Source organism: Bos taurus, chromosome 3 (genome assembly GCF_002263795.3).
Source record: "Bos taurus isolate L1 Dominette 01449 registration number 42190680 breed Hereford chromosome 3, ARS-UCD2.0, whole genome shotgun sequence".
Taxonomy (NCBI): domain Eukaryota; kingdom Metazoa; phylum Chordata; class Mammalia; order Artiodactyla; family Bovidae; genus Bos; species Bos taurus.
In genome coordinates this window covers 52,262,029-52,406,207 of record NC_037330.1, presented here as the reverse complement: position 1 = coordinate 52,406,207, position 144,179 = coordinate 52,262,029, and the positions used below count along the sequence as shown (strand labels likewise).

Here is a 144,179-nt window from a genome sequence, read left to right as displayed (position 1 = left end):
TCCTTTCCCGGGCCGGTTCCCTCCCCTCCTCTCTGCCCGCCGGGAGCAATCGGCTCTCTGACTAACGCGAGGCGACGTGGAAATCCTTCCACCAAAATGAGCTGTGATATCCTTTTGATGGCTATAATTTATTCCAAATCGTCCCTGGACTGAAACGATCAATTAGCAGCCCGAAACGCACTGTGAACTAAATTGTCACACTATTACAGGATGGTTATCGTATATTTATAAGGTGTGTTTCCTGCAATCAGAACCAACAAGGTGTTGAGCGATCAGTCATAAATGCGTTTCTTCAAAAAGAGCGGGAAAGAAGCCCCAACATTGAGGGATGGCGGGGCGGGGGGTGGGGGGAGGCACGTTCTTTTGACAATTACCTCTCCCACCATCCTACAAAGGATGATGTTTCCTCCTGGTATCTGGAAAGTGCAGTGAGGGCGAGAGCTCAGCGCCAGTTCTGGCTGCTCCTGTGACCGGGGAACAGCGTCCCTGTGAGCAACAGGGAGACTCGAAGCCCTAAGAGGGGATGATTTCTTATTGTGAGATGCAGTTCAAGGATGAGGATCGCACACTCCGTTTTCCCCTGTTTTCAGTACCATCCTGGAAAATGATGTCTTACTCTTTCCTTCTAAATTTCTAGCAAAATGTCCTCATTCTATACTTGTCTCTTTTTTTTCTCAAATCTCAGGGTGTTGCCCTCCTCTCTCTGTTATTTAGGTGTTATAAACTATAGAGATTATGCCAGGGTGACACAAACATTACCCACGGAGAGAACCCTGCTTTCTGAACCGGAATCTCGGCCAGAACGCTTCCATCATTCATAAAATGAGATGGCACTAAGTTCTGAGAAAGTCTTAAGAAATTCTCACTCGGTCTGGTAGGCTGTCTTGACTGGATCAAGCCATGGAGACATTGTTATTTTCCTCCTGGTCATCCTCAGTGATGTATATGAATATATGAATACATTCAGAACTTCCAAGTTTCCCCTAACTTTCATCACAGTGTCATCCACTAACCACCTATCAGTCGTTTTTAAGGAGTCTGGTTTGTATCCAGTTAATTGTTCTCTTGCCTGAAAAACAGCTCTAGAGCCCAGCCTACTGATGGTTGTGAGAAAAATTTAGAAGCTAGAAGTGTTTCTAGTATGCCTCTGTGGGCAATAAGGTGACATGGAGAGTGAGTCACAGGTGGGTAGGATGCAGAGTTTACTCTGCATTTTTTTTTAAGTTAACTGCCCCCATGATTTCTGCATGGCGGTACTTGTCTGCAATTCCAACCTCTGAAGAATGGAGAGAAAAGAAGTCTGGTTAGATATTTGAGTTGTAGGTGCAGCTGTTACCATTGGGTCTCCCCGAGCATAAATGGGGCACTGCATCCTTCTCTCAGAAAGCAAGGGGGCTGGGGACCCTTGCCTCATTTGAGTACCAGCACAGCAAAGAGCTAGACCCAGAACTTTCTTCTACAAACCACCTTATACCTTCCAAAGTAATTAATTTAAGAGCTAATATTTATTAAGCACTTACTTCATGTCAAGGCACTGTGCTTTAATATAATACCTCAAACATTTAAGATTTTGATTTAAGATTTCCCACCAAAAAGGTTGTGATGGAGCTGATGATTAAATGAGTGGTGACTTCTGGGAGAAGAATGAAATGACAGCTCTGTGCAAAGGAAAGACACTATAGATACACCAGACCTGGGTAGACTACCCTTTCTCTGTTCTACACTCCCCACATTCCACGATTTCTTTTTCAGACTTATTACCTGCCATCTGGTGTCTAGCCAAAGAGACCTTACCCAAGGTCAGTGATGACTGCCAAGTTTGGATGGAGGTGGAGGGGTAGGGTAGATGCAACAGACCCCAGGGAAAACAGAGCTCCCTGGAGAGAAGCCTTAAGTAGGAGCCATAGCTGGCCAGAGGCCCTTGTCCCAGACCTCAGGCTCTGAAAATGAAATGTTGCTTCTTAATAGACTTTAAATTACCAACATTGCTAAACTCTCCCTTAATAGACTTGTAAAGATCTGCTTGCTACCTTTTTCCCCCTTCATGTAGAATTTATAATCAAGAGCCCAATTTTGTCATTTGGAAATACTAATTATCTAATCACGCCATGCTGCATAACGTACTTGTCTGCCCAATTAGCTAGGACAATTATTAAAATTCAGAGGCCTAATTATGTCTCAATTTAATGCTGGCAAACTTGCATACAGAGCAGTAATTAAAATCCTCTCTTTCCCTCTGCCTTTAGGGCAGGGGATGATTAGGCCCTGTCAGGGGGTGTAGTGAACTAAACCAGTGAAGCGTATTGTGCAACCTGACCCTGCATTGTTAAGTGTGTCAACATATTAACCTGAATTCCCTTCAGCCCCCACATAATCACATTTCGTGGAGGAATAAAGGAGCTAAAACATGAAGCATTTTATTAAAAAAACATAAATTCTTTTTAATTAATGCTATGAGAGTTCTGATGAATTTCATGCTTCCAAGTGCTGGAAGACATAAGACTGGTTCATCTAATTACGAGCAAATTTGCTCTTGTTAAAACTACTTTTTTTTTACTCATTTAAAGAAAATGATTTTTTTTTTTTTGGTGGTGTAATAAAAAAAGGAAAGGAAAAAAACTCTAGCTGGTTGGCTTCCAGTAACACAGTTGATTATCAGTTTTGTTTGATGATGGAACACAAGTGAATGTTGATTTCCAAAAGAATCAAACCCAAGACCGGAGGCATTTTTTTAAAAAGGCTAGAATTGAATACTTGAAAGATATTAATAAAAGTGAAACATTAAAAATCATAATATTGAAACAAATTAAAAATATTTATCATTTGAGCTCATAAGTTTGATGTCTGAAACAAAACTAGGGTGGGGTGCACAGCTTCATGTTGCTTTGGAAGCCTCTCGGCCTGCAGGAACCCAGACAGTGTGTGTCTATTCTGCTAACATCTCAACCCTCTTCTCTACCAACTAGAGAGCCACAAAACCCATTAAGACCTTCAGAGCTGTCCTCTGACTTTTGACTTTCTCTCATGATGGAATACATGATGGATAAGTCATAGGCTCTTGTAAAGAACTTAGGCTTCCCTGTTGGCTTGGACAGTAAAAAATCCACCTTCAATGAGGGAGACCCAGGTTCGCTTCCTGGGTTGGGAAGATCCCCTGGAGAAGGGAATGGCTACCCACTCTAGTATTCTTGTCTGGAGAATTCCATGGACAGAGGAACCTGGCAGGCTGCAGTCCGTGGGGTCTGGACAGTCCATGCAGTCGCAAAGAGTCAGACACGACTGAGAGACTTTCATTTCTAAAAAAGGAAAGCATTCAATCTAGTCCAAAAGTGAATTATTCTGGAAAAAGAAGGACTTCTTTCAGTTGCTTCTGAACACGTGTGTGGATAGCTTACACACACACACACAGTGTCACTTACTTGGGCAGAGCTTACTCTCAATTGATCTTGTTTTGGATTCTCCTGACAACCTTGGGACATAGTAGGCAAGGCAAGCATGTCTCCATTTCATTAATGTGGGGCACTTCATATACTTATCAGAGCTGACCATTCTGTCGCAACACTTCCTATTATGGGCAGGGCGACACTAGAACTCGGCTCTCCTTGCTGCCCACTGCATCAAACAGAGTGGCTATAGATGAGACACCAATGAGAGAGACGCTTGGTTTAGTAAAATATCTCAAGATGAGATCAAAGTATAGATGATGTTACAAATAAAAAGACAACAAGGGAATAGCCTATATACCAACACCAGGGGATCTTCCGTCCTTCAGTCAATATTCATTTGCAATACATTTAGTCATTAGTCATATTTGTTCATATTTGGTGCCTTTGGCCATTTACTTCCTCTTTAGGTTTTTATATTCCCCAGTGTATGTATATATATATACATACACACACACGCACATATGCACACACACACACACAGTTACATCTGAGTCAGTGGTGGTAAAAGTAGAGTTCCTTCCTTCCACTCTTGCTCTGGGTACAATATGGGGTAGAAGATGGTGTCTAGGGACAATTCTGGCTGGTCTGTGCCCTCTGACTAACAAAGGCAGTGACCACAGATAGTCTCTACCCGAGATATTGACTGGAGCAAGGATGGGCCCTTAGGCACTTGTACTATAAAACCAAGGCGGGGAGCCCCTCCCCTAGGCCTCCCATGGAGTGTGCCCTACGTCTTGAAAATGGCCTTGCTCTGAGTCTCTTTGGATGGCAAACTGAAGTGCAAATCTGTGTTCTGACTTGTTCCCGTGGCTGTCAGCATGTTTTCCTCTTGTCAGCAGCAATTGACTGGTCAGACTCACCCCTGTACAGCAATTGTAACAGCTCATTGACAGACTAGTGACCCAGCTGGACCTGATAATGGAAAACTATTGATTTTTGTGGGCTCCACGAATCTAAAATGAACGACCGATGTAATGTCATCAATTGTCTCGGGCTCTGATAACCCAGGGGAAAAAAGTTTCAGGGATTGGTTGTATTTCCTGACAATGGTGTTTCAAAATCACACTGAGTATATGTAAGAAGAAGTCCATTTCTAGGGTGTTTTCTTTAAATAACCCCAAATAGGCGATCAGTGCTTCAATAATACCTAGGCTTGCATGTTATATAAACTGGGAGTTAGCACTGCCAATTAACCAATTGGGACCTGATATACCATTTAGAAAAGATACTTGAGGAGGACCACTTTGGAAAGAAAGTGTTTTAAATGTTTATGTATTACAAAACAAGCTCACAGAAAAGAAAAAAAAAGTTGGGATTAAATCAAAATAGACTGGCTTTCAAAAAGTCCTGTCAAATTTTGACAGAACTAATAATATTTTATTGCTTCTACTTACCTGTGTTGATCTGTTTTGTGAAAGTGTTAGCCGCTCAGTCGTGTCTGACTCTTTGCGACCCCATGGACTATAGCCCGCCAGACTCCCTGTCTTTGTCCATGGAATTCTCTAGGCAAGAATACTGGAGTGGGTAGCCATTTCCTTCTCCAGGGGGTCTTCCCAACCCAGTAGTCGAACCTGGGGCTGCTGCATTATAGACAGATTCTTTATCATCTGAGCCACCAGGGAAGCCCTGTTTTGTAGTAGAAATAAAAACTTGAACATAATGTAGAGGTGCCGTTGGGTGTGTGTTAGAGGAAATCACTAGTTTTGTTTAAGCGCTCTTCCCCTTAGCCGATCCTTTCGAAACTCTCAAACATGGCTCAGTGTTTGCTTTAGAAACAAGAGCTGTTTATTCTGGAGCCAAATTAGCAAGGGGTTGAAGCTAATTTTGCCCACTAGACAAGTTCAGCAAATGCTGCGTAAGGACTCTGTGCGGAGTTATGGATAAAATGTCTGCTAATGGCCTCTGCTGAAGGAAACTTGGCTTAAAAAAAAAAAAAGAAAAAGAAAAAAAAGAGGGAAGGCTATTGATCTCGGCAGCCAACTTGATACATTTAGTTCACAGTCCACTTGTAGTGAGAACATAATCATGTTATGGTCTTGATCAAATTCAGACGTCCTTAGAAGAGAGTTCTGAGGGTTAGATGAATCAGAAAGCACAGAAATAACAGGGGTGCTTCCCCAGCCATTTAGCTCAAAGAGAGCTAAAGAGAGGTCTCTGTGAGGAGCTGGAAGAATGGACAGAAGATGAGAGTCCATGAGTGGCTGGGCTCCCATTCACAGGATGGTGCAGTCTTCACACTCTCCTGTAATGGTCCCTTTATGGCCTTTGATTAGCTTCACTCCTTACGACACTACATTTCTGGCTTCCTAGAGCTATCAAAACCCACACTGCTAACTGTTCGACTGCCTATTAGTAAAGACATATAAGTTGGAGACCTGAAAGAAATTAAGCTAGAACTGAAAAGAAAAGAAAATCTACTGGCATTTAGACTTTAATAAATATAAAACACTTGGTGCAGAGAACACATGATCCACCTGGTTCTGTGACACATCTTGTGGCCAAGGCATCAGCAGCTAAAGGTCAGGGGCTAGGTCTTACACATTTTGAGGCTCTCCACAGTGACTGCCATGAGATCTTGCATGTCATAGACACAGTAAATAGTCACTGAATGAAGAAGAACAAGAGCTAATTTTAAGTGTAGAAGGATGAAGTAAACATTTTCCAGTCTATAATAAATCTGGAAGAAAATGATTGAAATCAATGGTTTCTACATGGCTGCAGGCTCATGCCAATCCACAAAGAAGTTTCAGCTGTCTGTGATAAATACATGAACAAAATTAAATTCATGTGATTTTACAAAGCAAAATGTAATCTTTTAGAAATCCAAGATTATATCCTTTTGGTGAGTTAAATGTCATTTTTTAAAATAAATAATGATGACAGCAGGTGAAAGATGCTTTTAATTAATATCCTTACTTGACAAGACAACATGAAAAGTGAGCAAAATCATGCTTTGGCCCCAATATCTTAAGCATTTCTCTTCCATAAAAGTCAAAAAAACTGAGTGAATCTAAACAGGTTTTTTATGAAACTTATTCAAATTAAAACAGTTACGGTCATATGACTGTCAATAAACAGATATATCTATGATTAAGACACAGCACTAGTTGTGATAAACATGACTGTGCTCTACTAAGATCTATCATCTGGAGCTTCTTTTAGGTTTTTCTTCTGAATCCTATCTTTACAAACCAGTTATGGATTTTAAAAAATTGTTTGTTAATAAACGACTTCCTCATTTATTTATTTTCGGAGAAGGCAAAGGCATCATTTATTTTAAACTATTTACTACCTCGTTGCACGTGTCTATGAAGACACTGAAAGTGAAGTCGCTCAGTCCTGTCGGACTCTGCGACCCCATGGACTGTAGCCTACCAGGCTCCTCCGTCCATGGGATTTTCCAGGCAAGAGTACTGGAGTGGGTTGCCATCTCCTACTCCAGGCAGTTGTCGATTTTTAAACCCAAATCTTTGATTTGATTGAAATGCTGAAAGATGTGATCTTAGTCATCGTGATTTTAACTTCAAGATAATCTTTTATGACAACATGAATTTTACCCCCAGCTCTATGCAATGGTGGCTCTGTTGCTGGCACCAGTTGCAAAGTAATGATCCCATTTGGAGGAAAAAAAGTAATTTTATTTCTTTGGCTTTTAATTTGATTATAAGGTACAGGTTTAAATTCATACTGTGTGTTTTGCTATTTTGTAACTTGTAGTGTGGATTTAAATGTATTAAACATCTCTCCAATAACCTACCCTAAAATTATACTATTTAATAGAAGATTAATAACTCTGGGTTCCATTTCATTTCTATTTTAACCTATTCCTCATATCCTTCAGAATGCTTAGGCTGCATATAAAATTTATTTTACAAAATAGAAGGGCAAAATCTAAAAGAAAAAAAAAATCTCATGGTTCTCCCATTTGTGACAACAGGGATAGTCCTTGAAGGCATCATGCTAAATGAAATAAGCCAGAGAGAAAGATAAATACAGTATGATCATTTCACTTCTATGTGGAACCTAAAATAACTGAACTCATAGAGACAGAGAACAGTCTGGTGGTTGCCTAAGATGGTGGGAGGGGCTGGGAGAAGTAGGGGAAGGTGGTGGTCAAAAGGTATACACTTCCAGTTATAAGAAAAAATAAGTTCTGGGGATACTGTGTATAGCATGGTGTCTGTAGTTAACAATATTGTATTGAATATGTGAAAATTGCTAAGTTAGTAACAATTTAAAGTTCTCATCACAAGGAAAAGATGTTTGTAACTATATGAGGTGACTGATGTTAACCTATCTTATTGCAGTAATAATTTCACAAGATGTACATATAACAAGGGCTTCCCGGGTGGCTCAGTGTTAAAGAATCCACCTGCAATGCAGAAGACATGGGTTTGATCCTTGAGTTGGGAAGATTCCCTGAAAAAGGAAATGGCAACTGCAACCCACTCCAGTATTCTTGCCTGGGAAATCCCATGGACAGAGGAATCTGGCAGGCTACAGTCTATGGGGTCATGAAAGAGAGGACATGACTAAGTGACTAAACAATAACACATATAACAAATCATTATGTTCTATGCCTTAAATGGATACAATCTTATATGTCAATTGTATCTCAATAAAACTGGGGGAGGGGGAAATATTGTGGTTCCAAGGTTGATTGATTTAGTATCTCAGTAAGGACCCAGATTTTTTTCCATATTTCTCTCAGGAGATAACAGGATTTTAGCTTGTCCTTTTATGTCCTTCCTTCATGGAGGAAAGATGGCTAGGCAATTCCAGGTGTCATATGCAAATAATAATATCCAGCATTAGAAAAAAGGGACATTCCTTTGTTGTGTCTCTTTTTGAGACCCGAGGAACACTTTCCGAGAGGCCCATCTTCTGACTCTACCTTAAACCTCATTCAGAATTGTGTCACAGGTCTATTTCTAAACTAGTCCCAGGCAAGAAGAACAGAGTTATCATGATTAGGTTATTAAACATCTGTTTCCATCCTCTGGGAATAGAGATGGGCACAGCCTCCCCTAAAGGATACCAGGGCTGAAAATAAATTACCTGAACAAATATTGTTTCTGTTAACAAGGAAGAAAAAGGTACACATGAACTTAGAATAACCATTTTGATGACATTACCTCTTAGAAGCCAGCTATCATGTAAAAAGCTGAAAGACCCTGAGGACACCAAACCATGATAAGCCTAAACTAGCCTCTTGGACAAAGACAAGTTTCAAGTGAGTGAAACTTCTTGGATCTTCCAGCTCGGTTCAAATGGATGCAGCCTAGTGAAGAACCCAACACAAAAGAGCAGAACTGCACAGCCAAGTCCTGCCCAAACAATCCTGAGAAATAAAATGGTTATTATGTAAGCATCTAAGATTTGTAGTAGTTTGCTACAAAGCAGTAGATAAGTAGAACATACTACAATATCATATCTAGAACAGAGGTGTCATTCAAATAAAAGATACTGATTGGTTGAAATTATAAAATGGAAAAAATATACTATGAAAATAGTAAGCATATGAAACTGGAATTACTGCATTAATATTGCACAAAGACTTCAAGATAAGAAATACTGCCAGAGATGGTAAGTAATATTCCACCATGATAAAAGGATTAGTTCATCAGAAAGACATTACAATTAAGTGTGTGTATCTGAATAAGAGTTTCAAAATACATTAAACAAACACTGATAGAACTAAAGAGAAAAGTATATAATCCAGAATTATAAAGATTTTAATGCCCCTCAACAACTAGAACCCCCAAATCATTAAGAATATAGAAAATCTGAACAACACAATCAACCACTTTGATATACTTGGCATTTATGAGAGACATTATACCCGACAACTGCAGGCCATACATTACTTTCAAGGGCACATAAAATGTTCATTTAGATAGACTATATGCTAGCCCATAAAATATGTTTCAGTAAAGTCTGAATGAACTAAATCATACAAAGTGTGTTTTCTGACCACAAAAGAATGAAATTAGAAATCAACAATAATAAGATATTTTAAAAATCCCTCAAATATTTGGAAACTATTAACAAATAACACACTTCTAATAACACATGGGTCAAAGAAGAAATCACAAGGAAAATTAGAAAATATTTTGAACTGATGAAAACAAGATCTAAAATCAATTACCTAAATTTCTCCATTAAGAAACTGGGAAAAGATATTAAATCTAGAACTGTTGTTGTGTAGTTGCTAAATTGTGTCTGACTCTTTTCCAACCCCGTGGACTATACCCTACCAGGCTCCTCAGTCCATGATATTTCTCAGGCAAAAGAACACTGGAATGGTTTGCCATTTTCTCCTCCAGGGGATCTTCTCCACCCAGGAATTGAACCCACATCTCCCACACTGGCAGGTGGATTCTTTATCACTGAGCCACCAGAGAAGCCCCTAAATCTAAAGTAAGTATTTTTATTTAGAAAATAATAAAGAAATAAAGGTAAAAGCAGAGATCAACCACATAGAAAAATTAAATAAATTAACAGCCAACATGTGGCTCTTTGAAAAGATTGATAAAATTGATAAACCTCTAGCTAGGCTGATCAAGAAAAAAGAAAACACAAATTTAAAATGTGAAGAATGAAAGAGATGATATCACCTCAAATCCTACAGACATCAAAGTGATAATAAGGAAATATTATGGACAACCTTTAAGTCTATTTTTGACAACATAGGCAAATTTCTTTTTTCAACTTTTTAAAAATGGAAGTATACTCGATTTATAACATTGTGGTAGTTTCAGGTATATGGCAAAGTGATTCAGTCATATTTATATATGTATATATATATATAATTATTATGTATATGTAATTTTCAGATTCTTTTCCCTTGTAGGTTATTACAAAACACTGAGTACAATCCCGTGTTATACAGTAGGTCCTTCTTGGTTATTTTATAGAGAGACAAATTCCTTTAAAAAAAATAAAACTTATCAAAACTGATGTATAATATGAGAATACCTGAATAAGCCCATATATATCCAAGGAATTGAATTCATCATTAAAATAATAAAACTAAACTGTAGTCTCTGTTGGTATCATTGTGAAGTTCCATCACATCTTAAAAGTAGCAATGATATCAATCATAAAATAGAAAGACCATTTCAAACTCCTTTTATGAGACCAGCATAACTCTGATACCAAAACCTTAAAAGTCATTAGAAAAAAATAAAAGTGCAAGCTAGATATTCCCTAGAATGCTAACCTGTAATGCTAACCTGGTGTACTGCATGCAGTTCACGGGGTCGCAAAGAGTCAGATGTGACTAAGTGACTGAACAACAATAGATGCAAAACTCAGTAACAAAGTATTAACATTAAATTCAGTAATATGTACTAGGGATTCATGAGGTCATAATCAAGTGAAGTTTACCCCAGGAATTCAAAGTTAGTCTGTCATTTGAAAATCACTGTAATTTAGCACATTAACAAAAATAAATGAGAAAAACCATTTGAACATCTCAATAAACAGAAAAATCATTTGATAAAATTCAATACCCATTCATAATCAAAATTTTCAGCAAACTAAACTATGTTAGCTGATACTGTGCTATATTGAGAAATATATATTTTGGGTTTTGTCTGTGGTTCCTGGCACAGAACACTTGTAATTTCCTAAGTGATAAGAGCTCTAAGACCATGTTTTGTTACAATACTTAGCTTTTGTTCTGTTTCTGAAATAGCTCTAGAGCATAAAGGTGAAATGAGTGTATTTTGTTATTCATACAAGCTCCTTTCAACCACATCTGAGTTTATGTTAATAAGGTGATTTTGGAAAGTTCACCCTAAGATGGGGACTGATTGCCAGGGGAACCAACTATGTAATTAGAGAATTGGAACTTTCCTCTGTCTCCCACACCTCTCTCTAACCCCCTCAAGGAAGGAAAAGGGATTAAATTAATCACCAATGGCCAATGACTTAATCAATCATGCCTATTTAATGAAAATTCAAAAAAAAGTGAAAATTCCATAAAAATTCTGAAGTACAGTGGTGAGTGTATATGTGTTGGGGGAGGGGGTTGTTCAGAGAACTTTATGGCGTTCACTGGGTTGGTGAACACATGGAGATGCTGGGAGGAAGTGTGTCCTGATAAAAACATGGATGTTTTGTACCCCTCCCCAATATCTTTCCCTGTGTGTCTCTTCCATCTGGCTATTCCTGAGCTATATCCTTTTACAATAAACTGGTAGTCTGGTAAGTCAAGTATTTTCCTGAAGCTCTGATTTACAGCTGGTCGGTCAGATGCACACATGATAACCTGGACTTGCATCTGAAGTGGGGGCACTCTTGAGGAACTGTGAGCCCTTTGCCAATGGGACCTGATTCTATCTCCAGGTAGACCGTGTGAGAATTCAGTTAAATTGCAGGACACCCAGGCTGAGTCTGGAGAATCAGAGAATTGCTTTGTGTGAAGAAAAACCCATGTACATTTGGTGAAGTACACAGAAGTGTCAGAACTGAAGTATCAAAAAAGACTGTTCTGTGAGAAGACAGAATATGGAAGTTTTTTTCTGTATAGCATCTATGGAAAAGAAACAGCTAATATCATACATGGGCTTCCCTTGTGGCTCAGCTGGTAAAGAATCTGCCTGAAATGCGGGAAACCTGGGTTTGATCCCTGGGTTGGGAAGATCCCCTAGAGAAGGGAAAGGCTACCCACTCCAGTATTCTGGCCTGGAGAATTCCATGGACAGTACAGTCTCTGGGGTTGCAGAGTCGGACACAACTGAGCGACTTTCACTTTCAATATCACACATAGTGATAGTATATCCTGAGATTAGGAACAAGGCAACAATGTCCGCTCTTCTTACTATGTGGCACTGGAGTTTCTAGCCAGGACAATAATGCAAGAAAAAAATGCATAAGGCTTCAAAAGGAAGGGATATAAATATCTTTGTCATAGCTATTTGTAGATATACTTAATTAGTAAGTTAATTTAACAAGTTGTTGTTGTTCAGTCAATAAGTCATGTCCGACTTTTTGCAACCCCATGGACTGCAGCATGCCAGGCTCCTCTGTTACAGGAGATGCAGGAGATGTGGGTTCAATCCCTGGGTAGGAAGATTACCTGGAAATTGCAATTCACTCCAGTGTTCTTGCCTGGGAAATTCCATGGACAGAGGAGCCTGGTGGGCTATAGTCCATGGGGTCACAAAGAGTTGGACATGACTGAGTGATGGAGCACTCACAATACTCACTACATTTTGTTTATTCGTTCATCTGTGGACATTTAAGTTGCTTTCACTTCTTGGCTATTGTGAATAATGCTCCTGTGAACATGGGTGTACAAAGCTCCTTAAGACCTTGCTTTCAATTCTTTTGGCTTGATACTGAGAAGTGAAATTATTGGATCATATGATAATTCTATTTTTAACTTTTTTAAAAACCATCATGCTGTTTTCCCTAGCAGCTGTATCATTTTACATTCCCACCAATACTTCATAAGGGTTCTAATTTTTCCACATCATCACCAACACTTGTTACTTTTTTATTTCTTTCCTTTTTCTTCCCCTTACCTCTGTCTCTCTTTCTCTTTTTTGACAATAGCCATCCTAATGGGTGTGATTGTGGTTTTGGCTTGCATTTCCTTAAGGCTAGTAGTGTTGAGCATTTTTAATGTGCTCCTTGGCTATCTGTATTTCTTTTATAGAGATATGTCTAGTCAAGTCTTTTGTCCATTTTTTAAATGATCATATGAACAATCTCCCATTTGTTACTCTCAACAGATATTATAAGTTTAGCTGATAATATTGCCAGTTTCAGGTATGTTTTTAAAAGCATATTATGTATATTTTAAGAAATAAAACTATTAAAATGTGAAAATGAAACAAAACTATTCTCTAATCCACGCTTTATTCAAATTTTGCCAATTGTCCCAGTAATGATTTTATAGCAAAGGAATATCCAAGACTGAATGCATTGCATTTGGTTGTCACATCACATTAGTCTCCTTAATCTCAAGTTATTGAATCTTGTTTTCCAAGACCTTGATATTTTTAAAAAGTATAGTGCAGTTATTTGTAGAATATCCCTCAATTTGGATTTGTGTGATGTTTTCTCATTTTCAGATTCATATTATGGACTTTTGGCAGGAGCACCTCAGCGGTGATATGGTGATCTAAAGTTCTCCTTAAAGGATCACATCAGGAGGTACATGCTGTTGATTAGTCTTGTGACTGGGATTAATTGGTTAAAGTGGTGCCTGCCCGGATTCTCCACTGCAAAGTTAGTGTTTTACCGTTTGTAATTATCAAGTCTCTTATGAAGAGCTAAATTGAGACTATGTAATTATTTTTGTTTTGATAACTGGAGGGCATGCAGATTCAATGGACATGAACTTAGGCAAACTCCGGGAGATGGTGAGGGTCAGGGAGGCCTGGCGTGCTGCAGTCCATGGAGTCGCAAAGAGTCAGACACGACTTGGCAACTGAAGAATAACAATTATTTTGTTACTCCTTACACTTTCACCCACTGATTTTTATATTTATTAATAATTATTGCATGGATCAGAGATTATGACAACAGCCAATAAAGCATTTTTAAAATTTTATTATTCTTTCCACATTTATTATTTGCTTAGATAAAACTGTGAGATTTCTCTTTCATTTCATTATGTGAATACATGTACATATATATATATATATATATACATATATATACAATCACATCTTCTTTATCCACTTATCTGTTGGACACTTAGGTTGCTTCTGTATCTTGGCTATTGTACAGAATGCTGCTATGCATACTGGGTGCATGCACCTTTTCAAATTAATGTTTTATTTTTTGAGATATATATACCCAGGAATAGAATTGCTGGATCATATGGTAGTTCTATTTTTAAGTTTTTTGTGGAATTTCCATACTGTTTTCTATAGTGGTTGTACCAATTCACATTCCTACCAATAGTATACAAGAGTTACATTTTCTCCATATTCCTGCCAACATTTGTTATTTGTGTTTTTTGATGACAGCCATTTTGATAGGTGTGAGGTGATATTGTGGTTTTGATTTGCATTTCCCTGATTATCAGCAATGTGGAGTGATCTAAGCATTTCCAATTCCCACCACTTCTTACCTCCAGGCCCAGCAGTGACAAGGTCCTGTGGTAACAAGGAAAGAGAACAGTTTTTATTTAATGTATGTATTTTTTATTCCTGGCATATATGTAATGCTAACCAAGTCCTTTTCCCCCTGATCCAGAATCCTTTTCCGTCTTCTTCTTTTTAAAAATGTTACTCATTTATTTGACTGTGCTGGGTCTTCTTTGCTGCATAGGCTTTTCTCTAGTTGCCGGTAACAGGGGCCACTCTCCAGTTGGTGTGCGAGGGCCTCTCATTGTGGTGGCTTCTCTTGTTGCAGAGCACAGGCTCTAGGGTGTTTGGGCTTCAGTAGTTGCAGCACATGGGCTCAGCAGTTATGGCTCCTGGGCTGTAGAACTCAGGCTCAGGTAGTTGTGGTGCATGGGCTTAGCTGCCCTGTGGCACGTGGGATCCACCTGACCCAGGGCTCAAACCCATGTCTTCTGCACTGGCAGGTGGATTCTTTACCACTGAAGCCCCACCCCTTCTTCTACTCCTGCACCTTGGCTCTCCTTTTCAGGTCACTGTCCTGTAGAGCCCCCACCACTCCCATTTACTAATCATTTCATTCCAAATCAAGTTTGAGAACTCCTGCCATGGTAATTCTGGACCTTTCTTTCTCCTAAGAAGGAGCTCTCATTTGAGAATAATTTATATCTTTGAGAACACTAGTCATTACATTATACAGTTTGGGGGGGTTATGAATACTTTAGAAATCATTTATATTAAATATGCACTTAACAACACGAATTTCTTTCTCAGTTGACCTTAGGCATAAATTTATTCTCAGTCTCCATGTAAAGTCTGGTCTTCACAGTTTCTCTATTTGATGCCATAAAAAACAAAGGATTTCTCTAATTTTTCCAATATACAGGTTTTTTTTTTTTCAGGTTTCCACAGTCCCTGAAGGGTGGTTTTGTTTTTTTAAAGTATTGGTAACTACTGATCAACTCTTCAGGTTGGCGGTGGTGGGGAGGAGAGATAGGAAGGGGAGGAACTCTGTTGCCAACAACTCTTTCTGGTTAAGAATATGTTGGGCATATTTCTGTCTTCAAAAAGCAATCCTGGCCAACTTATGCTCTTTCTGTTTGGAATGAATAGCCCAAGTCTCAGCAATCTATGTGGCATGGGAGCTTTGGTCTCCTACTATTGGGCCATGCTGCTGAGAGCACTGGCAACTTCCAGTGCGATTCCCACTTCACAACTAAACAACTATTCTTACCTTGAAGCTCTCCAAGGCTATGAAAAATGTTGAGGTTCATATGAGTTTTATCAGAGGCATCTCTGAATTTATAGGTCATTCCCAGGTGGCTTCAGTAGTAAAGAATCTGCCTGCAAATGCAGGAGATGCAGGTTTGATTCCAGGTTCGGAACGATGCCCTGGAGAAGGCAATGACAACCCACTCCAGTATTCTTGCCTAGGAAATCCCATGGACAGAGGAGCCTGGTGGGCTACAGTCCATGGGGTCACAAAAGAGTCAGACACAACTTAGAAACTAAACAACAACAACAAATTGAATTAGTACGAATTTGAGCTCCTACACAGTTAGATGTTAAGCAGAGCCCTAACCTAACATTTTCTTCACAAAGGAAAAAAAATAAACAATTATTTTCATATTATTTACTATTTACTTTGTAAGAAAAAAGTAAAGTAAGTTGCTTCAGTTGTGTCCAATGCTTTGTGATCTTATGGACCTGTAGTCCTCCAAGCTCCTCTGTCCATGGGATTCTCCAGGAAAGAAGACTGGAGTGGGTTGCTATGCCCTTCTCCAAGCCATCTTCCTGACTCAGGGATTGAGTTGTGGGCATTCTGCATTGCGGACAGACTCTTTACCATCTGAGCCACCAAAACATCTCCCCAAATTGACATATTTTCTTTATACCCAGGGAGAAGGGCTTGGGATTTTAAATACTGCAGTCAAGGAAGGCCTTGCAGGAAAGGTGACATTTGAATTAAAGACTTGAAGGAAGTGAGAAAATGAGCCATGTAGAGATGCCAAGGAAAAGCATCCAAAGCCGAAGGAACAGCAGTACACAGGTTTGAGGAAGCAATGAAGTGGCCAGAATGGCTGAAGTAAAAGAGGAGGCAGGCAGATGGTGGTGGCGAAGAATGGAGGCAGATTACACAAAGGGTTACTGTAAATTGGTTTACTTTGGTATATGCTTAAAGTAAATTTGGAAGCCATTGGAGTATTGCAATGGTTATGTGATGTTCAGTTCAGTTCAGTCACTCAGTCGTGTCCGACTCTTTGCGACCCCATGAATCGCAGCATGCCAGGCCTCCCTGTCCATCACGAACTCCTGGAGTTCACTCAAACTCACGTCCATCGAGTTGGTGATGCCATCCAGCCATCTCATCCTCTGTCGTCCCCTTTTCCTCCTGCCTCTAATCCCTCCCAGCATCAGAGTCTTTTCCAAGGAGTCAACTCTTCGCATGAAGTGGCCAAAGTACTGGAGTTTCAGCTTTAGCATCATTCCTTCCAAAGAACACCCAGGGCTGATCTCCTTTAGAATGGACTGGTTGGATCTCCTTGCAGTCCAAGGGACTCTCAAGGGTCTTCTCCAACACCACAGTTCAAAAGCATCAATTCTTTGGTGCTCAGCTTTCTTCACAGTCCAACTCTCACATCCATACATGATCACTGGAAAAGCCATAGCCTTGACTAGATGGACCTTTGTTGGCAAAGTAATGTCTCTGCTTTTCAATATGCTATCTAGGTTGGTCATAACTTTTCTTCCAAGGAGTAAGCGTCTTTTAATTTCATGGCTGCAGTCACTATCTGCAGTGATTTTGGAGCCCAAATAAATAAAGTCTGACACTGTTTCCACTGTTTCCCCATCTATTTGCCATGAAGTGATGGGACCAGATGCCATGATCTTCGTTTTCTGAATGTTGAGCTTTAAGCTAACTTTTGTGATGTTACTTGGGTTTTAATAGAATCATCTGAATTCTGTGCAGAGAATAGATTGAAAAAGGGCAAGAATAGGGAAAAGTTAGAAGTCTATTGCAATAAGCCAGGTGCAAAATGATGGTGACTTTAATCAGGATTGAAACAGTATAGATGATAAAAAGTATCTGGAGTCTAGATTTATCATTTTTCCTTAGCTTTACTGAGATGTAATCTACATATAATAAAACATACTCACAAGTGTGCATTTCTATGTATTTTGACAAATTTGTGTAACCACTGCAATGGATCAAGATATAAATATTTCACCAGCCCCCAAACTCTTTTGTGTCCCTTTGCAGTCAAAACATCTAACCTCTACTCCAGGCAACCACTGATGTGTCACTATACATTAATTTTTCTGTAGTTTTGTATAAATAGGAACTATTCCTTATGTTCTTTGTGTCTGGCTTCTTTTAATCAGCTTGTTTTTGAACTTTACTTCTGCTTTTCATGTATCAGTTTGTTGTTGGTGTTTTGTTTTTTTTTAAATTGCTGAGTCGTATTCTACCGTTTGGAGAAACCACAGTTTATTTATTCAATACCGTGAACAGACAGCTGGGTCATTTTCCACTTTGAATTGCAATGCATGAAGCTGTTATCCATACTTGTATAAATTCAAGTCTAGTATAATTCTTTGTGTGGATATATGTTTTTATTTTTCTTGAGGAAATGCCTAGGAATGTGATTGTCGTGGTAAATATATCATGGGTCACAGTATGTGTGTACTAAGTCACTTCAGTTGTGTCTGACTCGGCGACCTATGGACTGTGGCCCACCAGGCTCCTCTGTCCATGGGATTCTTCAGGCAAGAATACTGAAGTGGGTTCCCATGCCCTGAGGGTAAGCACATGTTTAATTTTATAAGAAACTGATGTTTTCCAAAGTGATTGTGTCATGTCATTTTACAAATCTCATCAACAATGTGTGAGAGTTTTGGTTGCTCTGTATCTTCACCAAAATTTATTGTCAGTCTTTTAAAAAAAATACTTACTTTTGGTTGTGCTGAGCATGGGCTTTCTCTAGTTGAGGGCTACTAGGGAGAGCTGGGGCTACTCTCTAATTGAGGTAGTGGGGTTCTCACTGCAGTGGCTTCTCTCGTTGCAGAGCACAGGCTCTAGGGTGCCCGGGTTTCAGTGGCTGCAGCAGGTGGGCTCAGTAGTCGTGGCTCCCAGGCTCCAGAGCACAGGCTTGGTAATTGTGGCGCACAGGCTCAGTTGCCCTGCAGCATGCGGGATCTTCCCAGAGCAGTGACTAAACCAGTGTCCCTTGCATTGCAAGGCTGATTCTTAACCACTAGACCACCAGAAAAGCCTGCTGTCAATTTTTTTTAATTGTAGCCATTCTGATGCATGTGTAGTATGTGTGAGTTGGAAACATTCGCCCAGCAAATTATTTGACACTCCTTCCAACAAGAGGTGGAATCTTACTCTCCTTCCCTGATTTCATTTTCATAATTTGAAAAATTGAGACATAATTCACATACATAGAATTCAACATCTAAAAGTGTACAATTCAGGGGTTTTTAGTATATTCACAATTATGTACAATCATCAATCATAACTCTTGATTTCAGAACATTTTTTTTCACACCAAAAAGAAACCCCATTACCTGTTAGTAGTCACTCCCCCTCTCCCCTATTCCATGCCCCTCTCCCAGCTCCCCGGCAACCATCAATCTACTTTCTATTTCTGCAGATTTGCCTACTCTGGAAATTTCATACATGGACTCATACAGTAATTTGGCTGTTTGTGTCTGGCTCCTTTCACTTTGTATGTTTTCAAGATGCACCCATGTTTTAGCATATATCAGTACTTTGTTCATTCCGGTGATGTTGTTTCATTGTACAAACATACCCATTTAGTTTATCCATTCATCAACTGATGGATATTTGGGTTGTTTCCACTTTTTGGCTATTAGAAATAACGTTATTAAGAAAATTTATGTGCAAATTTTTTTGTAAATGTGTTTTCTTCTTTTTTGAGGAACTGCCAAACTGTTTTACAAAGTGGCTGCACCATTTTACAATCCTACCAGCAATATACAAAGGTTCCAATTTCTCCACATCCTTGCCAACACATTTTATTGCCTTTTTTTTTTTTTTATTAGAGTATCCTCAACCAGTTCATTCTAAAGGAGATCAGTCCTGGGTGTTCACTGGAAGGACTGATGCTGAAGCTGAAACTCCAATACTTTGGCCACCTCATGCGAACAGTTGACTCATTGGCAAAGACCCTGATGCTGGGAGGGATTGGGGGCAGGAGGAGAAGGGGACAACAGAGGATGAGATGGCTAGATGGCATCACCGACTCGATGGACATGAGTTTAGATGAACTCCAGGAGTTGGTGATGGACAGGGAGGCCTGGCGTGCTGCAATTCATGGGGTCACAAAGAGTTGGACATGACTGAGCGACTGAACTGACTGAGTGGGTATAAAGTGGTATCTCACGGGTTTGGTTTGCATTTCCCTAACTTAATGCAAAAAAAAAAAAAAAGGTGTTGAGCACCTTTCCGTGTGCTTATTAGCCATTTGTCACTCTTCTTTGGTGAAATGTCTATTTGATTTCCTTGCTTATTTTCAAATTGGGTTATTTGTTTGTTATTGAAGTGCAAGCATTCTTCATATATTCTGTATATTAGATCCTTATTAGGTATATGATTTGCAAACACTTTTCTACTGTTCTGTGGGTTGTCTTTTCACTTTCTTGATAATGTCCTTTTGATAACAAAAGCTTTTAATTTCAGTGAAGCCCAATTTATGTTTTTTGTTGTTGTTTTTATGTTTTGCCATCATATCAAAGAAACTGTTTCCTAATCCAAAGTCACAAAGATTTACACATTTCCTCTCAAGAGTTTTTAAAGTTTTTTACATTTAGATTGTTGATCCATTTGAGTTAAATGGTATGTGGCAGTGGCCCAGTATGAAGATAGCTGTTTGTATCATCACCATTTGTTGAGAAGACTATTTTTTCCCCATTGAATGGCCTTGGCATCCTGTCAAGTTTTAAGATTTTCTATATATGTAAATTCATGTCACATGAGATTATTTTACTTCATTTTTCCCAATCTGAGTGCCTTTTTCTTTACTAACTGACCTGTCTAGAATCTCCAGTACAAGGTTAAACAGAAGTGGAGAGAGCAGACATACCTGTCTTGTTCCTGATATTAGGGGTAAAGCTTTCACTCTTTTTCCAATAAGTATGATGTTATCTGTGTATTTTTCATGGGTGCCCTTTATCAGATTGAGGAAGTTCCCTTATATTTCTTGTTTGTTGAGTGTTCAATCATGAAAGAATGTTATGTATTTTTTCAGCTTTATTGAGGTACAGTCAGCACAAAGGAAATGTATGTATTTGTAAAATGATACCACAATCAAGCTAATTAATGTATCTATTACCTCATATGGTTGCCATTTGTGTGTGGATATGGAGAACTAAAACACAAGATTTACCCTCTTGGCAAATTTCAAGTATACAAAAAACACACTATTGCTAACTGCAATAACTGTAGTCACCATGCTGTACATTAGAACTCTAGAATTCATTCATCTGACATAAGTGAAATTTTTCACCCTTTGACCAATATTTCCCATTTCCCCCACTTCCACTAGCATTCTACCCTCTGGTAACCATGATTCTAATCTCTGCTATGAGTTTGACAGTTTTAGATTTCACACGAGTGAGATCATGCTGTATTTCTTTCCCTGTCTGGTTTATTTTGCATAGCATAATGCCCTCCACCTTCATCCATGCTGCTGCAAATGAAGGATTTCCTCCTTTTTAAAGGCTGAATAATATTACTGTGGTGTTTCCATATCTTAGATACAGTGAATAATGCTGCAATGAACATGGAAGTGCAGGTATGTCTTTTGTGATAGTGATTTAATTCTCATTGGCCATATACCAGAAGAGGGATTGCTGGGTCATATGGTAGTTCCATTTTTAAAAATTAAAATTTAATTTTTAAAAATTAAAACTATTTTCCATAATGGTTGTACCAAGTTACATTTGTACCAACAGTACACAAGGGTTCCTTTCCTTCTCCTCACAGCCTTCTTAACATTTGTTATCTCTTGTCTTTTGGTAACAGCCATTCTAACAGGTATGCTTTTCCTGATGACTAGTGATGATGAATACATTTTCATGTACTTTCGACCATTTGTATATTTGTATGTCTTCTTTTGAGAAATGTTTATTTGGGTCCTTTGCCTACTTAAAAAAAATTGCTGTTCATTTGCCATTGAGATGTATAATTTCCTTATATATTTTGGATATTAACTCCTTGTCAGATACATGGGTTGCAAATATTTTCTATTCCATAGGTTGCTTTTTCACTCTCTTATCTCCTTTGCTCCACAGAAGCTTTTTAGTTTGATGCAATCTCACTTGTCTATTTTAGTTTCTGTTGCCAGTACTTTTGGTATTTTATAGCCAAGATCAATGTTAAGAAGCATTTTTGCCAATGTTTTCTTCTAATAGCTTCATAATTTCAGGTCTTAAAAGTATTTAACCCATTTGAATTGATTTTTGTATTTGATGTGAGATGTCCAATTTCATTCTTCTCCATGTGGATATTTATTCTCCACACCACTTACTAAAGAGATTATCATTTCTGCATTGTGTATACTCGGCACATTTGTTGAAGATTAACTGACCATAAATGTGCGCACTTATTTCTGGGCTCTTTATCCTTTTCTGTTGGTTTACATGTCTGTTTTTATGCCAACACTGTTTTGATTACTGTAGATTCATAATATATTTTTAAAGCAAAGCAGTGTGATACCTCTGGCTTTTTTCTTCTTGCTTCTTCTGCATCTATTGAGATGATAGTGTGGTTTTCACCTTTTATTCTATTAATGTGTTTTATCACATTTATTGATTTTCATTAAGTGGAAACATCCTTATATTCCAGGGATAAATCCTATTTGATCATGGCGTATAATCCTTCTAATGTGATATTGAATTCTGTTTGCTAGTATTTTGTCAAGGATTTTGCATCTATATTCATCAGGGATATTGGTTTATAATTTTCTTTTCTTGTGACATTTTTGTCTGACTTTGCTATCATGATGCTGGCTTCATAAAATGAGTTTGGTAGTGTTTCCTCTTTAATTTTTGGAAGAGTTTAGGAAGGATTGGTTATTAATTCTTTGAATGTTGGCAAAATTCACCTATGAAACCATCTGTCCTGTGGTTTTGTTTGATGACTGATTCAATCTTCATATTTGTTATTGGTTCAGTCTTGATAGGTTTATGTTTCTAGGAATTTATCCATTTTCCCTAGGTTACCCAATTTATTGACATATGATGGCTCATAACAATCTCTTGATTTTTGAGACATGCACTATGATGTCTCTCTTTCACTTCTGATTTTGAGTAGTCTTTTCTCTTGGTCTACCTAAGGGTTTGTCAGTTTTACCTTTTCAAAAAGTAATTCTTAGTTTTGTTGATTTTTTTCCTATTCTTAAATTTCTGCTGTAATACTTATTTTCTTTCTTCTGCTAACACTGGGCTTAATTTGTTCTTTTTCAAGCTCTTGGAGGCATAAACCTGGGTTGAGATGTTTTTCCTTATTTAATGTGAGTGTTCATTGCTATAAACATCTTAGTGCTGCTTTTCTGCACTTTCTAAGTTTTGGTATGTTTTCATTTTTGTTTATCTTGGATATTTTAAAGAATTCCCTTTTGACTGCATCTCACCATAGGTTCTTCAAGAATGTATTGTTTAGTTTTCTTGTACTTTTGAATTTTCTTGTAGTTTTATTCCATTGTGCTTAGAAATGATACTTGGTATGATTTTAATCTTTTTAAGTTTGTTAAAACTTTTTTGTGATCTTTTTGGGCCATCTATCTAGGAGAATGTTCCATGTGTACTTGAGAAAAACATACATTCTTCTACCATTGTCAGAAAAGTTATGTATATACATCCTGTTAAGTTCATTTTTTCTACAGTATTGTTCAGTTTCTGTTTTTTAACTGATTTTCTGTCTGGATGTTCTATCCGTTATAGAAAGTGGGGTACTGAAGTCTCTTACAGCTATGGCATTGCTCTCGATTTCTCCATTTAGATGTCAATATTATATTTATTTGAGTGTCCCGATATGCTTAAAATTGTTGTATCTTCCTTTGAATTGACCCTTTTATCATTATATAATGACATTCTTTGTCTCTAGAGACAGATTTGGACTTAAAAGTCTTATTCTGTCTGATATAAGTACAGTCAACTTATGCTTTCTTTTGGTTACCACTTGTATGGAATATCTTTTTCCATCTCTTCACTTTCACTTATTTGTGCCCTTGAATTCAAAGTAAATTTCTTGTAAACAACATATGGTTGGATCTAATTTTTTAAGAAATCCATTCAGCCACTCTATTTCTTCTGATTGGGGAGTTTAATCCATTTGCATTTATAGATAGGAAAGGACTTACTTTTTGACATTTGTTGTCTTATAATTATTTTATCATTTTTTTCTCTTGCTGTCTTCTTTTGTATTTCATTTTGTGTGTTTTACATTTCATAGGCTTTGATTCCTTTTTCTTTTGAGTAGCTTCTACAGGTATTTTCTTTGTGGTTACCATGGGGTTTACATAAAATATAGTCTATTTTAAGCTGATAACTTCAATTGCATGCCACAACCCTACATTTTTGCCTTTCTTTTCTCTGCACTGTATGCTCTCGATATCACATGTTACACCTATTTACCTTATGTAGAAGGATTTTGCCAAATGCTCTTTCTGCATCCATTAAGATGAACATGTGTTTTTCCTCCTTTATTCTATTAATATTGTGCAATACATAATTTTCATATTTTGAATCAACTTTCCATTCCTAGCAGAAATGCCACTTAGTCATGATGTATAATCCTTTTATATGCTGCTGGATGAGGTTAGGAAGTATTTTGTTGAGGATTTTCACATCTATAAGAAAACTGTTCTTTAATTTTTTCTTATCATGTCTTTGGCCTTGCTATTAGGATACTTCTGGCCTCATAGAATGTGTTATGAAGTATTTCCTCTTTTCCTTTTTTTGGAAGAGTTTGAAAATAGATGCAAATTCTTCTGTAGACATGTGGAAGAATCCAACAGAGAGGCCATCTAGTCTTGGGCTTTTCTTTGTTGCAATTTTTTGATTACAGACTCTCTTTACTTTTTACAGGTCTATTCAGGATTTCTATTTCTTCCAGAATCAGTTTTGGTTGCTGGGAACTTAACCATTTCATCTAGTTGCCTAATTTGTTGGCATGCCTATAGTATTCCCCTATATCCTCTTTATTTCTGTAAGGTATGTAGGAATGCTTTCTTTTTCGTTTTGACTTCAGTAATATGTCTTGTTTTTCTCGACTTATCTGGAGTTTTATCAATTTTGTTGGTTTTCTTCAAAGATACAACTTTTAGTTATGCAGATTTTACCTACTGTATTTCTATTATTTATTTCATTAATTCTCCATTTCCATTATTTCCTTCTGTATGCCTACTTTGGGTTTTCTTTTTCTAGTTCCTTAAGACAGAGGTTAGGTTATTGATTTGAGATCTTTCTTCGTTTTTTAACGTAGACATGTATAGTTACACTTTACTTTTTACTACTTATGCTTTTGTTGCATTCCATGACATTTGTATTTTGTGGTTTCATTTCTGCGTATCTCAAAGTATTTTATAATTTCCCTGTGATTTTTGTCTTTGACCCGTTGGTTCTTTGTGTGTGCTCAGTTACTCAGTTGTGTCTGAGTCTTTGCAAACCCATGGACTGTAGCACACCAGGCTCTTCTGTCCATGGAATTTTTCAGACAAGAATACTAGAGTGGGTTGCCATTTCCTACTCCAGGGAATCTTCCCCCATAGGGACTGAACCCACGTCTCTTGTGTCTCCTGTATTGGCATGTGAATTATTTGCCACTGTGCCACCAGAGCAGCTTAGAAATATGTTAATTTTCATATATTTGTAAACTTCACAGGTTTTTTCCTATTACTGATTTCTACTGAATATGATTCATTCTTCTAGCTGAATGTTGTTGAGCCATTCCACTAAAATTTTATTATTGCACCTTTCAACTGCAGAATTACTTTTTTATAATTTCTATTAATACCCTTCATTTGTGAGACATCATTTTCACACTTTTCTTTAGTTCTTTAAATGTAGTTTCCTTTGAACACATTTTTAAAAGCTGATTTGATGTTTCTGTTGAGAAAGTTCAATATGTGGGCTTCTTCTGGACACTTTCTATTGATTACTGTTCTTCTGAGCAGTTAGTTATACTTTTTTATTTCCTGACATGCCTCATCATTTGTTTTTTTGAAAACTGGCAGTGTTGAATATTATAATGTGGCAAATCTGGTAATCAGATTCTCTCTCTTTCCTTAGGGTCTGTTATTATTTGCTTAGTGACTTGTCTGAACTAATCTAGTAAAGCTATACTCTCTGTTGTGTGATGCCACTGATATTCTGCTTGGTTAGTTTAGTGGTCAGATGGTAACTGCACTCAGATTTCCTTAAATGCCTGCAACCACAAAGTATTGGTCTTTGCTGAGAGGCTGTGTGTGTTGAGGATAACTTCAGGACTCAATCAAGCAGTTTACAACTCTGCATTAGCCTTCACGTTCTGCTTGTGCAGTCTCCAGATCAGCCAGAAGTGATAGCCTAGGGTCTTCTTGGGTGTTCCTGAGCATGCACACAGCCCTATGCATGTGTGGCCTTCTAGATTTCCAGAAACATGTCAACAGCTTTCAAAAACCCTTCTGGACATGGCATTCCCCAGCCTTTTCTTCCAAGCTTTTTCATTAATACACTGTTTGTCTGAACTGTTATCACCACTGTCTGAATCAACTAAAAGCTTTGCCTATACATATTTCAACAAACATCACCAGTGTAGCAAATCTAGCACTGCTCAAGCTCTGAGTCAAGTTAGAAGCTTGTATCTAACTAAGTCACCAGACAGTTCAAATAATGACAGTTCTCTGGGAATGGAGTCTGTTTTTCTTCCTGAGTTACCTGGAATGTGGGCTATTGCTTTCAAGGCTGCTGCTGAGCTGAAGAATGGGTAGATACGGTGATACAGTTTCCACCAGGCTCCTTCTTGAGACACAAATTCTTGGACTGAGTGATAAATGGTGATAGCCAACACTTTGGAAGAACGTCCAGAATATATGGAAAGGCTACATGATGGTGTTTAAGGCAACCCCAGCCAAAGTTCAAGCTGCCAGCCAGTATTAACCACCAGACATGTGAGTGAATTGAGACTTCAGTAGCTTTGCCACTGAGGAGCCCCAGCTAACACTAACTGGAGAAGGGGTGAGTGTTCCCTGACTGAGCCCTGCTCAAAGTGACATTTCAAGGCTAAAAACAATGCTTTATTATGTATTTATTTAATAAAAATGATATATGTTTAAGGTGTACAACTTGGTGTTTTGAAATACATATACATAATAAAGTGATTACTACAGTCAAGCTAATTAACATGTCCATTTCTTCATATAGTTACTTTTCCCTGTGGTCAGAGCACCTGAAATCAACTTTTGTGGCAAATTTACAGTATTCAATACAGTAATAACTATAGTCATCATATGGTACATTAGCTCTCCAGACTCATTCACCCTACATCACTGCAACTTTTTAGTCTTTGGCCAACATCTCCCCATTTCCCCCACCTCTACCATTGTTCTCCACTCTGCTTCCATGAATTAAACTTTTTTAGGTTCTACACATAACTGAGATCATGTGGCATTTTTCTTTCTGTGTCTGACTTATTTCAGTTAGTATAATGTTCTCCTTTCATCCATGCTGTTGCAAATGGCAACATTTTTGTATCACAATAACATTTATATATCACAACTTCGTTATCCATTCACCCATCAAGAACGCTCATGTTTTGTTTCCATATCTTGGCTGTTGTGAATAATGCTGTGGTCAAGATGGAAGTGCAGATATCTCTTTATGACACTGATTTTATTTCCTTCTGATATACTGCCCAGAAGATGCATAGCTAAATCATATGGTCGTTCTACTGTTAATTTTTAAAGGAACCTTTATATTGTTTTCCAATGGCATCAACAACTTGATGGACATGAGTTTGAGCAAGCTCAGGAGTTGGTGATAGACAGTGAAGCCTGGCGTGCTGCAGTCCATGGGGTCACATAGAGTCGGACACAACTGAGCAACTGAACTGAAATTAACTGATACTGCTTTCTTTAATGGCTGTACCTATTTACATTCTAACCAACAGTGTACAAGCATCCTTTTCTTTACATCCTTACCAACACTCATGTTGATAATAGCCATCCTATCAGGTGTGAGGTGACAGATACCTCATTGTGATTTTTACTTGCATTTTCCTGACAATAAGGATGGTAAACACCTTTTCATGTACCTTTTGGCCATTTGTATGTCTTTTTTAGGGAAATATCTATTCATACTCTTTGCCCATTTTAATCAGGTTGTTTGTTGCCATTGAGATATATAATCAGTGTTCTTGTTTTAAACCATTAAATCTTTTAGTGGCTAATACAACTATAGATATTTGGGATTCACCCAGGGACCTAAAAGAGATGTGCTGCTATAACCAAAAACCTAAATTTTGGTAGTGGCTTTGGGTGGGAGTGTTAATAAAAGACAAAATAACTTCAAAGACAGTCCTAGTGGAAAGCTGATGACCCTCAAGGATGCTGCAGTGAGGAACTAAAACAAAGCGAGAAATGTTATTGGAAACTAAAGAAAAGGGGATATTTGCTGTATAGTGCTAAAAGTTTACTCTCAGTAACACAGACCAGGAAACACACATAGTAAACTGGATGTCCTAGCTAAGAAGATTTCAAGGTAAAGTGTTCAAGTTGCTGCTTGGGTTCTTCTGGCTGCTTCCAGTAAAATGCAAGAGGAGAGCAAAAAGCTAAAGAATGATCTTAACTATACAATAACAAAGATGGGCTCAATAAAGGACAGAAATGGTATGGACCTGACAGAAGCAGAAGATATTAAGAAAAGGTGGCAAGAATACACAGAACTGTACAAAAAAGAGCTTCATAACTCAGTTAATCACGATGGTGTGATCACTCACCTAGAGCCAGACATCCTGGAATGTGAAGTCAAGTGGGGCTTAGAAAGCATCACTATGAACAAAGCTAGTGGAGGTGATGGAATCTCAGTTGAGCTATTTCAAATCCTAAAAGATGATGCTGTGAAAGTGCTGCACTCAATATGTCAGCAAATTTGGAAAACTCAGCAGTGGCCACAGGACTGGAAAAGGTCAGTTTCATTCCAATCCCAAAGAAAGGAAATGCCAAAGAATGCTCAAACTACTGCACAATTGCACTCATCTCACACACTAGTAAAGTAATGCTCAAAATTCTCCAAGCCAGGCTTCAGCAATACATGAACTTCCAGAATACGTGCAATACGAGCAATACGTGAACTTTCAGAAGTTCAAGCTTGTTTTAGAAAAGGCAGAGGAACCAGAGATCAAATTGCCAACATCCAGTGGATCATCAAAAAAGCAAGAGAGTTCAGGAAAAACATCTATTTCTGCTTTATTGACTGTGCCAAAGCCTTTGACTGTGTGGATCACAATAAACTGCAGAAAATTCTGAAAGAGATGGGAATACCAGACTACCTGCCCTGCCTCTTGAGAAACCTGTATGAAGGTCAGGAAGCAACAGTTAGAACTGCACATGGAACAACAGACTGGTTCCAAATTGGGAAAGGCCATATATTGTCACCCTGCTTATTTAACTTATATGCAGAGTACATCATGAGAAATGCTGGGCTAGATGAAGTACAAGCTGGAATCAAGATTGCCAGGAGAAGTATCAATAACCTCAGATATGCAGATAACACCACCCTTATGGAAGAAAGAGAAGAACTAAAGAGCCTCTTGATGAAAGTGAAAGACAAGAGTGAAAAAGTTGGCTTAAAGCTAAACATTCAGAAAACAACAATCACGGCAGCTGGTCCCATCACTTCATGGCAAATAGATGGGGAAACAGTGGAAACAGTGTCAGACTTTATTTTGGGGGGCTCCAAAATCACTGCAGATGGTGACTGCAGCCATGAAATAAGAAGATGCTTACTCCTTGGAAGGAAAGTTATGACCAACCTAGACAGCATATTAAAAAGCAGAGACATTATTTTGCCAACAAAGGTCCATCTAGTCAAGGCTATGGTTTTTCCAGTGGTCATGTATGGATGTGATAGTTGGACTATAAAGCAAGCTGAGTGCTGAAGAACTGATGCTTTTGAACTGTGGTGTTGGAGAAGACTCTTGAGAGTCCCTTGGACTACAAGGAGATTCAACCATTCCATCCTAAAGGAAATCAGTCCTGGGTGTTCATTGGAAGGACTGATGTTGAAGCTGAAACTCCAATACTTTGGCCACCTGATGCGAAGAGTTGACTCATTTGAAAAGACCCTAATGCTGGGAAAGATTGAGGGCAGGAGGAGAAGGGGATGACAGAGGATGAGATGGTTGGATGGTATCACCAACTCAATGGACATGGGTTTGGGTAGGCTCCGGGATTTGGTGATGGACAGGGAGGCCTGGAGTGCTGCAGTTCATGGGGTTGCAAAGAGTTGGACATGACTGAGAGACTGAACTGAACTGAATACAGTAACAAGGGCATGTTGTAAAAAATAAATCTACTAATCATTTTCAGATTTTCCAGATGTAAATACTGCTAAAATTAAGAAGTGACTTCTGGGCAGAATTTAAACCTGGGGTGCTATCAGGAAAATATGATATAAATTGCAGCTCAGCATATAAGACTTTTGATAAAACCACAGAAAGGCTTAAATGATGTTTCAAACAGACAACAAAAATCCTTCAAATAAGAGTGTACCACAAGCACAGACCCTCTCTGTTAAAAAATAGGTCTTTAAAGCATCTCATAGTCATTGTTCCATGGGAGACTTTTAAGAAGTCCAAGGCAGAAAATAGCTTCTTGTGACATGATTTGTGAGTGCTGCTTTTGTATAATGGATTGACTCATTACAATTTGAAAGAAAATGTGTGGACCCCTGAACTAGTAAGAGCAGGAAGCAGGGTAGGAAATCTACCCAGCTGCATTATGAATCATTTCTTATGTGTAAGAAAGGATTACTCTTAAGTTCAAGAAGATACCCCCCCAAAAAAGTCCAGTGGGAAAAGTCCAAGAACTGTGTAGAATCATTCCCATGTAGTATGACTAAGCTCTAATCAAGAAAGAACACGTGCCCTGCTGGATTTCAGAATGGCTACCAAGCAATGGTTAGAGGCTGCAATCACAGAAAGCTAACCAAAATGATCACATGGATCAAAGCCTTGTGTAACTCAATGAAGCTATGAGCCATGCCGTGCAGGGCCATCCAAGATGGACAGGTAATGGTGGATTCTGACAAAATGTGATACACTGGAGAAGAGAATGGCAAACCACTTCAGTATTCTTGCCTCGAGAACTGTGAACAGTATGAAAAGGCAAAAAATATGACACCAGATGATGAGTCCCCTAGGTCAGTACATGTCCAATATACTACTGAGGAAGAGTGGAGAAATAGCTCCAGAAAGAATGAAGAGTCTGGGCCAGAGCAGAAACAATGCTCAGCTGTGGATGTGTCTAGTGGCAAAAGTAAAGTCTGATGCTGTAAGACTAATGTTGCATAGGAACCTGGGATGTTAGGTCCATGAATCAAGGTAAATTGGACTGGTCAAGCAGGAGATGGCAAGAGTGAACATCGACATTTTAGGAATCAGTGAACTAAAGTGGACAGGAATGGGCAAATTAAATTCAGATGTCTCTTATATCTATTACTGTGGGCAAGAATCCCTTAAAGAACTGGAGAAGCCCTCACAGTCAACAAAAGAATCCGAAACGCAGTACATGGGGGAAATCTCAATAATGGCAGAATGATCTCGGTTTGTTTCCAAGGCAAACCATTCAACATTACAGTAACCCAAGCCTATGCCCCAACCACTTATGCCAAAGAAGCGGAATGGTTCTATGAAGACCTGCAAGTTTCTAGAACTAACACCAAAAAAGGATGTCTTTTTCATCATAGAGGATTGGAATTCAAAAGTAGAAGTCAAGAGATACCTGGAGTCACAGGCAAGTTAGGCCTTGGAGTACAGAATGAAGCAGGGCAAAAGCTAAGAGTGTTTTGTCAAGAGAACAAACTTTGTCATAGCAAACATCCTTTTCCAACAACACTGGATGACTCTACACATGGATATCACCAGATGGTCAATACTGAAATCAGACTGATTATATTCTTAGCAGCCAAAAACAGAAAAGTTCTATACAGTCAGCAAAAGCAAGGCCTGATGTGGACTGTGGCTCAGATCATAAACTCCTTATTGCAAAATTCAGGCTTAAATTGAAGAAGTAGGAAAAATCACCAGACCATTCAGGTGTGACCCAAATCTAATCCCTTATGATTATATACTGGGGGTGATGAACAGATTCAAGGGACTAGATCTGGTAAATGCAGTACCTGAAGAACTACGGAAGGAGGTTTCTAACACTGTACGGGATGCAATGACCAAATTCCAAAGAAAAAGAAATGCAAGAAAATAAAATGGTTGTCTGAGGAGGCCTGACAAATAGCTGAGAAAAAGAGGTAAAAGGTAAAGGAGGAAGGGAAACATACACCCAACTGAATGCATAGTTCTAGAGAATAGCAAGGAGAGATAAGAAAGCCTTAAGTGAACAAAGTAAAGAAATAGAAGAAAACAATAGAATGGGAAGGATCTCTTCAAGAAAATTGGAGATATCAAGAGAACATTTCATGCAAAGATGAGCACAATAAAGGATAAAGACAGTAAGGACCTAACAGAAGCAGAAGAGATTAAGAAGAGGTGGCAAGAATATACAGAAGAACTATACAAAAAAAGATCTTATTGACTCAGATAACCACGATGGTGTTATCACTCACCTAGAGCCAGATATCCTGGAGTATGAAGTTAAGTGGACCTTGGGAAGTATTACTATGAACAAAGCTAGTGAAGGTGAAGGAATTCCAGCTGAGTGATTTCAAATCCCAGAAGACAATGCTGTTAAAGTGCTGCACGCAATATGCCAGCAAATTTGGAAAACTCAGCAGTGGCCATAGGACTGGAAAAGGTCAGTTTTCATTCTTATCCCAAAGAAAGGTAATGCCAAAGAATGTTCAAACTACATTACAATTGCGCTCATTTCATATGCTAGACAGTAATTCTCAAAATCCTTCAAGCTAGGCTTCCACAGTACATAAACAAAAAAATTCCAGATGTACAAGCTGGATTTAGAACCAAAGATTAAATTGCCAACATCTGTTGGATTATAGAAAAAGCAAGGGAATTCCAGAAAAACATCTACTTCATTAACTATGCTAATGCCTTTGACTATGTGGATCACAACTGTGGAAAATTCTTAAAGAGATGGGAATACCAGACCATCTTAGTTGTCTCCTCAGAAACCTGTATGCAGGTCAAGAAACAACAGTTAGAACCAGACATGGAATAATGGACCAGTTCCAAATTGGGAAAGGAGTTCATCAACACTGTACATTGTCACCCTGCTTATTTTACTTATATGCAGAGTATACCATGTGAAATGCTGGGTTGGATGTATCACAGGCTGGAATCAAGACTGCTGGAGAAATATCAACCTCGCTAATGGCAGAAAGTGAAGGGGAACTAAAGAGCCTCTTGATGAAGGTAAAAGAGGAGAGGTTAAAAAGCTGGCCTAAAGCTCAACATTCAAAAACTAAGATCATGGCATCTGGTCCCATCACTTCATGGCAAGTAGATGGGGAAAAAGATGGCAGATGGGATCTCTGATCTTCTTGGATGGCAGATTTTATCTTCTTGGGCTCAAAAATCACTAAGGACCATGACTGTAGCCATGAAATAAAAATGTTTGCTCCTTGGAAGAAAAGCTATGACAAACCCAGACAACATATCAAAAAGCAGAGACATCACTTTGCTGACAAAAGTGCATATAGTCAAAGCTATGATTTTTCCAGCAGTCATGTATGGATCTGAGAGTTGGACCATAAAGAAGAGTGAGTGCTTTAGAATTAATGCTTTCAAACTGTGGTGCTGGAGAAGACTACTGAGAGTCCATTGGACAAGCAGGGAGATCAAACCAGTCAATCCTAAAGGAAATCAACCTTGAATATTCATTGGAAGGACTGATGCTGAAGCTACAACACTTTGTCAACCTGATGTGAAGAGCCAACTCGCTAGAAAAGACCCTCATGCTGGGAAAGATTGAGAGCAAGAGAAGGGGGCGACAGAGGATAAGATGATTGGATGGCATTACTGACTCAATGGATGTGAGTTTGAGCGAACTCTGGAAGACAGTGAAGGACAGGGAAGCCTGGAGTGCTGCAGTCGATGGGGTCGCAAAGAGTCGGACACAACTTAGCAGCTGAACAACAACAGAACAATAATGTCTGTGTTCCTCCTGTTTTCTCTTTTTGAATGGGAGGGTCTATAGTTATCCTGCCCCATCACTGTAACGTTGATGGGAATGGGAAAGATCACTTTTCAGCTCACAAGTTTTCAGAGCTGTACTTAGGGAACCACATTCAAAGAGCCTTGTCTGCCTCTGGTTCTGACTTAGGTGACAAAATCCTGAACCTGAACCTCATCCTGACATTGTAATAAGATGAAAGGCTTTGGGGGAGTTCTAAGGAATGATGAAGATATTTTACAAGCAGTAGGAATGAAGTAACTTGTGACACACTGTGTAAATCCTCTCCCCTTGAATATGGACCATCTTTAGTGACTAACTTCTAATGAACAGAGTAAGACAGAATGCTGATGTGTAGCTTCGACTTCTGAGGCTAGGTTAGAGAAAATGATACAGTATCTACCCGTTTCTCTTTTGGAATTCTTGCTCTTGTAATGTAGCCGTATTTTAAAAAATCACAGGTTATAGGGTGAGGCCTTATGCAGTATTTGGTCAACAGGGTTGGCAATGGTTCCAGCTGATACCTACTATCAACTGCCAGACAAGTGATTGATAACTCACAGGTATTTAATGGTTTCTACCGTTAATGAAGACACTGTAGCAAAGGTATTAATAGAAAGTAAACTGGTGGTGACTGAGAGTAAGAGAAGACAAGAATATTGAACTGAACATATTAAGTAGAAATTTTCCATTTCTTTACCTGGAAATGAAAGGTTAACATTATATTTTCTTTTGTTAGTGTAACTGAAGAACTGACTTAAATTTAATTTTAACTAATTTAAGCTTCAACCGTCATATGTGGCTGGTAGCCATTATATTGGACACTGAAGCATTATACAATTGTTTTTTTCTGGGCCCCAAAATACTATGGTTTTAAAATAGTTTGATACTGTTGTTATTAACAGGTTTGTGATGTTAGATTTCCTTCATTCACTTTATTAGTTTGGAAGCTCTACAAAGGAATAGTTGGCAGAATTTTGTACTCCTATGAGTGAAATGCCAAGAAAAGTAGTTACCATTTTTTGAGTACCTATAATGATCTAGGCACTCTCTTACATATTCTTTTTAATCTTCACAATGACTTTCTAAAGGAGGAGTTATCATTAATTACTTTTCAGATGATGAAACTGAAGTAGTTAATCTGAAGATAAGAAATGAAGTTAACAAAAAGAAAACAATACTGAGGTGGGTTTGATTACCAAAGCACAGATTTTTTGCCTTCCATCACATATTAAACTTCAGCAAAACCTGGATTTGAAACTTGTTTGTTTGGCATACTGTTTATGACACTGGAGAAGTTATTAAAGCTCTAGGAATATACCTCTATTTGTTACTCTATAAAATTAGAATGACTCCATGTCATAGGAGCACTATAAGGAGGGTTATGTAAACTGTCAAGTACTTTATAAATACATATCTTTAACAGAACTATTCTAAGGAATTAGTGTGTTTTCATAGTATTTTCTCATATTTTTGAAAAATATAGTTTTTCCCTTTTTACCCAATAAAAATGCCATTAAGATACCATTTTGCCTCTCCCTTTATCATCAGATTATCCTTAAATTTTATAGAAAAAATTATGTACTTCTACTCAATATTCCTTTCAAATGGTAAGCCTACTTTCCTATGTTTACAACCAAAAAGTACCCTTCATTATTTTCTGTGGTCTTTTATGATCTGTTAGCAAACACAAAAGTTAGTCTAAATGATCCAGAAATCATGGATGAAAAATGACAGGAGTCCACATGCCACTTGTGCCCAGGGATGGACCAGGGCAGGCTGGCACAGCCAAGCCCAGCCCTTGGTTGCCTGCAGACACCCATGAAACTGTCAGGTGGCAGAGGACCTGTGGATGGCATCACAGGTCAAGGCTACATTGTGGGTGGGAAAGTCCACAGCCCAGAAGGTTTTGCACCATCAGTGCAAAAAGACTAATACTCACCAGCACGTGACCGTTCTTATCTATTCTATAGCTAGAATTTTAAAAATGAAAAACACTGCTTGGTGTTATATTTCTTTGGGGTTAATAGAAAATACTTGCTTAACTAGACTTGCTTTCTCTCTCTCTCCAAAAAAAAAAAACAAAACCTTGCAAACTTGCAGTTTTCTTATATCATCCCTGGGTATAGCATTTTGAATTAGAATTTTTTCAAATTGAAGAACTGACTATAGTGTTTTTAAAAAATTTATTTTGGATTATTGTCTTTCTAGCACCCTACTACTAGTAAGTCATGAAATATTTTAGAGTGTTTTTTACATATTTTACAAATTTACCCTGTGTCCAATAGTTTTTCGTTTTAAGTTGAACCACACGCAATGATCATTTTTGCAGGTCACAGATCCTGAGTAGCATAATTTTTGTATGGCTCCACCTGATTACACCATGAATAAGAAGTGATCTTCTCTTCTTAGATAAATGGGTTACATTAGTATTTGGTAGAAACAATTTTCTTCCATATTTCTACCTTCTGATGCGTCCCCCTGGTTCACCCCAATTTAGTATTTAATTTTTCTTAGGATCTCTCTGTCTCTTCCCGTTCCTTACCCTATGTAATTTAATTATAAATGGGTTTCTGGTAGTTTCAAAGCTTACAAAGGTAATTTCCACCACTGAAAGTAAGCAATTATTTTTCCTTTTCCTTCTTGATCACTGGGCTGAGATGTTTAAGAAAGTCCTTAAGAAACCAGGACAACTTAAACTAGCATCCATCCTGCAGAGGATATAAATGCTCTTTCATTCTCCACACACTGCCATCTGGTGGTTCTATACACAAACCATACCGTTTGCTCTGGCTTCTGTTTGTAACACAGAAGAGAGAAAGTCACAACAGGGGCTCCAGATTTGGTTCTCCCTGGAGACTGGGGCTACCCTGGTGGCTAGTGCCTGCATTTAGCCAGAGCAAGCCTGGTGCGCTACAGTCCATGGAATCGTGATGGAGACAGATACGACTTAGCAACTAAACACATGTTTGAAAATCATGTATCTACACCTACACATCCCAGCAGAGGCCCAAGCCTGACCATGCATCCCAGAAATCAGGGGAAAAGATTTTTCTTGGAAAAACTCTAGTGAGGATATTTTGGACTGTGAGACCATGACACTGAGCAGATTTCTGGGAATATCTGATTCCTTTAAAGAGCTTTTCACTTCCTAACAACATCCTCTGAAGATTTGGAGAGTACAGATATCCCAGAGGAACACCTAGGTTGTCAGTACATCCCTTGTCCTCAAGGAGAGTCACTGCTTCATCATGTTCCAAAGTTCACTGGTAACAGTGTCACTTGAATCAGGGAGCCCATCACCAGTCCCAGTAAGATGATTAAGGAGCATTATGGTTTCCCCAATAACTTTTCATTCATATGTGGATCTTACAACTCTAGATGTCAAAGGTACCTTAGCTATTTTCTAGTACCACAGAGTGGACTGAGCAGGAGGTCTGACTGTAAGATTTATAGAAAGCTTTACTGTGAAGCTTCAAAATAATGTAATTCATAACTCACTTCTACCGTTGATTTTTTTTAATATCAGAGGAGAAAAAGTACCTAATGTTACAGCAAATGATTAGGAGGTGCTCTGTAATTTTTTCATTTGGCTCATTTTCCTTGGGCACAGACTGAAATATTGAATTAGAATGTCTTAATGTGTTGACTGAAGTTTGCTTTTCTTTTGCATCTTCCCTCTCCTTTTCCTAATCCTTTTCTACAATGTCACACTGTCAGTGACATGTGATGTCAGCTATATGAGAATCAGCCAATGAATCCAATTCATTATTAACCCACAGCAATGGAGGAGAACTGTGCTAACTCATAGCAATTAAGATGACTGCGTCACACTGTCATTAACTGTTACTGTTGGAGAAAAATTAGTGAAGAAATAAACCCTGAGTATGACCTTAGACATGTGGTATATCAAGTTTGTTGACTTAGGGATGTGTTCATCAACTGGGATTGAGTTATTATATACACTAAAAAACAACCAGCCAAAAACAAAAGCCAACCAACCAGCCAAACCTAAGAAGAAAAGTCTTATTAGGACCATGGTAATGACTTATTTAAACTTAAAAGTCTCTCCCAGTGATAAATGAAAGGAACTAAGAACTTCATAGTCTAAATATGTGTGAGCATTTCCAAATCTTGGCCACCGTGAGTCAAATAATAATAATCTTAATTCATTTTGACAGACTCCATAATGCCTCACCACAGAAAGTACCTATCACCTACTTACTGAATACATACATGCTAATCACTGGTAGAGGCCCTGAGACTGGACAATGACATTTTATGTTACTAATGTTGTTCAGCATTATGTAGCGGGAGGTACATACATGCAAAAAGTTCATTCACTGTAAGTGGCAATGTGTTATTATCAACATTACCACTAATTTATTAACCGTATCATGATTGGAACTACTGTGTCCTAAGAATCCATCTGCTTTCTCCCCTAATAGTCAGGGGAAGTTTTTGGCAATTTGCCAAATGGTTTCCGCTTTTTAAATACACAGTGCAGAATTTATAAGTAAGTGTGAATATATTTTATGGGTAGGAACCCAAGCCATTTGGGCATTTTGGCACTGGGGAAGCTAATGCCCTTTTGTTTTACAAGAAATCTTTTACAGAGAGATTCAAGATAAGAGATACATGTATCCTGGGGTTACAAAGATATGCACAGGTCTGGGAATAAAGATAGGAGGTGGGCCATGAACTGATATTTTAATGTAATATATAGTTCTACTGTTTCAAAAATAAGCAAATGGAGACTGCTGTCAAATGTTTGTTTCCAGTCAGTTTTTCTATCAAATGGTAAGCAGTGTTTCTCAGTGTGTTATCAGCCTTTTTAACACCCAAAATATTAAAATCCAAAATAAAACATGCCTCAAAATTATTTTTCTGATCTGAAGGAACACTTACTGCCCCTAAGCATTTGTTCTGTTGACTTGTAAATATTTCATTTTCTGATTATAAAAGCCAGAACATATAAGGAACTGGGTAATATTAGTACAAAGGGCATTATGGGGAAATCTGTTAAATATTAAAGTGTTTAGGACTCAAGTCACAGCTCTCAGATGGAGGAGAAGCCATATGCTAGGTCTGCTTTTAGAGCATTTGTCACAAGGTGGAACAGAGAAGTTCTACTTGATAATGACAATGATGGCTGTCATTAAATGACACAAACTGATGCTTCTGAACTTCTGTGCTCTACATGCATTTGACAAGGATCACAGGTCTGATGGAGCAATGATCAATGATTCTGCACATCTCTTCCCAACTTTGCTGACACTGATGTCAATCTGGTAGCTGGCAATTGGCTATGGTGGAACATACATTATAGAAATTGACAAATGCTACAAATCAGACACCTGTGTACTCCTGCCTTCCCTAGCAACACACACACTCCTTGTGAGGAAAACCAGATATTTTAACTAGCACACCACTGCACAGGGCTAAAACTTTTTGAACATGTTATTCTTATGTTGAATCTGTGATTCTATAGGCACAGGAGGTATATGATTTTTAATGAGTTGTGTGAAGTTCCAAAATTCTAATCTAAAATACCACAGATATCTTCCTGTATCTATTCCAGCAGAAACAGTTCAATCTCAGTCAGGGCAACCTAGTTCTCAGGATTCTAGTTGCCCAGGACCCAAGCCCTCAGTGTAATTCACGTGGCATTGGTCTACTGCCCTAGGATTCTCAGAGTCTTTAAGATAGACAATATTCTGGAAGTCGAAGGCTGTACTATGAATAACACTGACAGTTTGATTAGAAACATTCTGTTGATGCCAAATGTTTGTTTGAAAACTTTCTCTAGAAGGCTGTTCTACAAACTGTATACAGATCATAGTTGCTAATGAGACTCTGACTCAGTTCAAAATTATGTTAAATGACAAAGCTAAAAATGCAAACTCCTATGCTATCCAAAAGCAGAATGTTTTCAGAGAGCTTAATTAGCTAAATGCTGTTATTATGTAGATCTATGAAAGAGTTAGTCGCTCAGTCGTGTCCGACTCTGCGACTTCAGGGACTGTAGCCCACCAGGTTTATTTCCATGAAATTCTCCAGGCAAGAAATACTGGAGTGGGTTGCCATTCTCTTTTCCAGGGGATCTTCCCGATCTGGAGATCAAAAACACATCTCTTGTTTCCCCTGCATTCCCAAGTGGGTTCTTTCCCACTAGGGCTACCTGGGAAGTCTATGTCTCATTTGTGTGGCTTTGTATTTTTATGCTTTTATCTTATGTTATTTGGTATTTGCGTTGAGAAAGTCTCCAGTTCAGAGACTTCCTACTTCTTGCATTAATTCATCACATCTCTTTCCACCAGGCTACTTACATCACAAACAATAACTATTTGGGGATAGACAGTAGATAGTAATAACTTTTTTTTTTTTAAGCCAAGTAGTAACTTTTGAAGAGAATAAGATTCCTTCAGTACCCCACCTTCAATGATCAATATTCTTTCTTATTCTCTGCCCAGATCCTTCACGCTGAAGCTTATGCTCATTTCTTATTATTTGAAACTCGGGAGAAAAAGAGCAGCTAGTTCGTCACCATCTTCCCTAGAGTGACCTTTAATATTCAGATGTGGTTTACATTCAAGACAGAAGCTTACAGTCCAGTATCAGACTGTCCGAATAGGTTTCATTCTTTAAAAATGTTAACACTGCTATTACCCAGCCTGGTGCTCTTTTAAATGAGTTTATGAATTAAGGATTTTTTTACCTAGCCTAAGTTCAGTGTTTACCAGACTATGAAGTCTAAGAGACTATAGACATTTGAAATGTAACATTATGAGGCTTTTCTGCCACCTTCAACACCTCACTGCCCTTCAGGTCAATTCTTGAAACATGAAATATTATCAGTGCTGTAGCCCTGAAGAGGTCTAGCTTAAGTAGGCTTTCCCAGGATTTTACATTATTTCTTACCTTATTAGTCATGTGCTCTATTTCCACTGTAAGTTTCTAATTAACAGTTTACATGAACTTTGCATTAATATTAATATTTCTTCTTTCTCACATCATTTAAAATTTCTGCTCCTCATTTATAAAGATATGCTTTTCCTTCTTTGAATTTCCTGTGTCTAAATAATGCTATTTTATTTCCTGTTATATCTATTAATTGCACCTCAGTTCCTAAGTAAAGTTTTCTCATATTATTCCAACAAAAGGTTGTACTGGGGTAGCCAAAAAGTTCATTTGGGTTTTTCTGTAAGATGTTACAGAAAAATCTGAGTGAACTTTTTGGCCAACTCTATAGTTTTATATAACTTTGTGAGGAAAAAATGGTTACTTTTAGTTATTTTTAGTTCCAATTTGCCCATAATGCTCTTGCTTTAGCATTTATCTTTGTCAGAGAGGATGCCACAGACCATCAAAAAGTCTTGAGTATTAACTAGGGATCTGTAGAGTTGGGGTGCTTTTTAAATAATAGGAGAGGCTACAATATAGTCTCCTTCCCTCCCAAGAATCAGTAAAAAAAAAAAAAAAAAAAATTAGCAGTCTGAGGAATGCCAAAGATGCACTTAAAAGAAAAATACTTTCTGTAGGCAAATCATACTGTTTCTCCTGAAATGTGAACTATTTCCAAAGTAATACAGAATAAAAGAAGCCCAGTAAACTCTCTCAGAGACTGAAAAAACTGGATCTGATTACCTTTATTCTGGAACATGCCTGAAACTGAAGTTGAAAATATAAACTAAAAAGTCAAAATTTTTGAGCAATTTTTCTTCAGTGGTGCTCATTTGGCACACTTCCCAGAAGCTTGTGACAGGGAACAGAAACTCTTAATTTTTGGAACGTTCTGCTCAAACTCTTGTATTAGAGGATCAGATTACCTAGTCACAAACTGATTCTTTTTCATTTGACATTTTACCATATAGAGATGAATTTTAAAGACACATTTAATTGGCTTCTCTATTTAAACTGAAATCTGTATTGCGTGAAATTGTGGCTTTGACAAAGTAATCAAAATCAGTATATGTTTATAGGCCTACCCAGAAGACTTATTTTAATAATTTCTACAACATTGTTTACAGAATACAAAATTAGGGTCATGTCCAGCCTTTGTTATGAGAAGAGGATGTGCTCATGTTTAAGTAAATTTGGTGCATCCCACCGGGTTACGTGTCATTCAGTGAAATGTGCTCACTGAGTCAGGGGCCAGATGGTGGATGCAGAAGTCTTTTGCTAGACTACATCTCTATAGAAGATGATGTCACACTGGACTTGGTGACCAGGCTGACACTGAATGCAACTCAGTCACGGTATTTAAATCACATTAAGATTCTCTTTTATTTATGGCTCTCGTTGTGATTTTTGTCTGGCTTTATGTCTAATTGCTAGCCTCCATGTGGTGATAGGATACGTTATCAGTTCTGCCTTTATCTTTGCCAAAATGAACTCTGCAAACCTTTCTGAGGTAAAAATCATTTACCTCGGGGGAAAAATCATTACATAAAACTACAGTTCAGCATAAAGTTAAATAAAAGGACACTATACTCTATAAGCTATATTTCATATTCTTGATACTGTTGAGGCTATTTTATTAGTGTTAGCATGGATACTTTCTGTTATAACTACAAAATTTTAGAGGTAGAAGGACAAGAGATCATATAGTCCAATCTAGTGACTAAAAACAATATGAATTCAGGGTTTTGTGTTTGCTAAAGTAGGGAACAACTCAGGTCTAAAGATCAAGTTACAATACTTGATTTGTACTTTTTTCGCTACTCCCAACTTCCTTCCTCCAACCACTAACTTCAAATATGCCTTCGACATTGTCATTGTCATTTCACCATCATCAACTGACCACAGTGGGAAATACCATCCATTTTTTTATTTAGGCTATGGAGAAAGGTATTCTGTCTTCACAGTACTGTTATTTCTTCTGGTCAAGGGAAAACTGTATTTACTCAGTAAAAGTAAACATTAACTGAAGTTGTATTTGTCATCTGAATGTTTCTAATAGTGTTACAGAATCAGAGAATTACGTGAAAATTAGTGGAAATGTGGAGAAACAGAGCTACTCTTGAAACTTAAGTTCTCTTTCTTCTTGCATCAGTTTTAACAATCTCCCTCCCACCCCCAGAATACCTCCCTTGCCCTCAGTCTGTAAGGAAGCAAAGTTTGTGTTTTTTTTTTCTTGTTGGCTCTTCAAGCATATCCACTGGATTGAGTTTGAAACTGCTCTAAACAAAGTTTCCTTCCTTACACTCCCTAATGCTAGTTTTACTCTCTGATCTTCACTTTCAGAAATTAGACTCTGACCTGTTCAGCCTCGTCAAACCTCTTATTATTTTTTCTATGGATTCTACTCAATCCATAATTCATCTGGAGTATTTCTTAGTATAAATATGATTTTGTCCTCATCCACAGTACTGGCATCAACATGAAGGACCTGTTATAAGGATTAATATTTACATTTAACACACGTAAAAAGACCTTTCTTATATTAAGAAGTGGCAGCAGCCAACATAGATACAACTGGAGTCATCACAGTTGTATCTATGATCAAGCTGTATCAAGTCAAAGCTTTGGCCAAAATACTTTATTTACTAAAAGTAATTAGGACAAAGCTCTAAGACAGATATCTAGTTTAAAGATCAACTCACCCCAAAGAATACAGTATTTAACACTTCTAAGTCAAATCTCTATCAAGTTATACATTTTCTTTAGAACCAAAGAGGTAAATGTTTCAGATATTATCCCTAAAGGATCAATGGGGTTTGTTCATCAAGTTTAGGCCAGTGTGGCAAAATTATTCAGCTTTGTGTTTTCTAAGAAATAAAACTTCCACAGTGAATAGACATCACTTGGGAAATGATTGCATTTTCTCCCTAGGGACTGTGGCTGACTCTGCAACCTGTATCACCCAGGAAAAAAAGGGAAAAGTCAATCATAAGGATGGTTTCCCCTTGCCAGTTACAGTTTAGCAAAGGGCATGTGACCTTGGCCATTTCTGTCAAGGAGAATGAGGTTAGTCAGCCAGAGTGTTTCTGATGTTCCTTTGTTCTTAACTTAAAAACTTAACTGCTCTTGAGGCTTTAGTATTTAAAAATTTCTAAATCAGTAGTTATTTACAAAATATCCATACTAGATGTTTATCTAAATTCTTCCCTCTCAAAGATGACATAAGACGTAACAAATAAATAATGGATTACAAGCGATTATCTGAGCATGAAGTTCTGCAGAGAGGACAACTCAAACAAAGAAATCAGGATCAGAAAGTCTTTTCTACAACTCCCTTTCCATGAACCCAACTCTGGTTCCTGTTTGGCATACAATGAACTTCTACCAGAGAGAGGCAGCCTTGAGCCCTTTATCAACAAACTTGGGTGCAGTGTAAAAGAGAAATGCAAAGCAAAAAGAAATTTTTAAAAAGGGTTAAAGCCTCAAGATCACAAGAGAGTGAGAGCCCTCAGCCTAAAAACAATTAATTTTAAACTTAAGGTTACATGAAAAACTCTACCTTAAAACACCACAGCCCAGCAGCCTCAACTATTACCACGACCACTCAAGACGAATGAGGACTGAGGTGGGTTGTGGTCATTCTTGGAAACTCGAGTATGATGCTAACGTGTCTGACAACTGGGATTTAGAATATACTTTGGTTTGGTCTTAATAGTTAAAGAGCACAGGCTCTGATGCCAGACTGCCTGGAACTCAATTCTAGCTTCACTACTTGCCAGCTGTTGGGAAAGGAAGCTCTTCATGCTTTCTTTTCATTGTAAAAGATGATATTCTCTACTTCATTTTCTACTTTGCTATGACAATAAAATAAGATTAATATATGTGAAATATTTGGAACACTGCCTGGCACATAGCAAGTGCATGATAAATGTTATCATGATTATTATATCTGGCTCTGACAAGGAGTTTTGCTTTAAAAGGAAAAGTAGAAATGGCTAGTAGACAAAAGAGGGTTTTTTTTAAAGATAGGGAGAAAAAAAACATGAAGTGTGGAAAGCTGGTTTAATTAGGGTTGGGATTTTGCCAAGAGAATATACAAAGTGAGAGAGGGACAAGGGATGAGTGATTACAAGAGTGATCTTGATAAATGACTGAGGAATAAAATTTGGGTAAGCACTAAGGGGTAACAAGAGGGGTAGTAGATGGAGAGACTGAGAATCAAATAAAAAGGTGGTAAAATCAGATTTTAGGCCCTGGTGGGGCTGAGGTATTACAGAGTCAGAGTTCATGAGAGAATAAAATTGGAAGGCAAGAAATGGTAATTCACAGAGTAGGAATACTGATACCAACTGCAGGCAGTTGGTAAAGAATCTACCTGCAATGCAAGAGACCCCAGTTTGATTCCTGGGTTGGGAAGATACACTGGAGAAGGGATAGGCTATCCATTCTAGTATTCTTGGGCTTCCCCTGTGGCTCAGGTGGTAAAGAATCAGCCTGCAATGTGGGAGACCTGGGTTTGATCCCTGGGTTGGGAAGATCCCCTGGAGAAGGAAAAGGCTACCCACTCTAGTATTCTGGCCTAGAGAAATCCATGGACTGTATAGTCCATGGGGTTGCAAAGAGTCAGACACAACTGAAAGACTTTCACTTCACTTTCAGGAATACTGAAACAGAAAAAAAAAAAAACAGAGCTGCGGTATGGACATAGAAAAGTTTAGGGTATGATCATGCAAGTGTGAGACTGAAATAGCAAAGGATAACTCGTTACAGAGATCTTATGATCTTACATGCCTAATCGTGGCACAGAAGGGTCGTACATGAACCCAAATCTCCATTATTTCTCTAATGTTATCTCCTACTTCCCACTTGCTTTTGTCCAAACATAACTGGCCTTCCTGTGTTCCTGCAGCACACTGAACATGCTCTCATTCAGTCTTTGCACCTGTTTCTCCCTCAGCCCATACACTTTCCCTACCTCCCTCATTTTCTTCAGCAATTTGCTCTAACGTCACTTTCTCACGGACTGTAAGAGTGTTGCAGAGACTGACCTGCAGCTAAAAACCTTCAAGACTATGGCATACTGGGGGACTGGTAACTGCGACAGGGAGGAGTGAGTAGTACAGTCTGATAGCGTGAGCTTCACAGCTAGGGAGTTTTGAGAGAGAGAGTGAGAGAGAAAGCAAAGTCTAGAAGTAGCAATGAAGAACAAAGAAGATCAGACCTTTCTTTCCTCTGAAGAGTTAGATAAAATATGAAATTTATTGGAAGATCTTTTATAAGGTAAGCCCTGACTAAATCTATTCACTTCTTTAGTATATACTGCATTTTGTTTATATTTTTTAATTCAGTAGACCATCCAGAAAATGGGTCATGAGGACAAAATAAAACTTACTGTTGTGCCAATATTACCATTTAGAACCCTTTGATTTTACCAGTAATGACGTGAGGCACTGATTTGTGTATTCTATGTCACATAGCAGACTGTGCACTCTACTAGAGCTCCTAATTACCAATTCACAGAGCCATACTGGCTTTAGTCCCATGGAAAAAGCATCGCCTGTTGTGTTGTGAGAAGAGGAAATACAATAGTACCTGATGTCTAATAGAGAAAATGTATGTTCAGAATTACATATGCAAGAACATAAGTTTTTCCCATCTTCTCAGTGAATAGCCTTAATTCCTTTTTGTATTGGCCTTCTGGGTGAGAAGTGGTCTCATGATCTATGGATCTTCCAAAGGTCTTGCAAATATAAAATAATAGCACAGGTCTTGAAAAACCATGTTCACATAATATTTTTCACCTTTGGTAAATAATGCTCCAGTTCTGAAATGGCCCCAACAGGTATTTCAAATTAGCAGCTTGGTCACTTTGAGCAAACAGAAATGAATAACAATAAATGTCACTCCCTTATAACAATCAAATAAAAAATTAAAAAGCAGAATATAAAATGTTAATCACACATAAAAAATTTACTCATTTTAATCATCTATGTCTTAAATTAACTCCTAAAAAATGTTTTCATTCCTTATCTATTTCCATTTATCTTCATGAAGTGTTTATATATATATATAGTGACTGCAGTGAATATAAAGCACTGTTCCCCTTTTCTGGAAGAACTGACTTATTCATTATACACAGAAGAGAAAAATTTGAGGGAGCTAAAAAGAACAGTTTTCTGAAGCAGAAGTACCATGTCTTGTAATATGATTTCATAACGGTTTAGGGAAGTAACATTCCAGTTCAATTTGCATGAACTGTTCTATCAATCAAAAAAGGACTTTCATGTAGAACTCTCTCTTCCAAACTGTATTATACTGAAAAGTTTACCAGTGACAAAAATTACTGGGGAAGAGATCTAGGGGAATCAAGAAAGTTATATATGCAATAATTTATGGATTAACTTTTGAAGTTTGGATCAAATATGTATTACAGGATCCTCTATTTCCTAAAAACTGACATAATGAAAAAATTTTAAGTACTGGAAAAGAAGAAAGTATATTTTGATTAATCATAAATTATGTGTAATTCCTGGAAAAAATACCAGAAGGTAAATGGAATCTGACTGAAGGAGGAAATCTTAAGCCAGACTATGCATGGGAAGACAGTTACAAAAGGTGGCAAGGACTCCAGATGTTGGGATCCTTTTAAGGGAGAGGCATGATATTGCTCTACAATACCAAAAAAGAAACAAAGTTTACACTTCTAGAAGACTTGATACTGGTCATAGTATTTCTCTATAATCACTAGAAACAGGCTGAATTTATAGAACATTTGCTGAAAGACTAACAAGAAACGTGAAACGTAAATGAGCCAACAAGCAAAGAATTACCAAATATTCGAGGGAAACCAACACCACAAAAGGGCATCAAACTCAACAGACAGAACTAAATCCCTAAGAAAACAATCAATAGGGTGAAAAGAGTCTTAAAAACGTGTACAATTAATATCCTTAGAAGGCAAAGAGGAAATCACAACCATGAGACAAAGAGGCCTTAGAACAAATAAAGATCTTAGAAAAAATAAGTATAAAAACAAACACACCAAGACACCAAACCTTAAAACAACTCAACAGATAGGCCAAGTAACAGAATGAACATAGCTTTATAGTCAGTGTGTTGCAAGAAGGAGCTAAGGAATTCTCCCAGGGCACAGTGTAAAAAAAAACAAGGGGATAAAAAATGTAAAAGAAAAAGTAAGAGACACACAAGATAGATTTTGACGTTGTAATATCTGCCCTAAAGAAGTTAAATCATGATAAAAATATATAATATATGTAAAAAATTCTGTACCCCAAAGGCCAGGTATTATACATTATTTTCAGACACAAGAGAAATTGGTTAAAAAGAAAATCAAAGTTTAAATGTACAATAATAAACAACAGGGATAACTTTATATACTGAGAAATACAGAGATAGGTAGATAGATAAAAAGCCTTCAGCAAGTTTAATTAAAGAAAAACAATCAAGTAGAAGTAAACACTGGAAATTCCCTGGAGGTCCAGAATTAGGACTTGGTGCTTTCACTGCTGTGGCCTTGTTTCATTTACTAGTCAGGGAACTAAGATCTCACAAGCTGTACTACACAGCAAAAAAGAAGAGTAAATGTTAGGAATATGAGTAAACAACGACAGATATGGGGACTAAATAACTTGTAAGAAATATTGTTGTTGTTTAGTTGCTAAGTTGTGTCTGACTCTTCACGACCCCATGAACTATAGCCCACCAGGCTCCTCTGTCTATGAGATTTTCTAGGCAACAATACTGGAGTGGATTGCTATTTCCTTCTGTACTGTATTTTCCTGATGCAAGGATCGAACTTGCTTTTCCTGAATTAGCAGACAGATTCTTTACTGCTGAGCCACCAGGGAAGCTCTGCAAGAAATATACTATGTACAAACTATTCCAAATTTTTAGAAAATCTATAAGAAATGTATACTCCTCTAAGAAAAACAAAACTAAAATTGGCTCAAAGGGAGAGAAAAAAACCTAACAACCTTTGATTATAAACAAAACAGTAAAAGGAGTCAAAATATCTCTCTCTCAAAAGTTAACAGCTCATATGAGTTTATGAATAAGTACTATCAAATTCTTAAGAAATCAATATTGTCTGTCATGAAAACTCTTTCAGAGTATAGGCAAATTTAAACTTCCCAACTCATTTTATGAGGTTAACATAACTTGGATACCAAATCCAGAAAAATACAGCAGAAGAAAAGTAAAGGCTAATATCACTAATACACATGAAAAAATTTTTCAATGACACAAAAGCAAATCAAATTCCTAGTATTAAGCAACATGTCATGACTAAGGAGAAATTTAAGGATGGTCCAATGTTTAAAAGCCTATTAATAAATTTTATTGACATCAATAAATTAAAGAAAAAAAATCACATGATTTTCTACATATCAACAAAGGCAGAAGAAACAATTTGTTAAGAACAAAAGTCCATTTTTTATAAAATAAAATAAAATAAAAAAAATACACATAGGAATTCCCTGGTGGTCCAGTGAATATGACTCAGTTGCTTTCATTGCTTTGGCCTGGGTTGAATCCCTGATCAGGGAACTAAGATCCCACAAGTCATGTGGCACAGCCAAAAACACAAACAAACAAAACCACATAAAAACTCTTATCCAATAAGAAACAAATTGTTTTTAACTCAATAAACTGTGTCTAAAAGAAACTTCCAGGAAAATTATATTTAACGATAAAAGAAAAGTACTCCAGTTACAATCAGGAATATGAGAAATGCCAGCTATCACCATTAATGTTCACTGTTGTACTGGAAATCCTTGACAAAGGATAAATATTTGAAAGCAAGAGATAAATGTCACAATTTACAGATATTACAACTGGCAACTTAGAAATTTCAAGAGAACTAATTAAAAAAATATGAGAGATATGTAACAGAGTTGAGCAATGTGGAAAGATATGAATAAGACTGCTGTACACAGAATCAATAATTTCCCTTTACACCAGCAATTTCAATAAGAAAAATGTGAGAAAAATCCATTCACAGTAGCAACAAAAACAAATATATAGAAATAAAATCTTTAACATACAATTCTTTACAAAGAAATGGTAAGACTACTGTAAGACATAAAAAAATGAAGATAACTGGAAAAATATACCATATTCTTAAAAAGGAAGTCTCATGTTTTCCCATTTCCACAAATTCTTTCTACAAGGGGGAAAAGAGGGGAGAAAGGATAAATTGAGAGATTGAGATTAACATATATACCCTGCTGCTAAGTCGCTTCAGTCGTGTCCAACTCTGTGCAACCCCATAGACAGTAGCCCACCAGGCTCCCCCATCCGTGGGATTCTCCAGGCAAGAACACTGGAGTGGGTTGCCATTTCCTTCTCCAATATATACCCTACTATATATAAAATAGATAACTAATAAACATCTATTGTACAGCACAGGGAACTCTACTCAGTACTCTGTAATGACCTATATGTGAATAGAATCTAAAAATGAGTAGATATATGTATATGTATAACTGATTCATTTTGTTGTACAGCAGAAACTAACACAACATTGTAAATCAACTATACTCTAATAAAAATTAACTAAAAATAAACTCAGTGCAGTTCTAGGTAAAATCTCAGGGTTCAAACAGAATTTGATGAACTAATTCTAAAATACATCTGGAAAAGAAAATCTCTTTAGAATAGCCAAATTTTATTTTTAAGAGGAAAAAAAGGGAAATGTACCCCTTAAGAAATTTAAATTTTCTTTAAAATAATAGCTTACTCACTTAATCATTCAATGAATAGTGACTGGATGCATAATATTTATCAGGACTCTTCTAGGAAAGCAGAAGTGAGCAAAACCTATAAAATACCTGCACTTAAAACTTATTTTATATTCTGATTCTGATAACGGTAGCCTAAATAATCTGGATAAATTCTCTCTCACTGGGGTCAACTAAGAAAGTTGAATAGAAAAAAAAAAGTCATATAAGCATTAAAGAAGTGTCGAGATAAAAAAGAATTACCATGCCAAACTCGAAGAGGAGACAAGAAAGTCAAGAGTATTACCCAATAATGAAAATTTTTATTCCTGCCCTGAAGACACGTCCTATATGGACGAGAGAGTTATGAAACTAAGTCACACATTCAATGGCCTTGGGCTAGGAAAATAAAACTACATTCACAGGGTAAAAGGTGAAACCAGCAGTATGCAAACCTTTCTATAACCTTCCCATGTCACAGCTCTTACAACCTGACTTTGGGTCATCTGGATAGGCCAGAGAAATGCAAACCTTGAACCTGGACTAAGGTGTTCTAAACTGGCAGTATCTCGAGGCACCTGACAGGAGTAAATGAAAACCCTATGAGGGACAATACCAGACTTCAACATAGCTCTATAATAGTTTCCAAATATAATGTTCACTGTGTTGTTAAACATGAAGGCACACAAGAAAACAAGACACCATGAACAAGAAATAGAAAAGGCAACTATCAATAATCTTGGATCCATAATTATTTTATATTCTGGAATTATCAGAGGCAGAAGATAAAAGCAATCATGTAGACCATATTCAAAGACAAAATATCCAAGTAGGATACTAGAAACAATAGAAAAGCATATCTGAAAAAAAAACAACAGAAATTCTACATCTGAAAAAAAATCATAACCAAAATTAAGATCTCAGTGGATGAGATTTAACAGTAACTGAGAAAATCAGTAAGCTGGAAGATAAATTAAAAGAAGTGATCTAGAATATAACACCAAAATATGAAGATAGAAGTAGGGAAGAGAAGATAAAAAATCCAGAGGATGCAGTGAGAAGGATTTAACACACATTAATTGGAGTTCCAGAAGAATAAGGGAGCTAGAAAGTGAGGCAGAAAAAATAACTTTATAGACAAGGTCTAGGAAATTTCCAGAAGCCCAGCAGAGTTCCCAAACTTGGCAATAACAAAAGGCATTCCCAACAGGACATCTCATAGTAAAAACTTCAGAAAACTAAAGATAAAGATCTTGAAAGCAGCTAAAAAAATATAGGACAGGTTATTTTAAAATGAGTAACAGATGAACTTGCAAGAATGAGGCAGAAAATAGTGGATGATAACTTCAATATGCAGGGGGAAAATAACTGCCACTTTAGATAGAATTCTATAGCCAATAAAAATATCCCTCAAGAATTAAGAGAACATATGCATCTTTAAACAGGAACATTCAAAAGGATGTATCTAATTATAAGAACTGTTTATCAACAGTCACTATAATTGCAACTGGAAAAATAGACTGACGAAGTAGAAGATACCTACAACACATAATAACCTAAGAATTAATGGAATTCCTAACTATCAATATGAAATAATACAGATACTCCAACAGAAAAAAACGGGCAATTTGTCAACTTATTTCTCAAAAGAGGAAAAATAAACAAACATAAAAAAGGTTATTATTCCATCTGATAGAAATTTGGGGAACGTAAATTAAATTCACAATGAAATATCATTAACACTCACCAACTGGCAAAAATTTAAGTTTGACAATTGTATCACTTAAGACAGGGAGGAACAAGAACTCTTATGAACTCCTCATGAGAGTATAAATGTGTACAATCATCTTGGAAAACAGGCTGGCTTTGTCTAAGAGGCATATACTCTATGATCAAAAAACTCTACTCTTTGGCATATACCACCCTAGAGAAACTTGCAGATGTTAAAAAGACAGACAAGAATGTTCGTTCACAGCTTCACAGCTTTTAAAAGTCAAGAAACACGCAAAGACAACCTTAATGTTTACCAATAATAAAATGAATAATTAAATGGTGTCATATAAAGATATGTAATAATATACAACAAAATGAATAAACTACAGCTATGGGAAAAATAAAGATGAATTCCAAAGATAACATTAACCAAAGGGAACAAGTCACAAAAGAATACATATGGTATTAATTCCACTTCTGTAAAAGAAAAAAAAAACATGCAAAACTAAACTATATGCATTCCTAGATATCAACTTGTATATTAGAAAAGTCAGAATAACAGGAATGGGAGGGGGTGAATTTAATTGGGATGGAGAACTGGGAGTGCTGTCAATGTTCTACATTCTGTTCTTGTGGTGATTAAAATGGCTTTCCAGGTGGCTCTGTGGCAAAGAATCTGTATCTTTAAATGTTCATATGCTTAGAACTTTACATCAAAAAGTAATCTGGCAAGACATGTCAATGTATGGCAATACCACTACAATATTGTAAAGTAATTAGCCTCCAATTAAAATAAATAAATTTATATTAAAAAAAAGAAAACCTGGCCTATTAGATTTATAGTTCAACTTTCCAAATTTTACTTAAAATGTGTAGTTGAGTAGTCAACTTTGACTTGCAAGTTATATGAGGCATTGAAATATTCAAGAGAATTTAAGGTTCTGCATATTTATTATTTTATTTATAAAATATATTTATGTACTTAAGAAGGTTTTAAATCAGGGTACCAAGATTATCAAAACATAACCAATATATTGACTTTATAAATGAAATTTAAAAATTTTTTTAAGTTTTAAGTTATAAATAGGACTAAACATTATCTAAAAGCTCCTTACTTAAAGTATTTGTTGAAATCTGCCAATCAATAGAAAAATAAAAATCAGAGGATGACTTTAATAGTTTAAGAAAGAACTAATTCTCTAGGTTTATATCTTTAAGAAATCAAATACTAGTTTTAAAAAACAAATAATTATCTGTTTTACCAATTTGTTCAGAAGAGGCAAAACTTCACACTATCTCTTCTTTCTACCATATTAAAAAAATCTATGTCAGAAAATTTTTGGGAATTTGCCTAAATTGTAATAAAAATATAAACCACTTGACAGTTGATATGGCAACACATAATACTTTCAAAATAGCTATTCTTTACTTCTGGAGGCGGGGTGAAGGGGTGGTGGTGGTGGTTGTGGTGGTCATGGCCCAATTTGAGTATCTGAGAAGTGCTGTGGAACTCACAGAAGAACTATATTGATACACAAACAAGCTTTTGGAATAAATAATAATCAAAGATCTCTTGAAAGACTATGGAGTATAAGGGCACTTACACTCCCTATTATACCGCTGGTCTACTATAAAATCAGAGTTGAAGTAATTTTAAACACATCATCTAGTAGATCATATTCGCATGTATTCTTATTATTTTAAATCAGAAAGTTAATGCCTTTGTGATAAAAAATTCACTTCCTTTGTTTTCATTTGTCACTTAAAGATGAACAAGATACTACTTTTTACCAAAATAAGCAAAGTTTTAAAGACTACAATGGCAAGGACAAGAGGAATTGTAAGCCATACTCATAAGCTGCAGGTAGGAGCATAAAGTTATATGGCCCTTCTGTACAACAATTTGGAACATTCATATATAAAACCTCAAATATGTGAGCCATATCCAACTCTTTAATCTACCAATTCTACTACTAGAAATTCATCGTAAAAATAATTTTGGATGTGTATAGTGTACAATGCACTATAGGAATGTTGATCAGAAGCACTCTTCATAATACCAAAGTCCTAGAGACAACATAAAATGATCAACAATGGAGGTGCAATAATATGTGGTACAATGGTACATTACGCAAAAATTTAAAGCATACTTAGGAATAATACTTAGTGGTATGAAAATGCTTATGGATCTACAGCTTGGAGAATAAATAAATGGTTAATTTCTACACAGCATGATCATGATTTCATGTTTTTTTAAAAAGGAATAGTCTATAAAACAGAAAAACAAGACTAGAATAGAAATATGACAAATTTTTAATGTGGAGAATGTAAAAAACTTTGTCTAAAACTTTAATAACAAGGAAAAACTCTGTAACATTAGAGTATAACCACTCTGTTCATCTTGACTTCTGACTTAATTTAAGAATGAGGTATCAATTAAATTTTACTTATTACTGTTGTCTACCTAAGCAATTAAAAATATTCAATTATTTGTCATCAAAGTAATCAAGAAAGAACAACGTTGTACCTATGTCTATAATATAGGCTAAAGAATCAAGAAATCAGTTATGAGCTATTGACTAAACATCAGTAACTGGCCCTCAAAAAACACCCACCAAATTCCCATTGTTGAAACAAATTGGATAGCTACCTTCCATACCAGGGGTGAATGCTAATTATAGTTCATGGTTTGAAATATTATTGATGTTGACTAGTTTTTGTCTCATAGAAGTGTTGCATCTGGTGTGATATAAATAAATATTTGGTCTTTGTCCCTGGTTCCTGGCACATATCTCCTAAAACTCTCAAGATCTCCAGGGTGATCAAAGTGTCTTTTAAATGCTAATGACATGAGAGGTGGCTGGGGGCCCCCAGATAGCTTCAGAATGGGAGTGGGTCACCAGAAAGACCAAGGCATGAGGATTAGAGGGTTGGAGTTTTCTGTCCCACCACCTCCCAAAACCACCAGGGAGAGGAAAGGAGCTAGAGACTAAGTTAATCACCAATGGCCAATTATTTAATCAATAAAGCCTAACAATGAAACCTCCATGATAACCCCACTAAGGGATGAGCTACTGGGTTGGTGAACACATCAAGGTGCTGGTAGGGTGGTACACCCAGAAAGTGCATAGAAGCTCCATGCCACCTTCCTTCCTAGCATACCTTGCCCTATGCATCTCTTCCATTTCACTGTTCCTGAGTTATGTTCTTTATAATAAACTGGTAATGTCAAGTCTTTTTCTGAGTTCTGTGAGCCATTCTAGCAAATTATCAAACCTGAAGAGTCAGTCATGGCAACCTTTGATTTATAGCCAGTCGTCTCAAGTATGGGTGACCCGATATTTGTGACTGGCATCTGAAGTGTGGGCAGTCTTTTGGGACTGACCCCTTTAACCTGCGGAGTCTGACATTAACTCCAGGTAATTAATGTCAGAATTGACTTAAACTGTTGGACACCCAACTATTGTTTGGAGAATCAAAGAACTGGTTGTTGGTGGTGGAAAATGCTCAAGATCAAGTATCAGAGATTAGTCTATACAATGCAGCACTTATATTTCAAATAAACTTGGAAAATGGGATACTGGGGTGGATACATTATAATAATTACATTTATAACTACACTGAAACAATAAGACAAGAGAAAGAAACATTAACAAGCTGTTAAAAGTATCAGACTGACCAAAAAGTTTTCTGGCTTTCTGTAAGATCTTATGGAAAAATCCAAATGAACTTTTTGGTCAATCCAATAAATGTGTTTGAGTAGTAGTACCACAATTTTTTTTACCCATTTTTCATTTTTTCATTTTCTAAATATTTCTAAAATGAGCAGATATTACACTTTCTTAGTAAGAAAAAAAAAATCAAAGCTATATTTTGGATCAGTATGTTTCAACTGTACAGTCCCTGAGAGGTTATATGTATGTCCTTTAAAAAAATCTATCTAATTAAATTGAAATCTAAAATAGAGATATTAGCTATGCCATGGTTCTAATCTATTCTAAAGAAGCATAGTGGAAAATACTAATTTGAAAGGTTAACTTTTTTCATTTTAATGCTATTAAATAAATCAATACTATTTAAAAAAAGAAAAAGAAGCTCAAATATCTTAGGCAATGATAAAATAACTGTAAAAGACAATTTGGCAATACTGAATACTGAAGTAGCACATGCTTTAACATGAAAGTCTATCATATAACTTAAAACAACATTTCATAATTTTTTAGTGGAAGCCAAACGAAAATATATCATTAACTTTCTAGTTGCCAAATGAAAGGTGAACTGTGCTCCCCAAGAAATTAAAAAATTTCTGTAACCCAAGTATCTTTATTATGAGAAATGTTCTTTGTTTAATTTACTTTTCAGGAATCTCTCTGGCTTACTGTTTCCAATTTGAATTACTATATTTGATAATTTAATTCTTTCTTACATCCTGAAGAAACATTGTTTTAAAAATAGTTTAATGTAAAAAATTTAATCTGTTTGCTTATGAAAGCTGTGGTCAAACTACCTATTCTACTTGTATTTCTATAGCTTGACAGCTGGTTTAATAAAATCAAACAAAGAACTATAAAAATTAGAGTTGAAAGGGGCTCTGGTGATTGCTAGTCTTCCTGCCAGGATTCTTTTTTTCTTAATTTCTGAATTAATTACTTAATTAATTAAGTGTTCAGATACTTAACTTCTGAACACTACTTACTATGCAGTAGTATGACTTCCAATTTAAAAAATATATTCTATTTGAATATAGAATATATTTATATCAATGAAACCTAATACAAGAATACTGGTAAAAACAGACTTGGTATATTTTCAGTCAAAAGTTAAGAAATTTGATGTTTTAGTTAGACTCATCATTATAGAGACACACACAGTTTCTATTACATCTTTGGCAAAATGAAAATAATTTTATACAAATACTTTTTCCTATCTACTATATACTCCAGGGATCAGGAGACCATTGGTTGGGAATGATTCATTTAGTTCAATTTCCTAATTTTACATATCAAGTGTGTGAATAAAGTAACCAGCTATGTATAAACAACATAAATCAAATGAAACACAACCTCAAGTGGACAATTTCTACCAATGATAAAAGTAAGAATGTTTCACACTATAGACATTATAATTTTCTTAAGTCTTTTTTTATTTAGAGATTTTTCTGGTAAGGAGATATATCATAGGAAAGCAATTTCACTGGCAGTGAGGTATGTATATATACTCTACCAAAATACTCCTTATTTTAACTGCTTTTAACTTTATTTACATACGAAGAAAAGTATCAATGCATATCCTTGTTTCAACTATAGTATTAGCCATACTACATGAAATAAAATGAAATGGTGCTTGCATACAAAAACTGTTATTTGTAAAGGAATCTGATTTCAGATTAAAAGAACTAATCTGTTTTTGGAAGGAATTTAAAAGGAGAATCACAATTTATCATGACCAAGACATCTGCACCATATTTTCCATTCCTCACAGCACATTTATTTCAGTAATTCCATTAAGTCGGTTCTTAGCATGAGCAATAGTGTTACACGATTTTCGTACATATAATCACATCCAAAACAAGTTCTAAAATTTAAATTGTAAACATTCTCATCATATGTAGAAATATTTCGATTGGTGTATTAAGTTTTGTTAACTGATCAAATTTGGAAGAGACTATAAATGAGAAAGCCTATTCTAAACCGTGTAGTGAGCATTGTTTATTAATTACATTTCTACAACGTTAAATAAAGAGGCAAACCTGTCCTGTAAGCATGTCAAATTTTAGGTAAAACATTAAAAAGAAACAAATCTGTTAACAAAAGGATGTCTTGCAATAAAGAATATTAGACTTTTTTAAAATCTATTATGATACAAAAATGTAAAGGGTAAATAGCATCTTTGTTGACAAAGTAGGAGGTAGCATGGATGCACCACTTTATTGTCTGAGAAATGCAACTGGAGTAAAGAATATTTCCTTACCACAAATAATTTCCAGGACTATGTACATATTTCTTTTAGAAATACTTGTTTAAACAAATCTCCCTCCACTTTTTAGTATAAAAAAAAAAACCGTTCCATGTGATTTAAAAAAAACACTTACACGTCTAGATAGAATAGTACTCTGCCCTATTTGAGTGAACAGTCTCAAACTATGAAGTACATGATATTTAATGCCCTAAGTTGAGTAAATTTAGTTAGCAGTTCCTGGTATTATACAAAACACTAAATATATACAAACAAAATATAATATCTTATTTTTCAATACAAGTCTTGTGGGGAATAAACAGAACCTTGATTCTGGTAACACTGCAGAAAACATAATTTTCCAATTAGTCTGTCTTTATCCATGTGCAACAGTTTATTAATAACTGCTTACATGTATTGATCTTTCATTGAGTGAACACAGTTAACTGACTAAATGTAGTAAACCTTAGAAACCTCTTCCATCCTATATAAAATATAGAGACTACTTACTGTTTGAAGTACTCAATTTGCTCTGATGTCACTGTCATTCACTTTTCCCCATTTTCCTGCTTTAGTATTTATAAATGGATAATTTAATGTGGCTTTGAAAAAAAAAGACAAAGAATTTCAAATTTACATCCAATTCAAATTTTCTATTTAAAAGGTTTTCTTGTTCTATGAAGCTGCTTCTGCCATTAGTAGAGAAAATGAAGTTTCTGTAATGGAGGCAGGCTTTTTGAGTAGTGATGTGACTTCCACCATGCCAGCTCCAGTCCGTGGAAGATTAGCGTTTACAATGTGTCGTTGTAAGTGCTTAATCCAGTCTTCCTGAACAGACAATGGTCCACGAAAGACTAGGCCACAAAACCTATAGAAGAAGTTGATAACAGTTCTCTTAACATGACCAATTCCCTTTATTTAAAACCAATTCCCCCCTCCCAAAAAACCCAATTCCCATAAAATTCATAAACACAAAGGGCAAACTTTATACTGAAGATAGTACTAGACAACAGTTTCTAAATACTTGTGAGGTCAAAATGATTAAATGTAATATTAAAACTGCCAATTCATACTAACTCTAGTAATACCTGCAGAGATGGGAACATTACTATGAAAATTAATTAAAAGGTCTTAACACCTACACATCTTAATTCCAAAATGCACTACTTTTTTTTTTTTTTCAAAAGAAAAAAATGCACTCTTTAATTTAGAATTCCTTAAACTGCATGAGGATGAGTATGGAAGGAGGTGTGAATGAGTCTGTATATCTACACTCAGAAGTACAAGTGGAGAGAAAATATACTTCCAATAAGCAGGAACTCAAGACAATTTGAAAAACATCAAATTAAAGGAAACAAAGAACACGAATAAAACACAACAAAAAAAGCCACTTTTACAAATCACAATATCATAGAGGCCCTTAGCTAATATAAAAAACTTGATTAGTTGTTGAAGTACAGCATATTATGAGCCATATAAGATTTTAAGTCTGTCTCTGAAAGTTCATTTGTAACTTGATTTTTGAGAATGCACCTTCAGTCAAAAATTAAAAATTTCAAACAAAATAACTAGTACGTCTCAAAGCAAAATCTGAAGAAACTGAGCAGATTAGGTAATATAGGCATATACCTGCATCGGAGAATGTAAACCTCGTCAGCACCATGAGGTAATGTTAAAAGTTTCTTCTTGCTTCCGGATCTTGACCTTGATTTCTTTTGCTTACAATCTAAGGCTAAAAAGGGGAAGAAAAAGACTTAACATTTCTTACATATTCTAAGTACACATACATACAGATACTTCTTGGGAGGTCAGACCATCTAAATCAAGTTAGAAAATGTCTGCATTCATTTGTAGTCCCTGAATCATGCACTACCTTGCAGCTGGTTCTCTAATAGCAGTAATATTATCAGCATATACACTTCTTGTACTCATTTTTCAAATAATGCGTAACCATACCAAATCAGAACTGAAAGGATAAAACTAAAATAACTTGAAATTACTAAAGTGATCAATTACCACAGCAATGGCAATCTTTTCTCTTACAATCATATATACATTAACATCTGGTTAAATCTTACTTCCAGGAAAACTATAACATCTTATATAAGATCATCAAGTTTGCATTTGATTAGTTCTCCATTAATCAGATTTCACATACTTTGAAAACTTAGTAAAAAGTTCAATGCAATTCATTTTGAATTTTACAATAGCTCTTAAAATTATAAGCTAGCCCTACATTTGAAAGGACAAAGAATGCTCAACTTTCATTTTTAAACTCAATCTGTATTGTATATACAAGCATATGTTCTATTTTACTAGAAAAATAGATCCAGATTATCTCACATAAGTTAACAAATGGACCACAAATTAAATGATGAGTATTTGTTACATTATTTTCTATTTTAAAAATGTGATTAAAAAGGGGAAAAAGAGATTTTTATGTTAAAGTGCATCAAAATTCTAGTGCTAACTGTTCTTGAAATTTCTGTTACTTGACTTCTCCTTTAATCATTTATTTTAAAAAATCTAATTTAATAAAGAAAAAAGATTTTTTTTTAATAGGTAGGAACAGATGGGACATAACATTTTATTCTTTAAATACAACTACACCATTCCTTTGAACAAAGTGATGATAGTATTCCAGGGTGCTGCTGGTCAATTAGCAGGAAGAGATGGTAAGAATTTATCTCTAGGGGCCCAAGGGGGAAGGGAAACAAATGTAACAGAAGAGTTGTCCAAATGAATTTTCTTCTGTTAACCTGTCATGTGAAATGCCCCGGAAAAATTCTAGGGAAGAGAGAATAGGAACTGGATATTCAATGATTGTGTGAAATGAGTTTTCCAAGTCCAGGTTCCAAAAGAACAGATGCTACTATTACAAAACCAGTAAATAGACTACTGTTTCTTACAGTAGTCAAGTGGCAATGCTAAAAGAAATGTCACATAGAAAATTAAAAACCATGAGAAGCCTAAATCTCTTTCAAGCCACTGTCTTTTGCTTCCTGTCACTTGCCTCTTTAAAAGAAAAATCTAGGTGTCACAGTCTTTCTCTGTTTATCCTCAGAAGAAGAATCTAGTAAGTAAAGAACTACAGGAATTCAAGTTAAGTATTTAAGAATGGCTGCTTCAAAGCTAAACAACCAACATCTGGAACAGAAAAACCTTACAAGGTTCTCATTAGTTAGCTCATTCAAGAGCCTGGCACATGGTAGGAACTGAATGAATACTTCTGCAACGAAAAATAAAGAAAAACCCAGTAATTTAACCTTTGACATTTAAACAGCATATGAACATAAATTTGTTCTACCACTGTGTAATATATACTATAGTTCCTGTAGAACACTTCTGCATCATTTGTTTAAATGAGCATGTTGCTAGCAGTCACACTTTTCTTCACTTGCCAGTCTAGCTTGCATGTAGAAACTAGGTTCTTCACAACCAGTAGAAAGAATGAGGTAACACATAGTCTCTAATCAGCACATTTTTCTTCGTAGTTGCTTTGGTGAGCAACTTGAATTTAGGTGAATTTCAAAGAAATTCATACACCACAAGAGTTTAAGGAACTCAAAAAGGGCTAAGTGCTACTAGATGTCAGCTCCTCTTTTCCTATGTATAAGGTAAACCACACACAATCCCTGTCTCTGTTACATGGAACAGGGGAATCATTTGGTGTATCATGAGATTACAGACAGAAATCTTTGATGAGCTTCCTGTGTTGTCAAAATTGCCACATTGTATTCAAATTTTTTCTAAAATGTAAATAAATTACTGTCAGATACAAATAAAATATATTGTAACCATCCTTTATTTGTTTACAGAGTGCCATAATGTTGGGTGTGTAAAGCAAATTGAGGGAGAGGGAGAGAGGGTGATGGGGAAGTATGTAAAAGAATGATTTACCAGTCAGTTATAAAACATTTAAATTACATTTAGATGCTGTGATACGTTAAAAAAATGGAACTGGAAATATTTACTCAGAGGTGTAGAAATGTTTTTGACTTTAACAGAGGGAAACAAGAATTTTTCTGATTTTTTATATTATATGAATTCTAGAAACTCTGAAGTTTAAGCTGTCTTATGAATGATCAGATCTAAATTTTAAATGAGAATACCATAGTTTTTGTTGTAATTAATATTTGAAGGTATTATGACTTCAGAAAGTAGGACAACTCTGTCAGCATATGATTGAGAATCTCTAGTACTTAAGAGTTCTAAATAAGTTTAGGGAATAACAAGTATTGAGAATCCTTGGAAACTTGTCCATAAAGTTAAAATGTTAAAAACCAGAGGCCTCTGGTAATTACACTTAAATATCTCTATTATCTTAACATCTCCATCATCACTTTAAAATTTCTTATCCCCTGAAATGTCATTTATGTTAGAACATAAAATATGAATACATTTAACAGGAACATTTTTTTTTTCTAATAACAACATCCAACTGTCACCCTTACAATACTGCCCAAAATTTTAGAAAAATATGTAAGAATATTTAACATATTATAAATATGCACACAAAAGGGACATCTATATGGTAATCTCTACATTAAAAAGATGATTAACACAAAATGTTCCACTAAATGAAAAAGATGATGTACAAACAAGACAATTACACAAATGTTCTCAAAACAGATTTTATTACCTCAAGGGAAAAGCCATTTCATTCTGGACTGTACCAGAAATCATTAGAACATTAAAACAACATCACTAACAGAAGTCAGTTTTAGTATTAAGGGCTCATCAATATTTCTGACAAACAAACTAAAAGTTTATTGAAGTTATTTATATGAATAATCTGCCAAATAGATAGTGTTATACTAATACAAAGGCTTTCTTTACAATTTTATTTGCCCTTATTTGTTACTGTCAAAAACCAAACCAGACATATACCGTTTTTCTCTTTCAAAGTATTTTAAATCTAGCATTGTTTGTATACTTGAAATTTACAAAAAATACTAAATTAGTTTTGGAAATTCTTAATTTTTTTCTCCTTGAGTATAACTGCTTCTTCAGAAATGAATAAACCCAATCACTCAAATCTTCCTATTTAGGGTGGCAGATAATGTTTGAAGTGATCAATTTTAACCATTAGACTGTAAAAAAAAAACAAAAACACTTTGCAGTTATCTGATTTATAAAGGATCCACATTGCTATTGGTAGTAATATTTTACTTTTAAGAAGAATAAATTGAGTTGAGCTGTAAGGCCATATAAATATTTTTTAGAACACACCTTTCAGTAAAACAGCTAGCTGTTACAAATAGGAATGAGACAGAAATACAACAGACTATGAGCCCTCAAAAAGAACATCCAACTGCTATACTGCAAACTACAACAGTTGTGTCTAAAGAACTAAACCGGATCAGTGAAAAGCAAATCAATAAACAATATGATAAATTCAAGCCTGCTTTCTGAGACAGCTTTATACACAGCTTTGTACACAGATTAGCTTTATATACAGAAGAAAAGTAATTTACTTTGGGTTCTAACATAAGTCCTTTTGCCACTTCTACCTTTCTGCCCATTATATACATAATTGCTTCAGTAAATTTCATTTTCTTTTTAATTCACTACACAAATGACCTCAAAGAATGAAGTTTTTTTCTTAAAAACATCTGAAGCCTCTATGGTAAAGAACTAACACTGTAACTAAATTAACATTCATCACCAAAATATTGTTATCTGCTATCATCCTTCCCTACCCATTTAGTCAAAAGCCCTATTTCATCTGTTTTGTTCCTACCTGATTGTTGCCATATTTAGGGTAAAGTCAAACCTAATACAAGGGCCACATTACACACATCCAGAATAAGAGGCATTCTAGAGTGTGTGTACACACACACACACACACACACACACACACACACACACACACTCACATATATCCCTTCTAGAGAAAATTTCTTCTCCATCTAGTTGATCTGTATAAGGTGGGCAGGCCAATGGTAGCTATGAGCTCATTCAGGAAAACAGCAGGGATTAAAATGACATGAACAGATAAGTCAACATTCCTGGCACCATTAACAAGCTGATGATGGAGGTAATGCCAGTGGTGATGTGGGAAGAAAATACATATGCTCCAAGAGGCGCAAAGGTGTGAGATGAATAAACAAACTCAATTCTAGTTGCTGCCATTATCCTTCAAGGCCCATAAGCCCCAAGCACACAAAAGACTGTGCAATCAGCATTTTCTTCCCCTCAGCCCCAACTAAGGGGGTGAAGAGAAACATTTTAGCTTGTATAAAATAAGGATGTGGGTTTGGGGAAATCATTTGTTGAGAACCTAAATTGTTTTTTTTCAGTGTATACTTTTCTCTTTGCAAAAAGTACTTATAAGACAGACTTCGTGGGTGTACAACTTGTGCAGTCACATAGCATCCCAAACATGGTTTAATGCTCTGTTGTTACAGTCTTGATATTCCTAATAATTTCTGAACATGAAGTACTATAATTTCATTTTGTACTGTATCTTGCAAATTATGTAGCCAGTTCTAGATCCTGAGTAGCAACTACCCCAAATGAGAAAGGCTAACCTCAGTTCCACCTCTTGATCTCTTGGCCCATAAAAAAAAAAAAAAAAATACCTATTAAGAGAAAAAACTGTTAAATCCCACTCTCTGTAGCCCATTAAAAATGGAAAGGACGTCCCTACTCCCAACACCAACTCTTTGGTCCTACCTACCAAAAACAAACCATAAATAAACCAGTGCCATAAACAAACCAGTCATTATTCCCAAAATGTACATATAAAGCAGCTTAAGTAGTTCATTGTTATGAAAGCAATGTTCCCCTTCCAACTGGAATTAAACATATATAATTCACAACTAGCAACCTCAGAAGTATATTTTCACCATCATTCTCCCTTGATATTTTCACTCTAAAACTGGATTTATTTTTAGTGCCCTAAGTTACTTCCATTAATTTTTAAAGTTTCCATTCTCAATAATGAAAAACAGTAACTAACCTAGGATCACAGAGCAATTATGGCAAAGTTAATTAGGTACTACACAATTTAACATTTTACTTGGAAGAGGATGAAGTGAAAAATATTTGAAAAACTGATTTCCTTTCCTTCAAGTTTATGGCTTAGTATCAGTCTAGAGGATTCAGGTGGCTTGAGTTTGCCCTACAAAGTACGAGGCTGTATTAATATTAATGGTAGCAACAGCCTTATGTGCTTGGTTCAGAGAAGTTATCTACTTGGGACGAGAAAAAGTACATATATTCAGTATCTAGAAACCTCTGCTATTTCAAAGTAGAGGGAATGACTAGTAAAATAATATTTGAGTATTATCAGTGCAAAGGGGAAAGTAAACATAAATATGAAACTTTATCACACATTTTTATAGACAGAAATTGCAGGCAGACTAGTCTTGCTGCTAAGTCACCTCAGTTGTGTCCGACTCTGTGCGACCCCATAGACGGCAGCCCACCAGGCTCCCCTGTCCCTGGGATTCTCCAGGCCAGAACACTGGAGGGGGTTGTCATTTCCTTCTCCAATGCATGAAAGTGAACAGTGAAAGTGAAGTCGCTCAGTCGTGTCCGACTGTTTGCGACCCCATGGACTGCAGCCTACCAGGCTCCCCTGTCCATGTGATTTTCCAGGCAAGAGTCCTGGAGTGGGTTCTTTCTAGGTTGCAAAAAGCTAAAAGCTAATAATACCCCAGGTACAAATTGTTTATTGTTTAGTTAAGAGTAAACAGGAAAGCAAATATATTTTACCTCTCTGTGGTAAAAGATAAGAAAAAAACCTTAAAATTTCTCCTTAAGGTAGGTTGGATTTGCATGCTGTTTTACTAAACACAATAGGCACTTAATATCAATCTCTTATCTAAGACTAAGACATACCTAAAATTGGAATAAACATTAAAATAGATAATGACAAATCTGTTCTAAATCACGTTTAGAATCACCTGAATACAATCCCATTCCCTGGTCTCTAAAAGTATCAGTATTTCCAAATTATCATTTCATATTTATTGGAATTAATTAAGTGATTGTTCCTGTAAAAATGAGTTAAGTAAGGAAATGACCTTATTTAAAACTTTGTTAAATTATCTTTACTATAATCATGTTCAAATAGAGCTCAGAATAATTATAATAGTAAATCTAAATGTCACAAATCCATAATCTCAATAGATCTTTTAGCTTTTTATCATTTTGAAGTATTTTTTACACTCCAGCCAAAATCTAAACTATTATCAAACACAGTGTTGACTAAGTAATTTCTAGTTTAACTAACTTCTAGCTAAGGCCACAATTAAACACACTGCTGGACACAAGAATTAACCTTATTCCTCAAACTCCAGACACAACAAAGAAACAGTAAACCTCACTTTTCCACTTCTTACTTTAGTGAGGGACCACCAGTCTCAACAAGCCATCCTCTTGCTCTAACCTCCAAAAGAGAAAATCTGTGTATTATTTTACTATTTCCATAAAACCACTTAAACTAGATTTATCTACAGTTTACGTCTGGCCAGGAACATACAGTGTTATTATAAAATCTACTACATTTTAATTCATATTCATATTATAAACAGCATTCAAGAGATTTATGTTAGAATAGAAATCATAGCAAACATAACATGAGAACTGAGGTTATAAAGATATCAGACAAGTTTAAAAATTCAAACATAAAAACTGTCAGATCCAGATTAAATCAACTGTTAAGAAAAATCAAAACTCAGAAAATGAGTAAGCCACAGAACTGACAGGAATGCTAGGAGACTAGTTAGGACTTTTATGAAAAACAAGATATTGGTCAAAAAAGATTATCAGTCAAACAGAGTTCCTAAACTGTATAACCTATGACCAGTAAAAAAGCAGGCATCATAAAACAGAAATATTTTATGCTGCTGCTGCTAAGTCGCTTCAGTCGTGTCCGACTCTGTGCAACCCCACAGACAGCAGCCCTCCAGGCTCCCATTTTATGCTATAATAATACAAAACTCTTAGGCTCCATTCTCCTAAAAACAAATGTACTGGTTCAGTTAAGTGTGATTGTTTGCTTTGTTAACAGTAGACAGCTAGATAATGATGTGTTACTAGATAAATGATGGCCAGAGAATGAAGGTTATCCTTCTCTTACCGAACTCCCCAGTAGCAGATTCATTAACTGTACTGGTATAACCATCTTCTCAATAACAAAGCTTACAACTCTGAGCCATCTCCATCTTTCCTCTTACTCTTCTAACTCTAAATAATCTGCCAAGTTCTACTTAATTAAATTCCACAATCTTATCCATGCATTTTTATTTCTCCTTTACTTTCCAACTGCCATTATCCTGAATCAGGACTCTTAAAATGAACTCATCTACAATTTCTCCACTTCCCCACCAAATCCTTTAATTTTTATTTAAAAAGGAGTTTTAAAAGTTTCACACAAATTCGTTTAAAAAAGTCTTTACTGGCTGCTCAACAAAACTAATTCCAACACTATGGGTTAGCATTCTATATTATCCTTTACCTGTCCAACTCTATTCCCTTTTTCTGTTTATTTCTGTTTATTTTCTGTATGTTTATTTAAAATACCTGTTTCTGGGTATTTTAAATAAACATCTCACACAGTTCCAAGTTGTTTCTTTGCAGGTATGCTCCTTCCCTTCCCCAACTCCCATTTCCGTTTCAGTTAACAATCTTTCAAGGTCCAAATCAGATGCAATTTCCAAAAGCCCTGCTTGGCCCTAGTCTAGTTGAAAGGAACTTCTTCATCTGAACTTCCTCAAGTATTTCATGTACACTTATAACTTGGCACTTAACATGTGTTTTACTTATACCATACTGTAACATCCAATTTATCTCTTTAGTACTTAGCATAATACACAAACCACCTTTAAGAAAATGTTAATTGAGTTAGTGAATAAATCAGCCAATCACCTTTTCGCATTGTGGGCAAATAGCCCAATTTTTGCTGGCCTATGGAACAATTAGCATCCATTAAGGTGATTCTAAATACTCAAATAATTAAATTATACTCAGGCCGAAATAAGAATAACCGTTTAGAAACACCACCATCGCAAAGTGGTTAGGATGAAATCAACTTTGACACTAGTCTTCCATTACCTAGAAAATTTTCTCAACTTGAACAATTCACTATGTGGCTAATCCTAAATAAATCATACATTACTGTGCAGACAAATATACAGATATATACCCTTAATGAAGAGTAGTACCGCAGAGATAAATTATAGCCAGGAAATTACAGAAATCCATCTTTCAGTGTCATGAGGAACACTTTTTTTAAAACAGAAATTGGAACATGTCATTTCCTTATTTAAAATATTCTTCAGTGACTTCTTAACATTTTTAGCAAGCACTCAAAGTATCAAACCCCACCTTTCTGGCATTATCATCTTCCCAAACACCTATAACTAATTCTCCCAAAAGAAAAACTCCTGAATTCCAAATTCCATCCCTTTATCCCATACTATGTTGTTCTCTTTACCTGGAATGTCCTACACTTCATCTCTTCTTCCTCAATCTACTCAGCCTTCACACTCAGGGTCTAGCTGAAACCTCACAAAGCCTTCTGTAACAGTGTAATTTGTCCTTGTCCTACCAGATCACCATCATTATGTTTCTGCAGTTGGAGTCCAAGTTCTTTATAGCTTCAGAGCTAGCACAGTCCTGGTACAAAAGTTAATGACTAAAATTTTTATTGAATGAATATGACTGCTGATTCTTCTTACCCATATTAAACATTATATACCAGCATGAACTATCTTTTCTTTTTTTCTTTTTCTTTCTTTTTGAGGCTCTATCTAACAATGAAACAAACAGTAAAGGCATCAAGGAAAAACAAACCCAATTTAATTCTCAGCTCCCCTTGAAAGGAGGCCTGGACTAAAGAACTTGAACTCCTACAGAACATGAAGTAACATACGACCCACTGGTTTGCTTAAAAGTGGATGGCATGAATAATAAAAATGACTTTACTAAAAAAGAATGTAGATACATTACACTAGTGGTATTGACTGAAAGGACTGAGTATAAATTCAAGTTATTTTTTTCCTCATTGGAAAAGTGATTCTTTAATTATAATGATGAGTCTGTTGTTGTAGAACAGCAACGATCATGCTTTATTTTAACAATGTTATCATGGGAAGTATTCTGAAGATAATGAAATGAAGCTTTCCTCCCAAATATCTGCATATGTAAAACTATTTTTCTTGCATTAATTTTAAGTATCTAGAAATTCCCAATTTATTAATACTTTAAATGCTAAAGGTGAGAAGTTGATTAAAAAACATGATCTACAGATAAACATTTGAATATGAGTAAAGAAAATTCACTTGCTGCCACAGACGAGTGTTATGATTTCCAAACTACTATTATTGTTGATTCTAATCAGTATTAGTTTCTAAACGAGACACTTAAGAGAAGTGTTTTCAGTCTGTGGGTAGTGGCTTCTCACTGGGTAGAAATCAATTCACTGGGTCATGACCAGTATTAATTTTTAATGAGAAAGAATACAACAGAAAATATCAGAGTACATCAAACTCAATTCAGGTGAGTGAATGAGTGAACAAGTATATATATGTATGAATGTATATATGTATGAATATATAGGGTCAAGATGTAAAATGGAATTCCAATAAAAATACTGAGTATCACTGTTGTGTTTTCTTCTTTTTAGGAGATGACAGATTGCTGTTACCACAGAAAAGCATCATACAAACATGCATTCATCTTAGATATATTTCCTTTCACAACATTCTCTCTACCTGAACTCCAATTATTTTCCTTTCTTTATCTGTCAAAAATTCACTTTTACTTTGACCTCAAAAATTTTTTACTTCCAAATACAGATTAAGTTGACACAATTCACTTTATCTTGAATAATTTCAAATATTAAAAATTTTAATAACCAGAGTGACCCTATAATTTATTGTGCAATCCAGTACACTTATGAGTGAAAGAGGCACTATTACTCAGTCACTGTTAGTAGCTTAGTAAATATACCATTTCAAATACTGCCAATATAAAAAAGATACCATTTAACTAATTAAAAGATTATTAAACACAAAAGCCAATAAAGTAAAAAAGTCCAAAACCATTTAAAATAAATTGCATGCAATTTCTAATTTTTAATGAAAATTAATAATGTTCTTATCAGACTATACAAAAAATCAACCAGGAAAAAAATCTGTATGGACATGTAGAACAATCTATAGAGAACAAAACCTGAAAAAGAAGTCTACCAATAATAGTATAGTCTATATTAACTGGAAAAAATTACTGAATAAGAAGTATATCTTGAATTTACCCACTCCAGTACTCTTGCCTGGAAAATCCCATGGGCGGAGGAGCCTGGTTGGCTGCAGTTCATGGGGTCGCTAGAGTCGGACACGACTGAGCGACTTCACTTTCACTTTTCACTTTCATGTATTGGAGAAGGAAATGGCAACCCACTCCAGTGTTCTTGCCTGGAGAATCCCAGGGATGGGGGAGCCTGGTGGGCTGCCATCTATGGGGTTGCACAGAGTCAGACACGACTGAAGCGACTTAGCAGCAGCAGCAGGATATAAAGTAACCCTTTAGAAATAGCCTCTTTAGACAAAAATCCACTAAAAAACAGTAAAACAGCTTCATGAATGATTATTCACAACTGAAGGCACATGGAAATCATTAACAATTTATTTGAACCTGCCCAATGGATGATAAACTAGGTCAGTTCTGGGCAAAATTTAAATCTGTGAAGTTTACTCCTTTTTTTTTTTTTTTTCCTTTTTGACAACTGAACTCTGTTCCTAGTATGCCTACTTCTTTCATGTCCTTAATTTCCAAACTTTCCTACCTTCTTCATTATTTCCTTTTACTTAAATTAGGATTTATATCTGTGATCATTGAAATGAGTTTTGTGTTACATAATTCTGGCATCTTGTAACTGTTTTACACACACACACACACACACACACACACACACACACACACACACAAAGACTTCTTAGGGCTCCAGATTCCCCCAGTTCTGTATTCTTTGCACTTCATTTTTAGTTGGCATCTCCTCTTTCTTAGTTTTTACCAGAGGAAGGGCCCATGGATGAAAACCTTCAATGGTTATCATCTATATATAAAGCCTACATATAGAAAATATTTTATCTATGGATGATAAAATACATGTTTCTGGGATGGGGGTCAGAGTGAAGTCTCAAAAATGTCAATAACCACCTCCCCAAAAGAATAAAGAACTATCACATTAGAAGTATTTGAGTCATCAGTAAATAAATTTTTGAGAAACAGAGGAGCATCCTTTTCATTCTCTTCAGGATAGTTGGAATATTTCTCTTTCTCAAAAAGCCACCAGTTCCCAGAGACAAGGCCAGGAGCTGGTGGCTTCTAAGAAGGCTTGGGAGTTTATTCTACTAAAGGAATCAAAGCATGCCTTGATCATTTCATCAAGGATCTATGGTTTTTCTTCCAAAGTAGGCCACATAATTAAAAATACACATCAATCAAATCTGCTTGGACTAGGAGAACAGAGGTTTCAGTTCTACTTATTTTCCCTTTATGTTGTTTCAATTTTGTGATATACCTGGATTAAGGTAAATTAAAAAAAATTGATTCTGTAGTTTATTCCTCAAAACAGCATCTATGTATTCTTAAAAAATAATGCCTTTTACTTATATAAATTGATGAATGCCTTACTTACTCAGCGGAACCCTCAGGATAATAGGCTGGGACCATTATTTTATACCAGTGAAACTGATATAGAAGAAGAGAATAAGTATGTGGAGTTTATAAATGTAATACAGAATTCTCCACTTAGAACACAAAAAACAGTAATAAAGCTGATAAAAACTTCTTATTGGCATGAATAAGCAGCAAAAATATCTTCTATGTAGCTCTACTGGTCAAGATTTTTAAAAGCAGGGGAAATGTTTCAGAATTTCCAAGGGACCATGGGATTTTTATATTTTTTAAGAGTTGATGGGGGCTGTGGAAAATACCACCTTCCTTCATCTTTTCATTTCCCTTCTCTTTGCCCTTGGACTGCCTAATACACACTTTTATATTTTTAACACTTCTGATGGATATTTTGGTTAGTATTTAATAACATTTAAACATAGCATCCCCTTTCCTGATGCCCACAAAAATGTATCCCCATTCATCTTGTATTTTTTCCCAACTAATGAAATTTTTTAGATGATAAAGTGTTCATGAGAATGCACCCTTGGTCAATGGAAGGTTATGATCAGTTATTTATTAGCAATTAATACTATGTTCTGAAGGATTTTCAGATGAGATAAAGGCATTTTTTAATGGACTACAAAATCTAGACTGGAGAGACTCCCCCCGACCTCCACGCCCCGTGAATATTTATGTAATGTGCCCAAACAGTCAGAATGGAACATTTTCTAAAGTCATCTGAAATCTAATGCAGGCCTAACTCATTTCTTGGGATAGGCCTGTATTAGATTGCATGTTCTCTCTTTCTTTTTTTCCTTTCTTTCTTGATCACACCATGCAGCTTGCAGGATCTCAGTTCTTCAACCAAGAACTAAACCTGAGACATGGCAGTAAAGCCCAGATTCCTAACCACTAGGCCATCAGGGAACTACTCTCCCTGCTCCTTCTAATTAGACTCTTCACCAGAATACTCCTCACCTTGAACCCAACTTCACTTTTAGGATTTTCCATTGCTGTCACTCTGTATATGGTAAGTAACAGTGATTAAAAACAAAGACCTCGGGATAACACAGCCTTGATTGAAATTTCAAGTCTGCTATCAGCCGCATAAGTTTTGGACAACTTGCTTAAGTTCTCTAAATCTCTAGTTTCCTATAAAATACAGATCATTATAACACGTACAACTAAAATGGTGGTTGTGAAGATTAAATGTTATGCGTGTAAGTTGCATGCAGCATACTGTCTAATGCATAGAAGTGTTCAATATAAATTAGTGGCTATGATAACAATAATGATTTCCTGCTTCTACAGCCTCTTATTTTTACTGTCCCCTGCCTCTAATGTCTGCAATCACCTTTCAAGACTGATGAAGCTAGAAGTAACTAAAATGTCACAGTATGAGGACTAATCCAGTAAAGTAAAGCTCACTCTACTTCCCTCCTTTTAATATAAATGGTCAGTAGTCACCCCAAGTCAGTGATATATTAAGTCAGGATAAAGCAAAGAAGCAGAAGAAAGACACTAGTGTGACTACAAGTGCTTCTTTGGTGGCAAGAACATACTGAATGTAAGCCATAGGAAGACATGAGGAAGAATAAAAAAAGCTGGATAAACAACTAGAAGAAAGCAGAAGGCAGTGATCTAAAAGAGCAAGAGAAAAAGCCTGGAAAGAGATTTTTAGGCAAAAGGATTTATGTAGATCTATTTAGAAAAGAGAGTATTTTAAGATGTCAGAGAGATGGAGTTTGCTAAAGCAAGGTTGCTTGAAAGGCTACAAACAAAATGAGCAAGGCATTCCATAGGATTTAAGAAGCAGTATTACATGTGAGTAAGCTAATAAAATTTTCACAAGCTAGCCATATGAAAAGGTATCTGCAAGGTTGGGCTAACCAACCAAAAATAACACAGAAATGTGCATGGTAACATTTATGTGCATAGCTATATTTATTAATGCTAAATATAGCTTAGGGGCATTAAATGAAAAATTTATTCAGTCATAAACACAGGCCATTATTAAGGCTAGCCCCTTCAAAAAGTTGATCTATAGATTAATGAAGACTTGTTCGTTTGCTTATTTTTCTAATCTAGCTACGTATCTGAAATTTCACTATAATATCCTTGCCAAATAAAGCATTTCCCTAAGCTAGAATTCTTTTTTACCAAAGAGAGGTGTCTTACTAGAATCTACTAACAAAAATAAATGTAAAAATATTATAATTTAAAAATCAATAAAAAGAATGTAGACTCAAAAGTTTCCACACCTCTATTGGGTTACTTTTTCCTCAAATCAAGCCAATAAGAGCTAAATGGAAAAAAATTAATTAATTAAAATTATATCCAATAGTTTACAAGTTGCTGAAATTTAATGTGTGTTCAGACTCAACTGCTGCTTACAAAAGAAAGCTATAAATATCATCTGAACTAGCACCAGTCTGGTGAGGGAAAAAAAAGTGTATTGTATCAAACAGACTTGCTGTGTTATCTGTTCAAACATACCTGTACCAGTCAAAAGTCCAGCACTCTTCTTTCGTGCATAAGCGCGTAAGTGGTTGGACAGGCTAACAGCACTTGTAAACGTCGTATTGCAATGCACACATGTTCTAAGCTTCACAGGCATACCTATCATTCAAAAGAAAACTATAATCCAGTTCTCACTTCAAAAAGTGAAATTTTCTTAGGTAAAAGCGTGAAGAAAAGTACCACAATAAAGATGGTTTTAAAAAACGTTCAATGAATTAGCTTAAGATATGGAGGGGAAATTAAGTTAACTATTATTAGTTTGTAGTTAGTATTTAGAGGCAACCCATGCTCTTTTGGAAAGGGAGAAGAGGAGTTGTCTTGAACCCCTGAGTATCTTTGGATTTAATACCTATTATCACTTTCTTGCAGATTTCTGTGTTACGCAGATCATTTCCTAAACCTAAAATACAATCCTGTGATTTGAATTGCACAGTTCTGTTGAGAAGTTTCAAAGTTTACAACATTATCAATAAAAAAAAAAATTAAAAAGTCTAGTTGACAAAGTGGTAATTAAAGTGTTTTACCCACAAAACCGTAAAAGGCTCAATACTAAATTAGGCTTTCTGATGAAGGCTGGGAGAAAAGGTGGTAAAACACACCACTGAACAGCTGTTAGACACAACATTTTATTCAGGGCATTTTATGTTCATTACTCTGAATGCGCAATCAATAATGAAAGTTAATGATCTGAAGTTTTTTCCTAAAATCTTTGTGCTAAATAAATGATCAACAAGCTAACATCTCAGTCATCACAGTAAAGAAAACATGTTGAAGCAATAAGAAACTCCTATCTTCTCAGACAGCCCTCACGCTCCCAACACATTTCAACTGGTTTTTTTCAACAAATATTGTGATAGCCACAGATACACTTTCCCCTCTCTGAAGTGTACTACACCTTGGCCAACATAACTGCCGCATCTTGCTTACATTTTATCCCTCTGAAAAATGTTGAAATATTAGCTTTGAAAGACTCTCTTTGTACAAAAGAAAGACCCCTATTAACCAGAAGCCCATACAAGATAAATCGTTTTTCAGACCACTTACGATTCAAGACAATCTTTCCTCAAATCAAATCTGCATTACAAATATTTAGAATATCCCAATGTCTGCCCAAAGTAAACAAATCAACATTATAGTAATTTTATTCATTATTAATTCACTGACAAGTTACTTTTACCTTCAACCTAGGGCTAAAATTATGGTATCATCTAAACTCATCTTCAGCATCCTTAACATCCAAAAGAAACCTATACAGACACAACATTTCTCTAGTCTAAAACCAGACTTAGCAATACCAAATAAAGCTTGGCAACTTTATCTGCCACATCATTTGCCAACTCATACAAAATATTCCTTTGAAAAGGAAAAACTATGGGTGCACAACCATTAGGTTAAACCATCTGTTCTGTTCAAATAGAACGTGTTGTTAAAATCTAAAATCCCAAATAAATGTTTTATACTCACAACAGTCCTCCAAAACCAAACTATCTCACAATACAAGGAGGAATTAGAGAGGGAGGAAGTTTCTTTGGGTTAATGGCAACACACGACAAACACCAATCCATTCTGTTTGTTTGACCTACGCAGGAGGAAAACCTGGACAACTACAATCTTGAAAACAAAAATCACTCTGGAGCACTGGCAAAAATATGACAGCCTTTTCAGTAACACTATGCTTCTGAACAATGTCAACCTCCCATCCAAAGAACCATCACCCGTCCATGACAAATTTTATTTTTATTGATCAGTTTTTTGTTTTTGCTTTTGTTCTCACCTTGCACTGTGACCAAGAAATGAGGCACAGAGACTCCAATGCTGATGAACATCAACTGATGATTTATCTAGAAATAACAGTGTAACCAATCTCTGTTCTGCAAAAAAGCAGCTTAAATAAAGGATTCTGAGAAAGTATTTTATATACATGTTCCACTAAGGTAAACATAATTGTGTTTAAGTTATGTAAGATAGTCATAAATGTCCTCTTACCTGAGTGCATAGTGAAGTCCATTTTTTGTGGCTGATACATCAATGGACTATCTTCATTTAGTGGAAGAACACATTTCTGAACAAACCTCTTTCTTGCAGTTTGATTATGGATCTTTTGAGGAGAAACAGAAGAATTCTTTTCTTCTCCCATCCTTTTATTTTTAAGCAGTTCTATGAGTGTAAGAGACTGATTCTTTTTTCCACTGGGCAGTTCTGGTTTAGTTTCATCATATTCATTTAAGAAACTCAGCCCTTCTTCCTCTGATGCAGACACTGATAAAGCTTCAGTCTTTAGGCCATTACGGTATGCTTCAAGAGGTATAACATTTTGAGATAGAAAGTCATCACTCGATGCAAGTTTTTGAGCTACAAATGGTCGAGGAATAATACGACGACTGTTCAATGCCTTTAAGATTTTTTCATATTTTTCTTCATTTTGCATCATCTCATTCAGAACACAGATTGGAGATTTGTGAGCATCCCACTTGGTCTTTCCAAGTCTTTTCAGGTGGCCTCTAACATGATTTGATAATCCAATTTTAGTATCAAACCAACCACCACAGAGCTGACAAGTGTGTTCAGAAGTGGTTTCAGACTTCTCTATAGCTAAAAAAAAATTTTTAAGAGTAATATCAGAATTTTTTTATAAATTGAACTCCTCAAAACAAATTAACTCTGAAATACGAAATTATGTGATTCTAATGAAGGTCAAATTTGAGCAAAACCTTCAAATCCTTTGAATTCGAATATGGACATACTAGCCCAAATTATCCACGTGAAAACTTACCTTTTCTAACTCGCTTAATAGGTGTTCCTGTGCCAGTTCTTTTGAAATGCTGCATTTTGTCACTTGTGGCTATTTGTTCTGGTGATACAACATGGCGGGCTTCATAGCTTAATCCTGCTCTGTGAAGATGTCCCCTGACATGATTTGACAACCCAACACCTGTTTCAAATGTTGCTGGGCAGTAAGGACACGATTTCTTCTCAAGAGACAAATCAGTCCAGTGAAAAACAGAACTATGCTTTGACAATGCAGTTTCTGCATTTTCTAAATGCTGAGGATCATGAATCTCATGCAAAAAGTTATTGGTTCCACCATCTTCATAATATTCAAAATAAAAGCCATCATTCTGATCATAACTAAGTGTAGCATTTTCCCCAGACTGTTGACCTTCCACCTTGCTTTTAAATAGAGGGAATATGTTTACATGTTCTTGATTAATATCATGATAGGTTTCATCTTCTATAGTCTGTGTAGTGTAGTCACCTAGCTCAACATTGTCCCAGGAACTTTCATCTTCTGTTTCATAGCTATCTTTCTTTTCGGTAGAATTAAGTTTTTGCAAAACAACAACGGTCATCTTATGCAAGAAATCTGGATAGCTATCCAAGTCTTCTCCTCCAACAGAACTTTCCTTCTTAGATTCCTTAACTACTCTCTTTACAGCTACACGCCTGTGGTCTTTGAAGCCTTCTGGCCTTTTGGTGTCAGAGTTATGAGGGTCTGAAATAAAACTATTGTTGTGAGAATTACTTGATGAAAACAGATGTAAAGAATTTAATGAACTAGCTTCCTCTTTTTTGAAATGCAGAGGATATGATTCACCTGATTTTTTGATCATTCTGTAGTTTTCATATTTATGTCTATATAAATAGTTGCTATTTGCCTTGGCATTAGATTTTTCTTTCGCTGTCTGATGGAAATACTTAGGTTTTTGGTCAATGCTGCTTTTAATCATAACAGTCTTGTGAGGAGAACTGTTTTGACTGCACACATTTACACCTGACTGGGCAATGCTTTTCCGAGCCTTTTGTATTCTGTGTGGCCGTTTATGGAATTTTGAAAAATTACTTGATTGTGAGGATGATCCAAATGTTCGCTTTACATCTTGTTTTAAAGCAGAGTTCTTTGGAAATGTTGTTGACTGTTGTTTAGTTAATGGTTTAGGACTATCAGTATCTATAGGTTCTTCAATTATGTCACTTTTTCTTTTATCAAGCCCAAGAGGACTGCCGAATGAATCAATGCATGATGATGAATGCAAGTACTCCATGTGTTTTTTAAAAATACTCTTGACTGAAGTAGTAAAAGGACACATCTTACATATATAGGTAGCCGATTTTTTGGATGATCCTATAACGGGGTCTTTCATGAATGCTTTTTTGTGTGTTTTTCTCTGGACTACATCAGAACTGACAATAGGGCATTTTACCACTGCTCCATGGGCAATTCCTCGATGGCATTCCAGCTCATTTTCTGTCACTGCCATAAAGTTACACTCTTCACAGCAGTAGTACCTTTTATCTTTTTCATGGGTTTTAGCATGTTGCACAAATGTTTTAGGGCAATTGGTACCAAACACACACTGAGGGCATTGTAATCGTGCACTTCTTCCTTCATCCTGAAGTTCTTTCAATTCACGTATTTCCTCCATCAATTTCTGTCTTCTTTCTTGGTGAATAATCATATGCTTTAGCAGTGAGTTACGATCTCGAAATGTCCGTCCACATTCTCTACAAGCATATGGCCTTGGGACATTAAGATGACGAAAGTGACTATTCCCATCTAAATGATACATCATATGCCTGTGGAGATGCTTTTTCTCCCTAAAATTCACATTGCACTTTGTACAGGGGTAGAATGATGGCTCTTCGGTGCTGAAAGTAACGGGTGACTCGGAATCACTTTCTTCACATTTCTTTTTTAAGGTATTTGAAAGAAAAGTGCTAGTATGAACAGGTGAACTGTCTTCTCCACACTTATCTGAGTTAAAAATTAGATGTTGAAAAGTATCCACGGATTCCAAGTCTTCATCAGCTGATTCAGGTTTCACTTGTGATAATGCATATGTCCGTGAGTCTATTGCTTGCACATCTTCATTCTGTTCCATAAAGTCTACTTCTAGCATTTTTGATTTATTGGGTACACAGTTAGAATCACTAAAGCAATCTTCGGTATAACGAGTTATCTTGCTTACATCCATTTTTCGCTTTCTCTTTTTTTCCAGACCTACTTTAGAGTGAACTGGAGCTTTATCTACTGTGTCGTCATTAGTTATAAGAAATTGAATGAACTCTTTTTGGGGATCCCAGTTTGTATCATTGTCTGACCTAAATTCATCTGTACCTGAGGAAATTCCTGTTAATGTACTGACACAATCATTTTTTACCAATAAATCTTCACTATCCTCACCCACCTCTACTTGATTTATTAAAGTGCTATCTGACTTTATACCACTCCCTACTGAATTCTGAATGTCACAACCAATTGAAGCAGAGGTAGGTAGTTTTTTAATGGAATGGGTTGGATTCTTAGCATGTGCTACATCTGATAATAAAAATAAAACTTGATGTTGACTTGCTTTCTGTGGTGTAGACAGCTGAAGATCGGCTGCCACCTTCAAACCTGAACAAGATTCTGTTGTTGGCTGATCCACAGGCTGTCCAGTGGTTAACGAAACACTGCCTTTATTCATATTGGAAGTCTTAGTTAAGGAGGAGTGTGAAACTGGTCCATTAACAGCAGCTCCCTTAGGCAAAATAAAGTTTTCACTAGAAACAGTAGGAGCACCAGCATGTATAAACAGAGTAGACTGGCCTCCACTTAAGGCTTTTTCAGATTTGTCCTTTGACAGTTCTTCAGGCAAAGTGAATGTATTGTTTTTCTGAAATGATGCTTGACAATCTTTTGGTTTATGAACTCCACTCTCTTTGTCTGATATAAAACTGTTGTCATCTAGGAGTTCTTCTTTAGCACCAGTAACATCGGTGTTTATCTTCAAATCATCCATATTGTTGGTAAGCCCATTTAACACATTTAGTCTAGAAAATGGAAAAAAAAAATTTAGATTTGCATGAAAGAAAGATTATCCTTAGAACGCATGGAGAGTTGAAAGTACACATTTTCAGTCGCTTAATTCTACTCATTATATTAAGACCCTAATAATTTTTCAAGAATGAAGAAACACTTGAAGAAACTGAAAGATTTTTAGTGTTGCAGAGGTTAATTTTTCCTTTGAATTAGGCAACAACACCCCCCAAACTGTATATATACAAAATGTGTAGAGCAAAGCAACATAAACACACACACACAGACACACACACACAGACACACACAATATAAATGAATATGCTACAGACTGAAAAAAAATCTAAAATCTTATATATGAGATTGTTAATAAAAAGAAAATTATCTTACCTAAGTAAATTTACTGTGGACATTCTACACTAGAGAATACTGTAAAGTGTTACATATTACACAAAAGTAAAACTTTTGTCACTTAAAACTCCATAAAGGTAACAAAACAACAATCAGTAAAGAAGCTTACTTGAATGTACTTATGTGCTATCAACAACAATGACTAATGTATGAAACTGTATTTTTTAATTTAAAATAAGACTGTTCTGCTCTCAGTATTTCACATTCTCCTAAAATTCTACTAATTTAAAAAACATTTCATTCACTGGGTTTCATTCTATCCTTATGTAAATTATCCTTCATTCTAAATTTGTAAAGTTAAAATCAAGAAGCTTTATGCTTCTTTAAACTTTCATAACTTGAGTCCCCAAATTAAAAGCATTCCCTAATAGGAAGCTATCCCATTTTATGATCTGACAGTCTACTGCAATGATCTAAAAGTTGTTACTCTAATCTGAAAACATCATAAATGTATGGTAAATTCTTCCATTTATTTCATATAAAATGTAGATAATATTTTCTAGGCATTTAAAAAAAAATTTCTAATTGAAGGATAATTGCTTTACAGAATTTTGTTGTTTTCTGTCATACATCAACAAGAATCAGCCATAGGTACTAAATGCTTTTGATAATATATTTAACTGTTATGAGAGGACAGCAGAATATTTTAAAAGAAGACTTCTGAAAGTCTGGAAGACAAACATTCAATGGCTATAAATACTGCCCCCACTATTAAGAATTTCCTTGTAGTATGTTCTTATTTTGCTTTTAGAAATGGTCACACTATATAGCCATTACCTTGGAAGAATGTAAGCTCTTTGAGGGTAGGGATAGTGAACTCTTAGAACCTAACAAGATACTTGGCATAGGTGCTCAGGAATATTTGTTGAATAAAGCACTAATGTGGTAAATGAATAAAAGCACAACTGCAAAATCAATTCAAAAGTTTCTGAAAACTAGTTTTCTTCTTATGAAATTTGGGTATCTCATTTAAATATTGGAAATTCCATCAAGTTTCTGATTTCTTAACTCAGCAGTTATAGCAAGGCTTTCAAAATATCTAATAATCATCAAGTGCAATTTACAAACCTGCTATTTGGCAACCCCACATATTTAATTATTTGAAGTACTGGCATGATATTCCATATTTCTTTTCCTTTTGCACCTAGTATTAAGTATAATTTATTAATGTTACAAATATTTATTGAGCCCCTACTATGTGCCACACACTGCTCTAGTAATAGGGGTTCAGTAGCAAACGTGCCAAACAAAGTTCCTGCTCTCATATAAAGAATAAAGTCTATCTTTTCTTTTATAGTATTCTTATTTGTATAATGAGTAATTTTATTTAGAACAGCAGGAGCTTTAATTGCTATTTAGAAATGAAAACATTTTCAATGAAGTTTATTATTTCTAATTTATTTTATATACCAAATATATATTCTGTAAAACATTAAATCTAGTTAAAGAATCAAAGAACTGCTTCTAAGTATTTTCTTCTTATTTCACAACTTAAAGCAGCTCTTATAAATATGACCTTATACCTTCCACAAGATATGTTCTTTAATACAACAAATACTACAAATATCTTTCTTTGGCATTATCACTTATACCAACAATTATTTTTCTGACCTTCATAGGTCTTAGAATTCTGTTTTGAGATTGGCAAATTTCCACAGTAATAAAAACAGACTTCAAATAAGATCATATTCAATGATATCACTCCAAAATGGTGCTAATGCAGCACCCAGCAGGAGTTTTTACATCACATACACAGAAGTTAAAAATGGGCAGCACATAAACATGTGTTAGGAAGGAGTGTGTAAATGTCAATGAAAAGGAAAGCAAATCATAATGCTATACTACTACTCATTAATGATGTTTCTTATTAAGTAGAAAAAGTAAAACGCCCAAATAGGAACAACCACATAAATCAGAAATGGACAACAAATCTTTCTTTTTAAAAAATTAGCCTGTAAGACACTTACTTTCTATTCCAACTTATTATAATCATAGAGGTAGACAAATATATGCTCAGTCAATCTGAAAGCCTATATTAGCTTTTCTCAACAGGAAGCAACGTTGCTAACAAAGTGGTAAATTCAGTGTTAATGAGTGGCTTCACTGTTACCACCTCAGAGGTAAAACCTTCCATGTTCCACGTTCCACCCATCTGTTCTGGTGTTAGAGGTTCAGAGATGGAACAGACGTTTCCCATTTAAAGCAACTTCATTGGTACCCCCTGAACAGCAGGGTGACAAACTATGAGAATATCCATGTCGGCTTGGAGATTGCATTCTCATTACTAGAATGGCTTTATAAGAGCTTCCATAAATTGGAAGATATCAAAGTGTTTTGCTCAAAAACAGAGTATATATGTATAACAAATTTTTTAACATACAAAATACATGTGGTAAAAGAAAAGATAAAATTGAATATTGTGAAAATATAAAATGAGGTCTTTAACAATCAAAGTTTTCTTTTACATCTACTTAGTGAAATGTACCTTACTTGTCTCCAATAGACTATCTCTGCTCAGAAATAGAGGAGTCATTCTTTTTAAGAAAAAAATTTTATTAGTACATTAATATTAAAAATCACATCAGTCTAAAAATATGCTATAAGAAACTGAATAAGTAAGCTAGTATTTTAGCAACCATAAAAAATCTTCTTGGCTTAATTTTCAGAATATATTTCTAAAAATGAAAAGATACATTCAAGATACATTTTTTCTTAACAGCATTCAAGACTCAAAGCTATTGCACTGAGATACAATAAAGAATAATGGATCATCAATATGTGTTGCACTGATCCAGAATTTTGACATCATAAATTATTTCCCTACATTCAGGACATTTATGGAGGAGAATCCAGGCAAGAAAACATATTTTGACCTATAAACTAATTTCACACACTCTCAAACAGATTTTTCAACAATCTGTATACAGTTAAATACATACAACAGAGTTATAAATACCAGCTTATGTCAACATAACAAAGGGACATATCTGAAGGTAGGCATTATTCATTAAGTTTAAAAAAAGAGAAACTACTAAATTAAAATAAACAAATTAATGTTATATTGTTTGGCCTCTCTAAATTTCAATGAAATTGCTGTATCAATTAGAATCTTTTTATTAAATGTTTAAATACTATCACTGTGTCCTCCTCCATGTAATCACATAACTATAGAATTTTTCTTTTAACTGAATTGTAAACTGTTATTTAAAAAATTCACACACTTAATGAAAAGCTGCAAATGGAATTTTAAATCTACATAAAACACATTTCAGGTTCTAGGAAATCATGAGTTCTACAGCTATAACTGCCTGTAGTTATATACTACTAAGAGCATTAAAAAAAAAAGTACAAAGGTCAGATCTGTCTTCAAGATGACAGATCATCACTTATATGCCTCAAGCTAGACTTATTGTCTCAGAAATCTCAAACATCAGTATTTTTGCAAACTATCAGCACTTGCTATAACACCCTCACTACACTACATCTTGAGGTTACTACAGAAGAAATGAGGTGATAATTGCATATTAACATAATTATTCTGTAATCCCTCTGAGCAAGCTTCCTAGGTCACTCAGTAATTCAGATTAGATACAACCTTCCTGTCATCAAATCTATGCTGTCCACTTTCTGTTCATGAATAATTCTTTTTTTGATAGAAAATTAGCTTAATTTCATTCTTTTATGTACATTATTAATTGTATTTATTGTAAGTAGGTTAATATTTTGTGGGTACTTATTACATAATGCCAACCTTTGTCATGAAGTATGATTTCTCACAAAATACAGTACAATTTGCCTTCATTTCTACATTAGCTCATTAATAACTATATTGCATAGCTATAAATAAATTATAATGTTGCCCATTAGCTGAGTTACAGTTAGGATCTGTCAGATTTTTACAAATCCCATGTTCATTGAAATTATCCTTGAGAACACATGACAACTTCAGTTAGACATACATGAGGTTGGGTCAACTGTCATTCTAACTCCATAACAAATCTCAGTTAACTGAAACATTAGACCTAAAATTACTTCAGTATTTAAGCCAGATATACTATACACAATATACAAATATTATATATATATATATATATATACACACACACACACACACATATATATATACCTGTCTCACCTAGTGTACAATCAAGTGAAGACAGAGTGTACTGTATATAACCATATCATCCAGGTAGTATCCTAAGTGGGATGTCACATTGAGAGGAAACTCTTAAAAAAAATAGTGAACATTCATAAGGGTATCCAGCATATAACATAATGAATGCAGAGAAAACTTGGTATGTTTAACCAATTTGCCAATATAATTAACAATCTTCAAATGTTTTAAGGTTTGGCATATAGAAGGAATAATATATAATCAATATGCTTGAATCATAAAGATGTGGTTTTATCTCAAGATTAAGAAGTAGAAACAGGATTTCAAACATTCAGCATTTTAAATGGCTGTTAAGAGTGAATTGAATGACTCAGCAGGCTAGATTATTTGTCAGAACACTGTGGAAGGAAATATGGCATTGGAGATGGGACAAGATGTTTTCTAAGGCCCTTTCTTATATATACTATGCATGTTTAATGTTTGGTTATTACACTATTAACACTTTACATTATTTGAAATAATGAGCTAAAAACAAAAGTTAAATATATACTGCTGTTGCTAATTCACTTCAGTCGTTTCCAACTCTATGCGACCCCATAGTCGGCAGCCCACCAGGCTCCCCCGTCCCTGGGATTCTCCAGGCAAGAACCCTGGAGTGGGTTGCCATTCCCTCCTCCAATGCATGAAAGTGAAAAGTGAAGGTGAAGTCACTCAGTCGTGTCTGACTCCTAGCGACTCCATGGACTGCAGCCTACTAGGCTCTCTGTCCATGGGATTTTCCAGGCAAGAATACTGGAGTGGGGTGCCATTACCTTCTCCTACTGAACTTTAAAAATATTCTCTAAATTCAAAATTACCTGAAATAATCAAGTTACCTTGCAATATGTTGATAAGCTGATTCTTCAACAATGAATTATGGCATTAAATGACTAGTACATTGAGGTCACAGAGCTATATGCATCATGAAAACTCCACTTACAGAGGTATTTTCTATTGACATCACCAAAAATAAAAAACACTGGTTACATAATGCTTTCTTGACAGCAGCATGTGGCACTGCCATGACAAACTAATGATCTAATTCTACCACCTAACACAAAATTACACTGAACTTGTTGAAGAGTTATGTTCCTGATACCATGTATTATCCTCATTATTTAATAGGAAGATGTTACAAATAGTAAGGTACTAAGCCATAAACACGTAATAATACAAAACAATTCTTATAGCAAAGTACACTAAATATTACACATAGCTTGACACATCTCAAGAAGCTGCTATATGGCAAACTGAAGCAGGTTTATGCAAGGAGGATAAAAGAAGAGGGCCCACAAAGGTGTAACTTTAACAACCTGGTAAAATCATATAATAATGAGAAGCAACAGTAGTAGAAAAAAATGCACATTCACTAATAAAAGATTAATTCTGTAATGAGGAATTCTGCAACCGGAAGAGGCAAGGTAATAAACTGCAGCTGCAACCAAAGGAGAGCATTAAGTCATATTCAGCACAGAATGACTGTCATGTTTTTGAGCTTTCATATATAGTTAGAACAAGGTTAAGTCATCATCTCAGTTTTGACAGGGTAAAGGACACACATATTCACATAGCTCCAACAAGAACAAGTCATGTCTTTTTAAAAATTAACATGAGCAAGTTCCTTCATATGACTTTCAAACCAATCAAACTTTTGACCACAGTTTTATATTAATAGTTAACAGCAGTCAAAAATGCATCAATGCCACACTACTAGATAATGTGTCAACTCTGTCCTCCACCAAAAGAGTGTTAAACTGCCATAAATCATTTTATTTCAGGTCTTTCAGTATTCTTCAGTCTATGATGAGCTTCCTATTTCTGCTTAATTTTGAGATATTTTATAAACCCACCATATCCAATAAGTGCAAAAGAAGTACAAGTGTTAGAAATCCTAGGAAGACAGACATACAATTATAAGAAGTGAAAATATAGATAATAAAAAAATACCCAAAGTGGTAAGATTAGTATTATAGATGCATATGGAATGCTTCAGAAAAGAATTCTTCAAGGGCAAAGAGAAATTTACCATTAAAAAGTTACTGTGCCTACACATTTGACAACAATCAGCAAGAGACAAGGAACATGAGAAAGGAAATTTTTGAGGACAGAATCATAATCAATGTCAGATGTCTTTTTGTTTAGTGGTTATTAGAAAAGGCTAGGAATTTGTTCAAAAACTCAAAAATTAAGAATATTCTGGACTTCCGTGGTGATACAGTGGATAAGAATCCACCTACTAGTGCAGAGGACATGGTCCAAGAAGATCCCACATGACGCATAACAAGTAGGCCCATGCGCCACAACTACTTAGGCTGTGCTCTAGAGCCCAAAACCCACAACCTACTGAGCCTGAATGCCAAAACTACTGAAGTCTGTGCACTCTAGTGCTCCAGAACTACTGAGCCTGCACGCTGCAACTACTAAACTCCTGAGCCTAGAGCCTGTGCTCTGCATCAAGAAGCCACTGCAATGAGAACCCTGCACACTGCAACCAAGAGTAGCCCCACTCACTACTGCTAGAGGAAAGTCTGCATGCAGCAAGGAAGACCCAGGGCAACCAAAACAAAAAAATAATAATAATAAAGACAAATAAAATAGAATGTTCTAAGGGCTGCTGTTGAAACTTCTACTCTAGTCACATACGACTCTACAGGATTAATGTCCACTGAAGTAAGCACATCAAAGTTAGTGACATGACTGCAAATGCAAACAACTGTGGTTTTGAAAGAATTCCTTACAACAGTTGAAGAAATAATTGTATCTTAATATACTGCCTGGAACACAAGAAATGTTACGTTAGTTTATTTCTAATGCTCAAACTAGAGAAGGGCATGGCAACCCACTCCAGTATTCCTGCCTGGAGAATCCTCTGGACAGAGGAGCCTGGTGGGCTACAGTCCATAGGATCGCAAAGAGTTGGACATGACTGAAGCAACTTAGTAATGGTCAAACAATTTTGGTAACTCTTTCAAATTCAAAGCTTCACATACTCAACTGATTGTACGTTAAAAAAATTTGTGGATTTTAATGGTTAAAGTAAAACTCTCATTATAAAAGTTCCATTAATTCATTTGGCAATAATATATTAATTAATCATATTTAAGAAGCACAAAATTATTTAAGGCCTAGTGGGAAGTAAACAGGAACATTTGTACCTCTGGAGAATAAATTATTTCCCTGAGTTACAATTTAATTTTATTGAAAGGGGAGTTCAGATCATAAAATAATTCTGTAATAAGCACTTAACCTTTCACCTATAATACATTTAAATGCTATTAAATAAATTCAAATTTACATATATTTAGATGGGAAACTGTCACACTTTCATTGAGAACTAGAAAAATGAAACAAAACTAGAAGTTTTATTTTCTATAAAATAATATTTTTATTAGACATAAATTACTGAATTTACCATTTACTCAACTTATCGTTTTTCTTTTCTCTGAAATCAGCCTCAAGGGACTTCTCTGGTGGTCCAGTAGTTAAGAATGTGTCTTTCAATGCAGGGGACACAGGTTTGATCCCTGATCCAGGACAATTCCACATGCCATAGAGCAACTAGGTCAGTGCGCCACAACTACTGAAGCCCATGCGCCCTAGAGCCTACGCTCCGCAGGAAGAGAAGCCACTGCAATGAGAAGCTCATACAAAGCATCTAGAGAGCAGCCCTCACTCACCACAACTAGAGAAAGCCTACACACAGCAATGAAGACCCAGTGCAGCCAAAGGCAAATAAATAAAATAAAATCAGCCTTCAAGATTCCAATTATCTTCTGAGAAAAAGATTCCAAGGTAACCACTACTCTATAATTATCTTCATTCAGGATGGTAAAAAATCCAAATATAAGAAATTTGCTTTCCTTTAAACAAGGTATGCACCTCTATTTTTTTCAAATATTTTTAAAATTATTTTAATTGGAGGATAATTACTTCACAATATTGTGATGGTTTTTCCCATACATCAACATGAATCGGCTATAGGTAAACATGTGTCTTTCCAATCCTGAACCCCCTCCCACCCACCCCCATCCTATCCCTCTGGGCTGTCTTGTCCCAAAGCACCAGCTTTGAGTGCCCAGTTTCATGCCTTAAACTTACCCTGGTCTCTCTTATATCACTATCTTTAAAAAAGAAAAGAATGTATTTTTGTGAAGGCTGCTGCTGCTAAGTTGCTGCAGTCGTGTCCAACTCTGTGCAACTCCATAGACGGCAGCCCACCAGGCTCCCCCGTCCCTGGGATTCTCCAGGCAAGAACACTGGAGTGGGTTGCCATTTCCTTCTCCAACGCATGAAAGTGAAAAGTGAAAGTGAAGTCGCTCAGTCATGTTCGACTCAGCGACCCCATGGACTGCAGCCTACCAGGCTCCTCCGTCCATGGGATTTCCCAGGCAAGAGTACTGGAGCATTTATTTACTGTGAATTTAAGTAACTATAAAATTTCACCAAAATGTTACAGAAAACACTACATTATATTTAGAAAACATAAAACTTATTAATGATCAAACACAGAACTATTTTCAAACAATTATGATTTAAAAGAAATTCCTGGGAATTTCCTGGTGGTCTAGTGGTTAGGATTTGGCACCTTCACTGCCGTGGCCAGATTTAGTTCCTGGTGAAGACTGAATCAGGTTCACTCATAAGGAAAAAGACTTAAGTCTTGGTCAAGGTAGTAATTTTGAACCATCAGAGACAGACTGCATAATTTCCAATTTATCCAAACCATTAAGCCAAAATGTTATCAATAGTACACTACTGTTTTATGAAAGGTGACTGAAACAGATTTTGAGGTATTTCAGGGAAAATTCTAATTATTCCTTACACTAACTAATCAAAACTATCAGTACTGCTGATAGTTTTTTTTTTAACTGCACTGTTATCTGAGGAAGATTATATGGAACACATACATATAAAAAACTGTTTGTATCAATAAACAGCAACACATTATTTCCCCAGTGCATAATTTGAATTACACAGTCTACAGTTCAAGGGATGTAGAAGGTTCTATAAAATAACATGGCTAAGAAAAGTCTCACAGAAAAGAGAGGGTTTTAGCTAAATTTTATACTGCGGTGCTGAGACAATCACTCTTTTGAGGCAGATCTGCCTCAGTTTGAAAAACAGCTCCACAGTGTTTAGCCTTCAGACAAAATTACTCCACTTACCTTCAACTTCATGTTGCTTTATCAATAAAATAAGTGTGAAACCTTCTGTAGGATTGTGAGGATTAAGTAAGACCATGTACATAAATCATGGCAGAAAATGAGGAACTAAAGAGCCTCTTGATGAAAGTGAAAAAGGAGAGTGAAAAAGTTGGCTTAAAGCTCAACATTCAGAAAACTGAGATCATGGCATCAGGTCCTATCACTTCATGGCAAACAGATGGGGAAACAGTGGAAACAGAGGCAGACTTTATTTTGGGGGGCTCCAAAATCACTGCAGATGGTGACTGCAGCCATGAAATTAAAAGATGCTTACTCCTTGGAAGGAAAGTTATGACCAACCTAGATAGCATATTAAAAAGCAGAGACATTACTTTGCCAACAAAGGTCCGTCTAGTCAAGGCTATGGTTTTTCCAGTGGTCATGTATGGATGTGAGAGTTGGACTGTGAAGAAAGCTGAGTGCTGAAGAACTGATGCTTTTGAACTGTGGTGTTGGAGAAGACTCTTGAGAGTCCCTTGGACTGCAAGGAGGTCCAACCAGTCCATCCTAAAGGAGATCAGTCCTGGGTGTTCATTGGAAGGACTGATGCTGAAGCTGAAACTCCAATACTTTGGCCACCGCATGCGAAGAGGTGACTCATTGGAAAAGACCGTGATGCTGGGAGGGATTGGGGTCAGGAGGAGAAGGGGACGACAGAGGATGAGATGGCTGGATGGCATCACCGACTCGATGGACATGAGTTTGAGTAGACTCCGGGAGTTGGTGATGGACAGGGAGGCCTGGCGTGCTGCGATTCATGGATTCACAAAGAGTCAGACACGACTGAGCGACTGAACTGAATTGAACTAATGAGATTTAATCAGTAATCAACTTCTCCAAAAGAAAAAGTCTAAGATTAAATGCTTTCACTGGTAACTTCTATCATTTAGAGAATTAACATCGATATTTCACAAACTTTTACAAAAATAGAAGAGAGAATACATCTACTTACTCACATATTCTATGAGACCGGCTCTATCCAAAAACCAAAACCAGACAAAAATATCAAGTGAAAATGACAGACCCTTATGAAGACAGATGTAAGAAATCTACAACAAAATACTACCAAGCTGAATCCAACAGCACATTAAAAGGATTATAAAGGACATTTGCTCATTTCCTCTGCAAGAGTACAAAATAGCAACTAGCTGTTGAACAATTATCAAAAGGAGGATGATTGAGATCCACCAAAAAAAGACACCCTACATCCAAAGACAAGGAGAAGCTGCAACGAGATGGTAGAAGGGGCACAATCATGATAAAATGAAATCTATACCTGCAGGGTAGGCGACCCACAAACAGGAGAACAATAGTACCAAAGAAGTTCTCCCACTGTTGTGAAGGTTCTGAGCCCACGTCTGGCTTCCCTGTCTGGGGATCCAGCAAAGTGACTAGGAATCCCCAGGGAATCTGACTTTGACGAGCAGCAGGATTTGATTGCAGGACTTACACAGGATGGGGGGAAACAGACACTTCACTCTAGGAGGGCACAAACAAAATCTTCTGTTCACCAGGATCCAAGGTTAAAGAGCAGTGTCTCCACAGAAGACTGAACCAGATCCAGCTGCTAGTGTTGGAGGATCTAATACAGAGGCATGAGTTGGCAGTGGTTTGCCACGGGGATGGGAGCACTGACAGTAACAATCCTGGGAGGTGCCCCTTGGCGTGAGCCCACCTGGAAGCCACCATTAGCCCTACCATGGATCCTGTAGACTCCAGGGCTAGGTCACATTAGGCCAAACAATTAATAAGGAGGTGGTGCAGTCTGGTTTTTCCAGTAGTTATGTATGGATGTGAGAGCTGGACTATAAAGAAAGCTGAGCACCAAAGAATTGATGCTTTGGAACTGTGGTGTTGGAGAGACTCTTTAGAGTCACTCTGACAGCAAGGAGATCAAACCAGTCCATCCCAAAGGAAATCAGTCCTGAATATTCACCAGAAGGACTGATGCTGAAGCTGAAACTCCAATACTTTGGCCAACTGATGTGAAGAACCGACTCACTGGAAAAAAACTCTGATGCTGGCAAAGACTGAAGGCAGGAGAAGGGGACAATGGAGGATGAGATGGTTGGATGGCATCAACAACACGATGGACATGAGTTTGTGTAGGCTCCAGGAACTGGTGATGGACAAGGAAGCCTGGCGTGCTGCAGTCCATGGGGTCACAAAGAGTTGGACATGACTGAGAGACTGAACTGAACTGCAGTCCCTCTCCTCAGCAGACAACTGGATTAAAGTCTTACTAAGCATGGCCCTACCCACCAGAGCAAGCAAGACCCAGTTTTTCCCATGCCAGTCCCTCCCATCAGGAAGCTTGCACAAGCCTTATCCACCAGAGTGCAGACAGAAGAAACAAGAATTACAATCCTGCAGTTTCCAGAACAAATACCACAATCATAGAAAATTAATCAGAATGCAAAGGCAGAGGATTATATCTCAGAAGGAAGAAGATAGAATCCCAGAAAAACCACGAAGATGACTGTATATCATAATTGAGTGGAATTACTCCACAAATGCAAAGGTGGTTCAGTGTAAGTGAAGTGATCAATGTTATATATTAATAGAAGGAATAAAACTAAACGATCAGCTCAACAGATGCAGAAAGATCACTTGACAAAATCCAACACTGTTTCATGATTAAAAACACTCAGCAAACTAGACTAGAAGTGAATTTCCTTAAAATGGTAAAAGGTATCCATGAAAAACTCACAGCTAACATACTCATCAATGGTGAAAGACAAAGTTTTCCTCCTAAGACAAGGCTGCCTGCTTTTACCATAGCTATTCAACATTGTACTAGAAGTTCTAGGCATACCAATTATGCAAGTAAAACAAGTAAAAGGCATCCTAATTGGAAAGAAGTAAAACCACCTATCTGCAGATGACATGATTCTATACACAGGAATGCCCTGGAGATGTTTGGTGTTCAGTTCCAGACCACTGCTTAAAAGGGAATATTGTAACAGAGAGAGACAAATTTTTGGTTTCCCAGTAAATATAAAAGTTATCATTACACTATATAGCTGGCCCTTGAACAACATGGGTTTGAACTGCACAGATTCACCTGCATGCAAATTTTTTTCAATAGTAAATACTACTATTTACTAGTAAATACTACAGTACTACATAATTCAAGGTTGGTTGAATCTGTAGAAGAGGAACCTTGGCTATGGAGGTCCAACTATAAGTTATACTTGGATTTTCAACTGTGCAGATAATCAGCACACCAATCCCCTGGCTTTTCAAGAGTCAATTACAGTCGATTAAATGTAACACAGCATTATGTCTCAAAGAAAGCAATGAATATACCTTAATTAAAAAACACTATTGCTAAAAAAAAAAAAAAGGTAATCATCATCTCAGCCTTTATCAAACTGTAACCTTTTTGCTGGTAGACGGTCTTGTCTCAGTGTTGATGGGGGCTGACTGATCAGAGAGGTGGCTGCTAAAGGCTGACGAAGCTTCAGCCTTTCATGAACCATTTCTTCCTTTCATGAACAATTTCTCTGTAGCATGCAATGTTATTGGATAGTTTGAAAATTCCAAAAATTACCAAAATGTAACAGAAACCTCAAATGAGCAAATGCTCTTGGTAAACTGGTGCCAAGAGACTTGCTCAACACAATGTTGCCACAAACCTTCAATTCATAAAAAAAAAACACAGTATCTGTAAACACAATAAAGCAAAATGTAATAAAACAAATTATGCCTGTATAGAAAGTCTAGATTACACATGCACACACACAAATTTACTAGAGTTAACATGTTACAGAAATTCAGCAAACCTGCACATATAAGATAAACAAATATAAATCAATTGTGTTTCCCTATGCCAGCAATGTATGATCCAAAAAGGAAATTAAGAAAACAATACTATTTATAAAAGCATTCAAAGTAAAATATCTAGGAATAAATGTAACCAAGAAGGCGAAAGTCTTAATACATTGAAAAATTACAAAGTATTGCTGAAAGAAATTAAAGAAGCCCTAACCAAATGGAAAGCCATCCTATGTTCATGGACTAGGAAACAAAACATTGTTAATATGGCAATACTTTCCAAAGTCATCTACAGATTTAATGCAATCTCTATAAAAATTCTAATGGCTTTTCAAAATAGAAATAGATAAGCTGATCTTATAATTCATATTAAACTGTGAAGGGCCCTAAAGAGCAAAAACAATATTGAAAAAGAAATAAAGTAAGGGGACTCACAATAATTTTAAAATTTATTAACATAGCTAAAGTAATCAGCGTGGTACCGGAATAAGGGTAGACATAACAGACCAATGGAATACATTTGAGAATCCAGAAATAAGCCCAAACATCTGTGGCCAATCAATTCTTAACAAAGGTGGCAAGACCATTCAGGGAGAAAGAACAGTCTTTCAACATTTGGTCCTGAGAAAACTGGATGATCACATGTAAAAAAAAAAAAAAAAAATGAAGCTGAACCACTGCCTCATTTTGTGAACAAAAACTAAATCAAAACAGAACAACTATATAAACATAAGAACTAAAACTATTATGTTCTTAGAATAAGGCATAAGGTATGGATCTTTATGATGTTGTATTTGGCAATGGATTCTTAGATGTGACACCAAAAGCACAATGAACATATGAAAAAAAACAATAGGTAGTTTGGACTTCACCAAAACTTTTGTTGTGCAATGGATATTATCAAGATATATTTGATAAGGGTTTAATGTCCAGAGTATATAAACAGCTCAACAAGAGAAAGAAAAAAAACAATTTTTAAAATGGGCACAGGACTTTATACAGACATTCATCAAATGAAGATAAACAAATGGCCAATAAGACTAAGATGTTCACCATCTTGGTCATGAAGAAAACACAAATGAAAACCACAGTAAGATACCACTTCACACCCATAGGGCTTTCCTTGTAGCTAAGATGGCAAAGAATCTGCCTGCAATGCAAGAGACCCGGGTCCAATCACTGGGTTGGGAAGATCCCCTGGAAAAGGGAATGGCAACTCACACCAGTATTCTTGCCTGGAGAATCCCCTGGACAGACCATGGGGTTGCAAAGAGTCGGACATGACTGAGAGACACACACATTAGAATAGACAGCTTAATTAAAAAAAAAAAACAAACTAGAAAACAACAAGTGTTGATGTGAATGTGAAGAAAGAGAGACCTCATACACTGCTGGTGAGAAATGACACAGTGCACCTGTGGTGGAAAACCATCTGGGTTCTTAAAAAAAGGTAACACAGAATTACCACATAACCCAGCTATTCAACTCCAAGATATATCCAGGAGAAGTGAAATTTACATACACAGAAAATTGTACATGCACGTTTATAGCATCACTATTCATAACAGTCAAAAAAAGAAACAAAGTGCATGCTACAACTTGGATGAACCCTGAAAATATGTTAAGTGAAATAAGCCAGACATCAAGAATCATTCTATGATTCCTTTCACTTGAAATAGTGAGAATAGGCAAATCCATAGAGACAGAAAGTAAAGAGTACATGGTGATACTGGAAGGAGAGAATTGGAAATGATTACTTAATGACTACAGGGTGTTGAAACACCTTTAAAATGAGAGAGCTGGTGATTGCATAACACTGTGAATATACTAAATACCACTGAATTGTGCACTTAAAATGATTAATTGTATGTTATGTAAATTTCACCTGAATTTAAAAAAAGATAGCAGTCATAATCAGAGAAGGCAATGGCGACCCACTCCAGTACTCTTGCCTGGAAAATCCCATGGATGGAGGAGCCTGGTAGGCTGCAGACATTGGGGTCGCGAAGAGTTGGACATGACTGAAGCGACTTAGCAGCAGCAGCAGTCATAATATGTGCCCATGTTCTGACAAGATCTAATTTAGAGCAAACTTCTATTTCCTTGAGTGAGTGAGTGAGTGAAGTTGCTCAGTCGTGTCCGACTCTTTGCAACCCCATGGACTGTAGCCCGCCAGGCTCCTCTGTCCATGGGATTCTCCAGGCAAGAACACTGGGGTGGGTTGCCATTTCCTTCTCCAGGGGATCTTCCCAACCCAGGGATCGAACCCAGGTCTCCTGCATTGCAGGCAGACGCTTTATCCTCTGAGCCACCAAATTACCCACCCAAAGTCCAAACCTATAATAGTTTCTAATACCCTCTTAAAAAGACAGCCCAAAATTCCCTTTAGTATGAGGAATCTCTCACTTCAACAAACAAAAACCATGTTCAACTACAGGTTTTCTTTGCTAGTCCTTTTGGTTGGAAGGTATTGATGAGATGAGCAACTAATTTCTCAATAGAAATAACAGAAGCCAGAACATAAAGGAATAATAGCCTAGTTAAAAGAAAATAATGACCAACCTAGCATTCTGCTGCTGCTGCTAAGTTGCTTCAGTCGTGTCCGACTCTGTGTGACCCCATAGACGGCAGCCCACCAGGCTCCCCCATCCCTGGGATTCCCCAGGCAAGAACACTGGAGTGGGTTACCATTTCCTTCTCCAATGCATGAAAGTGAAAAGTACAAGTGAAGTTGCTCAGTCCTGTCCGACTCTTCGCCACCCCATGGACTGCAGCCTACCAGGCTCCTCCATCCATGGGATTTCCCAGGCAAGAGTACTGGAGTGGGTGCCACTGCCTTCTCCGAACCTAGCATTCTAACCAGCAAGAAAAATGTATCATTCAAAAGTGAAAGTGAAATACAGAACATGACCAGAAAGCAAAAACAAGAATTTCCCAGCACAAATCTACATCAAAGTATATACTAAAGAGAGTTGTTCAAAAAGGGGAAATGACTGCAGACAGGTAAATCTAAACTAGATTTAAAAGCTAAAATCTAAAATGATTCGGTCTCATGTGCTTAAAATATATATGGAGTTGAACACAGATGAATATCATAGCAAACAAATAGGTCAAGGATGCATGTTGCAATCTCTAAGGCAGCAGCTCCCAAAAGCATGCTCTGTGGACCCCTGGGTATCCCTTTCAGGAGATTCTCAAAATCATAACTATTTTCATAATATTAAAGACCTTATTTTACTTTTTCACTCTCATTCTCCCACGGGTGTACAACAGTTTCCCAGAGTCTATATATGATAGACTTCTGATAACCCAACAGATTAAAGCAGAAGCAGGTATGAAAATCCAGCTGTCATTCATTAAGCTAGACAGGAAAGCAATTTGAAATAAAAAAATGTACCTTTCTCACTAAATTTTATTTTAGAATGTGTATTTTTCACAAAATTGTATTATTTATGTTAGCATTTAAAGGGACATTCTTACTCTCCAAAACAAACCATTACCTGGCCCTAAATGTTAACTGTGCTGAAGTTGAGAAACACTGATACAACCACATTAAAAAAATTTTTTTTAGAGTTTAAATGGATCTTAAGAACACAGTGTTTGAGATTCAATGACCTAAATAAATGAAAGAATAATATGACATTCATGGACTGGAAGATTTAGTAACATAAAGATGCCAACTCTTTCTCAATTCAATTTCTATAAAACTGATTATGTGACAGCAAAAATTATATGGAACTGCAATGAGCCAAGAAGAACAAGGTAGGAAAACTTGCCTTACTGAACATAAAGACTTGTTATAATACTATGTAAATTAAAACAGCATAGCTTTGGTGCAAGGGTAGATAAAGTAGACCAATGGAAAATGAAAAAAGAGCCCAGAAACAGACTTATACATATATGGTCATTTGATACACGAGAAAGGTAGTATTGCAGAGCAGCTGGGAAACAATCTTTTCAACAAATGGTGCTGCATAAAATACATATCCCATAAGAAAAAAAGAAAAAGTGACCTCTATACCTCATATAATACCCAGAATAAATTCCAAGTATCAGATAAATCTAAGTGCATCATAAACAATATACAAAATAATATACAATAATCAGTTCTAGGTAGAAAGTAGAAAGCAAAATAATCAAGCCTCTAGGACAATGTCCCTCAACCTCAGGACTAGTGACATTGGGGTTAAGTTAACTGTGGTGTGCATTGTAGAATATATAGCATTCTGAGGATTGCAGAATGTTTAGTAGCCGACCCACTAGACGCCTGGAGTACTCCACCCACCCAGCTGTGAAAACTAAGGTCTCTGAACACAGCCAAATGTCCTACCCAGGGCATGGAAGGTGTGGGATGAGGGTGAGGGGAATTGTCTCTATTGAGAACCAGTTCTAGAAGATAACATAAGATAATATCTTCATATTCTTGGAGCAGAGAAAGGCATCTTAATTAGACACAAGGAGCAGTGACTATACATGAAGACAATGATAAAGTGGACTATATTAAAATTAAGACCTTCCTTTCATTAAAAGGTAACATTAAGAGGGTGAAAATCAGGAAAATAGATATATCTTTCTAACAAAGGATTTATACCTAGCATATTAAAAAAAAAAAAAAAAACCTCCTAAAAACAGAAGGAAAAGAACAGAAAGTCCAACAGGAAAAAAAGGCACTCATAGAATATGTAACTCATATAAATCAGTAATGTAGAGAACTCAATAGTAACAATAATAAAAAGGAAGATATTCAAGCAGCCAATAAATTTAAGAAAAAGTACTCAATCTCATTTAGAATCACAGAAATCTATCCTACAAAAGAACTAAAATTAAAGAGGCTATTAATGCTAAGTGTTGGTGAGACTACAGAGAAATAGGAACCTTCATATTCTGTTGATGGGATAGGTAGGAACAATGACTCTGAAAACAACTCTTTTTTTATCTCCTAAATTTGAACATATATACACAAATGACCCAGCTATTCTACTGGGTATATACTACTGGTACATACCCCACATAAATGTTGCATATGTACCCCAAGAAACATTTGTAAGAATGTTCATGACGGCATTATCTAACCCAAATGTCCAACAGTAAAAAAGATGGTGATTGAACAGTATGAGGGAGCTATAGCCATATATATCTGATAACATACATGAATCTCCCAAACATAACAGAATCAAAATAATACTATATAATTCTGTTTTTATAAAACTCCAAAAACAGATTTTAAAAAAGTTATATTTTTTGAAGCCAGGTAGTGGTTACTCCAAGAAATAGGAAAGGGAGAGTGCTTGGGAAAGGAAGCATAGGAGGCTGCTGGCAGTATTCAATTTCTTGAATCTATGGTGGTCATAGTGTTTACTTTGTGATGATTCATTCAGCTGTAAACTTTGTACAGTTTCCTTTATGTATTACATTTCAATTTTAAAAAAGACATGGAGTGTGGGGAGGAATTCCCTGGCAGTCCAGTGGTTGAGACCTGGCACATTCACTGAGAGGGGCAGGGGTTGATCCCTAGTCAGGGAACTAAGATCTAGCAAGCCGCACAGTGTGGCCAAAAAATAAAAGATGTGGGGCATTATCTTTTATATGCTGTACATGCAACCCACAAAACAAATTACACAAATATTTCAGCTATTACAGTACTACATATCAATTATTTAAGAGTAAAAATCATTTCTGGAGACATCATAAACTTCTACATCTTACACTTCAAGATCCTTTGCCTAATTTAATAAAACAAATAAAATATATTAAAAAGGACTGCATGAGTTTTTAGTATGTTGCAGGAAGACAAAGTATATTTAAGTTTGTTTTCCTGTATGTGTCATTTATTTTGATCACCTAAAAAAATCTAATTTCTTAGCTTACATATGACAAAATAAAATACATGTCTTGGAAAATATTAATATTAAAGGAAAGTTGAAGATGTTTGTTTTTCTAATATTAAAAATATATTTTTATAACATTTAAACACATGGAGGTTTAAGGCAGAATATAAATAATGCTTGAGCAAAAGGAGGTTTCTATCAAAAATTTGCATGCTTCCCTCACCATCAAACTAAGACTTGGGTTGTTTTTATATTCCATGCAACATTTTAATAAAATGAAGTTTTACAACATCAATTATTATTTTATTTACAAAATAAGAATTAAACATTTATAATATTAAGTTGCTTAGTATCAAATAGAGCCCCTCTGAATTTAATCATTTAAGTGGAACTGCATACAGCACACAATCTGATTCAATTTTAAGCCAAGTAGTGCCACCAAGTGGTAGCAAATTCTTTTTTCAAAACACCACTCCGAAGCAATAGAAAATGTTATACTGGAATATAATACTGGTATGGAAAAATCAATCTTAATAAAGTAAATAAGACTGTGAAATACCTTAGTATAAAAGTTTAAAAACACAACAGGTCAATCTTTTAAGAAAAAAGTTATATGTATTACTGCAATGGTCTTACACTTTCAAACTTGTATTCTTCACAGAAAGCAAGGAACTGTGAATATAGGGCTGCAGACTTCCCTTGTTGTTGCTTCTTAAAAATTCTTATTGAAGTAGAGTTGATTTATAATGTTGTGTTAGTTTCAGGTGTATGTTGCTTGTTTTTTAATTCCATAATTTTTGAGAGACTTATATTGCCCTAGAAACTAATGAAAACACACACAGTAAAAGACCTGAAGGTTTCATCATCTGCTACCCTGTGATTCTGGACTTTCAGTCCAAACTCCCTCGCCTCCAGGTAAGGGAGTCGGGGCTGAAAGATGGATCCAAAATAATGGTGAATGATTTAATCAATCATGCCTATGTGATGCAGATTCCGTAAATACCCAAAAGGATGAGGCAGAGAGAGCTCCTGGGCTGTTGAACACATAGAGGTGCTGAGAGCAGAGCACCTAAAGCATGGAAGCTCTGTGCCCCTTTCCCACATACCTTACTCTATGCATCTTTTCCATCTGTTTGTTTCTGAGTTGTATCCTTTTATAATAATCTGGTAATCTAGAGAGTAAACAGATTTCCTAAATTCTGTGAGCCACTTTAACAAATTAATTGAAACCCAAGGAGGGGGTCATGAGAAGCTCTGATTTAGAGCCAGTTGGCTAGAAGAACAGGTAAAAACCTGGACTTGCAACTAGCATCTGAAGTCCAAGGACAGAATCGTGATAACCTCCAATCTGTAACTAAACAGGCTGCAGCACAGATGCCAACCTGGGCTTGCACCTGGCCTCTGAAGCATATGTGTGTGTGTGTGATCTCTGGGTAAATAGTGTCAGGACTGAACTGAATCGTAGAACAATAACTGGTGTCTGGAGAAATGCTCGGTGGTGTGGGGAAACCCCCTCCTCACACACTGGAATTAAGTTCAGAACTTTAATAATACTATTTTAATTTCATGAACTATTACTAGCAAAAGAAATAACTAAATTTTAGTATAAAGTTAATGTTTAAAATATCAAAGTGATAAGTGTTATGTAGTTCTTGTCCAACCCAATAATAATGCACTTAGTCCTAGACCACATCTCCTAAATGCTCTCCCTTTTCTCACTGTACCTCACCTACACTGGCCTTCTTGTTATTCCTTGACCAGGCCCAACATACTTTGCACTTAGCACTTAATGTTCTCTGCCTGAAGTTCTTCCTCCAAATGTATGTGTAAATCCATTTCTTCAGTTCCGGTCATCTCCTTCTCAGTTCTTAGATCCATCCTTAATAACACAGCACTCTTAGTCACTCTTTATCCCCTTATCTAATTTTACTTTTCTTCACAATACTTGGGGCTTTCCTGATAGATCAGTTGGTAAAGAATCCTCCTGCAATGCAGGAGACCCCGGTTTGATTCCTGGGCTGCCCATTCCAGTATTCTTGGGCTTCCCTTGTGGCTCGTAAAGAATCCGGCTGCAATGTGGGAGACCTGGGTTTGATCCCTGGGTTGGAAAGAGCCCCTGGAGAAGGGAAAGGCTACCCACTCTAGTATTCTGGCCTGGAGAATTCCAGAGACTGTATAGTCCATGGGGTCACACAGTCGGCCACGACTGAGCGACTTTCACTTCATACTTCTTCATACATACGTCACAATACTTACAAATACCTGAAAGATTATATAGTTATTTGACCATCTGTTTCCTCTTCCCCACTGAGGGTAGAGGCTAATGTTTTGTTCACTTAATACACCCCTGGCATCTAAAACAGTCCTTGAAGTGACTACTTTGTGGTCTACCATAAGCAGAATTTTACAAAATTAATGCATCTGTGCCTTCTAATTGGACTTGTTGGTTCATTTCTAACCAATTCTTCACACATATAGGCAAAATGATCTTTTCAAGCTTCTTACTCTTCTGTGGAACATGTCATTTTCCTCTCTACCAGGACATAGTCCCAAATCTTTAACAGCTAAAATGGCTACACTGGGTCCTGCCTACGTTTCCAGTTTTGTCACACATTTTCCTCGTAACAGTTCTTAGGGATTCAACCACACTGGCCCTCTCAAATTTCCCAATATCTTCCTTCTCATCACAGGACCTCTGCAGATGCAGTTTCTTTGGTCTTGAATTCTCTGCTCTCCCCCACCAAGCATGCTTTCACATAAATTTAATTAACTTTAGCTCATAATCTTCTTTCAGATCAAAGCTCTAAATATCACTTACTCTAGGAAGTTTTCCTCAAACACTCTATATGTCAAGTTCCTTTATCATATGCTTTTGAAGAACTGATCCTTTCAGAGCACTAATGTCTTTCAAATATTCTATTGATTACGGTATAGCACCCACTGAACTGAGGCAAGAGAATGTGCATCATGCCTTCTGCTATATATGCTGTGTTTTTAAACATTGAGAAGGTGCGTGAATACTGATAAAGGGGTACAGACAAAGCAAGCTAACTATAAGTGAACAATAAAGTCAGCAATCAACAAATTTTGGAAATTAAAGCAAATTTTCTTTTTATTAACTTCAATTGTCTTCTCTAGTCATATTGCATGTGTCTAGGTAGACTCTCCCTGGTCATCACTGTGTACACAAAAGATAAAAAGCTTACTGAATATTTCTACTAACAATTCTACCGTTTCAATTAAACATGAATAATATAAATCTCCACAACATATACTGCCCTATCATTAGCTTTCAGGTGCCTAAATAGTAACTATCTCTGGATTGAATTGTATAAATTTGGCATATAGTACAAACATTTACTGTTTCCTTATGACAATATCATAAATGGTAATAGGGCAAAATGCACTTTTAAAACAAATTTATATCATAAATGATATAAAAGACTACAACTCTCTCCCAGATTAAAGTACTTTGTTCTAAGTCCTTTAATATACCTCTCAGATGACACAGGTGCATACCTATCTACCTCAGATAACTGCAAGGTACCTATCTGACTTGATGCCTTACATCTTTTTATTACACTCTAAGAGAATGGTTAAAAATTCATTTAAAAAATCCAAGTAATTTCACTTAACTCTTTAATTCAGTTATAAAAGAGAACATTTGGAACTTACTGTTATAGACTAAATTACATCTCCACTCCACCTTCCTCTGTCATATACTGGAAGCCTTAAGCCCCAATATCTCAGAATTTAGCCATATTTGGAGACAAGACCTTTAAAGAGGTAAGTAAGTTTAAAAGAGGTAACAAGGGTAGCCCTTAATTTAATCTGGTGGTGTCTTTATGAAGAAAGATTAGGACGCACAGAAAGACATCAAAAATGTACTGGACACAGGAAAACAAAAAGGAATCCCTAAAAAACTGTTCTTATGTAAACCATAAGGCAAGGGAAGAAAGAATAACAACAACCTGAGAAAACATATCAAAAATTACTTCACATGTAAATAATCTATCAGTCAAAAGAAAAGAAAATGACAGATTAAAAGAACCACAACACTACTATATGCAGCTTATAAGAAACTCATTTCAAATTCAATGACATAAGTAGGCTGAAAATATGCCATGCGAACATTAATAGCTGGTAAAATAGTATCAGAACAAAGAAAATTACCAGTGATCAAGAAAACACTAAATAATAATAAAAGGATCCACCAGGAAGACAATGATCCTAAATGTGTATATACCAAACAACAGAACCTTGAAATACACTAAACAAAAACTGATAGGCAGGAAAAGGACAATCCGTAATTGTTGTAGAGACTTTTAACACTCTTCTCCCACAACTGATACAACCGCTAAAAAGAAAATCAGCAAGAATAAAAAAACTCTGAACACAATCAACAAGTAGGATCTAACTGACACACTTAAAACACTACCAAGCAACAGAGAAATACATATTTTATCCAAGTGGCTATAAACCATTTATGAAAATAGACAATATCTTCAGCAATAAAATAAACCTGAACAAATTTAAGACTGGTAATCAAACTAGAAATTGGTTCTAGAAAAATAAAAGGAAAATCCCAAATAACTGAAAACTAAACAAAATACTTCTAAATAATCCATGGCTCAAAAATTCTCAAAAAAAATTTTTAAAAGGAGAACTTAATGAGAATAGAACTTGCCAAAATATGAGATGCAGCTAAAGCAATGCTGAAAGAGATATTTAAATTTATACCATGAACTGACAAATTTTAAAAGAAAAAGGACAGAAATATAAATCCAAAGCAAGCAAAAAGAAGGAAACAATAAATATAACAGCAGAAATAAATGAAACTGAAAACAGAAAAATCACTGAAACAAAAAGCTAGTTATACGAAAAAAATCAATAAAATTAACAAATTTCCAGCAAGAATGATGAAGATTTTTAAAAAACAAAAATGATCAATTTAATAATGAAACAGGAGATAACACCATATACCCTACAGACACTATAACAATTAATAAGGGCATACCAGCATATTAAAAAGCAGAGACATTACTTTGTCAACAAAGGTCCATCTAGTCAAGGCTATGGTTTTTCCAGTTGTCATGTACGGATGTGAGAGTTGGACTATGAAGAGGGCTGAGCACAGAAGAATTGGTGCTTTTGAACTGTGGTGTTGGAGAAGACTCTTGAGAGTCCCTTGGACTGCAAGGAGATCCAACCAGTCCATCCTAAAGGAGACCAGTCCTGGGTGTTCATTGAAAGGACTGATGTTGAAGCTGAAACTCCAATACTTTGGCCACCTGATGCGAAGAGCTGACTCATTTGAAAAGACCCTGATGCTGGGAAAGATTGAAGGCAGGAGGAGAAGGGGACGACAGAGGATGAGATGGTTGGATGGCATCACCAACTCAATGGACATGTGTTTGGGTGGACTCCGGGGGTTGGTGACGGACAGGGAGGCCTGGAGTGCTGCGGTTCATGGGGTGGCAAAGAGTCAAACATGACTGAATGACTGAACTGAAATGATGAAGAACTTTACAAAATTAACTTTAACAATTTGATGAAATAAGTCTATTATCTTGAAAAAACAACATACCATAACTCATTCAATATGAAATTAATTTTAAATAGCCCAATAGCTATTAAGGGCATTGCATTTAAACTGTAAAACTCCCCAAAAAGAAACCTCTAGGCCAAGAAGATTTCACTGGAGACTTCCAAACTGGAAAATTAGTTTAAATAACACTAGAGACTTCCAAATTGGAAATTTATTTTAAATAACATGAGCATATCAACTGAAAACCTGACACTCATTCATGGTAAGAATTTTCAGCAGGTGGAATAAAGGGAAACTACTTCAATTTGAAAAAGAGCATCTAAGAACACCTACAGCTAACATATATTTAATGGTACAAAGCCTGAAGGCTTTCCTTCTAAAATCTTCTAAACCAAGAATGTCCAATCTTACCACTCTAATTCTACATATCTACTGGAGTTCTAACCACTGCAAAAAGGCAAGAAAAGGAAACAAAAGCATATACATTGGAAAGGAAAAAATAAAACTGTCCCTATTTGCACGTAACACCTCAATGCCTACACAAAAAATTTCAAGAAGTAGACAAAAAAAACTTGTGGAACTAAGAAGTGAGAATAGTGAGGTCACAGAATACAAGATTAAACACACACAAATCAATTGCAGGGTGTTAGTTAAAATGGAGTGATGGCTAATTTTACGTCAACTTGGCTGGGCCATAGTGTCCAAATATGTGGTCAAACATCATTCAGGAAACTTCAGTGAAGGTTTTATATATGAAATTCACATTTAAATTGCTATACTCTGAACAGATTATCTTCCATAATATGAGTGTTTCTCATCTAATCAGGTGAAGGCCTGGATAGAATGAAAAACTGACTTCCCTTGGGCACTAGGGAATTCTACAGCACACGGCCTTTAGACTTGAGCTCCAACATCTGCTCTTTCCCAAGTCTTTAGCCTGAAAGTCTTCAGATGTGAATCGTAACATTAGCGCTTCCCTGGGTGTCCAGCCTGCTAGCCTACCTTATAGACTTTGGACTTCCAGCCTCATTTTCAAATGAGCTAATTTCTTGAAATAAATCTCTTTCCATACACACACACACACACGCAGACTCTCTCTCTCTCTCTCCTGGTTCTGTTTCTCTGGAGAACTCTGATGAATACAGTAAGGAAATTCAACTCTGACAAATACAGTAAAGCAATTCAAGGGCCTGTCCTTTCAAAGAAAGATCAGAAGGAAAAATAAAATAAAATAAAAAACCCAAACTGTCAGAAACAACTTTTTCCAAGCTCTGGAAAACAGTAAATGGACTGAAGCAACAAAGTGAATGCTGAATCAAGAAAAACCAATTTTAAAATGGTAGGAGATGGAGAAGGAAATGGCAAACCACTCCAGTATTCTTGCCTGGAAAATTCCATAGACAGAGGAGCCTGGTGGGTTACAGTCCATGGGGTCGCAGAGTCGGACACAACTGAGCTCACAAGCACAGATGGAGCATATCTGATACTGTAAGTTAGCTCTATGAACTTGCAGTACATCCTCTTCTAGCTCAGAGACATATCCAGAATTCTATTCTGTTAAAAAAAAAACAATGCTCCCAAATATCTATCTTTAGGATGACAAAGATAAAATAATGGCTCCTCAAACTCAACTGATCAATTGATTTTTAAATTAGGATTTTAATTTAAAATTAAAATCAATTATAAATTTAAAATTGAGAATAAAAATGACTTTAAAAAAATGGTAGGAGAGCTTTGTGACATTTAAACTTAGCTTAGCTCAAACCTCTTGCACAGCTAAAGTCAAAAAGACATTACTCAGCATTACTGTTCTGAGGACCTGGTTCTCCAAAGAACAGAGCAGACCTTGTTCCAAAAGAGTATGTATATTTGCTTTGGCCAGTCCAAGGGTTGGATAAAAGACTGAGGAAATGTCCATCTTTGTTTCATCTAACTCAAAAATGCCTCAAAACAGAAAAGCAGCAAATCAGAGGATGTTAGAAAGATTGGGAGGAAAAGCTGAAAAGAAATACATTGGTGAAGAGGGCTGTGAAAAGTCTGTGTATAAAGCTGGGAATCCAGAAACTCATGCCAATGCCTAGAGCAGAATGCCAGTTCAGAAAAGACCTGAAAAAACCCTAAGCTTCCACCTCTAGCTAGTCTTCAAGTTCAATGGGAACAAGAAGTGAAGGCTAATGCAGAGTTATAAGTAACCTGGCTAAGAACTTTATCTAAAAGTCAATCTGCAATGACTAGAAAAAGTTTTATCTTCTTACATTTTTTTCTCTATTTTATTTTTTTCTCTTTTCTTGGTTCCAGGCATTTTAAGGAAATTTTTGCTGGACCAGCAGGTGACCACAAACTAAAGGAACAGTGACTTCAGAGACACATGACAAAAATACAGTTAAAAATTTTAGAGAAACGATATAAATCAAATTAAACAACAACAAGAAGCCATGAGAGTAAGGAACCTGATTTCTAGAGCTACAACATTATGTTATTTCAAAAGTCCAACTTTCAAGAAAAAAATTACAAGGCATGTTAAAGAAACGAGAAAGTATGTCCCATTCAGAGGGAAAAAAAATCAATAGCAATTGTTTATGAAGGAACTTATTGGACAAAGTTTTTAAATTGGCAGTTGTAAACATGCTCAAAAAGATCAAAGAAATCATGGTGAAAGAACTAAAGGAAACCAGAACAGTGTGTCAATACAGAAAATATCAATAAAGAGAAATAAATAAAATACTTATAAAAAGGAACTAAACAGGAAGTGCACTCAGCAGTCCTGTGGATCTGTCTCATTTTAACAGTGCTTGGACAGAGCAGACCCAGGGATGCTCCTGTGCTCCAGCCTCTGACCACCCTCTAACCACTTTTCCATGTGTAACCTTCAGAAGCTGTCCACAATCACCATGACCAGCCACCATTTTTTGAGCTTAACGCCTTATCACCAATCAACCATGAGTTCCCAGATTCATCAGAATTATTTCACTGCGGTGGAGTCTGCCTTCAACTGCCTGGTCAACATGCATCTGTGAGCCTCCTACAATTACCTCTCTCTGGGCTTCTATTTCGACTAAGAGGATATGGCTCTGAAGGGTGTGGGCCACATTTTTCGCAAATTGGCCAAGGAGAAGTGGGAGTTCATGGAGCATCTCTTGAAAAGGTAAAACCAGCATGGCAGTTTCACCCTCTTTCTGGACTTGCAGAAGCCATTTCCAGATAAGTAGGGTAAAACCCAGGGCACTATGGAAGCCACACTTCTCATAGAAAAGAACCTGAACTAGGCCCTTTTGTATCTACGTGGCCTGGGTTCTGCCCGCACAAACCCCCACATCTGTGACCTCCTGGAGAACCACTCCCTAGATGAGGAGGTGAAACTCATCAAGAAGATAGGTGACCCCTTGACCAACCTCTGCAGGCTGGCTGGTCCCCAGGCTGGGTTGGGTGAATATCTCTTTGAAAGGCTCACTCTCAAGCATGACTAGAAGCCTCTACAGCCCAGTGGCCTCTGAGGAGTTTCCCTCATATCAGGGCTGCCTGAAGGCCCTCTCTGCAGCCATTAGGCAACATTTTAACACCCTGGAGCCCTCTCAAGCCTTGGACCAAATGGAAACAATAAAGCTTTTTGCAGCAGGGGGGGGGGGGGGGGGGAACTAAACCAAAATTCTAGGGCTAAACAATGATTAAATTGAAAAATTCACTAGTGGGCTTTCAAAAGTAGATTTGAGCAAGCAGAATAAACATTCAGTGAATGTGAAAGTAGGTCAACTGAAATTATGCAGTCTGAGAAGTAGAAAAAAGAATAAAGAGAAATGAACTGCAGTTAAGAGACCCATGGACACTGCCAAGTATATCAACACATTTATAATGAGAGACAAAGAAGTAGATGAGACAAGAGGCAGAAAGAATATTTCAAAAATTAATGGCCATAAACATACAAAACCTGAGAAGCAATGAATTTAATCAAACAATAAACTCAACAAAATCCAAACAGGATAAATACAGAGATCTAGACAAAGTCATATTAACATAATACTGTCAAAATCCAAAGACAAGGAATGAATAATAAAAGCAGCATGGAGAGGCAGGGGTCATATACAAGAGGCCTATATTAAGATTAGAAGGTAATTCCTCATCAGAAACTATGGAAGCCAGAAAGCAATGACATGATATTTACAAAGTGCTGAAAGAAAATACTTGTCAATCAAGAATTCTATCCCTAGCAAAATTATACTTCAAAATTGAAAGAGGAAGTAAGACAGTTCAAGATTAAAAGCTGAGAAAGTTCATCACTGTTAGATCTACCCTATGAGATATGTTAAAGGGAGTCTTACTTAACTTCTGGATTAAGAATGTCACACACAAACACTAATTGATTATTCAACAAACATTTATTGAGTTCCTCTGTGCTAAGAGCTGCTACAGATGGTGAGTATACAATGGTGAACGAAGTAGGCAAAGTCCTACTGTGACATATACTTTTTTCCTTAACAATTTGTTGAATCACAATTAACCTAAAGACTTCATGACCATTTTAACCTAAACTGTTACACAGGCAGGAAAATACTTACATTATCAAATATCAGAATTCACATTTATATATTAGACACTATTAATGGAAACCCAAGATTCAACATGTTTAATATATCCTTAGGCTGTTCAAGTATCTTTGGTAAGACTATTGCAATCAACAGTATGATTAATTGTTCATTAATGATATTAAATCTTGTTTAATTAAGAATAAGCACAGATCAGAATCTCTAATAAAAAATCTCTAATAAAAATACAGAGCAAGTCATTTTCAAAAAATTTTAGGTCAACTGAAATATTTCATATACAAAGATGCTTTGCAGAGCTATCTTACAAAGAGATATCAAAATAAAAAATTAATTTGTGAAATATTATGAAAATTTAATGCTGATGACTCTCAGATCTCTTTAAGTTACAGGCCACTTGTAACTAACTGCCACATGACATTTCCACTCAAATGTCTTGAGCTACTTAATGCTCTTCAGGCTCAATATAGCTAAAATTTCACTCTTGTTCTTTATAAACCTGCTTCGTCTCTACAGTTCCTATCTGTGAATATTGTACTACTGCCAGGCCAGAAACATAGATACTATCCTCAACTCTTTCCTTACTCTCCCACCACCAAAATTTCATTACAACTAAACACCAAAGTTGACTTATTTTCTCCTCTAAATCTCTCTCAAATCGAATTACATCTTTTCCATTACCACCACTCTAAAGACAGGCCAGCAGTCTCCCCCTGCAAACTGGTCATTCTGATTCCAATCTAGTTTCTTCACTAATTTGTTCTCCATTTTAATTCTCCATATTTCAAAAACCCAGATCTGACCACAGCACTTCCTCATACTTAAACTCCTTGAATAGGAGTCTGCTAATCCAAATTCCTTAAAGTGATTTGTAATACCCTCAATAAAATAGCTCATGTGATGCATATATGAAAAAATGTCCACGATGTATCGGTAAACAGTCAGAAAATAATGCAGAATACATACCAGCCATTTTTAGTATGGGGAGTATGGTGCTGAATGACAGGAGAGTTTAACTTCTTATTTTAAGCATTGCTCTACTATCTGTTCACACATATAAGCAAATGTGGCTTTTATATACAAAATAAAGCTCTGAAAATACTAAATGTTACTTGCAATTTATCTGGAAAAGGTCTGATGTATATTATGCAATCTTATTTAGAATGAGAAACAATTTTATTAATTAAAAAGTTTTCTTTTCCACAGTACAACAATGGGAAGCACATCTACAGTGCTACTAAAGAAAGGAAGCACAGAAAGGTTAGTAACAGAAATAAAGCTAATATAAGACATTCATAAAGAACTTTAAATCTATGGATTCAAGAATTATGCAAAATGAAAAAGCTTAGCACTATCTGACTGTGTTAAATATTGAAGTACAAAATGAAAAGGAAGAGTCTGAACCTGAGGTATACCTATCAGCCTCTGAGAAGAAAAGCTGGTCTAATACCTCTAGAGACACATAAATCAAGCAATCTCAAGAGTAAACTTTTATCAATAACAAAACTAAACATACTTCACATCCAGGGTGAAATAAAAGAAACAGCCAAGGTTCTACATTCAATAAGAATCTGTGTCTAAGAAAAATTCTTACAGGTAAGAAGACAGAAGGAACAGCATGAGATGGGGTCAATGCCCAACCCTGTGTTCAAGCTTAATGGCAGAAGCTGCAGAAAGAGAAAGCAACAAATTGATCCCAGTGGGGGAGAACCTCTCCTTCCTTTGGACTTGCTAGAAGGCAATGAAGCTTCAGGCATAATAACCCCCCAGGTGACTATGATAGCCAACCCAACTAGCCCAATTTCAAACCTCAATTAAGAAAACTAATGCAAAATGCTTTAAATTTTTTTACAGTTTTATTTAAGAAAATAAAATGTTTATATAAATTACCAAATATAATGATAAGACAAAATCTTTAAAAATACTTCTCAGCAAATAACAAGCTTCCTAAGCCACAGGAATCAATAATGTTATTACAATTCCAGACTATGATTCAATTTTTTTCCTCCTCTCCAGTAGTTTTTTACCCTCAGGAACATGAGGAAAACTTTTCTTCACTTCTTAAAGATGTGATCAGGATTTCTAATCTTCTATTTGTATTAGTCTATCTAGCAGAAACTCACAAAGAAAACATTAGTAGCAAACACTCCAATTTCCATAACATGTATTAATGCCTTTATTTGGAAAGAGTAATCAAAATCAACAATGACACTCAATATTCCTTAACATCTCGACTAAGAACATTATTAGCCATTTTATTCCAACTGGACTGAATGGAGACTAGGAGAATATTTTATTTCTCTTTCCAAAATGTCTTTCTTCAGATTGCCTTCATTGACTCCTTCTTACAGTCTAACAGCAACTGAAGTGCAATGCCCCCATCCCATTCCAGCCAGTACTCTGAACCCTTATTTGTTAGAGAGAGAACTCTACTGGCTGTTCTGTGAGTAACAAATCACTAAGTTCACATAGCATTCTGACACTGCACTACTAAGATAAATAAGATATAGATGGTTCAGTTCACTTCAGTTCAGTCGCTCAGTCGTGTCCAACTCTCTGCGACCCCATGAATCGCAGCACGCCAGGCCTCCTTGTCCATCACCAACTCCCGGAGACTACTCAACCTCATGTCCATAAAGTCGGTAATGCCATCCAGCCATCTCATCCTCTGTCATCCCCTTCTCCTCCTGACCCCAATCCCTCCCAGCATCAGGGCCTTTTCCAAAGAGTCAACTCTTCGCATGAGGTGGCCAAAGTATTGGAGTTTCAGCTTTAGCATCAGTCCTTCCAATGAACACCTAGGAGTGATCTCCTTTAGAATGGACTGGTTGGATCTCCTTGCAGTCCAAGGGGCTCTCAAGAGTCTTCTCCAACACCACAGTTCAAAAGCATCAGTTCTTCAGCACTCAGCTTTCTTCACAGTCCAACTCTCACATCCATACATGACCACTGGAAAAACCATAGCCTTGACTAGACGGACCTTTGTTGGCAAAATAATGTCTCTGCTTTTCAATATGCTATCTAGGTTGGTCATAACTTTCCTTCCAAGGAGCAAGCGTCTTTTAATTTCATGGCTGCAATCACCATCTGCAGTGATTTTGGAGCCCAGAAAAATAAAGTCTGACACTGTTTCCACTGTTTCCCCGTCTATTTCTCATGAAGTGATGGGACCAGATGCCATGATCTTCGTTTTCTGAATGTTGAGCTTTAAGCCAACTTTTTCACTCTCCTCTTTCACTTTCATCAAGAGGCTTTTTAGTTCCTCTTCACTTTCTGCCATAAGAGTGGTGTCATCTGCATATCTGAGGTTATTGAGATTTCTCCCGGCAATCTTGATTCCAGCTTGTACTTCATTCAGCCCAGCATTTCTCATGATGTACTCTGCATATAAGTTAAACAAGCAGGGTGACAATATACAGCCTTGACGTACTCCTTTTCCTATTTGGAACCAGTCTGTTCCATGTCCAGTTCTAACTGTTGCTTCCTGACCCGCATATAGGTTTCTCAAGAGGCAGGTCAGGTGGTCTGCTATGCCCATCTCTTTCAGAATTTTCCACAGTTTCTTGTGATCCACACAGTCAAAAGGTTTGACATATTCAATAAAGCAGAAATAGATGTTTCTCTGGAACTCTCTTGCTTTTTCGATGATCCAACGGATGTTGGCAATTTGATCTCTGGTTCCTCCTAAAACCAGCTTGAACCTCTGGAACTTCACGGTTCACGTATTGCTGAAGCCTGGCTTGGAGAATTTTGAGCATTAATTTATTATCATGTAAGATGAGTGCAACTGTGTGGTAGTTTGAGCATTCTTTGGCATTGCCTTTGGGATTGGAATGAAGACTGACCTTTTCCAGTCCTGTTGCCACTGCTGAGTTTTACAAATGTGCTAGCATATTGAGCGTAGCATTTTCATAGCATCATCTTTCAGGATTTGAAATAGCTCAACTGGAATTCCATCACCTCCACTAGCTTTGTTCGCAGTGATGCTTTCTAAGGCCTATTTGACTTCACATTCTAGGATGTCTGGCTCTAGGTTAGTGATTACACCATCATGATTATCTGGGTCATGAAGATCTTTTTTGTACAGTTCTTCTGTGTGTTCTTGCCACTTCTTTTTAGTATCTTCTGCTTCTGTTAGGTCCATACCATTTCTGTACTTTATCGAGCCCATCTTTGCATGAAATGTTCCCTTGGTATCTCTAATTTTCTTGAAGAGATCTCTAGTCTTTTCCATTCTGTTGTTTTCCTCTATTTCTTTGCATTGATCGCTGAGGAAGGCTTTCTTATCTCTCCTTGCTATTTGAAACTCTGCATTCAGACGCTTATATCTTTTCTTTTCTCCTTTGCTTTTCGCTTCTCTTTTCACAGCTATTTGTAAGACCTCCTCAGACAGCCATTTTCCTTTTTTGCATTCCTTTTCCATGGAGATGGTCTTGACCCTCAAAGAACTCACAGTCTAGTAAAGAAAACAGACTACTGTGGAATGGACAGGTCTGGCTCAAACGACAAGATGATGCTTGAGATGAACTATTTCAAAAGATAAGCTGACAACCAGGAGAAAATATATTGACAGTTGGGGAGACAAGAGGGTGGGGGAACAATGACAACATATACATGGAACTAAAACTAAGAATATAAACATCATGCTTAGTTTATTCAGATAATTCTAGAATAGCTGCAATGAGATAATTATATAACATGTTATGAGTTTACATTTTACTGTGCAGGTGATGGGGGACAAAGAAGGAGACAACTAGCGGAAAGAAAGCAATGCAGAAAGTTGGCAAGTGAGGTCAGAGACATGGAGAATACAAGAAACAAAATTATAGAGAAAACCTAAATTTATGTTAACACAATAGAATATTACTTAGCAATAAAAAATAATAAACTGCTAATGCAACAATATGGATGAAACATTTGTGTTAAATGAAAACAGCCAGGTATAGGAGTATATATTATATAATTCTATGTACATAAAATTCAAAAACAGGCAAAACTAGGCTATGCTGACAGAATTTAGAAAGATGCTCACCTTGGGGGAAAGGCTACTGGATTGGAAAGGAAAGAGCACGAGGAACTTTCTGAGACAATGAGTGTTCAACATCTTAAACTACACAGTGGTTATACATGTAAAAAACTTATTTAGCTCTATACTTTAAATTTTCCACATTTTACCATACATGATCTAATAAAAATGTAAATTATACCTTAACAAAAAAGAAAATGCATATGTAATTGTGCTGGAATAAAATGGTGGTGCAGTGGTAAAGAATCCGCCTGCCAATACAGGAGACACAGGAGACTTGGATTCAGTGCCTGGGTGAGGAAGATCCTCTGCAGGAGGAAATGTCAACCTACTCCAATATTCTTGCTGGAAAATTCCATGGACAGAGGAGCCTGACAGGCTACAGTCCATGGAACCACAAACAGTCAACATGACTGAGCAACTGAGCACACACAAAACCAGAGTTAGTTAAAACCAGTGTCATCCCATGAGCAATATCTAACTTGTAAGAAATCAGAATAAACACCCTAATAAACACTGTATTCAACTAACTTCAGAAAGATATACAGGCAAATGTTCCTTATAATAAATGCTGTGAAAATAGTTTCTTAAAAAAAAAAAGGAAATAGTTCACTATTAACCAAAAAATTAAAGTTTTATAGACATCAGTATCTACCTTATAAGATGTACTGTAAAGACTAATAAGGCATGAGAAGCACTTAATATAGTAAGTATTCTCCAAATTACCACTATTATTATAGCATAATACCAATAAAATGGAAACGTCCCTTCAAATTATGACTAAACCACTAATTGAGAATACACTATTTAACTGCACATTACTCAACTACAGCACTTCTCATCCTAGGCTTTTTTTTTAAACCACTGAGATCAGCAAGGTTTTGACAGCTGAAACATCTAGTTAGATTCAGAAAGACCTGAGTTAATTTTAATGTAATCAAAGTATTCTTTTTCATCTGTTTATATCCTGAAGCCATGTTTACTTACCAACAGATTAGTAAATGCATCCTTTTAACATCTTAATTTATATTATTAAAAAAGCAATCTTTCACATATCAGACCAAAAGTACATGATCACAATTCAATTCTAAAGTTGACAGTCTTAAAAAATTAAAATATGAATGCTAAATCAGAAGTTATTCAGTAGAAATACAAAAAATATTAAAACAATCATTTATAACTCTGAACATTACATTAATGTAAGTCATAATTTGACAAATTTAAATAACTGTGGAAGTGTTCTGTTAATGGAAATAAGAAAGTAAATTTTACAAAAGCAAAGATGACTCAAGAAGTTTAAGAAGGGAACACGGAAGAAATCTAAGCAAATGTCTTATTGAGCTGGATTCCAAGTAGCTAAACCAAATATCAACTGATTTTCAAACATGTTTAAGGGTCACTGGAAACCGCATACTTAAGTTAATCACAATATAAAAGGAGGAAAATTAAGAATGTAGTTCTACTATTTGACAGCTGTGTTTTTACTTCCATCAAATCAAACGGACCAAGTGAATCAAAAAGCTGTTTCTTTGTATTTCAAAATTTTATTTAAAGACTCATTGCCTTGGATTTGGAGGTATGCTTTTTAAACATAAATTTTTGTATTATTCCTATTTTGATTTGTAATATTTAACAAAGTCATCTTCTACTTACCTAGATTTTGTCTTATTAACATCTCGCTGCAAGAACAATCTCATTCGAAATTAAATCAAACCTGAAAGAATACATGTAAAGGCAATCATTTAGTTTTTCTGCTTCAGGTATGAATAATTATATCTATGATATACTATTTTTTAAATTAGCAACCATAAATTAAATTATTACAGTAACTTTCAAGAAACTATTGCCAGCTACCTTTGAGGAATAATTATCTATTCAACTGAGAAACAAACTTCTTAGTGCTGTTTCCATTAATATTAATAGTATGGCAAATAATTAAAATATTTCTGAATAAAACACACACTTCTATGTCAATGCTTATCTAATATTACATACATGCCAAAAATACACCAAAAAGTTTTAGAGATGTCATTAAAGTATATATTAATAGTGGCCATAATAATGGCTAACATTGATTAAACATTTACTAAATGCCAGGGAAGATAATTGTAGAGAACAGTGAATACTGATACACTCTTGCTTCCTCAATTTAACCTTCAATCCAGTATAATGTGACCTTCAGTCTAACACTCCACTGAAAATTTACTTGTCAAAAATCTACCTACCCCTAAGTTTATCACACTCCACAAATTCTGAAACTTAATATATACTACTCTGAATTCTACACTTCAGCTCTCACCCTTCCTGAAAATCAGCTTGTTACTCTTCTGAATTTTTATTCTGTCACCACCACAACTACTACTATTCTCACCTAGATTACTGTAACTGTTGTATTTCTAGACTCACTATGCACTCAATTTATCCTTCCCAAATGCTATAAGTAATCATTTCCCAATGGCTACCCTGAAGAATCACATCTATGCCTCAAGTCTTTCATAGTACTCATCAGTGACCTCAGTCTCATCTATCTCTCTAGTCTTTACTCTCTTCCTCACTTCATATTTCTACGAAACCCCTTCAACTCCCAGAAGAGCCCCTAAGCTCTCTCAGCCTTTTCGCATGGTGAACTATACTTACTTTTTATTTCTCCTTAACCTTGCTAACACCCTTATACTAGTTTTTCAATATTTAGTTTAGTCACCCTGGCAGATCCTTCTTTAATTTCTTCAACTATGTGAAGCTGTGTTTCTCAATTACAACTAGTGATTTCTCAAATAGCAACTAGTGATAGCTCTATATAAACTATTTACTTGTGGGTTTTCTGAGCTACACTGTGGACACATTGAGCAAAATAATTAATCTCACTTCAGCACTTTCACTGGATAGCACATAATAAAAGCCTAACAATGTAGTGTAGGCAAGCTGAAAGATTAGAAATTTTACATTGTATCCCCACATGTACATAGGATACAGAAGGTAGGAAAGTAAAATTCAGTCTAATAAATTCAATTCACATGTTTAAAGACTAGAGAAAAAATTCCTATCATTTCTGGATGTCAGTAACGTTACTTTATAAAATGACTACATCTAAGTAAATATACAACTGACAATGAGTCCGGTGCAACCTTTTATTGAGTAAATGAATTAATTTCACTGAGGAACAGTACTAAGATTTGGTACTATATGTTTCTATCTCTACAGAAAACAGTTTGTGGACGATGATGCTAGACTAATTTAAGTGTTACCATTAAGCAGAAAAAACATTGTAGAGGAAGGTGAATATGGTTTTAACATTAATAATGTCTACAGTCTAGAAAAGTGGTTCTCAAACTTCAATGTACATGGGAATCACCCAGAAGGCTTATTATGCAAACATGGCTAGGCTCTACTCTCAGAGTTCCTGATTTAGCAAGTGTAAGACTGTGAAAGTGAAAATCACTCAGTCCTTTCCGACCAACTCTTTGTGACCCCATGGACTCTATACAGTCCAAGGAACTCTCCAGGCCAGAATATTGGAGTGGGTAGTCTTTCCCTTCTCCAGGGAAATCTTCCCAACACAGGAATTGAACCCTTCATTGCAGGCAGATTCTTTACCAGCTAAGCCACAAGGGAAGTCCAGCTGACCATTTTGGATTTCTGAACTTCCTAAGGTCATGCTGATGCTGATACTTCTTGGACCACCCACTGAGAACACAGACATCCAGTTTCACACATAATGTTTAGAAGAGATGAAAATATTTTACCACCCACTGCCACCAGCCTTCACCCACCCAAAACTGTAGAGACCTATTACAAACTAAACTATAAATCAAACTGAGAACATCACAAGTCTACTATGAGATGCTCAGTATGACAGGCTAAAAAACGGTCCTACAAAAGATATCCACATCCTACTCCCTCAAATCTGTGAAGTTTATTTTATATGGCAAGAGGGAAAAAAAGTCTTTGCAGGTGTGATTTACATTAAAGATTTTGAGATGGAGAGACTATCCTGGATTATCTACGTGGGCCCTAAATGCAATCACTTATAAAGTGGGAGACATGGAAAAATTTGACGACACACTGAGAAGGTGAAGTCAGAGCACAGAGATCAGAAAACACTGGCCTTGAAGACTGCAGCCATAGCCAGGAATTGGGACAAAGAAGAGATTCTTCTGTACAGAGAACATCACTGATGACACCTTGACTTCTGCCCAGTGATACTGATTTCAGACTTCTGGCTTTCAGAACTGTGACAGAATTAAATTTCTGTTATTTCAAGCAATCTAGTTTGTGGTAATTTGTGAGAGCAGCCTAGAAAATAAACATACTGAAGATGCCAAGTTCTCTGGGAGATAAATCAGAAACACTATATAAAACTTGTTACAGACTGAACTGTATCCCTATAAAATTTGTGTGTTGAAGCTCTAACTCCCAATATAATTTATATTTGGAGACAGGGCCTGTAAGGAGGTAATAAAGGTTAAATAGGGTCATAAGGATAGGGCCCTAATCCAATATGACTGGTGTTCTTATATTAATTAACAAGAGAGAGATACCAGGGATATAGGCACAGAGGAAAGGCCCTGTGAAGACGTAGTGAGAAGACTGACATCTGCAAGGAGAGAGGCCTCAGGGGAAGCCAAACCTAACGATCAAATCTTGGACTTTTAGCCTCTCGAGTTGTGAGACAATGTATTTCTGTAGTTTAAGCCACCTAGTCTGTGGTCTTTTATTACAGTAGCCCTAGCCAACTAATACAAATAGATATGCTGCTGCTGCTAAGTCACTTCAGTCGTGTCCAACTCTGTGTGACCCCATAGACGGCAGCCCACCAGGCTCCTCCGTCCCTGGGATTCTCCAGGCAAGAACACTGGAGTGGGTTGCCATTTCCTTCTCCAATGCAAGAAAGTGAAAAGTAAAAGTGAAGTCGCTTAGTCATGTCCGACTCTTAGCGAACCCATGGACTGCAGCCCACCAGGCTCCTCTGTCCATGGGATTTTCCAGGCAAGAGTACTGGAGTAGGGTGCCATTGCCTTCTCCCAAAAAGATACACATGTTTGCACAAAAGCATATACAAATATTACACACAATAACTAATTTTTTGAATTTGTGTGCTAGTCACTCAGTAGTGTCTGACACTTTCCAACCCCATGGACTGTATGTAGTCCACCAGGGTCCTCTGTCCTTGGGATTATCCAGACAAGAATACTGGAGTGGATAGTCATTCCCTTCTCCAAGGGGATCTTCCCAACCCAGGGACTGAACCCAGGTCTCTTACATTGGCAGGCTGATTCTTTAAGAGTTTAACAGTTTAATTTATCTTGCTCTGTTCACAGTTATATTTCAAAGTCTGGGAAAAAACCACTTTTAATTGTATTTGTTCCTCAAAGAGACAAACCAGGCCATTATAAACACTATCTTGTTTAAAGGGAGTATCTTATAAGAAAGTTTGATAGGAAGTAGGCTTCCCTGGTGGCTCAAATGGTAAAGAATCTGCCTGCAATGAAGGAAACCTGCATATGATCCCTGAGTTGGGAAGATCCCCTAGACAAGGTCATGGCAACTCACCCCAGTATTCTTGCCTGGAGAATTCCATGGACGGGGGAGCACGGTGGGCTATATAGTCCATGAGGTCGCAAACAGTCAGACAGGGATGAGTGTCTAATACTAGACAGGAAGTTCCCTTTAAATCCATACCTAAAGTATAATATAATTAGGATATTCTTTAGGTGAATACTGGAAGGGGATACAGAAAGAACACTTAAGTAACTAATAGAACTGGTTTTATTTCACTAAAATGTCAAATATATCCTCCCTAAAACCCACAATCCCACTCTAATCTTAAGAAAAACATCAGACAAATTCTGATACAGGAAAATCCTATAATATACCTAACCAATATTCCTCAAAACTGTCAAAGTCATTAAAAATACAGTCTTAAAAAGTCTAATGAGAAATGACAACTAAACGTAATGCAGTATCCTGAATGGGATCCTGGAAGAGAAAAATAACATTAGGTAAAAACTAAGAAAATCTGAATAAACTATGATCTTTAGTTAATAATGATGTAACAATATTGGTTCACTAATTGTAACAATTGTACCATATTAAGGTAAGTTGTTAATACAGAAAACAAAGTGTCCACGGGGGAGGAAGGGTAGAGTGGGAACTCTATACTTTCTATTCAAATTTTCTATAAATCTAAAATTTCTGATAAGTAATGTCTTCATTTTTCAAGTATTTTCAGTGTACAGAAAAGGCATGAACATATTTCAGAAAATTAAACACTGACAAATTAGAAACAGCTTCAGAATGAAACCCCAAATGCAGATAACAGCAAAAATATATGTAAAGTAGGCCACAAAACAAATCTTACCAAATTTAAGACTGAACTCATGCCAACTATCTTCTCTCACAACAATGGAATGAAACTAAAAATCAACAGCAAAAGGAAAATAAGATCCATAAATACAGCAAATGAAACAACTAACTCTTAAACAACCAATGGGTCGAAGAATAAATCACAAGTGAATTTAGAAAATATTTTGAAAACACAACATACCAAAACTAATGGGATACAGTGACAGCAGTACTAAGAGGAAAGTTTATATGCTCACATTTAAAAAAGAAGATCTTAAATCATCAGCTTAATTTTATACTTATATAAGAAAACCAAAAGTTAGTAAAAAATGAGTTGTTTTTTATAATCAACAAAACTGACAAATTCTTAGACTAAGAAAATAAGAGAGATTATTCAAACAAAATCATAAATAAAAGAGGGGACATTACAACAAATGCCAAAGAATTATGAGATTACTATGAACAATTATATACCAATAAACACACAATCTATGATGACCAAATCATGAAGCACTAAAAAATCTGAACAGATCTATAACTAGGTAAGGAGACTGAAGCGATAATCAAAACCCTCTCAGTGAAGAACCAGATGATTTCACTGAGTAATTCTACCAACTATTTAAGCAAGAATTCTCCTCAAACTCTTCTAAAAAACTGAACACAAAAGAACATATGCAAACTCATTCTCATTAAGAGTAATGAGATCAGCAGTATGTGATACCAAAGACAAAGACACAAGAAAACTACAGACATATATGAGTATTTGCAAAACTCCTCAACAAAACACCAGCAAACTGAATGATATTCACCATGACCAAATTGGATTTACTCCTGGAAGGCAAGGATGGTTCAACAGACAAAAAATCAATTGATGAAATACATCACATTAATAGACGGAAGGACAGAAACCAAGTGACCATCTTGATGGGGAAAAAAACATTTGACAAAACTCAAAATCATTTCAGGTAGGAACATGCAATAAACTATTAACAGAAGGAAACCACTTCCACACAGTAAAAGTCACATGAGAAAAATCAACCGTTAACATCCTACTCTAGCGAAAGATTGAAAGCTTTTTGAGAGCAAAAAGGTGGTAAGGATGCCCACATTTACTACTTCTATTCAACACAGTACTAGAAGTACAAACCAGAGCAATTAGACAGGAAAAAATTAAAATAAAAGGCACACAAATTAGAAATAAGGAAATAAAGTTACCCATTTGCTGATGACATGATCTTATACATAGAAAATCCTGAAGATTCTTCAAAAATGTTAAAGCTAGTAAATGGTCTCAGCAATTTTGCAGGATATAAAAACAACACACAAATATCAGTTGTGTTTCTACATATTAAGTCTCACACTTCCTCATTTCAAAACATATTACAAAGCAACAGTAAGCAAGACAGTGTGGGACTGGCATAAAGTCAGACATATAAACCAAAGAAAGAGAAGAGTGAGTCCAGAAATAAACTCATGCATGTGTGGTCAAATGATTTTTGATAATGATGTCAACAGTACACAACAGGGAAAGGACGTCTCTTCAACAAATAATGCTGGGCAACTGGATCAAAACATGCAAAAGAATAGGGTTGGATCTTTACCTAACATGACATTAAAAAATAAACTTAAAACAAATCAAAGACCTAAACATGACAGCTAAAATCCTGAGAAGAAAAAGGCCAAAAGTTTCATGACACTGAGTTTTGGGCATTGATTTCTTGAATATGACACCAAAAGCAGAGACAACTAAAGCAAAAATAGACAAGGCAGACTACCTCAAAATTAAAAATTCCTCTTCATCAAAGGAATCAACCAATACAGTGAACAGGCAATCTACAGAATGAGAAAAAATTTTTACAAATCGTATTTTTGGTAAGGGGTTAAATACCCAAAATATGTAAGTAACATTTACAACTCAACAACAAATATACAAAAACAATCCTATTTAAAAACAGGTAAAAGATCTGAATAGACAAATATACAAATGTCCAGAGAATATATGAAAAGATGTTCAATGCTGCTAATCATAAGAAAAATGCAAATCAAAACCACAATGAGATATTTCATATCTCAATAAAATGGCCACTACCAAAAGAATAGAAAATAATAAGTGCTGGAAAGGATACAGAGAATTGGAACTCTTGTGTAATGTAGGGGGGAATGTAAAGTGGTACAATTACAGAAAATAGTAAAGCAGTATCTCAAAAAATTAAAAACAGAATTAGCATATGACCCAGTAATCTTAGCTTTGGGTATATACCAAAATAATTCAAAGTACAACAGGATCTCAAAGAGATATTTATATACTCATGTGTCCTGTAGCATTATTCAAGAGACAGAAGCAAACTCAATGCTCAGCAGCAGATGAATGAATAAAGGAAATATGGTATATACATACAATGGAATATTAAGTAGTCTTTAAAAATGAAGAAAATCTTGTTACATGCTACATCATGGATGAACTTGAGAACATTATGCTAAGTGAAATAAGCCAATTACAAAATAAATATTGTATGATTTCACTCATATGAGGTATTTAACATAGTCAAGATAACAGAACAAAAGAGCAGAAAGGTGGCGGCCAAGGGTTAAGGATGAGGGGGATAAAAAATTGTGCTTTAATGGTAGAGTTTCAGTTTCATAATGCAAAATTCTACAGATCTGGATCATACCCAAAAAGGGGGATGCAGCTGAAAAGAAAGAATTACAAAATGGCAAGAGGAAACTTTTGGGGGTGATAAATATATTCATTATCTTGGTTGTAGTGATGACTTCCTGAGTGTATGTTATGTGTGTATGTGTGTGTGTATATATATAAACTTATCATACTATACACTTTAAATGTGTCAATTATATCCACCAATAAACAAATCTGTTTTTAAAACCTCAATTATAACAAAAAAACAACTAAATTATAAAACAGGCAGAAGATTTGAAGCAGCATTTCATCAAAGATACATGAATGAAAATAAGTACATGAAAACATGCTTAGTATCATTTGTCAACATGGAAATGCAAGTTAAAACCATGAGTTATCACTACACAACTGAAATGCTAATACATACATGCAGGAAGATAAAATGGTACAATCACTTTGTAAAAACAGTACCACCATATCTTAAAATATCAAACACTTAGTAGGTGTTTACCCAAAGAAACAAAGCATATGTTCACACAAAGGCTTACATACAAATGATCATCTTTATTTGTAACAGCCAAAAGCTGAGGGGAAAATATCCAACAACATATAAAGCCTTAAGTTATATACAATGAACAGAGTAGAATTTAACTAATGACACATGCAACACAGATGTATGTGAAAATAATCATGCTGAGTGGAAAAAAGCAGACAAAAAGATCTCACAATGCACAGCTTCATCCACATAAAATTCTAGAAAATTCAAACTAACGTATCAAGTGACAGAAAGCAGATCAGTCATTGTGCATTACGGAAGAAGCAATAAATAGGAAAAGATTACAAAGGGGCACAAGGAAACTTCGGAAGATAAAGGATATGTTTGTTATCTTGTGATGACTTCATGGGTATATACAGATATCAAATCTATTCAAATTGCACACTTTAAACCTGTGTGATTTAGTATATATCAATTGTACTTCAATAAATCTGTTTAAAATATCACAATATGCAAAGAATAATATGCAGGGGAAAATAAAGTCAATTAAGAAGGTTAGTATAATAATAAAAATGATAAACACAAGAAATTGTCATTTATAATCAAAAGAGTAACAGTATAATCATCTATTAATACTTACAACTGGTACTACAACAGGCATTTCAATTACCTACAACTGATAACTCAGTCCATGAACAATGCTTACAAAACCCCATCAGACACATTCCATGAAACAAGTATAAGTCATCTTGACTACTGGACAGATCAATGTATTTAATTTACACTTGTAACAACGTCTACTCTTAAACACAATTCCTACTGAAATATAATGGGGAGCAATTTAGAACAAAATAACATCAAAAATTCTACAGCATGAATCAAAAGCCTGTCTGCAAAAATAACCCCAATTCTGTACCATCCTATTCATTATTCATGAGGTACATGAATAATGCACTTGGCAATGAGACTTTGCAGTTTCCCCTACCAAGAGGTGGGTTTCCTTGGTCACTCAGACTGCCTGTAAAGAATCTGTCTGCAGTGCAGAAGACTTGGGTTCAATCCCTGGGTGAGGAAAATCCCCTGGAGAAGGGAATAGCTACCCACTCCAATATTCTTGCCTGGAGAATTCTATGGAGGGAGGAGCCTAGTAGACTACAGTCCATGGGGTCACAAAGAGAGTCAGACATGACTGAGCAACTAACACTGCCAACAGATCTTTCCATAGCCCTGTTTACTCCAGGCTTGACCTTTTAAGGAAGATCAAACAGAATGTAGCAAATGTCACAGTTTGCCAGTTCTCAGCTAGGCTTCAAGAGGCCATGTATGTCGCTGCTCTCTTGCAATCCTGCCACTACCATGAGAACAAACCCACTCTAACCTGCTAGAGGACAAGAGGAAAGCCCAGATGTCCCACAACAGTCCATCCTAGAGAACCCCATCCAACAGTGGCAGAATCATTCTCCTGACCTGGTTCTGAATGCGGACTTAAACGAGCCCTACCAAGACGAGAAATACTGCCTGATTCATAGAGTTACTCTAATAATAAATGTTTGTTTTATGTCAAGTTCTAGAGTAATTTATTACACAGCAATAGCCAACTGATACAGCAACCCTATTTTAAAGATAACATATTATTCTTATCCCTAGAAGGAGTTACTGCAGATTAACAACAAATGTAGGTTTCTCAACTTTTGAAAACAATGGGAAGAGGAGGAATAAAAGTCTCTTTTATTCTTTTACTAACAGTGACTCTAGAAAATATCTGTCACAGTTTGTCAGTCTCAGAGATACACAACTGAGCAAAATAATTTTAACAAGTTATCAGTCAACTACAATCTCTCACGAAATTGTGTTGCAAGGTAGTTTTACTGGATCCAACAATACAATCAAATCTTTCAGGATATGCTATAAATCTACAAAAACTGTTACAGAACAATCTGCTTCTTTGCCCAACATTCTTTTTCCTATTTATGCTAATGGTATCTTCCTTTGGGAAACAGTATTAATATGTAACTGTTACAACTGCACCAATCTTAAGCTCCTGGATCAAGGGATGAACAAATGATACCTAGACTGATCAGAGTGCCTTTTGCTCCTAGCTACCATTATTATATTATGGATGGCAATGTAGCCAGAATGGGAAATTTGGAAATACCTGCAAGGACTACTGGGAAAGGTATACTCTTCAGTGGAAATAATGGCTATGACAATGATGTAGATCACAGCAGGTAGTGCCCATCTTTGCCACCTCGTGGAGGTAACACACTTAGGAATGAATTCACCACAGGAAAAAAATCAAAGTCAAGGGATGGAGACATTATCCTATCATTTACATCCATTGATTCAAACATGTCAATTCAAATAGCTGCAATAACAGCAGAATAGGTAATATTTATCAATTGACTCACTGAAACCTACTAGAAAAAAACAGCAAAATATTAAAAACTGTCAATTTGGTGGCATCAAAAAGCTAATACAACAGTAAAGAATGATCAGGCCAAGATCCAAGACAAGATGGTGACCTAGAGATATAAACCTAGCACCTAAGGATGCTTTTACCTTGGGCTTATTTGCTAATCCAGATGATGCAGTTGAGAAACTGATCACTATTTCTGACATTGCTCTAGAGCTAGTGGGATCAAACTGAGATCGCAAGGTTCAGAACTGGTTAAAACCAAAGTAAATGTTGCCCACTCTTTGAGTCAAGTTCCTAAAAGATTATACTCTAGTGAACCAGAAGTAAAAAAAAGTTCTTGCATACACTGCAACCCCACCTGAAGACATTTAAGTAGCCAGATTAAAAAAAAAAACACACACACAAAACTCAATCCTTAACACATAATTAAGGTAACCCCAGAATGTTAGAGACTCCAGGAGTAGCATGAGCAAACAAAAATTATCTCTGGAGAAAGATAACATCATCTCAGGGCTCAGAATTGAGGCATGGAAAAACAACTGGAAATTTAAATGGAGAAAGCATGGCAGGGAGAGAACCAAAAGAGAAATGTAACAAAAATTCTCAGGATAAACTTTGCCTAAATCACTGGATGACTGATAAAACTATGTATGCACAGAGGAAAACTGAAGAAGTTGAGGGGAAAAAGTTGACAGAGGCTGGAGAGAAAGCTTACACTTGAACAGAGCTTTACTGTGAGTGTGATGTTTTTTCAACAGGATACATTCCACTGTGCACAGTTTTGGCAGCAAAAGCTGAAGCCCTACAAGGTTGAAATGTCAGAGGACAGAATCCAAGTCCAACAGAACAGTTGGGAATCAGCAGAATCTCTAGAAATAGGTAAACCATAAGCAAGCTTCAAAATCTGTCTATAAACTTCACCCAAGAATTCTCAAAACATTAAGAGTCCAGACACTAAAACATAATCATAAAGTTCAGCTTTCAGGCAAAAACTGCATGATTTACAAAGAAACAGGAAACAGTGATCCATATTAAGGAAAAAAGGGGTGTTAAGAGATACAATTCTGAGTACTCAGAATATAGAATCTAAGTGTTAGCATATAAAGAACTCCAAGCAGCTATTTTAAGTATGAGAATTAAAAGAACACACATTCAAAAAGAGACTATAAGAAAGAAAAAGCTGACAAAAATAAAAATAAAAATTTACCATAAGGAGGTGATTAGAGATGGAAGAAGAAAGAATTGGTGAGCTTGAAGATAGACCAATAAAACTATTCAATCCAAAAAACACAGTTAAAACTACTGAAGAAAAATTAAGAGTCTCAGAGACCAGTATAGAACACTATGAGGCAGTTCAAAATAGATGAAACTCAATTCAACATGTATGTACAATAAGATGTAACAGAAAGAGAGCAAGAAGAGTAAAAAAGGTACACAATAGTTTTTCCTAAAGAAACAATGAACAAAAACATCTCAAATTTGGTATAAAATATTACCTTGTAGATCCAAGAATCTCAACAAACCCAAGCATGATGAATATGAAGAATCACTTCTACAGTATATATCATACATAGTCCATCTACTAAAGGCCAAAAAAATACCTTAAGTGCAGCCAGAAAAAAGTGACTGGTTATACATGAGAAATGACAATGCAACTAATGGCTGACTTATCACCAGAAAAAAAGTGGATACTGGAACATCTTCATGTTCAGTGATGCTACTCTTCAAAAAAGAAAAACAAGTATTTTCCAATAAACAAAAATTAGATTTGTGGCTAGCAGACAAAATAGTTTAAAAAAAAATGGGGAAAGGAACAAGTAATAAAATTAGTGAACAAAAAAAAGAAAGCATTCTTGAGAAAAATAATACAACAGTCACAATAAATAGAAAGCACATAATAAGATAATTTAAATCCTGATAACCATTAATTTATGAAATATGAATGAATTCTTATGTTATAATTAAAAGACTAAGTGTTAGATGGGACTGAAAGTAAAACAACAATGATATGGTGTATACATAAAACAGTTGTAAAACATAGGGGGCAGAAAAATTTTAAATAAATGGTTGCAGGGAGAAAACAAACCACACAAACATTAACTATAAGAAGGTTTGTGTAGCTATGTTATTAGCAATAAAAGCAGACTTCAAAGCAAAAAGTATCACCAAAGGTAGTAAGAATCAACAATGGTAAAAGTTTTAACTCATCAGAAACATGAAACAATTCTAAATTTATGTTCCCCAACCATACAGATTCCAATATATAAACCAAAAATGGACAGCAAAGCAAATCCATAACCACAGTAGAAGATTTTAACATCTCTCTCTAATAGACCCAGTATGCAGAAATTAACCAGGTAGGGATGTAGAAGTTTTGAACAACATGATTAACAAAATGACTTAACAAACACATAAATACTGCACCCAAAAAACTGAAGATTACACATTCTTTTGAAATACACACAAAGTAATTATGAAATCTTGTCAGAAACATATTAACAAGGTATTCAATCACATTTGTAATCAGGGAAATAGAAAGTAAAACCACTAAGAGACAGTGCACCATACCCTCTAGTATGACTAAAATTAAATATTAACAATATAAAGTGCTGCAGAAGATACAGTACAAAAGGAACTCTGCTGATGATTATAAACTGTTACAAACACTTCAGGAAAAAAAATGTTGAATAGCTTCTGAAATAGAACTTATACTCTGTGTGCTTACTCACTTCAGTCATGTCTGACTCTTCGTGACTCTATGGACTACAGCCCACCAGGCTCCTTTGTCCATAGGGTTCTCCACTCTAAAACCAAGCTATTAAATTCCTAGGTATTTACTAAACATACAGGTATGCATGTGTGTACTAGGAGACATGTATAAGTAAATGCACAGCATTATTTACAACTGTCTAAAAATGGAAACAAGTCAAATTTCCACCAAAAACAGAATGAACTACAGAGTATTAATATACTGTACAGCAATGAAAATTAATCAGCTACAGTCATATGCAACAATAGGACTAAATCTCATAAAGCTGGAAAAGCCAGAATCTGTATAAATTTCATTAACAGAAAAAATGTCAAAAATGTGTTTTTTGATGGCAAAAATGTAAGGCAAAAAAATTAGTATCAGAAAACATAGGAGGTAATTCCCCAGCAGAGAAGGAAAGTAGAGGATCTGGCAATGTTTTAATTTTTGACAGGGGTGATTAAGCACACATGTACTTTTGAATACTTAAGTTGGACCTTTTTCCATGTACTATTCTGAGCATTCTTTCCACAGTAAAAAATGTTTCAAAACTGAAAATTTAGACATTTAAGGCTTTGGACGTTCCCCTAAGTAAGGTGTTAGCATTATCCTACAGTATTTTGTTTTTATTTTAATCAAAAATATACAAATACATATTTTAAAAATCAAATAAAGCATGTTATGAAAAACAGAACCAGTGAAATCCCACCCCAATTTCTGCTGCTGCTAAGTCACTTCAGTCGTGTCTGACTCTGTGTGACCCCATAGATGGCAGCACACCAGGCTCCCCCGTCCCTGGGATTCTCCAGGCAAGAACACTGGAGTGGGTTGCCACTTCCTTCTCCAATGCAGGAAAGTGAAAAGTGAAAGTGAAGTAGCTCAGTCGTGTCCAACCCTCAGCGACCCCATGGACTGCAGCCTACCAGGCTGCTCCATTCATGGGATTTTCCAGGCAGGAGTACTGGAGTGGGGTACCATTGCCTTCTCTACCCCAATTTCTAAATACATTCATATCTTGATTTTTCATTTTTGGATCTTATTATTTTCCTATATAAGAAAATGATTTTTATCTTCTTATATCCATCCCTCTGAAACCTCCCCCAAATTATACTACAGTCTACCTGAAGAGTGCTAACTGATTTCTTGACAAAATTGCAAACGCGATTCAATAAGAAAAAAAGTCTTTACAACAAATGGTGCTGGAACAACCGGATATATGTGAAGAGAAAAAAAAAACACTGACTCAAATCTGACATTCTATATCAGTGTTTATTTCAAAGCAAATTATAAGTTTACATGTAAAATATAATAGTGTTAATCTTGTAGAAGACAGAAAAAAATCATTGGGCTCTAAAGATAGAAAAGTGTTCTTAGAAATAACAAATGCATGACCCTTAGAATTAAAATCTGATAAACTAGACTTCATCAAAACAAAATATTTTAGTTGGTGAGAGAGTCTATGAAGAGGATTAAAAAGCTAGTGACAGATTTGGAGAAAATGTGTACAAGTCACATACCTGACAAAACACTCATATCTAAAATATAAAAGTACCCTGAAAATTCAGCTGTAAGACATCAGTAAAAATACGAAAATAAGGACATTCGAAAATCATCTCCATAACACGAAAAAGAAAACTGACAAAAACAGTCAACATTTTCCTAACACTAGAAATTAACCAAAGGCTTGCAGCAATCTGGGGAGAGCTTATTCAAGAAAGATGGCTAATCTTGATGAGACCAGCAAACTCTGTGGCATCGATTCTGCCCTTTTCCCATCCTCCCAACACAGTAGACTTGAAAACCAACAGTCCACAAGTCTGGTGAAAACTAGCAGCCTGGTAGTTACCCAAGAGGGGCAGATAAGGGCGACAGTTCCTTTACTACTGCATCCTCAGAGGACTGTTCATTATTTGACATGTCTGGTGGTTTCCTGGAAGACCCCACTCCCAAAGCTATCCTAAGAGTGTACTCAGTGCAAAAAAAGCCTTTTCCCCAAAGGCATTTGTCAAAAACAACTGTAAGCAATTGTACCATGTTATAGGTGGCTGAGGCAGAGGATAACAGATGAGACCAACAACAGACTAACCAAGAAGTTTAAAAAGAAAAAATGGGGCTTATAAAAGCTCTAAAATATTCCTGACAGTCTACGCGGTCAAATGTATGCCCAGAGCCACACACAAGCTGCAGGCTGTGCACATGATCAGGAAGGGCCTGAGAAAGCCCTAAGTGCACACCTCTGGCTAACCTGGAAGCTCTGCACATCAGGAAACAAAGGGTAAAGCTAAGTAACAAATTTCCTGGTTGAGTGTTAAAGCTGTGCCCCAACAAACATACACACAGAGCCTCTAAACAAAACTGGAAACGTACTCATCTCAGGCACTGTCCAATTATCGGCTGACCACTAAGCTAACTGAGTAGAGACATTTCAGTGGCCACACAAGGAAAAGAATATATATTTTACAGAATTAGTTCTGAAAAATCACTCAACTAGCTAACAGCAACAAACAGTAACAAAAACAAATGCTGGGAAAGAAAGAGTATCTAATCATCAGAGCTGCCATATTATTTAAAATGTAGCTTTCAACAGCAACAAAAAAATGACATTTTAAAAATGTATGGCTCATACACATGAAAAAAAGGCAAGTGAAACTGTCTCTGAGGAAATGCAGACATTGGACTTAGTGAACAAAGCTACAAATCAGCCATTTTAAACATGTTCTAAGAACTACTAAAGGAAATCTATGTCAAAAGAACTGAAGAAAAATATAAGATGGATGTCTCACAAACAGAAAATATGAATAAGGAGATAGAAATCATGAAAAAGAACAAAATAAAAGCCGAAAAATACAATCATGAAAATGAAAAATTCACTACAAGGTTTCAGCAGCAGATCTGTTGTACAAGAAATACTAAAGAGTATACTTCAGGCTGGAATCAAAGGACAATGGTGAGTAACTTGAATACACATGAAGAATTAATGAGCATGGTACCCAATGTTCACTGCAACATTATTCACAATAGCTAGGGCATGGAAGCAACCTAGATGCCCATCAACAGATGAATGGACAAAGAAGCTGGTTTATATACATATATATACATATATGTATATGTATACACACACACACACAAAATGGACTATGCTGCTGCTGCTAAGTCACTTCAGTCATGTCCGACTCTGTGCGACCCCAGAGACGGTAGCCCACCACGCTCCCCGGTCCCTGGGATTCTCCAGGCAAGAACACTGGAGTGGGTTGCCATTTCCTTCTCCAATGTGTGAAAGTGAAAAGTGAAAGTGAAGTCGCTCAGTTGTGTCTGTGAAAGTGAAGTTGCTCAGTTGTGTCCGACTCTTAGCAACTCCATGGACTGCAGCCTACCAGGCTCCTCTGTCCATGGGATTTTCCAGGCAAGAGTACTGGAGTGGGGTGCCATTGGGCTATAACTCACCCATAAAAAGGAATGCATTTGAGTCAGCACTAATGAGGTAGTTAAACTTAGAGCCTATTATACAGAGTGAAGTAAGTCAGAAAGAGAAAAACAAATATCACATACTAATGCATATATATGGAAACTAGAAAGATGGTACTGATGAACCTATTTACAGGGCAGCAATGGAGATCCAGACATAGAGAACAGACTTATGGACATGGGGGCAGGGAAGGAGAGGGTGGGACAAATGGAGAGAGTAGCATGGAAACATATATACTACCATATGTAAAATAGATAACCAGTGGGGATTTGCTGTATGACTCAGGGAACTCAAACCAACGCTCTGTGGCAACTTAGGGGTGGGATGGGGTGGCAGATGGGAGAGAAGTTCATAAGGGAGAGGACATATGTATACGCCTGATTCATGTTGATGTATGACAGAAACCAACACAACATTGTAAAGCAATTATGCTTCAAAAACAAATTAAAAAAAAAAAAGCATGGGAAAGGTAACTTGATAATATAGAAGTCTAATTTAAAAAAGTGTTGACTGTTTCTTCTCCTGTTGGAGTTAAAAGCCATGGAAAAACAATTTGCATGGCACAATGAAAAGCAACAATAGAAGAAGAAAGCCAGGAAAAAATTTTAAGACATATAGAGAACAAATAGCAAAATGAAAGACATAAATTCTACATTACTGGAATTAAATGCAAATTAATTGAGTATTCCAATCAAAAAGCAGACATTTGGTAGAATGGGTAAAAGAACACAATCCAACTATATGCTGCTTACAAGGGACATATTTTAGGAACTTCCCTGGTGGTACAGTGGATAAGAATCCACCTGCCAATGCAGACCGCACCGGTTCAATCCCTGGGCCAGGAAGATTCCATGTTGTGGAGCAACTAAGCCCACTGTGCCACAACTAATAGAGCCCGCCAGCAGCAACTACCAAGCCTGTACACCACAACTACTGAAGCCCCTGTGCCCTGAGCCTGCAGACCACAACTACTGAGCCCATATGCAGCAACTACTGAAGTCCATGAGCCTACAACCTGTGTTCCACAAGAGAAGCCACCACAATGAGAAGCCCTTGCAACACAAAAAAGAGCAGTCCCCACTCACCACAAATAGAGAAAGCCCACACAAGGCAAGGAAGATCCAGTAAAGCCAAAAATAAATTAATTTTTAAAAGGAGACAAATAAAAAAAAATAAAGAAAGAAAAATAAATAAATAAAATAAAAGGAGACAAGATTCAAAGAATTTAAAAGTGAAAGGACAGAAAAAGATATCCAGTGCAAACAGTAACCAAAAGACAGCCACTCTAGCGGTTATATTATTTTCAGACACAAGACACGAAGGGAAAAAAATCATTACTAAAGACAAAGAACGTTTTATAAGAAAAAAGGTTCAATTCATCAAAAATTATGGATAAACTGTAAATATATATACTCCTAACAAAGCCACAAAATACATGAAGAAGAAACTTACAGAATTGAAAGGAGAAATAGACAACAGACAAGAGCAAAAACAGATGGAGACTTCTGTGCCTCACTTTCAGTAACAGAAAGAACCAGATAGGAGACCAATCAGAAAACAGGACTTAAACACTATAAACCAACCAGATCTAACAGGTAACTACAGAATACTCAAAAAAAGCAGAAAACACTTTTTTCTCAAGCATATATAGAACATTCTCCAGTATACAGACCATATGTTAAGCCATAAAACAACACATTTAAAAGGAATCAGATCATACAAAGTATGTTCTCCAACCACAATAGAATGAAACTAGACATCAGTAACAGAAGAAAATTTGGAAAATTAACAAACACATGGAAATTAAGCAAAAGATTCCTAAATATTCCTTAGATCAAAGAAATCACATGAGAAACCATAAAATATGTTGAGATGAAAACAAAAACACAACACACTAAAACTGATGAGATGAAGTAGCAGCAGTGATTAAAGGGAAATTTATAGCTATATATATCTACTTTAAAAGGAGGTATCAATAATCTAACCATCCATCTTAAGAAACCAGAAAAAGAGCAAATTAAACCCAAAGCAAACAGAAGAAAGGAAACAAAAAAGACTATAGCAGAAATGAAAGAGAATTTTTATAAATAAAAACAATGAAATCAAAAGTTGGATTTTTAAAAATACCAACAAAATTGACAAACCTTCAGGGAGGGCTTGATCAAAAAAAAGACAAATTAAACAAGCTAAACCACCACCACCACACCCTATTTTATTGAGCTTCACAGATACTATCTTTTTTTTTTTTAAACAAGCTGAAGGTTTATAGTGACCCTGCATGAAACAAGTCTATCAGCACCATTTTTCCAACAGCATTTGCTTACTTTGTGTCTCTGTCACACTTTGGTAATTCTTGCAGTATTTCAAACTTTTTCCACTATTATTTTTTGCTACCTTTGATCAATCACCTTTAATGTTACTATCATAATTGTCTGGGGGCACCAGAAACCATGCTCATGTAAGACACTAAACTTAATACTGTGTATTCTGGTGGCTCCACTGACTGTTCTCGTATCTCTCTCCCCTCAGGTCTCCCCATTCCCTGAGACACAACAATATTGAAATTAGGCCAGTTAATAATCCTACAATGGCCTCTAAGTGTTCAAGTGAAAGGAAGAGTCAATCAATGCAGCAAGCTTCACTGTTATTTTAAGAACTGCCACAACCACTCCAGCCTTCAGCAACCAACCTCCCTGATCAAATTGAGGCCAAGACCATCAACACTGAGGCAAGACAGTCAACCAGCAGAAAGGCTGCAACTTGATGAATGATAATGCTTAATAATAAAGTTTTTTTAAAGTATGTATACTGTTTCTATGGAGAAGGCAATGGCACCCCACTCCAGTACTCTTGCCTGGAAAATCCCATGGATGGAGGAGCCCGGTAGGCTGCAGTCCATGGGGTTTTGAAGAGTTGGACACGACTGAGCAACTTCACTTTCACTTTTCACTTTCATGCATTGAAGAAGGAAATGGCAACCCACTCCAGTGTTCTTGCCTGGAGAATCCCAGGGATGGGGAGCCTGGTGGGCTGCCGTCTCGGGTTGCACAGAGTCGGACATGACTGAAGCGACTTAGCAGCCAGCAGCAGCATACTGTTTCTAAGACATAATGCTGTCACACACTTAATTCACTTCAGTATCGTATAAACATAACTTGTATATGCACTGCGAAACCAAAAAATTCACATTACTTGCTTTACTGTGGTGATCTGGAACCAAACCTAACTATCTCAAGGTATGCCTGTATTACAATCAAGAATGAAAGGCCAGTTTTAATACTGGCTTTATAACAAGAAATACAAAGGATTATAAGGGAAGGGTACAAAAAACTGAATGGCAAGGCATAAAGTAACCCACATGAAATGGACGAATTTCTGGGGGTAAAAAAAGCAAACTGCCAGAACTGATTCAAGAAGACACTGGAAATCCCAAATGTCAAGAGATTCAGTGATGAAAAAACTTCCCACTAAAAAAGCAAGGACCAGATGGCTTCTCTGGTGACAGCTACCTTTAAACCAAACACGCAAAGAATTGACACCGATCCTTGTCAAACACAGGAAAACAAAATTACAGATAATATCCCTTACAAATAAACTCACAAAAATCTTTTTTCTTGTGTGTATGTTTCTTGAAGATATATCATCTAGACCCTTTTGTCCTCCTGATGAACTGATTATTCTTCAGACCTGCTGCACAGCCACCTTCCTTGCATCTCTCTGCACCATCATCGTTTTCCTGTGCTAAATCTTATTTCCTGGATCCCTCCTTTTTTTGATTCACCCAATCATTCTGATAGAGCCCGGGTCCTCTAGTAAATTACTGAGAGAGATGGTGCATTTGAAGTAAATATTCGAACAACCTCATATGTTCTATGTATTTACTCCCACATTTGACAGCTTTGGGAAGGTACAGAATTAGTAGTTTGGAAATAAATTTTCCTTTAGGATTCTGAGGCATTATTTCATTATTGATTATTTTTCCAAAGATACTGATTCCTAATCTCTATTATATTGTCCATAAACAAAAGTTTTTAGGAATTTCCCTGTTTCTGATGCCTGAAATTCTATCATGTTGCTTGGTTTTTTTTCGAGTCACTATGCTGTGCATGCTATGAATCCTTTTAATGTGGAAACTCAAGATTTTTGTGGAATTATTCTTAAATAACTTCCTCCATCCATTTCCTCCCATTCTGTAATTCTGATTTTTCATATGTTGAACTTGCCAAGAGTGATCCTCTAGCTTTATTTTCTCTTACAACTCACAACTCTTTTGTCCTGTTTTGTGAAAGCTTTTCTCAATTTTACCTTTCAACATTCTACTAGAAATTTAACATCCTAAATTTCTAACTCTTCTGTTAAGTATTTCATATTCTAAATGTCTAAGAGCTTATTTTCTAAGGATTGACTCTTCATAATATCCTTTCTCATTTCAAAGTTATAATTATCCCCTTATTTCCAAAATTATCGGTAACTTTTTAAAGTTTTCTTTTAAAACTTAAGTTTTAAAACTATTATAATAAAGTTTCTACCCACTTCCTCTTAGTCATCCTTAATCTCATATTTTAAAATGAAAAAAGGTTTAAAATGAAAAACCTAAAAGTTGTCTAGTCAATGAACCCAGAGACTATCACACAATTATAAATGAACTCTGACACAGAAAGACTGATACTATCACTTATATATGGAATCTAAAATACGATACAAATGAACTCACTCCCAGAAACATTAAAAGAAAAAAAAAAATTTACAGGTTGCAGCAGGGAAGGGAGGACTAGATTGAGTTTGGGGTTGGCAGAGGCAGGTTACTATGTATGGAGTGCATCAACAGAGTCCTATACTATGTAGCACACAGAACTATAGCCAATATCCTATGGTAAACTATAACGAAAAAGATTAAAAAAAAAAGTTGCCTTGGAATTCTCTGTTAATAGGTAGTATCAATGTAAGATGATCAGTCTGATGATTTCCCTGGTGGATCCTCGTCTATTATTATCTGTTGGTCCCTCTTCCTCATCAGTTTGCTATAATAGAATGACTCTTCCAATCTTGCCTTTGGGGGCAGAAGCTTGATGTTAGTATTTTCAGAACCAGGAGGAAAGAGACTCCATGATTCCTAGTTTAACATGTAAAATTTTTCTCAATTCTGTTTCTGAGTGTGACACTCTTAACCTGAGCTTGCCTACTGTTCAAGAACAGAGTATCAGAGAGGAAACCTTGATAAAGGTAAGAAATATCTTCTTGGCACCATGAGGGTTGTTAATTTGTTATTAACTCTTAGACAATTCTTTTAAGGTACCTGCAGCCACTAATTCCTGAAGCACCACAGTGTTCAACAGCACAATTCTAGACCATTCTAGGCCTTTCCCACCAAAAGTGGAAAGTTGAGTTTTCTTAGTGGTACAAAGTTGCTGCTTTCCAGCTTCCAGAGTTTTACTTCTGTGATCAACTTTCCAGTTTTTTCCTTGATACCCTATGATTTAAAAAAAAATTATTATAATTCTACAAGGGGGTTGATTTCAAAATAAATGGTTATTTAATCCACTATGTTTAAAAAGATACGCATCTCACCAGTTTTGATGTGGCATGTCTTCTTCACTGTTGCTCCTTTTTAAATCGTATGAAATTTAGGCTCAAGTTTGAGTAGGATACAGTTTTAATCACCCAAATAGTTAAAATCACTTTAGCTTTAACAACTAGCTTTTCTATAATGTAGTCAAAATATATTGACTTACACAATTTCTCTTATTTAAAATTTCAAATTCTCTTTGAAGCCCAAGACATTAAAAAAATTTTTTTAATTGACATAAAGTGGAAAAAATGTGTATTTATTGGGAACAAAGTTTGACATATACCTGTTAGATAAAGCATATTGCTATCCAAATCTTCATAGCCTTAATTTTTGTTTACTTAATCTATTAAATTCTGAGAAGTAATTTAAAATCTCCTGAAAAAGACTGATGTTATCAATTTCTCTAAAAACACTACTTCATGTTTCAATGCTATTTGAGTTTATCACACAAACGCTCAAGCCTACTATTGTTTAGTGGTCTAATTTTTTATTAATTAAAAAAAATTCTCTTTTTCTCATTCAAAGGTTTTGGACTAGAAAAGTTTTAGCCTTTGCTTGATATGAATGTCTAGTATTATTTTTGCCATTCATTTCAAACATTTGCTATTTTTACTTAGATAAAACTCTTATCAGTTCTGTTCAGTTGCTCAGTCGTGCCCGACTCTTTGTGACCCCATGAATCGCAGCACGCCAGGCTTCCCTGTCCATCACCAACTCCCGGAGTTCACCCAGACTCACGTCCATCGAGTCAGTGATGCCATCCAGCCATCTCATCCTCTGTCGTCCCCTTTTCCTCCTGCCCCCAATCCTTCCCAGCATCAGAGTCTTTTCCAATGAGTCAGCTCTTCGAATGAGGTGGCCAAAGTACTGGAGTTTCAGCTTTAGCATCATTCCTCCCAAAGAAATCCCAGGGCTGATCTCCTTCAGAATGGACTGGTTGGATCTCCTTGCAGTCCAAGGGACTCTCAAGAGTCTTCTCCAACACCACAGTTCAAAAGCATTAAGTCTTCGGCGCTCAACTTTCTTCACAGTCCAACTCTCACATCCATACATGATCACTGGAAAACCATAGCCTTGACTAGATGGACCTTTGTTGGCAAAGTACTGTCTCTGCTTTTGAACATGGTATCTAGGTTGGTCATAACTCTCCTTCAAAGGAGTAAGCGTCTTTTAATTTCATGGCTGCAGTCACCATCTGCAGTGATTCTGGAGCCCAAAAGAATAAAGTCTGACACTGTTTCCACTGTTTCCCCATCTATTTCCCATAAAGTGATGGGACCAGATGCCATGATCTTCATTTTCTGAATGTTGAGCTTTAAGCCAACTTTTTCACTCTCCACTTTCACTTTCATCAAGAGGCTTTTGAGTTCCTCTTCACTTTCTGCCATAAGGGTGGTGTCATCTGCGTATCTGAGGTTATTGATATTCCTTCTTCCAGCCCAGCGTTTCTCATGATGTACTCTGCATATAAGTTAAACAAGCAGGGTGACAATATACAGCCTTGACAGACTCCTTTTTTCCTATTTGGAACCAGCCTGTTGTTCCATGTCCAGTTCTAACTGTTGCTTCCTGACCTGCATACAGGTTTCTCAAGAGGCAGGTCAGGTGGTATGGTATTCCCATCTCTTTCAGAATTTTCCACAGTTTATTGTGATCCACACAGTCAAAGGCTTTGGGATAGTCAATAAAGCACAAATAGATGTTTTTCTGGAACTCTCTTGCTTTCTCGATGATCCAGCAGATGTTGGCAATTTGATCTCTGGTTCCTCTGCCTTTTCTAAAACCAGCTTGAACATCTGGAAGTTCACAGTTCACCTATTGCTGAAGCCTGGCTTGGAGAATTTTGAGCATTACTTTACTAGCGTGTGAAATGAGTGCAATTGTGTGGTAGTCTGAGCATTCTTTGGCACTGCCTTTCTTTGGGATTAGAATGAAAACTGACCTTTTCCAGTCCTATGGCCACTGCTGAGTTTTCCAAATTTGCTGGCATATTGAGTGCAGCACTTTCACAGCATCATCTTTAGGATTTGAAATAGCTCAACTTGGATTCCATCACCTCCACTAGCTTTTTCATAGTGATGCTTTCTAAGGCCCACTTGACTTCACATTCCAAGATGTCTGGCTCTAGGTGAGTGATCACACCATCGTGATTATCTTGGTCGTGAAGATCTTTTTTGTACAGTTTTTCTTTGTATTTCTGCCACCTCTAACTCTTATAAAACCACATAAAAAATTGTAATGCAATTTATAAAGGGGAGGAGAGTGGGAAAGAAATCTATTCCAATTAAATTAAGAAAAAGCTGTTAGAAGGGTACTGGGTAACCAAACTTGACAGAAAGCTGGAAAATAAGGCACGGAAAAGGAGATAAGCCAGGAGATAACCAGGCAAGCAATATCACACCAAAGGACATCTACTTAGGATACCATTTGTATCACTCTAATGGCAATGCCACCATTAAGACATTCACTGCCATAGCGTAAGACTTTGATTCCACCACAGCCAGAGAGATACCTCTATCTCCTCTTCTACCTCCCTCCTGTATGAGCTGTTTCAGTAGGATCAAAATATATGGAATAGTCAATTTGGTTTCCTAGTTTCCATCCTGTTTAAACTGCTGGCTCTCCTTGTTTATGTTGTAATTTTTCGCTGCTTATGAGCATGCAGAGGCCTATGGCAGAGAACACAGGTAAGGATGGGTCTATTTCCAGTAAGTTTGCAGCCACAAAAAGTATAAATATGGAACTATTCAAGAATGAGGTTCAGGGCAAGGCTTTCAGGCAAGTTTCCTATTCCCAAACCACTAGATCATCCAATATTCATGGAACAGTACATAGTTCTGCTGTCATCCTTTACCACTCTGTCTACATAGAAACTCCAATCTCAGCGATACAGATAAAAAGGCTTTTCCCACTGACTGCTGCTGCTGCTAAGTCGCTTCAGTCGTGCCCGACTCTGTGCGACCCTATAGACAGCAGCCCACTAGGCTCCCCCGTCTCTGGGATTCTCCAGGCAAGAACACAGGAGTGGGTTGCCATTTCCTTCTCCAATATCCTTTCCCATTGGAGTGGGTTGACATTTCCTTCTCCATTTCCTTTCCCACTGACAGCAGGGGACAAACTATTGTCCTTTGCTTTACCTGATTTGTCTCAACAGATAACTTGGATGAAGTCAAATGTACCTCCCTGTATTACTATGGTGCCAGAAACCACAGTAACTTTACTAACTAAAGTTAAGCCTATATTAACTATGAGAATGGTTAAAATATAAACTTGTTATAAGACTAACATACTATCTTAAAACTCCAAGACTCTATTAACTCCTAAACTCTGTTGTATTTATTAACTCTAAAAGAGACAGAAATATACTTTTAAAACTATATTATTTTTATATTTTTTCATATTTTATAATTCTATTTTTCATATTTTCTAATAATCATACTCATTGTAAGACAATGCATGCATGTTTGGTCAATTGTATCCAAGTCTTTGCAACCCCCTGGACAGTAGCCCGCCAGACTTCTCTGACAATGGAATTTTCTAGGCAATAATACTGGAGTGGGTTGCCATGCCCTCCTCCAGAAGATCTTTCCCACCCAGGGATCAAACCCATGTCTCTTGCATCTCCTACACTGGCAGGTGGATTCTTTACCACTGAGCCACTGGGGATGCCCCTTCTAAAACAACAGTATACATTCAACTTAAGAACTCTTAAAAACTCCAGTAAAGACAAACATCTCACATCTTAAATACCAGAAACTACTATTGCCCAGCAGGAACTACATTTTAGGGATTCCCCCAATAAGAGCAGTGCCTTCACAACTGCTTCCGAATTTTAAAACATCTATTTCTAAAAAATTTAAACACTGGTAGTCCAGATTATTCATTTTTATTATCTTCTGTTTTCATACCAACTCCCATTCCAATTAGAATATTTCTTAAGACATGCCTTAAATGTACTATTATAACTGAAAACTCAACAATACAATTACAATCTCTTACTATTCATCTCAAATATTTCTATAGTTGACAGTACTAACAATTTTTAAAACATACCACTATAGCATAACTTTCTTGGTCTTAGTTGTCAAAGTTTTTTTTTTTAAAGCTCATAAGTTAAATTTTAAAAAGCTCCTAAGTTTTTTAATATAAAGCAAATTTTATCTCAATTAGTATTAGTAACTTATATGTAAACTGTGTCTCCACATAAGTTTATTTTCAACACCAAAAGATAGTATTAATAAAATGGCTCCATTCTTATATTAACTTTATACTACAAACTTAGGAGCCACATTTTCACCTGTTTTATTTTAAAACTATCCATTCTTTCTCTTAATATACCCTCTCTACCATTCACCAAGATAATGACCCCTAACTGGCCCTTCTCACTTTAATCTCTTCTCTAATCATATCATATCTGGCTGCTGATCTTTCTCATTTTTCTTCATGTATTTCTGTTCAGTGGCCTTTAGTAGAACTCCTTATTTCTAACACAAACTTTTTTAGAATCCTCCAGCTCAGGTCACAACCTTATAAGCTTTACTTTTTATCACATTCATTTAAAACAGTCTCTACCTCAAACAAGGAAAATACTTGCATTCCACAATTCCCATCTCTGTGCTTTTTAACAAACCTTCACCCTAACTGATACTCCCTTCCTTCTCCACCAATCTATAAATATCACTTACTCAAAATCTAGGTTAAAAAGTACTTTTCCCAGGAAGCTTTCACAGTCTTACTACACACTGGTCATATCATCTTGTGTAAATCCAGTAATTTAAATGTTTCATTATTAAGCACTCTTCAAGTTGTATCTTAGATAATGACCTCTCTGGAGCAGGAACCACATCATTTGCTTTATATATCTGCATTCTCATCCTAGCGTGATACTAAATGAATTTTATACAGTAATTAACCCCGTTAAAACAAGAGAAGGCTGGAAGAAACACAACCACAGTTAAAAGGTTTTTCTGAATACAAAAAAATTACATCTCCCAAAACCAAATTCAAATATAACATTCATTTTTTCAAAACACATAGAACTTTCCCTTAAATATTATTTTTCTACACACAGAAGTCAGGTCTTAAAGCTATAACAGCATGCTAATTATTTTGTTTGTAATATTCTAAATCTAGTCCCCAAAAGCTATTATATAAATTCTTAGTATTTTAAGGATAATATATTTTTCAATGTCTAATCAATTTTGACCTCTATACTTCACAAATACAAAACCTACATAATAATAGTTCACAGATGAGTTTTATTTCTTCAAGATAACAAAATGCTTCGAGCAAGAAATTATTAAGCAAACTTGGTACAAATTCCAAACAACAAAACTTCATATAAATACTTTCATTCATAAGCTCAAAAATATTCATAATCCAAACATTAATGAGAAAGTATTTTCATGTCCACATCTGCACAATTTACAAAACACATCTATTCCTCAAAACTCAGCATACTAGAATGTGAAGATACATATTTTCATTGTTATGTACTTTTTATAACTTTATTATAAGAATACATGTTTCAGAAAAAAATCTTTCTCCCAAAAGCACCAACTGTTACACTACAATAAGGTTTACAGTGCTCAACAGTCATGAAAAATCAATGCTGTAACCGTTAATCCCATTTGCAAAAAAATTATTGAAGCACAAGTGAAAACCATGATCAATAATTCCATTGCAGATCAATTTACAAAGTATCCTTCATAGATTTTAACCATTCAAACTTTTGTGCAACTCTCTGAAGGTAGCATTCTCGTTCTTTACACTTTTTAAACAGCAAAATCTTTCTGGTTGAGATTGGATACTTGCCTGTAAACGAAAGTACAAAAATTTATTTCTACCCCTACAATCACAAT

At 36.1% G+C, this 144,179-nt stretch overlaps 1 protein-coding gene, 1 non-coding gene and 1 pseudogene across 2 annotated transcripts; 2 read left to right on the top strand and 1 right to left on the bottom strand.

Moving 5' to 3' along the window:
- The first annotated feature begins 41,069 nt into the window (after positions 1–41,069).
- Positions 41,070–41,150, top strand: MIR2285B-2 (microRNA mir-2285b-2). Its single transcript, NR_107821.1, has one exon. It is a non-coding gene; the product is annotated as a microRNA mir-2285b-2 (primary transcript).
- Positions 41,151–57,717: 16,567 nt separating this feature from the next.
- ZNF644 (zinc finger protein 644) lies at positions 57,718–116,356 on the bottom strand (the record flags this gene model as incomplete). The annotated part of the gene is given in 5 exon segments (NM_001082613.1): positions 57,718–59,076; positions 59,838–59,940; positions 76,347–76,952; positions 77,134–80,171; positions 116,296–116,356. Coding segments are annotated over 5 exon segments (3,984 nt in total). The 3' UTR covers positions 57,718–58,883.
- LOC112445992 (ferritin light chain-like) lies at positions 107,906–108,649 on the top strand (annotated as a pseudogene).
- Positions 116,357–144,179: the final 27,823 nt, after the last annotated feature.